General features: G+C 43.1%; 2 protein-coding genes and 2 long non-coding RNA genes across 6 annotated transcripts; 2 read left to right on the top strand and 2 right to left on the bottom strand.

Annotated features, from left to right (window-relative positions):
* The first annotated feature begins 859 nt into the window (after positions 1–859).
* Positions 860–51156, top strand: mxi1 (MAX interactor 1, dimerization protein). 3 transcript variants are annotated; one of them, XM_033033996.1, is made up of 6 exons: positions 860–1132; positions 18473–18560; positions 30251–30280; positions 42565–42679; positions 43609–43780; positions 44763–51156. In XM_033033996.1, the coding sequence occupies exons 1-6, from the start codon at positions 1045–1047 to the stop codon at positions 44921–44923; spliced, it is 654 nt and encodes a 217-aa protein (XP_032889887.1). In that variant the 5' UTR covers positions 860–1044; the 3' UTR covers positions 44924–51156. The 3 variants fall into 3 exon arrangements, with proteins under 3 accessions (XP_032889887.1, XP_032889886.1, XP_032889888.1); XM_033033995.1 differs by having other exon boundaries at positions 867–1132; positions 44760–51156; XM_033033997.1 differs by lacking the exon at positions 860–1132 and adding an exon at positions 17888–18183 and having other exon boundaries at positions 44760–51156.
* A 4148-nt stretch (positions 51157–55304) lies between these two features.
* smndc1 (survival motor neuron domain containing 1) lies at positions 55305–71279 on the bottom strand. The gene is made up of 6 exons (XM_033033994.1): positions 71136–71279; positions 69663–69782; positions 59832–59974; positions 57772–57933; positions 57494–57647; positions 55305–55733 (listed from the first exon to the last, which is right to left on the bottom strand). Exons 2-6 carry the CDS (start codon positions 69780–69782, stop codon positions 55596–55598), a joined length of 717 nt encoding a protein of 238 aa, XP_032889885.1. The 5' UTR covers positions 71136–71279; the 3' UTR covers positions 55305–55595.
* LOC116981183 lies at positions 57861–68885 on the top strand. The gene is made up of 3 exons (XR_004414181.1): positions 57861–57960; positions 60182–60309; positions 68494–68885. It is a non-coding gene; the product is annotated as an uncharacterized LOC116981183 (long non-coding RNA).
* A 39193-nt stretch (positions 71280–110472) lies between the features above and the next one.
* Positions 110473–112580, bottom strand: LOC116981621. Its single transcript, XR_004414259.1, has 3 exons — positions 111977–112580; positions 111291–111292; positions 110473–110838 (listed from the first exon to the last, which is right to left on the bottom strand). It is a non-coding gene; the product is annotated as an uncharacterized LOC116981621 (long non-coding RNA).
* Positions 112581–121896: the final 9316 nt, after the last annotated feature.

Below are 121896 nucleotides of genomic sequence, written 5' to 3'. Positions count from 1 at the left end.
TAGAGTTCGGTGATAGGGCCAGTGTATGCCTGAAACAGGGATTGTTTGGCGTACCCTGCAGAGAGGCAGGCATAGCTAGGACCCATGCGAGTGCCCATAGCTACGCCTTGGATTTGGAGGAAGTGGGAGGAGTCGAAAGAGAAATTGTTGAGGGTAATGGAGGCATTTAGGATCTGAAGTCACAAAGTGGCCAGATTAATCAAGGTAGCAGATTCCTTCTCCTAATGTACTACAATGTACCAAAACAGATATTTACCACAAACCAGTTGTTTTATACTTCCTTTAATTCGGGGGATATTAACTCATTAGTTCATTCAATTCCAACTTGTCGACTAGAAACGGCAAATGTGTATTCCCTCCTCAGATGCTGCTTGACCCGCTGAGTTTCTCAGCATTTTGTGTTTGGCTCCTGTAATTTACACCGGTTTAAAATGGAAATCTGTGGGTTTGCTGGCGATGAAGAAGGGGAAGGAAATGGGGACAGTTATGTGGTATAGTTAGTGAAGAGTTGTAACTCCTACAACATGCCTCAAATGTGTTTACACCGGCAGTGAACAGTTTGCATTAAACTCTAATCATTATTTATATTTTGCTGTCGTGACCTTAAACCGACGGCCTTAAATCCGCTTTAACTCATTGAAATAAAGTGCACTCTAACTTTGGAGGAAACATGTTTTAATAACTACTATTCCGCTTTAATTAAAGATGTTTCCTTTTAAAGATTAAAGCTTCTGCGGGTGAGGTAAAGCTTCAGAGTGAGTTCAGTGTGGGGTTAAACAAGGGCGCTTAAACAGCACGGAGTGGCGCGCCCGGCTCTCGGGAATAAAGCGAAGCGCGCCTGTCAGGTCGGATCCTGAATGCTGAATGCTATTCATTGGCGGCATCAGACGGAGACAGGCTGAAACTCACATGGGAGAGACGATGAGAGGGCGCGGAAGGCCCCGGAAATAATCGGCCTGTCACTTTACCTGCACGGTCAGCGGCAAATCGCCTGTGTCTTAGAACTTGCAACAGAGTCGCGCTTCTTTCTCGCCCGGGGAGTCGATGCATCAGATCGATACTTTTCTGCAGAATGTTCAAGTTATTCTGGAAGCGGCCAGTCATATAGAAAGGACCGAGCAAGCAACGGATAGTAAGTGCGGGGCCAATTCCTGACTGTCTGCAAATGTACATAGAAATAAACAACTTGCATTAGTCACTGTAGATACACAAAGGAAAGCGAAAACCCACTGTTTTGGCTCCGGCTGCAACTGGAAAGTTTCATTACGATTAATGTCAAGGATATTTAACTTTCATCCAATGAACAGGTGCCCCACAAGCCTGTAGATTAAAGGTATCTTAGAGAGTGTTTGGGGAATATTGCATTGAATTGTGTCCGGAATTTATATATATTTTTGATTAGTACGGGTGTCAGAGGTTATGGGGAGACTGATTACTGATTGTGGATGATCAGCCATGATCACAATGAATGGCGGTGCTGCCTCGAAGGGCCAAATGGCCTCCTCCTGCACCTATATTCCATGTTTCTAAGACAGGAGAATGGTGTTAGGAGGGAGAGATAGACCAGCCATGAATTAATAGTGGAATAAACTTGATGGGCCGAATGGCCTAATCATTTGTGATGATTTTTTTAAAAAAAAGAGAGGATTAGAAAGTGCAGTTTTAACTGACGCTGATATGCAGATGCTATTTTACTGACCTATATATAAAATGACATTATTTGAAGATATGTATTTAAAATGTATGTTTATGGGCGTCAGTAAATCAACCGAGGCAGAGAATCAGATGTTATATGCAGTTATCATATTTAAACCTTGCCAAGAGATTATTGGGAATCATCTCTCCCTTATTCTTAAATTGGCCGCGGTGTTTAATTAGTGTAATAATCCTTTTTACAGAAGAAGTTAAAATGGGACTAAATCGGTTTGAATCCAGCAAGTCATCGAACGTCTTTCTTTAATCTCCGGGATGTGCAGAGACGCTGAGATAAATGTTCTTAGCAATTAAACCTTCTGTCCTGTATTACCCCCGGACGATTTCTAGTACAATTAACCAACGTATAAAAAGACACTGTATAAAAAGCAGTTTCGCAAACCGAGGCGCTTAATTACGATTAATGTCAAGGATTACGAGGAATCCTTTGATGCTTGCCTTTTAAGGTTCATTGCGATGAGACGTTTGTAATGACAGGTGCATTTATTTCGATGCACCAAACACGAATACTTAATCGCCACGTGTTTTGAGAAGCACTGGCCAGTGATAGAGAGACAGCCTGCACCAGATACCCACAGCTCTCTGCACATGCATGTCGACAATCACTTTTATCTCCATTCTGCCCAGGAGTTCCCTACTTAAAACAAAGCAAACATTTTTTTACAGGACTCTTTAGTAAAATGTCACAATGACAACAAGCCGAAACAATAATGCGTTGTGCTTTTGGCACCACTTAGAGATGGCACTGGGAGAGACATCTTTGTCCAAAAATGCCTGCTGGTTACCGATGAAGACAAAATTTAATTGAAACGTCTCGGAACAGTTACCGACAGGGAGAGAACCAATGCTTGATTCTCTCACTACAGTAAGTTTCCGATGGAGGAGAATAGCATATTAAAGCGAAGCTTGCCATATGTAGAAGGGGAGAAGAGTTGAACCGTCAGAGTTAAAGATTCAGTATTGGATACAAATATTCAGCTTCACCTTACCAAGGACCCATTATTTTCCATTATCAGTTTTAAAATGACTACCGTGCACGTTCATAAATTCTAGGAGCAGAATAAGGCCAATCAGCCTTTCAAGTCTACTCACCATTCAATCATGGCTGACCTATCTTTGCCCGTCAATCCCATTCTCCTGCCTACTCCCCATAACCCCAGACATCCGTACTAATCAAGAATCTGTCAATCTCTGCCTTAAAAATATCCATTGACTTGGCCGTCTGTGGCAATGAATTCCACATATTCACTATATTCTGATGAAATAATTTCTTCCTCAACTCCTTTCTAATGGTACGTCCTTTTATTCGGAGGCTGTGGGCTCTGATCCTAGACTCCCCCACCTTACACAATGATAAATGATTCAATTATTAGCCAGTTAAGACAATACTTTTATGTAATCAAAAGGATTGCTGTAATCTTAATCTACAAATGTCAATTTTAATAAAATTTGGTATTAATTTTGACAGAATTAAATAAATGAAGCAATATGGCAGCACATTTTTTTCAAAAAATGAATTTGTTGTTGTTTCTATCCCCAACTTTCACCCAGTACCACCTTACTCCACAAACAACAATGTCATGCCACTTCAGAGGGACAGTTAAAGGCCTGGTAATTAGAAATACTAGTTTTGGGCTATTTAGGAGAAAGCAGCTGGCAGGATAGAAGTGGTTTTGTGATGGTTTTTGTTTGCTTTTTAACAACTGGAATGAGAGTTAACCAAACTGAATAAGGGTCGTGATCTGAAACGTCATCTAACCATTTTCTCCAGAGATGCTGCCTGACATGCTGAGTTACTGCAGCACTTTGTGTCTGTCTATCTTTGGTCAAACTCAACACTGGCATGCTCCAAAACAAACTTATGTTGCATGACCCACTGAGCTACTCCAGGACTCAGTGTCTTCTTCTGAACATCTCTTAATTCTCATATTTTATTGATCCAACCTATGGAGAGCCAGTCTTCACTGTAAAAACTAAGCGGTACAACAGGGCAAACAATTTCATTTTAGATCTCTATCAGTCTATTTACCACATTCTCCTGAATCATTGAGCTGTCTAACACTGTGCCCTTAGTACTTCCTGAGGATGTATTTACACCATAAGCTTAGCACTGGTGTGAGCTGGGTTTTTATTTTACAGACATTAGACCTACACTGTTTAAATTTAGAATTAATACTACGACTCGCGATGAAAGCATAATGAAGTTTATCCATAATGTTGGCGAAGCAAAAGTACAATGCACTTTGTGGATTGAATGTTGGAAATCTGAAGTGATGGCAAAACTTGGGGGAAGCACTCAGCAGGTACAGCTGGCTAAACTGCTGCCTCACACATCATGGCCCAGGTTCAATCGAGACCTCTGGTTCTGCCTATGTGGAGTTTGCATGTTCTCCTTGTCACCACATAGTTTCTTCCAGTGCCCAGATTTTCTCCCACATCTCAAAGACATGTAGGTTGGGAGGTTAATTGACCAGTAAATTGCCTGCTGTGTTGAGATGAAGGGGTTGAGGAAGGGGGTTAGTTGATTGGATACATTGAGATTAGTATAATTGGAATCATGACAGATTCATTAGGTAAAAAATCCTGTTTCCGAGCGGTGTGATTCTGTCAGTGCGGTGTGATTCTCTAGTCAGGCAGCAACTGTTATTAATTCTTGAAGACTTTAGATTTCTCAGCTATATACAATACATTTGTTTTTAAAAGCATCTGTGACAGCAATTGATAAATGGGAGTGAAAATCAGCTAAATGCTTTTAAAAATCACCCAAATATTTGATGGGCCAAAAGGATCTAATCTGAACTATATTGGGAAGATCTCATGGTGAGTGGTCCTGGAAACTATGAACTGAGGCTTGCACGCAGGTGTGACTGGCTGTGCTACGGGTGAGGTGGTAAGGGCCTGTCCCACTTGGTCGTCATTTGCGCGCCATTTACGTGACCTCGTCGTCACGTTGAGATGCACGGGAAGCGTGTGGGCTGCGCGGGACGGTCGAATGGAGAAGCACGGAGGAGTATGGAGTTGCGCGCAGTATCGCGCGGCTCTCTAGGATTTTGTAGGGCACAAAATCTTCACGCGCATTCGGCGTGACGTATCGCGTACGCACGCGGGCGTATTGCGATCGCACGCAGGCGTCCTGACCTCGTACATGTAGCGCGTGGTGATGCATGATTACGTCACCGTGCGTAACCATGCGCCATAGCGCGCCGCCCATACGCAGTCGGCCACAATGAGAAAATAATTACGCCGTAAGCATCAATGCTTTCAGAGTAATGCCTTCAGAGTAACACCTTAATAAGTATTTTTGAAACATCCTTAGTTAAGGATGTTTCAAAAGTTAACATCCAGGTAAGGATTGCAGATTTTATATCCTAAAAGAACACTAGTAACCAAATTAGTTTTTTTTTAAATAACTATCAACAATTTTACTAACACTATTTAAAAAAAATATTTGCAAACTAATTCTTAAGCTGGGTTCAAACCCTCAAACTGCTATAATGGAATACAATTTTGTGTTTGTTGGGAGTAATTCAGAAAGCAAACAATAATTTTATCAATGTTTCACTTAACAAATGATGTCAATACGCTGACTAATTCTACTTGCAGAGCAGATAAAATATTTGAAGGCGCATGCTGACGGGTGATGACGCGCGCGACCGTCGCGCGTCAGTCACTACCGTACCGGCCTGTCGCGTAAATGACGGCCAAGTGGGCCAGGCCCTGTATTAACCACTGATTTTGTCTTCTATTTTACTTCTTTGATTCTCTGTCCTCTTCAATTGAGGCTCAAAAGACCTATCAGCTTCTAGCTCCATATAGAAATATTTGTAAATTTGTTTGGGGGCAGCTCAGTAGCGCAGCAGAAGAGTTGCTGCCTTACAGCGCCAGAGACCTGGGTTTGATACTGACTATGGGTGCTGTCTGTACAGAGTTTGCATGTTCTCCCTGTGACCATGTGGGGTTCCTATGGGTGCTCCGGTTTCCTTCCACATTCCAAAGATGTGCAGGTTTGTAGGTTAATTGGCTTCTGTAAATTGTCCCTAGATAGTGGTAGTGTGGTAGTGTAGGGGGTGGTAATGTGGTCGTTGGTGGTCGTTGGTCGGCGCGGACTCAATGGGCCAAAGGGCCTGTTTCCACATTGTATCACTAAAGTAAATGTTCATCTTTGGCCCTATTGCTGGAAAGGCCAGCATTTATTGCTCATTCCTAATTGTCGGTGAAAGGTAGTTGTGAACCACCTTCTTGAATGGCCACAATCCTTCTGCTGAACATCCTCCCACAGTGCTGTTAGCCTGGAAGTTCCAGCATTTAGACCCATTGACCATTTTTAGCCAGAGACCATGATGTCTCACCTCAACCTTGGAAGTTCTTTGGTGATGATAAACTGATTGGGTGGCATTTAGCTGGATTGATTTAACTTGCTTTTCTCACAGCAGTCACTCAATACCTCAACCAAGAGACCATTACTCACTTAATGATGCCGGCAAGCTATTTAACTGGGAAATATACTGCAAACACGACTGTATGTTATGTGGGGATATTCAGAAAGCATCCTCCCATTGACGGCTTACAAATCTTACAGAGGCTGATGCACTTGAGGCCCAAACTAAATTGTAAATTTAATGGCTCTGGAAAATCTCTGGCCTAAACTACTTATCTTATAGAATTTTTCGAGGATGTAACTAGTAGAGTGGATAAGGGAGAACCAGTGGATGTGTTATATCTGGACTTTCAGAAGGCTTTCGACAAGGTCCCACATAAGAGATTAGTATACAAACTTAAAGCACATGGTATTGGGGGTTCAGTATTGATGTGGATAGAGAACTGGCTGGCAGACAGGAAGCAAAGAGTAGGAGTAAACGGGTCCTTTTCAGAATGGCAGGCAGTGACTAGTGGGGTACCTCAAGGCTCAGTGCTGGGACCCCAGCTATTTACAATATATATTAATGATCTGGATGAGGGAATTGAATGCAACATCTCCAAGTTTGCGGATGACACAAAGCTTGGGGGCAGTGTTAGCTGTGAGGAGGATGCTAGGAGGCTGCAAGGTGACTTGGATAGGTTGGGTGAGTGGGCATAGGCATGGCAGATGCAGTATAATGTGGATAAATGTGAGGTTATCCACTTTGGTGGCAAAAACAGGAAAGTAGACTTTTATCTGAATGGTGGCCGATTAGGAAAAGGGGAGATGCAACGAGACCTGGGTGTCATGGTACACCAGTCATTGAAAGTAGGAATGCAGGTGCAGCAGGTAGTGAGGAAAGCAAATGGTATGTTAGCATTCATAGCAAAAGGATTTGAGTATAGGAGCAGGGAGGTTCTACTGCAGTTGTACAGGGTCTTGGTGAGACCACACCTGGAGTATTGCGTACAGTTTTGGTCTCCTAATCTGAGGAAAGACATTCTTGCCATAGAGGGAGTACAGAGAAGGTTCACCAGACTGATTCCTGGGATGTCAGGACTTTCATATGAAGAAAGATTGGATAGACTCGGCTTGTACTTGCTAGAATTTAGAAGATTGAGGGGGGATCTTATAGAAACTTACAAAATTCTTAAGGGGTTGGACAGGCTAGATGCAGGAAGATTATTCCTGATATTGGGAAAGTCCAGAACTAGGGGTCACAGTTTAAGGATAAGAGGGAAGACGTTTAGGACCGAGATGAGGAAATCATTTTTTACACAGAGAGTGGTGAATCTGTGGAATTCTCTGCCACAGAAGGTAGTTGAGGCCAGTTCATTGGCTATATTTAAGAGGGAGTTAGATGTGGCCCTTGTGGCTAAAGGGATCAGGGGGTATGGAGAGAAGGCAGGGATGGTATACTGAGTTGGATGATCAGCCATGATCATATCAAATGGCGGTGCAGGCTCGAAGGGCCGAATGGCCTACTCCTGCACCTATTTTCTATGTTTCTATCCAGAGATGTGAGTTCAAAACCCTCCCAGGGAATTTAAAATGAATTGACTGAATGAATCATAAATAAGAAGCCAGTGTCGTTAATATTGCTGATCGAAACTAGTTAGAGTGACAAAGAAATTAGAGAATTATATTAAAACATAATTCCCATTAAAGGAAGTATGTAAGGATTAGTTAGCAATGTGGCTGATACATAGGATAAGTAAAGCTGTCAACAAATGCCTCTACTGGTTCTACTGGTTCTACGGTCTAATGTTCCATTATTATCATTATCTCGTTCTGCCTAAAATAACTTCATATAGCACGTAAAATGACTCACTGTTATATCAAATCGATACCACGAAAACCTGACAGATTACTTTAAATAGGCTTAATTAAAGGGCAACCTGTTTAAACTGGTTGGGCTCATCTAATAGCAATGATGATAAGAAACACCTTGGCATAATCATACCTCACAAAGTCTTACCTTACAGTAAAAGTCCAATTGGCCATACTCCCTGCACTTTCTCTCTAACACAATCACACATGTTTGGAAGGGAGTGAAGATAGACACACAGTGCTGGAATAACCCAGCAGGACAGGCAACATCTCTGGAGAAAAAGGATAGGTTGGAAGGGAGTGAACTTGAGAGTCCTCAGCATTGATCACCAACTCCATTAAGGTTCATACATATGGCCAAAAACACTTCCTGGTGACCTCCACTCTTGTGGTGACTAGTTCACATTCCCCCATGTTAAATGCTAGATATGAGAGTGGTATTTAAGATGTTTTTGGATAGGCACTTAGATATGCAGGGAAGAGGCCTATGGAATCATGTGCAGACAGAGGAAACCAGTTTGACATCATGTTTGGCACAGATATTGTGGGCTGAAGGGCCTGTTCCTGTGATGTACTATTCTATGTTGCACACCATTTGAAAGAAACACAGTATGTACTCTAATGTGGGGCCGTCCTTTAGGTCAGAGCAACAACATTTGTGGTCTGACTTATGGGCCTCTTTGACCTTGTCCTTACTAATCTACAATATATGTCGTAAATGCATATGTCCATAACAATATAGATTTTATGTTTGCACTGATGATTTATGCTTTCATGTTATATGCTACAGCCACAATAATATGTGAGGCAGAGGTAGAATTGATGGAGCAAGACAATACTGGGAATCATGAAGCACGGCGATACAGCACTCTGATAACAGCCTAGAATAGAAATAGAAAGGTTTACGTGTATTATTGTTGCGTGTACCAAGCTACGTGAGAAGCTTTGTATTGCATGTTATTTAACAGATCAGATAATACTAAACATAGCTATAATCAAGTCAAACTCAAGTACAATGGGTGGAGCATTGGGGAATATACAGAGTGCAGAATATAATTCTCAGTATTGTAGCTCAACAGTTCCATAGACAAGGTTCATGTCTGCAATGGGGTAGAGGTGAATTGGACAGTACCCTACCCAGGGCCGGATTTACGTATAAACTTCACAAGCTTAAGCTTAGGGCCTCGAGATCTAGGGGGGCCTCGAGATCTAGGGGGGCCTCGGCAGGGTCGGATTTACCTACAGGCCTCATAGGTTGAAGCCTAGGGCCTCAAAATCTAGGGGGCCTCCGGCCAAGGTGTTTATTTCCCACAGTAAAAAAAATCGAGAGAAAAAAGAAATTGGAGCGCTATCAGCATTTCCACTTTGACAGAAATTACCCAAAATTTTGGTTCCGGCCGCTGGAAGATTTTGGGGAAAAAATTGCGACCATCCGCGCCTGCGCAGTGGGGGAAGCCGGTGACGCAGTAGCGACGCAAAATCACGCTGTCTCTCCGCGCGTGGGCAGTGGGCCCGGGCGGGTTCAGATCTCCATTTGCACTCCACAAAATCACCTTGATGCCTCGTGTCTACTCCAGGTAAGTAGTTGAATATTGCGTTGCGGGTGCCAGTTTCTCCAGGCCGGGGGGGGGGGGGGGTGGCTGCGGTGTCTGCGGTGCCACCCTTGATAACATGCTGAAAAATATGAATTCTATAGTTTGCGACTTTCATTTTGCATCATATTTTTAATGTGCACACACTAACACAGTCAAACAGTAACAGGCAATCAAATCAATACACAAAACATTTTCTAAAATAAGGTTTTATTTACTGCAAAAACTTACGGTATTTTATTTGCAGTGTTTGCATGCTCCTTTATAACATTTTACATATAACATTTTACAGTACAATTTGATTATTAAAACAAGGACAGCTTCAATTCTTGATTAAAAAAAATGTATACAGCAATGACCCCATTCCAACCACTCATTACTCTTGACTCAACCAAAAATAATTCTGAAATATTGGCCATAAATTTGGAGCAAAAATGCTCCAAAATAATGTTCAGATTGCACCAGAGAGCATTTAAAACCTCAGAGCTTCCAGGGCCCTTGAGCGGGCCCTGGACCTTCGGCCGCGAGGGACTTTCAGCTTCACGCTTGTGATATGCGCTGCATGCACTTATTTCACATAAAATTTTTGCAATCCTGCCATGCCACCCCCCTTTTTGAAAAGCTTTATACGGGCCTGGTGTATAATATTTTTGACACTGTCAAAGGCCTTTCTTATATATGCTGTCACAACGCACTGTAGTCGCTAAACAACACTTCAGTAATTTTCCTTGCCCTCCATTTCAGGATAATAGTGTTTTAAACTGATAACTCGACACTAGCACTGGCAATAAATAAAAAGCGCAGCTTTCCAGCCCTTATCTCATTGACCACGCTCGGCTGCACATCAGTGTCAATCTGGTGGACTCTTCCATCTTCCTCTCGTCGTGGGGGTGGGGGATTGGGAGGGGCCTCACAAGTGGAATAGCCTAGGGCCTCTCTTCATCTAAATCCAGCCCTGATCCTACCTTATGGAAGAACCATTCAGAAGCCTGATAACAGAGGGGAAGAAGCTGTTCCTGAGTCTGGCGATGCGTGCTTTCAAGATTCTGTACCTTTTGCCCAAAGGGAGCAGGGAGAAGAAGGAATGACCAGGATGGGACAAGTCTTTGATTTTGTTGGCTGCTCTTCTAAGACCGTGTGAAGTGTGGATGGCATCAATGGTTGGGAATCTGATCTGTGTGATGGACATTGCTACATTTACAACTCTCTGCAATTTCTTGTGGTCTTGGGCAGAGCTGTTCCCAAACCATATGGAATAGAAAGAACAATCTGCCTCATAACCAATATCAATGGCCCAGTAGCTCTGCCATACCAAACATGAATGTTGATGTACAATTAACTAATGGGCGGAGGTAGTTCCTTGAACATTTCTAATCAAATGATGGTGGATCCCAGCTTGTGAAGTATTTTCAATCTGAATTGTATAATTTGCTTTGACTGTACCCTGAAGTTGTTATTGTCACAGAAGAGAATTTTCAGACGGTTCGTCTTTAGAGCTACAGTGGGCAAACCATCAGCCCTCCGAGACCACGCTGAACAGCGATCAGTCCGTACACTAACACAAGGACAATTTACCATTTTTTTTACCGAAGCCAATTAACCTACAAACCTGTGCGTCTTTTAAGTGTGGGGGTAAACCGGAGCACCCAGAGAAAACCCATGCAGTAAAAGGGAGAATATACAAACTCCGTGCAGACAGCACCTGTACTCAGGATCAAACCCGGGTCTTTGGCGCTGTAAGGCAGCAACTCTACCGCTGCACCACCGTGCCACCCTGTAATCTATTGTATTCACTTCGCATGGTCAAGAAATGGCTGAGTTAGATATTAAAGGGTTCAAGGAATATTGGGTCAGTGCCGGAAAGTAGTGCCAAGGTGGAAAATCAGCCACTATCTATTACACTTCTACATGTGTACAGTAGAGAGCATATTGACTGGTTGCATCATGGCCTGGTTTGGAAACTGGAATGTCCAGGAGCGAAAAAGACTGCTAAAAGTTGAGAAACACTGCCCAGTCCATCACCGGTTCTGACCTCCCCACCATCAAAGGGATTTACTGTAGTCGCTACCTCAAAAAGGAAGTCAGCATCATCAGATACCCACACCATCCTGGCCATACACTCATTTCACTCCTGCCATCGGGAAGAAGGTATAGGAGCCTGAAAACTGTACTGTCCAGGTTCAGGAACAGCTTCTTCCCTACAGCCATCAGGCTATTAAGCACGACAATCTCAAATAAGCTCTGACCTACAATAGAGTGATATTGTTATTTTTGCACTACTATTATTTGTTTTTTGTGTCTACGTATGTGTGCATTTATATATATATATATATATATATATATATATATATATATATATATATATGTAATGTGTATATATATATATATATACACATATATAATGTGTGTGTGTGTATTTGTGAGTATGTGTATATATACGTAATGGACTTTTTTTCTCTTGTTTATTATATTGTTTACAGTGTACTATGCTTACATATTCTGTTGTGCTGCAGCAACAGAATTTCATTGTTCTATCTGGGACATATGACAATAAAACACTTGACACTTGATCTTGTTAGATGCTGTTGTGGGCACAAGAGGCTATATGGCCTGTTACTGCATCTATTTCTGGTGTTCATATTCTCTAGTTCACAATAATATCCTGACTATTCTGTGAAGAACTATGCACCAGAACCAGCCATATTGACCAAAGCAAAGGCCCACATATTAATCTCTACAGCTCAGAGGGTCATGGGAAGTGACTGCTGTAATTATCCCTCCAAGTCACTCCATCTTAAATGGCAGAACCTTCACTTCACTAGTGTTAAAACCTTTAACTCTCAACTCCAGTTCGGTGAGTTCTAAGGTGGTTAATAGAACATAGACCGGTACAGCACAAGAACAGGCCCTTTGGCCCACAATGTCTGTGCCGAACATGCTGCCAAGACCAACTCTTACCTTCCATATCCCTCCCTTCCCTGCATATGCACGTGCCTATCGAAAGTCCCTTAAATGTTACTGTTGTATCCAAATGAGAACTACAGACCTTCCCACAGAAGGAGCAGGAAATGCCTGATGGGGTGGGCGTGGGTAGTTTGTGGGTCTCCTTATGCCACTTAAGGCTTCTGTGTGCTATAATGCCACTTCCATATCTAAATGAGAACTGTATCGATCAGGCAGTGTGCTCACAATGCAGATTCAAGGTTTTCTTCACAAATTATTTAAATGCTCATGGACCGGAGATGCACAGGAGTCGGTGAAGTTGTTCCATTTCTTCAGAGTTCTTGTGCTCATCCTTGATTTTTTTCCCTCTGTTCACAATTGGATGCATCACAGCATGGTTTGGAAACAGCTCCATCCAAGACCGCAAGAAGTTTCAGAGAATTGTGGACACAGCTCAAACCATCACACAAACCAACCTCGACTCCATTTACGCTACCTCAGCAAAGCCACCAACATAATCAAGGACAAGTCGTACCCTGGCCACTCCCTCTTCTCCCCACTCCCATCGGGCAAAAGGTATAAAAGCGTGAAAACGCATACCTCCAGATTCAGGGAGTGAATCTCCCTGAATCTGGAGATTCTCCCCAGCTGTTATCAGGCAACTGAACCATCTTACAAACAACTAGAAAGCCGTCCTGAACTACTATCTATCTCATTGGAGATCCTCAGACTCTTTGATCGGTTTTTACTGGCTTTATCTTGCACTAAACGTTATTCCTGTTACCATGTATCTGTACACTGTGGATAGCTCGATTGCAATCGTGTTACTTCCAGTACATTGTGTCTTTCTTTGGTATAAACAGGTATTCATTATTACCAGCATCATAAACTGGGGATGTTATCTGGGAATCTAGCACATGGACTGCAGTGGTTTAAGCAGACAACTCACCACCACCTTCAAAAGGAAATAGGATGGGTAGTTAAAGTTAGGCTTGCCAGCAATCCCCATAACCTTATGAATGAATTTTTAAATCTGCACCTATAAAAAATGTTAGCAGTAGATACTGTGCCTTTTTTTTTTTAACCCCTCCTCCTGCACAGAAACAGTGAGATCAGTTGTGGTATCCTGACTTGCATCCTGACATGTTATAATTATGTTAAAATGAAACCACGTATTAGGAGGTTTTTATATAACAATACAGGTTTATCCTCATTATTAAACATATACTCCCTCCCAATCAGTGCCCGGACAAGTGAACTACTTTCAAACATCTTGCATTGTTGTTTAAGAACATTTGAAAGGGTGTTCTTTAAATCGGCGTTAAGATTCCAAATCACCCCATAATGTGGCAAACTGCTCGAGTGAAGTCACAAATACGACAATCACTTATGGTGCCTCAGCTCCTGCGCCTAGGCAATTGGCATGTTAGAAATATGCGAAAATAAAGTCCAACATGTCTAGTTTTCTATACATCCTGCATAATTACAACCATCTGCAACGGGATCCCATCACCACCAGACACATCTTCCCCCCCGCATCCCCTTTTGGCTTTCAGAAAGACTTGTTTCCCTCCGTGACACAATGGTACACTCATTGTTCTCCACCTATGACTGCCCTCCTCACAGCAATTTCCCAGCCAACTGCAGGAGGTGCAATATTTAAGTGCTTTACCTCTGCCCTTCCCACCATCCAGTCCTTTCAGGTGAAGCAATGATTCGCTTGTACCTTCCAATTTATTGCACGGCATTTAGTGCTCGTGATTTAGTTTCCACTCTAATGGAAAAACCAAATACAGATTGGATGCTCACTATTCAACTTACAAGGGAAACATTGGCGTACCAGGCATCTGTCACTTTAATTCCTTGTCCTTTTCTCATTCTGACCTCTCGGTCCTTCATCCTTTACATTGTTCCAATATTGCCCCACATAAGCTTGAGGAACAACCCCCATGGGGTACTGTCTGTATGGAGTTTGCACATTCTTCCTACCACTGCAAGGGTTTCCAACATCTCAAAGACATGTGGATGTGATGGTCAAACCGGCCAAACACTGTTGGTGGCATGGTGGTGCAGCGGTAGAGTTTGTACATTCTCCCTGTGACTGCATGGGTTTCCTCCCACATTCCAAAGACAAGCAGGTTTGTAGGTTAATTGGCTAGTATATGGGTGATCATTGGTCAGCGTGGACTTGGTTGGCCGAAGGGCCTGTTTCCACACTGTATCTCTGAACTGAACTAAACTAATAGCCTCTGTAAATTGATCCTAGTGTGTAGAGAGTGGATGTGAAAGTGGGACAACATAGAACTAGTTTGAATGGTCGATGTGGACTTGGTGGGTCAAAGGGCCTGTTTGGATGCTGTTTCTCTGAATAAGTAAATGGAAATAAAAGCAGCTAATCTTCTGACCAGACATGTTACAACCCTTGTGGTTTATACTAGGTTTAAATTTCACAGATAATGCTGCTGCTTTATGTCAACTTGCTTCCGTCTCATTTTTATTTCAGCTGCTAGTTTTTAAAGTAATTGTTAGCTAGACAATTTTGGTCTGCACCCTGTCCTCTGTTCACCCCCCTCCCTTCCCTCTTCAAATAAAAGAGAAACACTTCACTTTTCCTGTTCTTGACGTAAAATGTTGACTCTGAAGCATCTGTTGCTGCTTCTCCTGCTGAGCATTCTCTGATTTCATTTCAGATTTACAGGATCTGTTTTTTCTTTTGCTCCAATGTCCAGATTTCCAGTCTATTTTTAGTACTTTTTGTCCTCCCCCCCGCCCCACCCATTGTACCCTGAATATACTTTGGAGCTACAACAAACTATGATATCTTTATGAATAACAATTGACAATTACATTAATATATAAACAGATATTCATCGTGGTTAAGTATGTACACTACAAATATATCAGAGGGAATTCCAACAAAATTAAGAAACTAAGTATACATTGTATTTAATTAATTTACTTCCTGAATGAGGATATGTAACAAGTTGCCTGAACAAAATGTGTATCCATTTTGATCTAAAGAGGATGCTGCATTTCCTATTTGCAACAACGGTCACAAGAGAAGAGTGGCTTTAAATCGTTTGGGACCTCCCAAAGTTAAGACAGGTGTCATTAAATGCAAATTTTTTTTCCTAATTGCCAGTCATCAAAAAGTTCCATGGGTCTTATATCAAGAATAATCATAACAAAATGACAAAGTTGCAATTTCCTTTATTGGACAGGTTACAAATACTTTTAAATGGAACAAAATGATGCTTTAGAACTGAAAGCGTCACATTTTCTTTCTGCACAGTAAAAGTTTCATTCTGTGTAGGAACTAACTGCTGATGCTAGTTTATACCGAAAATACACACAAAGTGCTGGAATAACACAGCGGGTCAGGCAGCATCTCTGGAGAAAAGTTGGCTAAGCTAATAAAGTACTTGAGTTCTGCATGGCTGCAGAATTTCATTCTGTGTTTCTTTGCACAACCTCACTGTTGATTTTTTGTTTAGTTTTGGTGTAGATTAATAAATATCCATTTGAGGAATTTTTGCTCACAACTAGCCTGTAGACATCAAACACTCTTTCGAAAGTAGACTCAACATTCAAATGTTTCTTAATGTCTCTCGTTTTTTCAAAGCTACACGATATCTGCTCTAAACGGGTTGGCTTGTCTCTTGACTATTGTAAGATTCTAAAAGCCTCAACCAACTAGTGGCTGCAAAGATCTTTCAAGATCACTGTCTGAACTCCTTTGTAGATATCTATCGCATCACTCATACATCACATATTATGCACGCAAACACAATATAGCACAGCAGTGTGATGCTTGGCTCGTTTTTTGTGTTGTTTGATATAGGAATTTTGGCAGACATCCAGGAAATGTCACAAGATCTTTAACAAATACCTATATGGCTAGAAAGATACAAGGAATCGAGTATAATATATTAACTGATATTAGTGCACATATTTTGTAATTGTGGCAACAATGCTCCTACTTGAACATAAAGAAAGAGGCAGAATAGTCCATTCAGCCCCTTGAACCTGATCTATCAAGATCGTGCTGATCTTCCCCCTATATTTTTTTTGCCATATTTCCATATCTTCTAATTCCTTGTGTAGGGAGAAACTGCAGATGCTGGTTTACACCGAAGCTAGACACAAAAAGCTGGAGTGACGCAGTGGGTAAGGCAGCATCTCTGGAGAAAGGGAATAGGTGGCGTTTTGGGTCGAGACCCTTCTTCAGGCTGGGAGTCCTTTCATTCATTTGTTTCTTTGTAACCTTTTCATATATCTCGTTTTCCTCTCCCCTGACTCTCCCCTACTAAAATAAATCTATCACTCAGTTCTGAAAACAATTCATAACTGATCCTTTGCAATGTAGAAATTATTAAAGAATCGTCACGAATTTCCCTCCTGGGATAAATAAAGTTCTATCGTATCGTATGTACCGAGGGAAGCCATTTATAACTTCAATATTAAATGACCTACCCCTTGCTTTCAGAGGATGATCCCTAGTTCGAGAATCCTAAATCAGGGGAATTATCCTCCCTATATAAGATTGCAGTAAGATATTTACTGTTACACTTTACGTAAAAAAATCACCAGTCTGAAGAAGGGTCCCGACCCGAAACGTCGCCTATCCATTTTCTCCAGAGATGTTGCCTGACCCGCTGAGTATCTCCAGCATTTCGTGTTTAACTTTATATAAAATATATAGCTATACTGGGGCATTGTTGTTCTCTGATTTAATTGAGCTAACACTAACTTGAACGTGGCAATAAATGGATTTTGAACTTTCAACTGGATGAAGTGGCACCCATAACTTTCAGAGCCCCCACCATGCAGAAAATAGTGTTGGTGAGAAAGGTCTCAATTCAAACAAGCTTGGTTTTGCAAGAATGAAAATAAACCAACAAATCATTCCCAACGATGTTTGTTTGCGGGTCTTAAAAAAAAGCGAGCCATCCAACTTATTCCAACAACGTTTTCGATAAATAAATAAACGCATTATCTTTAATTTACTACTCACACGAGAGAGGGGGGGAGAGATTACGTTGGCGTGCAAATAATAGGAGCCACGGTGCAAGGGCACTTTTGCAAAGTTGCATTGCTCGCTGGCTGCACGCCCCGTGTGTGCGCGTGCACACCCCCGGGCTGGGAGCCCCGCCCCTTCCCTCCCTCCCTCCCTCCCTCTCTCTCTCTCTCTCTCTGCGGGCAGAGAAGCCCAGAGCACCAACAACCACGGGAATTGTAGTCTTCGCCCGCGTCTGCGGCAGCGGGGAGGGCGAGGATGTAAACTACATTTCCCGGCGTGCTCCGCGGAGGGAGGTGAAGTTGGGGGAGGGATTGAGAGAGGGAGCCCCAGAGCGGCGGTGAACGCAGGCGCAATGGAGCCGCTCAGCCGGAGCCGTCCTCGATATTTCCTGAGGTAAACAAACTTGGACTGACAGAGAGTGAGAGGAGGGAGGAGGGTCGGCTGCTTGCGGACCGCTCGCTTCCCCCCCTCTTTTTTTATTAACAAGAAAAACCTTTCATTTTTTATTCAGATCTTTTTTTTTGTAAAAAATAAATTCCACCCATTTTTATATCAAAAAATTTATTTTTGTACCTTGTAAATACACGACCAAATTTAAAAAATAAACGAAATAATGAACGCAGTGCAATTAATCAACATCCAGAGACTGATAGAAGCGGCCGAGTTTTTAGAGAGAAGAGACCGAGGTAAAGAAAAGGAGAAACGGCGCAGCTTTTCTTGGAATTAAACACATCGGATAAATTATTATTTGGTATTTGTTTAAAGATAATTCAAATCTCCAGGAGTTCCAACTGCCATCAACCGCAGCAGCAGCAGAAGCAGCAACAAACACCCTGACATCAATCGCCCTGCTTCTCGTTATATGTTTAAAAAAAGGGCAAACAATTGGCGATTGTCAGCGATAAATACTTTAATAATGTATAATATATATGTGCGAAGGCGAACGTGAACTTGTTTTTGTTTTCCTCTCCTCAGAAGCAGAGCACGGATATGCATCGTCGTTACCCTGCGATGTGGAGGCGACCAGGAGGAAAATGAAAACCAAAAAGAATTCGAGCAATAGGTAAAAATAAAATAAAACCCGTGTCCTTTTCATTGACTTGCACGTAAACGTGATGCATTTCAGTGCGAGCACATTAAAGTGGGGGCGAATTTTAAACCGGACCGAGCGCTGTTGATGTGTAGTTACTGTACCCGCCATTTTATATATATTTTGTAATTTATTTTTTTTAAACAATACCCAGCTCCGCCAAACCTGCAGCAACTTTTCCAAATAGAAATTCGAGGCTTTTTCTTCAGCCACGATTTTTTTGCTTGTGTTTAGGTGAATAGTGTATAGTGTTGGAGGGAAAAGAAAATGCAAAGCTAATTATATTTTAATGGGGGATAGGGAAAAGGGAGCTTCGAGTGCCATCTGTGATCAGCTGATTGTCAGATTTACAGTTTTTAAAACACACTGATGTGAAATTGAAAGGGGGGGGGGGGGGTGGTACGGAAATATGGATCTTTCTCACGGAGAATGTTCATCTTTGTCATTTTTACACGGACGGTTGGTTCATCAGATTTTCTCCTCCGCCTTCTCTCCGTGAATCTGCATTTCACTGTACAATAAGTTTCAGTTGCAATGAACATCTAAAGTACATTCAATAATTAAAATTTCGAAGTGTCCAGAATTATTTCATTTCTTTTGTTTATTGCACATCACTTTGCACGGAAAAATTATGCAATTCACTACAACTTTGTTTCATTCTGTCGTGGTCTGGATATAAAGTGACTATTCAGATTGCTCACCTATAATAGGTATTTATTTCATTAGCTTTCTATGACAGCTGTTTCTTTTTTTGATGGTGCAATGTAAAATTATGAAGGACAATTTATGACCATTTGCTCATTGTAGTGTGGTATATAAGAGAAAAGTGTTGACTACATATTAGAATTTAAAGATAAAATTGCAACTAAATATAAGCTGTGCTTTTTTTAATTGGTGGTTTTATTTTTCAAATTGCAGTTTAATGCAAACTCGGTACATGTCATGACATGTAAGGCTAAAACTGTTTGTGGTGTCTAAGTCCCTCCTACTTTCAGCATAACAGCATGAGCAGTCCTGATCCACCAAAATTTGCTGAATCGAAAAAAAATGCATAAAGGGTCTCCATAGTCAAGTGGCATTCAGATTAGAATTCGATTTAACTTCCATCCCACCCTTTGATTCTTCTCTCAAGGAAAGTGTTATTTCTTGCAATGGTGGAGCCTAGTTGAGAAAGGTGGTACTCCATACAGATGATAAGGACAGTTTTTCATTTAAAGAAACAGAATAGAAGTCAGAAGTAGGAACTATTTTGTTCCCCTCCCGGATTCTCCATATCTGCTCAGATACACTCAGTACTGAATTTGCACCTGTATGCTTTCATATGTAGTATGCCATGTAGTGCACTTATGCTTAGGATAAATCTCAGGTGATCATTTTTAGGTGCCTGTGTAAAAACGAGCCCATCGGCCCAACTTGTTCCGAAGTTGGGGGAGTCCAGAACCAGGGGTCACAGTTTAAGAATAAGGAGTAGGCCATTTAGGACTGGGATGAGGAACCATTTTTTCACCCAGAGCTGTGAATATGTGGAATTCTCTGCCACAGAAGGCAGTGGAGGCCAATTCACTGGGTGTTTTCAAGAGATAGTTAGATTTAGCTCTTGAGGCTAAAGGAATCAATGGATATGGGGAAAAAGCAGGAAAGGGGGTACTGATTTAAGATGATCAGCCATGATCACATTGATGACTTGAAGGGCCGAATGGCCTACTCCTGCACCTATTTTTTTGTATGTTTTCAATTTTTTTCTATATCTAACGTCTGTGTCGACCAAGATGCCTCATCTAAACTCATCTGTGTTTGGCTTTTCCCTATTAATCTTTCCTATCCATGTGCCTGTCCAAATGTCTTTTAAATGTTGTTTTTGTACTTGTCTCAACTACTAGCTCTGGCAATTTGTTCCAAATACCCTAAACATAAAACTCCAAATGCGGCCTCGCCAACGTATTGCACAACTGTAACATGACGTGTCAACTTCCATATTCAATACCTTGACTGATGAGGGTAAATGGACCAAAAACCTTCTTGACCACCTTATCTACCTGTGACACTACTTTCAGGGAAATATGTACCTAGATTCCTCTGGTCTACAACATTCACCAGGACCCTTTGATTCATTGTGGCAATCCTTTCCTGTTTTAACTTGTCTGCTAACAGCCCTTCCATACCTGTGTCCATCAATCATGTGTAAATTCTTGCCGCAATCCTTCCCCAGACTGCTTTCTCTTAACTATCTCTCCTCCATCAGTCTGAAGATGGATCTCGACACAAAATGTGAAATGTCCCATTCTCTCCACAGATGCTGCCTGGTCCTTCAGCTGGGTTTTTTTTTGTTTGCTCAAGGTTCAAGCATCTGCAGTTTCTTGTGTCTCCATTTAATGTTCTATTATTTGAGGAAGGGATAGGCAACATGTTCTATATTATGTCTTTTTAAGCTATTGTTGTCAAATTCTGCCATCTATTCTAATCCTGGGTCACCAACCTCTGAGCAATGCTTCCGATTCCATCTTAATCCACTCTCTGCTCTAGCACCAATTTCTTTGTCTTTGTTACTCTTGACTGTATTACTTCAATGCACTCTTGATTGCAATTCACCTCAGTAAACATGCTGATTGAAAAATCTGGTTCCTGTTTCTCATCCATGTTCTCACTGATCTGCATTGTGTATTGTAATAGGAAATGCTGGAAGGACTCACCAGGTTAGGCTGAGTGTGTAATAAGTGAAACAGAGTTAACATTTTGGGTTCAAGACCACATTTCAGAACTGGGAAGAAGAGAAAAGTTAATTTCAAACCATAGGAAAGTTAAGGAAAAGATAGATAGGACATCAACACTTTCTCAAGTAACTGCAAGAGATGCAGCAAATGTTCTTTCAACTGTTCCCTTCTCAGGGACCCAAACAATCCTTCTAGTTGAAGCAGTGAATTTACTTGCACTTTTTACAATCTAGTGTATTGCATTCAGTATCCACAATGCGATCTGTATATTGGAGATACCAAATCAGGCGACTGCTTTGCAGAGCACTTGTATTCTGTACTCAGAAGCAACCCTAAGCTTTCTGTTGCCTAAACAGATTTCTCTATCTATATCAGAACGGGCCATGTCATCCATCTGTGATATTGGCTCAGTGTTTTTGCTGAGCAGGTCCTGCAGCCCTGTGTTTTGCCACCCGCACATTTATTATGTTAATGGTCTCATTCTAACTGGCTTAATTTCATAGCTTGTAATGATTAAACCACCATGTTTTCCATCCCCAACTGCCCCATTAACTCTTTTTTTCCAAAGGAATTATTTTACAGTATATCCCAGGACAGCCTTGAGTTTGCCCAATCAGAGATATTCCCTTTGCATCCCACTCCCACTCTCCCTGCAACTTAAAAAAATATTTATTTCCCCTTTTTCTCAGTTCTGATCCTTGACAGCATCAGAGGCTGGGGCAGCATGGTAGCGCTGTGGTAGAGTTGCTGCCTTAGAGACCCATGTTTGATCCTGACTACGGGTGCTGTCTGTACACAGTTTGTACGTTCTCCCCGTGATTGCATGGGTTTTCTCCAGGTGCTCCGGTTTCCTCCCACGCTCCAAAGAAGTAGTTTTGTAGGTTAATTGGCTTCGGTAAAAATTGTAAATTGTCCCAAGTGTGTAGGATAGAACTAGTGTATGGGGTGATCACTGGTCGGCTGGGACTCGGTGGGCCGAAGGGCTTGTTTTCGTGCTGTACCTCTAAACTAAACTAAAGACACGAAACCTTAACTCTATTTTTTCAGATGCTGGTTGACCTGCTTAATGGTTCCAGTATCTTCTATTTTATTTCAGATTTCCTGCATCCAGAGTTTTTTTTAACTTGCATTGTACATTAGTTGCTCTGATGCCTCCCTTACAAAGATTCTCATCATTATAATCACACTTTTCTACAGCCTCACCGCTTTTTATTCTGTAACTTATTTCAACTCATAGCTTCAGAATAAGCCTCCCTTTTATAACTATTTGCTGCTGTAGCTTTGACATCTAGACCGTGCCTTCTAGAATTCTCTTTAAAGATGTTTGCCTGTCCACTTTCTTCTGTTAAGACTGTCCTGAAGCACAGAGTGTAGAGTGTTCACTGAGGGTGATCTCCGTGAACGGGGTGTGGAGCGGAAGATGTGACTGGTGGAGGGATTGCAATGATTCTGGGGAAATGTTGGAGAATTATGTTTTAGATGAAGCGGCTCATGGGGCAAAAGATAACCAGGGGAACCCTCTTCCTGTTCCATCCGTCCAGAAGGGCGAGCAAGAGCAGAATTACAGGATAAAGAGGAGACATGGGTGAAGGCTCCATCCACAAGTGCCAAAGGAAAACCATGTTTCCTGAAGAAAGAGGACATCTCAGATCAAGAAAGGGGAGAGAGGTGTCAGATAGTCCAAATGAATTTGTGGCCAGGGTAAAATTGAATTGTCCTGCCATGGGATCGATGTAGCAGAGAAAGAGTTGGGGCCAGAGTATGTTTGGAACAAAGAGCATTCAACATAGCCAAACAACAACTCTGGTATATTTGGGGCTCTTGCGAGTGTCCATGGCTACACCTTTGATTTCAAGAAAGTAAGACAAATAATAAAAGGGTTATAATAATTTCCGCCAGGAGGAGGACTGAGGGGACCTTGGCCTTAGTGCTAGGAGAAACAGACACCCTGAAGTCTTCCTGATGGAGTGCAGAGGGACTGGGTCCATGGTAAAAATGAGGTGGTGAGGCCAAGGAATTATAAATTGTTAAGGTGGTGGAAAGCTTGTGAAGTATCCCAGATATATGTGGGAAGGAACTGGACAATGAGGGACTAGTCGATTTTGAGGTATGTTGAGATGAATTCAATGGGCCAAGAGCAGGCAGAACCAATGGGCCTACCAGGGCAGTTATTTATGTGACTGCATGACTAGGCTTCTGGTCATCCGTTTTCTTACATATTTTATTTTAATTGTGCCTTAGATGATTTTCTAAGTAGAAGACGATGTGTAAATGCAGAGTGTTTTCTTATTGCTCGTCGTACTGAGATGAGGAGAAAAATCTTCGGAGGGTGGTGAATCTTTGGCAGTGAAGTCTCAGTCATTGGGTTCTTTTGAAACAGCTAGATGGATTTCTGGATATCAAGGGAGTCAGGGGATTTGGAGATAATGCAGGAAAATAACTGAGATAAAGATCTGCCATGATCTTGATGAATGGTGAAGCATGCCTTATGTTGTTAAATGGCATAGATTTACTCAGATTTTTTATGTTCTTATGTTAAATGAAATGCAGTTAATAACCAAAATGCAGTTAAACCAAAAAATAAAAATACGATTCCCAAAATTTTTATATAAATCATTTGTAGAATAGGATTGTAGTAGCTAAACTGGGGTTACCCATCTGGTCAGTTAATGACCTGAATGTTTTGGGGATAGATTTACCAAATTTGAGACCAGCTACCAAAATGCCTATGACTAGTTTGGTAAAGCTGAAGCTTGTGTATGATCTCTCCTTTTGGACTGCTGCTAAATTGTGTGAGGCTTTATTTAGTGGCCTAGCGAAATACTGAAATAAGGTAGCGTTAATTGAAGCCTTGACTAGTGTTTTTGGTTTAAGCAGCCTAACAAGTGGTTAAAGAAACCACGGGTGCTACTGAAAAATTAATGATTTGAAAAGAGCTCCTCCTGGTTCAGCAATAGCCTGCAGTTCTGATGCAAGTCAGTCGCTTCTCCTACATTAACCTGTGGGGCTGCACAAAGTGAGCCAAGTATGGGTTCAAGTTTGAAACTCCTAGTTTGTCTGAATTATAATAATGTTGCTTAATAATGAAGTTAGGTAGCCAACCCTGTACTGAAGTGCTGCTGGACCACACTGCCACGTCATGTTTTATGTTAGATTTAACAAATTTGCAATGTTTTTAAATCTCGGGCTTGTAAAGAATTTCAGTGGACTACCTTAATGGTTGTGCATGTGCACTAGTGTGATTCTGAGTTCACACCAGGACATTTTTATGTTCCCCGTTTACTCTGTGACCGTAGTTGACATAGTATTGAGATGAGAACAGTTGAAATTGGTTCTGCAGGCTAGGCCAAGTAAGATGTCATCCAAGTTACTTGATTCTGAGAGCTAGCCTTAAATTGTGTTACAGTACTTACAAATTGAATGTCAAATTAGCGGGCTGGGCTCTGATAACTCCTGCAAAGAATATTCCCGGCATCCAAATGCAGCTCCAAAGTCCACATTCCCGACGACCTCATACCCAAACTGCAGATAAAGCATAGTTATTGGCTAGGTTCAGACTGCTGCCCTTGAAATTGTCATCACAATGTGATCACAAAGTGAAGTCTAGCATTTAAAGTCATAATATACATGATCTTCACCGCACATCATCTCCAAAATAATCCAGAAAGCAACATCAGCCATCATGAGCTTATTTGACTTCTCAAAAGCCTTTGACTACATCAACCAAGAGGTACTGTAGAACATCCCTACCAAATTTGATTGTTCTCAATATTTGTCCCCATCTTACATTTGCTACATATTGCCTTGTAAGCTCAAATCTTAATCACGACATAACCAATCACAATGCAGACTGGTGGCAAGCAAGATTGTATCTCTGCCCCACACTTTGCTCAGTCATTCTCGCTGTACTGTTGCACCTCGCCTAAAACAAGTTGCCCACTGAAGAGGAGCTAATTTGAAAGACAAATGGAAAGCTTTTCCGTCTATATTATCTCCATTCCAGAAGAAAATGTCACCCTTACCTCAGTCATCAAGTTGCATTAAGTGGACAACATTTGTTCAGCGACTGAGCTCCAAGTGATGCTTGATTTGTTCATTCAAAAGATATTGAGCCTTACACTTAACATCTGCAGGGTAAAGGACCTCTGCTGGTTTGCTCCACTGCATAACTCAGCTTCTCAATAATAAATGTCCATGATGAATATGGAAAAGGGAGAGCATATCCCATATCTTGGAAGCCACCTCCCAATGAAGACAAAAGAATATCCTGAAGGTGTTGCTCAATTTCCGTGTGACAACGCAGTTTTTGGTAAAAAGAACACTTGAAGATCAAGAACTCTAACCCAACATAAAGATCATGGCCCTCCTGGCAGGAATGAGTAATCACTGCCTTTTTGTTTGCTCCAAAGACTTGGACGTCCTACAGAAGACATCTCAAAGAACTATCCACTGGCATAATAAATCATTGAGTCTTAATGCCCCACCCTCCCACACACATCACCATCCCCAGCAACAAGATCCTAATTGTATTCAGTTGGTTATGATGCACTGACCATGTTGTTTGAATGCCTGAAACGGACACCATATGCAACTTCCATTAAGGCAAACGATTACCAGCTGGACAGTGGTAATAGTTCTAACACGTTCTAAAATTCTCCTTGAAAATATGTAATATACCCTTCCAATTTGTGGGAATCCTTGGCCATGACCACTCAAAATGGAGGCTCGAGTTCCTTCAGGAACACAAAGAAACCCAAAGTAAATAGCAGAAAGAGCACATCACTACCAAGCTGTTGACCTTGGGGGGGTCGCCAATGAAAGGATGTAGGAAGGACCTGCAGATGCTGGTTTACACCGAAGATAGACACAAAATGCTGGAATAACTCAGCGGGACAGGCAGTATCTCTGGAAAGAAGGAGTGGGTGACGGGAGAAGTGTCTCGACCCGAAACTTCACCCATTCCTTCACTCCAGAAATGCTGCCTGCCTTGCTAAGTTACTCCAGCATTTTGTGTCTATTTTCTGCCAATGAAAGGGATTATCCCAACATGACTGAAGACGTTTTTTGGTTAGAGAAATTGGCGAGACCAAATGTAGACTCGGTGACCGTTTCGCTGAACACCTATGCTCTGTCAGTCTTGGCCTAATGGATCTCCCGGTTGCCAACCATTTCATCTCCCCTTCCCATTCCCATACTGACCTTTCTGTTCTGGGCCTCCTCTGTTGCCAGAGTGAAGCCACATGCAAATTGGAGGAACAGCAGTTTATATTTCACGGGTAGCTTACAACCCAGCAGTATGAACATTGAATTCTCTCATTTTAAGTAACAATCTTACACTCTTCTCCCCCTCCCCCTCTCCCTCCTTTACCCCTTCCTCCAACTTAGTCCTGGTTCTGGTCTTTTCTTGCTTCCAGCTTTTCACCTTCCCCACCTCCTACTTTCAGTCTGAAGAGGATCCTGACCCAAAACGTCACCCATCTTTTTTTCTCCAGAGATGTTACCTGCCCTGCTGAGTTAAGGGACTGTCCCACTTGGGCGACCTAATTGGCGAGTTTAGAAGAGTTTGAAAAAATGACATGTTGAAGACTTCCTTCTACTATGTAGAAGACCTCCTTCGACTATGTTGAAGACTAGCTTCGACTAGCTACGACAAACTTCGGGAAAATTGGACATCGAATAGTGGAGAGTGAAGACGACCTCCTTCGATCTCATTCGACTATGATGAAGACTATCTACGACTATCTTCGACTACCCTCGATTACCTACGACTAACATGCTGACCTACTACAACTAAACCTACGAGTAAAAAATTATCGATTTTTTTCATGGTGACCTTTTTTTACTTGCGGGCATTTTTTAACATATTGGAAAAAAAACGCCGCGACCTAGCTGAGGCCTCGAGTACGCGGAGACCACTCTCGAGCATGAAGGAGAGTTACAAAGACCTGCGATCTCGTATCGACCATGCTGCGAGTATGAGTCAAGGGCAAACTCGCCAGAACTCGCGGATTAGGTCGCCCAAGTGAGACAGGCCCTTTATTCAGCCAGATCCACAGAGTTACTCAAGCACTTTTTTTGTAAACCAGCATCCATTGTTCCATGAGAATGCATTTTTAATGGTCTGTTTTCGTAAGCTGATTTTCTATTTTTAAAGTTCGTCATGAATTTATCTCCATTAAAGAGAGTTATTATTTAATTGAAAATATTTTCAAATGTATTTGTATACTGTTCAGGGACTGTTGCTGCAGCTTGAGATATTTCTATTCACTCAGCATTTAATAACCATCTTTAATTGCCAAAGTAAAAGTAACAGTAAGCTACCTTCTTGAACCATCCTTTGGTGAAGGTGCTTCGACACCATGGAGTTCAAGGATTTTGACCCAGCAATGATGAAGGAATAGTGAACTGTTAACAAGTTTAGGAGATGCTGTTGAAAAAGCCTTGGTGAATTGGAATGGAACAGTGTTCAATCACAGGTTCTGACCTCAACCAAGAAAGAAAATTATTGAAGAAGAGTTGAACATAACTGAGCCAGGACAGTACCCGAGGATTCAATGGCCACAGTCTCTTCCCCTGGGTAAGGGAGTGTAAAACTGGAGGGAATAGATTTACAGTGACAGTGGATAGATTTAAAAGGGACCCGAGGATCAACTTTCTTACACACAGGATGGGTATTGGGAACAAGCTGTAGAGGTGGGTACAATTACAACGTTTAAAAGATATTTAGACAAGTACATCGATAGTAAAGATCTAGAGGGCAATGGGCCAAAAGCAGGCAAATGGGACTTGCTCAGACAGGCATCTTGGTCAGGTGGACAAGTTGGGCCAAAGGAAATGTTTCCATGTTCTTTGACTATAATCTGCAAGGATGTTCTATTATTAAGGTGATCTTGAGGATCTTCCTTTGTACTAGTTATGACTAGTCGGAGGTTTTCTATTAACTTCAGTTTTACCAGAATTCCTTGAGGTCACGTTCAATCATAAACTGTCTTGACGTTGCGGCTCGTCACACCCATCTGAAATTCATCCTTTCTTTCCATGGGATACAACCTCATGTAATGGAACTTTTTTTTGTTTTAGGAAGCCTTTGTTAATCATGTGAACATGCACATTCATATACAAAATATCCTCTTATTAGCCATTTGCTTTCCAGCCAGAAATTTGTATTTTTCTCCAATGATTTACAGCAGGGGTTTGTCATTGATTTTATTTGGAAATTTTGTGATTTATTAGACCAAGGGGGACCCGTTGGGTCCCGTTCCCTCAACGTGCGGTTGCGGGGGAGGGGGGAGAGCCTGCGGCGTCACAGACACTAACCTCCCCCCACACACATGGGGGGGAGGGGAGGGGGGGGGGGGGAGTGGGTGGAGGGAGAGGGAAAGGGGGGAGGTGGGGGGCAGGGGGAGAGAGAGGAGGGGGGGGAAGGGGGAGAGAGAGTGGGGGAGAAAAAGGAGGGTGGAGATAGGGGGGGAGGGGGGAGAGAGAGTTGTTGGGAGAGGGGGGGAAGGGAGGGCAGAGAGAGGGAGGGGGTGGAGGAGTGGGGAAGGGATAGGGAGGGAGGGTGGGGGGGGAGAGAAGAGGGAGAGAGGTGGGGGAGGGATAGAGAGGAGGGGGGAGAGGGGAGGGAGGGGGAGAGAGAAGATGGGGGAGAGGTAGAGGGTAGGGAGAGGTAGAGGGTGGGGAGAGGTGGCGGGTGGGGAGAGGAGCCGGGCTAGCGAGGGTGCTGCGAAAAGCGGTGAGAGCCCAGGGAGAGAAAGAGAGCTACCTGTAGTACAGGGCCCAACTCTAGTACAAAGCTCTCGGCAGCTCTCAGAAAAGCCGAGGCACGAGCGCAATGCGTGTCGCTCTTTGCGACATCACTCGGGTGCTCCTCAGCATCTCTCGGGTTGGCCGTCAGAGTGCGAGTTATGCGGGGGAGGGGGGGCGGGGCACTAACTCACAGCTCGTGGAAAACAGTGGCCAGCAGGCTACACCTTGAAAAATCTGCACAGCTCGCTGCGAGGAGCAGAGGCATTGTGACGTCATCAGCCCGTTAGCTTCAGCTTCAGTTAGCTTTAGCTTCAGATTGATGAAGAATTTGAAGAAATAACTGAAGAAATAATGAACCAAATTTTCAGATGATGCGATTTTCGACATCATGAGGTCAATCTCTACCGTAATATGTAAAAATGTCACCATTGGCGCGTCGGGTTTCGAGAAGATGTGATTCACAAGGAAGCAAATTTAATAATGATCACAGTTTTATAAGTATATAGATGTATTTATCAAATAACAAATAATGTATTTTGCTTTAGATCCTTGAGTCTTTGGCAATTATATGGTATGAAGCCATGAGGAACTGCAAATATTGGAATCTTGAGCAAAACGCAAAGTGCTGACGAAACTCAGTGGGTCAAGTAGCATCTGTGGAGGGAATGGATAGGTGATGTTTCAAGAGTCTGAAGAAGGGTCCCGACCCAAAATGTTGTCTTTCGATTTCCTCCACGGATGCCGCCTGATCCGTTAAATTACACCAGCTATTTGTGTTTTGCATATGGTATGAAGTTGAGCTCTTAATCAGCAAGCACCAACATTCAATCTTTGGACAGTGCTGAGGATGGTGAACTAATTTAAAGCATTCTAATTGACCTCAGCATCCCTGATTTAAGAATGGTTTAAAAAAATATCAGAATTTCTGCCTCCAACTGCTTTCCAATGTTGGAATATTACAAATAAAAACTATTAAGTGAAGACAGAATCAGGTTCAGCAGTGACACTTCGGATAATTATATAGCCTATTGATATTTAAATGTTTGATATAAGACTAAAATGCATAAACATCACTTTTCCGCAGAGAAGAATATTGGAACAGCAGAAATAAACAGCTTAATTAAGTTCAAATGTGGACAATTTACTGATCCACGAGATGTTTTCAAAAGCTTTCAAAATAACTGCTAAATTTCTGTTTTGCAGATCTACACACAATGAATTAGAAAAGAACCGGTAAGTCACTGACAAATAGGATATCACACAGTTATGTCATTTGGTAATGAGCATGAAAATTTTAAATTTCAATTATAAAACTGAACAAATGATTTGATTCTTAAAATAAAGGAAGTGATTAGCAAATGTTTCATGGAGTAAAACTTTAAGCTTCCCTTACAAACCCCAAACTTGTTTCCAAAATGCAAGTACAGGTGCACAACCTTTTATCCGAAATTCCAAATAACGAAAAGCTCCGAATAGCGGACATTTTTTCGGTCCTTGAAGAAAGGTCCTTGAAGACGTTTACCGAGGGCAGCCCGCAGAGGTGACAGCGGAACCTCCGGTCGGTCCTCGAAGAAAGGGGAACTAAATCCCCATTCATAAAAGAGAAGGTGAGGGTATATTGCGCGGGAGGGTTAATAATTGACAATCTGCTGCTGCCTGCCCGCTGAGTTAAAAAGTTCCCACGGTAGACTCACGATACACAGTGTATCGTGAGTCTTGCGTGGGAACTTTTTAACTCAGCGGGCAGACAGCAGCAGATTGTCGCTCCCTTCAGTTTCACCCCACCTACACCCCTCTGCTTCCTGGCCATGTGTGTGACCCCTTCCCTCCCCTCTCCAGCTCCCCGCCCATTGCACCGGCGCGGGGGCTTTGCACTGTCTTCACGTCGGCGATGCCAGCAGGTCAGTGCCAGTCACCGGAGACGTCAGGACCAACGGGACACCGACCCCCAGGCCCACTGCAAGCACGGAGATTCCAGAGACCCACAACCAGCAGCAGCCCAGCCCCGTTCCAACTCCAGAGGAAAACTGCAAACTGGCCGGAGACGTCAGGACTACCAGAAGCCGCTCCCCGATGGGCCGCTACGGCGACAAGTGGCAGTTCGCCCACAGCCCGAGCTGCGCCCCCTCATCGGGACACCGACCCCCAGGCCCACTGCAAGCACGGAGATCCCAGATCACCAACTCCAGCCCAGCCCCGCTCCAACTCCAGGGGCAGGGGCAGGGGCAGAAGCTGATGGTGTGCAAGGTACGTCTTGTTCTTGGGGTGGCGCAGCTCGGGCTGTGGGCGAACTGCCACTTGTCGCCGTAGCGGCCCATCGGGGAGCGGATTCCTCTGGAGTTGGAGGGGGAGGGGGGTATTGTGCTGTTTGATCGCCCCCTGCTATCCCAGGGACAGGGAGACACAGCGGCTTTTGAGAATGGTGGGCAATCACTTCCAAAGTTCTGCCCACACAGTCAGGACACCTCTCCTACACTCTCATCTTCTTTAGCAGCCTCACATGCGCCATCTTATCAAAGGCCTTCTGAAAGGCCTTTAGGTATACCACATCCACTGATTGATTAGTAGGACTGGATGTTACAACCCCTAAGGTTTTTCACTACAATTGACATTTGGTATTCTTGGGGATGACCACTAGGTGATTTTGCTACCAATCAGACACATCTTCAGTTGTGTACCTCAACATCACTGGGTGTTTCGGGCTTTTATCACAAGACACCCTCAGTCGAGGCAGGCTCACCGCAGGGAGATTAGACCTGGGTGTGTGTCTTATGGTTAGCCTCTAGATGGTCACGTGGCAGCCCAGACAGCATCTTTTCTCTTCAGCCACAGCCAGTGACTGCTCCATTCGGCTTTTTTCCTTCCATCTTCCTCTCTACCGCTGACTGTGGCTGGTTGGGCTCTGGACTCGTGTCCATTGGTGGTACAGTACTTGGTTGAGCTTCGCCTGGGGTGCTGATACCCTGTGGACTGTGGTGGTTAACCTGCCACTGGGCTTCACTCAACTGATTTGGCCTACCTCGTAGAAAGTAATCGTCAATGTGAGGTCCCTCACCAAGCTCTCTCAGGCACTTTTTCCTGCCCTGGTGGATCTTGAGACTCTTCTCTGATGTTATCTTTTCCCAGCCACAGATGCAGCTTCGTAGCTTATGTCCTGCCGGTGCTGCTGCTCTGTCAATTGCTGTGCTAGTTGTAATATTCATAGTCGATTCCTTCTGTAGTAATATAAGGGTGGATCCAAAACGCTGATTAGCGATGGACCCCGCTGGCATGAGGAGCTAGCCCAGGTCTATTCCCTCCAGTCAGCAGTCTCTCCAGGCCGTCACTAGGTCTTTCCCGTCACTCGGTCTTTCCACTAACTCTCCTTTGTCCATCCTGCTATTTACTTCCTCAAAGAATTTAAATAGGTTTGTCAGGCAAATTCTCCCTTTCACTAAACCATGTTGACCTCTGCCTATTGTGCATAGAAACCTCGGCCTTGTGTGCTTCTAAGTACATAGAAACCTTGTATTTTATAATGGACTCTAAAACCTTACCAGCCACTGAATTCAGGCTGTCTTCTGCCTCGCTCCCTGCTTGAACAGCATAATATTTGCAATTTTCCAAACATCTGGAACCACCCCTGACTCTAGTGATTCATGGAAGATCACAATTAATGCCTACATAAAATTTCAGAACCCTGGGGTGCAGTCCATCCAGGTGATTTATCCACCTTCAGACCTTTCAGCCTCCCAAGCCCCTTCTCTTTAGTGATAGTCACTCTTCTAACTTCCACCCCTTGACTCACGTGAATTTCTGGCACGTTGCTGGTGTCTTCCACTGTGAAGACTGATGCAAAAAACTCTGCCATTTCTTTATTCCCCATTATCACTTCTGATGGTTAACCAGGAGCATGCTGACCGGTTGCATCGTGGCTTGGAGAGGAAAAGACTACAAAAAGTAGTAAACACTGCCCAGTCCATCATCGGCTCTGACCTTCCTTCCATCGAGGGGATTTATCGCAGTCGCTGCCTCAAAAAGGCTGGCAGTATCATCAAAGACCCACACCATCCTGGCCACACACTCATCTCCCTGCTACCGTCAGGTAGAAGGTACAGGAGCCTGAAGACTGCAACAACCAGGTTCAGGAATAGTTACTTCCCCACAGCCATCAGGCTATTAAACCTGGCTCGGACAAAACTCTGATTATTAATAACCCATTATCTGTTATTTGCACTTTATCAGTTTATTTATTCATGTGTGTATATATTTATATTATGGTATATGGACACACTTATCTGTTTTGTAGTAAATGCTTACTATGTTCTGTGTGCTGAAGCAAAGCAAGAATTTCATTGTCCTATACAGGGACACATGACAATAAACTCACTTGAACTTGCTTGAACTTCTTCAGCATCATTTCCAGTGGTACAACGTCCACTCGTGCCTCTTTCTTACTCTTTATATAACCAAAGAAACTTTTGTTATCCTTTTTTTATATTATTGGCTAGTTTACTTTCGTATTTCACCTTTTCTTCTCGTATTGCAGTTACCTTCTGTTGTTTTTTAACAGCTTCCCACTAATCTATATACCTTCTCTTTTAGTTTTATGCTGTCTTTGACTTCCCTTGTCAGCCACAATCGACTCATTCCCCCGTTAGAACCTTTCGTCTTCTTTGTAATGAAAAGATCCTTCATCTATCGAATTGGTCTATTGTATGCTTCTTTTGCTGTTCAACATACATTTGATTCTGTATTGTAATTCATTTAGTTAGCCCCTTATTTAGGAATGCCCGTCTTTGCTTTTGGCACAGACTCCTGAGCTCTTCATTCACACTAATAGTAGAGTGAGGGATACAGCGCACAATAAGATTGCAGATTGTGGTGGTGAAGTCAAGGTCAAGTAGGTTTAGCATTTGTGTTGGCTCACTCACTACCTGCTATTGACAGCTTTGTCCTTAAGGACTTGGTTTGCTTGGTGAGTGGTGTGACTACCAAATCATTCTGTGCACTTGCTACTTTCATTGTTTCTTTTAAGTGTTGCTCAACATGGAGAACCACAGATTCATCAGCTAAGGGAGTAGGTGGTAAATGAGAAGCTGTCCATGCCCATTTGACCCAATACTATGAGACCTCATGTGGTCTGCAGTTGATGTAGAGGACACCCAGGCCACACCTCTTGGCTGTGTACCACTGCCCACCACCTCTGCTGCATCCATCCTGCCAGTGGGGCAAAATGTTACCAGGGAATCTAGCAGATTGTAAGATGTGGTTCTGTGTGTACAATTATGCCAAGTGGTTGCTTGACTACTTTGTGAGACAGTACTCCAGTTTAGGCAGCAGATCCCAGATGTTTGTGAGGAGGACTTTGCAAAGCCAGTTAGTCTGGAAGTGACCGTGCCCTGTCTAAATTAGACACATGGATCAATGTTGGGTGGTTTTGTCCACTTTTAGTCTTTTATTGCATCAACAGAGCAATAATGATACAACTAAGTGATTTGCCCATTTCAGAAGGTTTTCAAAAGTAACCATAAATGGTATTTGGAGAACCTAATGGCTAGATCAGGTAAAGATGGTAATCAGGTAACAAATGCCCCCACTAATTATTATGTCTAGCATCCCTTCCCTACCATAAACTGTTAACAAAATTTAATTCCACAGTCCCAGGTATATTATTTGAACTCCCCAGATCTCCGGATTGTTAGGCCAGCCCCCTGTGTAAAAAAAAAATTTGTTCTTTCCCTCCATGTAGTTCACACTGGCTACATTGGGTGTTATCTGCAAAAAACAAACTGCTGGAACATGACTTCCCAAAGACATGATCACCACCACAAAGGAAAAGGACTAAGGCTTGGAAATGTACGTGTGATGATATTGAACCAATATCAATAGTTTTTCATTCTAACAAAAAGCCGGCATGAGGGAACTAATTCCATGGCAGTTCAGTGAAGATAATGAAGCTCTGGCCAGGGAGAGCATTATGAACCTGGTAGAGAGAATCATTGGCGTCAGTAGTTAGAAGGATAGACTAGGAGATTTGGTGGCTGCAAATGGGACTTCAGTATGATGTTTCGCCTCCCTGGTGTTAGGGCTTTTAATCAATAATTAATTAGTTAAGTAAACATGTCAGTTGTTTGTATATAAAAATGTTTTCCAACAAAGACCATTGAAATTATTAATGGACTATTATGATTAATGTGTCATAAAGTGGATATCAAATAAGAATGGTTTGTGTTGATTAGATTTTGGATACCTGAGTTTACGGCCTAAAAATTACTCTCACTATACGTATATAAAATAAAACTTTTGTTTAGTTGAAATTATGCTTAGTTGGAGTGTTGTGACTATTTTATGGCCCTCTTTGGTACCCATTAATTGCAGATATTTCAATCTATTATTTGCCTCTTGATTGCTTTTGGTTTGGGAAACAGAAGTTTGTTTACGTGACTAGATTTTATTGATCCTGTTTATCCTGAAAGAGTGCGTTTTAAATAGCGACAATCAAACTTTTCTACCCAGGTGCTCCAAAGCATGCTGCAACTCAATATTTACATATCACACTCATTTAAATTAGAAACTTCCTTGCATCTTCATGATTTTTCAGTACTTTAACTTCCAAGGGAATTTGTCTTCAGCTAATATTTTGGAGATGGACTACGGAAGTGATATCGAAGGGTCCATTACCAAGAATTTATATCCCCAGAGTTTTCAGGGATCCATGTTCACAGCTATATGTCCCTGAGAATCAATGTCTATGCAGACAACGCTTCATCAAGACATTCATCACTGAGTTCTCCGAGATAACCCACTCGTTCACAAAGAGAACATACAAACTCCAAATGGTCAGCACCCTTAGTCAGAATCGAACCCGGATCTCTGGCACTGAGGCAGCAACTCTACCGCTGCGCCACGATGCCACCCCACTATAAAATTTTATTTAGCCATCAGTGTAAATTAGTGACAAATCCAATCAAAGGGGAATTGTTTGGCATGCACCATTCCTCTGCCATTATCACGTATTTGGAGCTATCTTTCACTAATATATTTACATATCAGTTATTGAACATGAAATTCACCAGAGCTAGAAGTGTGCAGTGAATCTTACCGTCCTACATATATTTGAGGCGTGGACTACCGACAGACACCTCAAAGCATTGGAAGGTACCACCCCAGCAGTCTCCACAAAATCCTCCAAATCTATTGGCAGGATGAACAATCTAACCTCATTGCCCTCTTCCTGACCAATATTTCCAGCAATGAGGCTAATTTCACTCAGCTGGCAACAGTAGGAATACCACATTGTTCACTTGGCCTATGCCAGAGCCATCACTAAGCTTCACCAAAACATTATCTCAAAGACCCAGGAAACAATCAAAGGATGTTCTCAAAGCCTCTTGGGGGAAAAAAATATAACATTCCCACCAAACCCCTAGCCCATGACCATTCAATATGCAGATGGATAGCACTGAGCACCTCAAGTGACTTTAGTGGAGGCATGCTGAAGCCCAGCAAAGAAAGTACAAGGAGTGCACTACCTCATGTGCTATCTACCTGTGCCCTGTTCCACCTATGAGAGAGTCTTTAGATCCCATGTTAGGTTCATCAGCAACCTCAGAACCCACAGAATTGGGGTGGAGCAAGTGGAGCATGAGGGACAATCTACCCTAACCAAAAGCTGCATGATTACATGCTGATCATTGAAAATTTGAAACATTTCTATTTGACTATTTTAAAATCGCCTTGAGGGGTCCACAGCAATAATTTTATTTTTTAGCCCATCTGATATTCTAGATCCTACTAGGTGGGTGATGAGTATCAGAGATGCTTCGAGACCAAGCTAATGGTTAATAGTTCAGAGTTGGAACTCCAAATGCTTCTGGCTCTGATAGAGAACACTACACGTACTTCAGGGATCTGTCAAAATCATTTACTGACCCTTAGCCAATAACTCAAACCTACAGATTAGGTATTAGGCAAGCGTCGGATTAAAATAAATAAACTATTTTTTCATTCAATAGTTATCTTTCTTGGGTCGGGAACATAGTCCAAGGTGTGAAACAAACTTACATTGTTTGAGCATATATAAAAACACTAATGGAAGGTAGACACAAAATGCTGGAGTAACTCAGTGGGACAGGCAGCATCTCTGGAGAGAAGGACTAGGTGACGTTTTGGGTTAAGACCCTTCTTTAGACGGATCAGACTATCGGAAAAGGAATTCCAGGATTTAGACCCACTGGCAATAAAGGACTATCTGATCTTGACTACCAGTACATTAATTTAAATAAAAAAGGGTCATTTTATGATATAATCCTTCCATCTGTAATAAAGCAGATGCCTGTTAGCTTTTGAGTATGCTTGTCGCCACATTATTGTAACACTGCCACATTCAATTATAATGAAGACAATAGTTGTTGGGGGTAGCAAAGATTGTTTGAAAGCCTGGTAGTTGTATGAACTTGCAATAGGATGGATTATAAAATGCAGATTTAGACCAGGAGACATAGTATGAGCATTTTCGAGAGATGAGCTTCATGGGCACATATTGAAAATTGTCTTTGTTTGCTACTCACTTAGCCCCAAGAAGAGATCAATTTTGGAAAGCAAGCAATCATGTTCTCAGTTGTGTAATGTACAAACAACACTCGTAGATTAAGCATGTGCACAGTGGATGACTAAAGGGCCTGTCCCATTTGGGCGTCATTTGCACGTCATTTACGCGACAGGCCGATAGTGACTGACGTGCAACAGTCACGCGACTGTCGCGCGAAAATCGTCTAGCAGTACGTCAGTTGCGCGCCAAGTGCTCTTGAGGGCCCATCTCCTTTTGGGAGCCATTTGCGATGTTATTCGTACTTAGTCCGATTTCCGTGGCAAGGATTTTCCCAGTGAAATTTTTCAAAATTACGCGAGCTTTATACCCGGATGGTCACTGCATAATAAATTAGCATAGGCAATGTTCGTGCGTATCCATGCGTCATCACGCGCTACGCGTACGTCATCAGTACGTCAGCGTGCGCAAAGGATACGTCACGCAGGTGGCGCGCGAGGATTTTGAGCATTACAAAAATCCTGGGGCGCTGCACGTTACCGCGCGTCGCTGCATACGCCACCACGCTTCACGACGTGCCAACCAATTTTTAAGATGTCGCATAAATGACGCCCAAGTGGGACAGGCCCTTAAGTAGACAAGGTACTTGAACAGTTCGATACCTTAAAATGAGTTACTGCATTCAGGGCAACAATTTAGGAGTAAAACATATGTGAGAAATATGTAATGGTATTTGATTTTCAGTGTAATTGTGCAACCATTTTATAATTATTTATCGGAGCTATGATGAGCCACGGAGAAAGGAATAACTAAACAGCTCTCTGGGTGTGTAGTTTTTTTCCGGGATGTGGCTTCTGTGGTAAAAACATAACAATCTACACATCCCATATCACTTCCTTTTTTAAATCTTAAAAGTGGGTACTTTGGTAGGTCAGAACAACAGTTTGAAATACATGCTGTCAATTTCATGCATAATTGGCTGAATGGATTACGCTCCTCTAGAGGCCATAAAAACAGCACATTAGCATTTTGCAATGTTACCTGCCAAGCCAGTGTGATTATATATAATTTATAATCTGGTATTATATTAAAACTAGCATTAAAACTACAATGTTTCAAACTTTTAGTTTACCGATATTTTTATCACCAAAAGTTAGGTTTGGAGCTTTATTATTATATTTTATCTAATTAGTAAATTTCAATTTTAATCAAGCATTCTGAAAAATGGCCTTCAATTTTGTCTTAATACTATCTTTCGCTGGTCTAACTGTAATCCTTTTGTCTATCCTTTTGCTAGTATACCAGACATATAAGGGTTTTCATTATCCATTTCGGTATTCCACACTATTGCTTTGTCCTTTCACTATAACTTTTCTAAATTTCCCTCACCAGAAACCCTGCATTTAGATTTAGGTTTATTACTTTTATGTGTACCTAGGTACAGTGAAAAGTTATCTTTTGCATGCTATGCACTCAAATGATATAAGTACAAGCAAGCCCAGAAGGCTGAAAAATTCCATTGATTTAAATTCCCTTGTTCCCCCAACCCCAATGATATATGGTTGTTTAATAAAATCTGTAGTTCACAGCAGAATTGTACCTCGATGGAATAAAGTATTAGGGTTAACAAGCTAATTCATTCAATTCAAACAGTTACAATTTATTGGCCTTGAATTCTTCAGCTTTCACTTTTTGTTTTTAATTCATGTGATTTTTTTTCAGTTAGTATTGTTTGTCATTAGATCAGGCAGCATCTGTGGAGGGAAGGGACAGATGACATTTTGGGCTTGGTCCGTTCAAACTGCGTGGAGTAGGGAGAAGCAAGCTGGAAAAAAGAGGGCGACTGCACTCACTTCTGCCCCTGACTCTCTTGAGTTTTCTGGCATGTTGCTGGTGTCTTCCACTGTGAAGACTGATGGAAAAAACATTCCGTTTGTCTGCCATTTCTTTGTCAAGGAGCCAGAAGGGCGTCAGATAAGAAAAGATGGTGGGATCTATTGGAGGGTGGAGGGACATACTAGGGAAATATGGGACTTGGTGATGAGAGATGAGTGCATGGAAGAGGGAAAAGAGTAACTGGGGCAGTGGTAGATGGTGGGAGAAGTGACGGGATGGAAAGGGAGGGGGCAGGATCTATTAGTTGAATTTGGAGAATTCAATGTTCATACAGTGCCCTCCATAATGTTTGCGACAAAGACCAAACATTTATTTATTTGCCTCTGTACTCCATAATTTGAGATTTGTAATAAAAACAAATCACATGTGGTTAAAGTGCACATTGTCAGATTTTATTAAAGGGATTTTTATACATTTTGGTTTCACCAGGTAGAAATTACAGCACTGTTTATACATAGTCCCCCCCCATTTCAGGGCACCATAATGCTTGGGATACAGCAATGTCATGTAAATGCTAGTAGTCATGTTTAGTATTTTGTTGCATATCCTTTGCATGCAATGGCTGCTTGAAGTCTGCAGTTCATAGACATCACCAGTGACACATGGCTTCACATGCGTTTGTAATTGCTCAGGTGTGTTCAAATTGGCTCCTTAATGCAGGTATAAGAGAGCTCTCAGCACCTTGTCTTTCTCTAGTTTTTCTATCACCTTTGGAAACGTTTATTGCTGTTTATCAACATGAGGACTAAAGTTGTACCAATGAAAGTCAAAGAAGCCATTATGAGACTAGGAAACAAGAATACAACTGTTAGAGACATCAGCCAAACCTTAGGCTTATCAAAATCAACTGTTTGGAACATCATTAAGAAGAAATAGAGCACTGGTGAGCTTACTAATTGCCAAGGGACTGGCAAGCCAAGGAAGACCTCCACAGCTGATGACAGAAGAATTCTCTCTATTATAAAGAAAACCCCCCAAAAACCTGTCTGATGGATCAGAAACACTCTTCAGGTGCGGATTTGTCAATGACCACTGTCCACAGAAGACTTCATGAACAGAAATACAGAGGCTACACTGCAAGATGCAAACCACTGGTTAACCGCATAAATAGGATGGCAGGATTACAGTTTGCCAAGAAGTACTTAAAAGAGCAACCACAGTTCTGGAAAAAGGTCTTGTGGATAGATGAGATGAAGATTAACATATTAGAGTGATGGAAAGAGCAAAGTATGAAGGAGAGAAGGAACTGCCCAAGATCCAAAGCATACCACCTCATCTGTGAAACACAATGGTGGGGTTGTTATGGCCTGGGCATGTATAGCTGCTGAAGGTACTTGCTCACTTATCTTCATTGTACAACTGCTAATGGTAGCATAATGAATTCTAAAGTGTATAGACACATCCTATCTGTTCAAGTTCAAACAAATGCCTCAAAACTCATTGGCCGGCGGTCCATTCTACTGCAATACAATGATTCCAAACAAAGGTACACAAAATTGCTGGGGAAACTCAGCGGGTGCAGCAGCATCTATGGAGCGAAGGAAATAGGCGACGTTTCGGGCCGAAACCCTCCAAACATACTGCTAAAGCTACAAAGGAGTTTTTCAAAGCTTAAAAAATGGTCAATTCTTGAGCGGCCAAGTCAATCACACAATCTGAACCCAATTGAGCATGGCTTTTATATGCCGAGGATGAAACTAAAGGGAACTAGCACCCAAAACAGGCATTAGCTAAAGATGGCTGCAATACAGGCCTGGCAAAGCATCACCAGCGAAGACACCCAAAATCTGACAATGTGCACTTTAACCACATGTGATTTTTTCTATTACAAATCTCAAATTGTGGAGTACAGAGGCAAATAAATAAATGATGGGTCTTTGTCCCAAAAATTATGGATGGCACTGTACATTCATACAGGCTATCCAAGTGGAAAATAAGGTGCTGCTCTTTGAGTGTGGCATTGGAGGAGGCCAAGGACAAAAAGATTGGTATGGGAAGGGACATTAAAATTATTAGCAACCAAGAGCTCCAGCAGGCCTTGGCAGACAGAGCATATGTCTGCGCCAAAACAGTCGCTTTTATTTGAGGACATTGGAAGACACATTTCAGTGATGTAAATAGCATGTGTGGAAAGAGAAATAGTTAAAAATGTTAACAGAAAACCGTTTGATCTCTGAGTGCTTTTGGCACTTTCTGTTTTTATTTCAGATAGAGGCATCTCGAGATTTTTACTTTTACGTTTGGACTGGTTTGGTAAAGTTTAGCCTGTGGGATTGTTGCACCTCAAAGCAGACCAGATATGAACTCTCTTCGTAAATCTTTGGTGGATAGGATCTTGGCGATGGGGTCTTGTATGCCTTCTCATATGTTCTCTGTGACTTCCTGTGATCTTCTGATGCATATGATCTATATCCATGCCATCCATAAGAGTTGGATGTGGAGAATTTCTCTTGGAGCATCCTTTCGAAGAATGCAGTTTGAATGTTGGTCCTTTAAAAATAACATGTTTTTTAGGTTAGTGAAAATTAATTTGTTGTAAACAAATGTCATTTTTAACTCCACAGAGAAAAGGTTTGAGAGATTAGGTGTTAGACTATTTAGGGATGTTCTACGATACAACACTGCTTCTATTATCAATTAAAATCATTCCAGAAAGTCAGGGGACAAATTTCACACTGACCACTAAGAGTCTAAGAAATAGGCACAATTTTGCTCTACTCCAGGCAATATCGTTTAACTGCAATATTTTATTTCCAAACTTGTGATTAATATTTTTCCTTAGATTTCAAAATCAGCGTATAGTAATTCAGGACCTACAAAATAATGGATGGTATTGTCCAGGCAAATAGTACAGCAACAAAGCCAGAAATAAACATCAACTTATTTTGCTCTGATCTTCATGAGATGGAAATGAACAGAAAAGTTAATACTGTTAGTTTGGCTAGATTGTTAACGACTTAATGCTAATGAGTATTCCATGAATTGTTTAAATTATTGACTGAATGTTCACTTGTTAAAATTATCCTCTAGTTGTTGATTATATATTTATTGACTTACTGTTGGATTGAGCACATTATATTTTTGATTACAGTCGAGCACACCTTCGTCTCTGTTTGGAACAATTGAAGGAACTTATACCACTGGGATCAGAGTGTACCAGGCACACTACTCTTGGTTTACTCAACAAAGCCAAAGCACATATTAAGGTAAAGCAAAATAATACAACTACATGCCTCTTGGTCAGATGTTAAATTATTTATCTCAGGCTCATCAGCAACGTTACAAGAATGGAGCTTGCCCCACCATAAATTGAGATCATAGCTGTTTCAACCTTAGTTTCCATACCATTCTCCCAGTCATCATTTGTACCCTCCCAGATTAAATGTTATGCTTGTATATTCTCTCCTTCTTGATAATATCAGGTCATTTTACCTCTATTTTACCTCAATCTTCTATTTCCAGCTAAGTTTTTCTCCATTCTGATTGCAGCAGCACTAGCACCCAAGCTGCAACAATCTCACCCCTCACCACCACCTGCATAACAACCTGCATTGGTTTTGTTCCTGTTGAGGTGCAACCCATTTGGCTTGCAGAAGTTGCACCTCCCCCAAAATGATCCCCATTGCCCAGTAACTTAAAGCTCTGTCACCTACACCATCTTTCCAGCTACACATCCAACTGCTTCAATCATACTATTTCAATTTTGTCTATCAGACGGCGCTTTTGAGATCCTTTTTGTTTAACCTTGTTGGCTGCCTAAACTCTGCCATTCATCTGCAATCATAATTTTAACTTGAGCCAAAGGTGTTTTAAGATGTAACTATACTAGCTATTTAAATTAACCTGAAATTTATGTCAGCAGACATGACAAATTTGAGGGAAAACATTATTTCCATACCCAATTTCTAACACTTTTGAATGGAGAGCTGTTTGTAAACAGCACTCTCCTAATAATTGTCATGGAATAAATTGTAGTTGATTGTACGAGCTAAATTCACGTACAAATGCTAAGTTTACAACCTGCCTAACGTCTTCTCAGTGAATTTTGCTGGCATTTTGTTTAACTCAGAAAATAATTCCTTTGATTGGCTTGCTCTGTAGATGCTCATTCATTTTTTGTATTACACATTGGCAGAAACTTGAAGAGCTGGATAGGAAGTCACTGTACCAGATTGAGCACCTGGAAAGAGAGCATCGCTTTTTAAAGAGGAGACTGGAACAGCTACAGGGTCTGCCAGAGAATGAACGAATGCGAATGGATAGTGTAGGATCCAATGTCTTCTCTGATCGTTCAGACTCGGAACGAGGTAAAGTTCTATAAACAAATTCTATTGGCCACACCACCTACTATTGATTAGTTATCCAAGTAATATTAGGCAAGGGGTTTATGATTCCTTATGATAAATATTTCAATTAAAATTGATTTTAATTTTACTTTAAAATGTTTTTGGTATGCCATCTAGCAATATCACATGCTGTGTTCTGGTTTATATTTTATGGTTTGCATTATGCTTGAAATGTTAGTTAAAAACTGCTTTTTACATCTTGGTTTCTTACCTGAGAATTTGTCACTGATTGGTGTTCAACCAGCTTAACGTTTCAAGGATTCCGACCCGAAACATCGCCTGATTCTTTTTCTCCAGAAATGCTGCCTGACCCGCTGCGTTACTCCAACATTTTGTGTCTATCTTCGGTTTCAACCAGCATCTACTATTCCTTCCTACACTTAATGCTATAATTGTTGCCCATGTCCGATAGAACTGAATCCTGACAGCCATTCATGTCGGAAAAGAGGGACAAGCACAATGATTCACGATCCTTGTCACCACAAAAGTGGTTAGATTTTTGTGAGCATCTTTATTCATGCTTTCTTTGCCACTGTTTGCAAAGTCCAAGCCACTAACCTTGAGAGGTTTTGTAAGTTTAGCATATCTTTTCGTAACATCACCTGAAATATAAGTATAGGTTTGCTGCTCTCAAGATATTTTTGTCCCTCTAGTTTATTGTAGGAAATGGTTAAATAAGACTTAATGATTAATTTTGTGAAGCTGCTCTTTACTGCTGTTTTTGAACTTTAAAAAAATATTTTGGAATGTTTTATTTAATCAAAATTCTTATCACTAGCAGAGCTATTTAGGTTACTCTGTATGAAAAAGGTTTCAAACAATAAACAAAAAAACTATTAAATTATTTCTTTAGGTAACTTAGATATCAGAACATTCATTATTTTTCTAACTATCACTGTTAACTGACATCTCTAATTGCCTTGTTTTTGTTTATTTCCAGAAGAAATTGAAGTGGATGTTGAGAGCACAGAATTCTCCCATGGAGATGTGGACAATATTAGCACTTCCAGCATCAGCGACCTTGATGATCACAGCAGCCTCCAAAGTGTTGGTAGTGATGAAGGTTACTCAAGCTGCAGTATAAAGCTCTCCTCATCCATTTAGAAGACCCTGAAACTACCTGCAAATAGCCTGAGGGATCACAATTTGACAAGCTACTTCAGCTTTAGACTTTTGTGAGGAAATTAAATAGGTTAAGAACACGTGTTTGTACTGCAATACTCATGCACGAGGCATTCACCTAGTACTGAGATAAATTACATTGTTTTGAAAAAAGAAATAGTGCATAGGATTGTGGGTACAAAGCGATACCACTATTCAGATGGTTTCTTTGTGTATTCGCAGATAACCCATTAGTGTCAATTCAGTTGGAAAATATAAGCCTTTTTTTAAAAAAATGCACTTTTTAAGGTGAAGGGCATCTTGATGTGTAGCCCAGAGTTTCAATGTAATTTGAACAATGTCAGAAAGTTTGTGGCTTTCTACCCTGCACTTGGAGGTCTTCATTTCCTTTATAAAACCCGCAGGGACTTTACCTCTGCGGAAACCTCGCCAATCAGATTGTTGTAAAGTCCACTTATTGTATAAAAAAAAACTACCCTAGATACTGAAGAAATCTTTACAAAATTGGTAATTTATGGCTGATTTTATTTAGTGTGGCAAACAAAAAAACAATGTATCTTGCTCCCTTTGATTCTCCAAGTTTTATGAAGTTAAATCTTAGGGACATTTCTTTTTATTTTTTGTTTGTGCTGATGTTGTGCCTTCTTAAGCGTGCATTGTGTTGTCATGAAGTTACTGTCTATTATCTATTTGTCCCTGCATGTATTCAGAGCAATTTAAAAATAGTTCAATCTTAATCTTGTTTCCTTCACTTCCCTTCAACCTCAGTTCCATATTAGAATGGCCTGATTCCTGTAAAATTAACCTGACCGCAACAGCCCCTTCAGCAATTTTGAAGCCCCATACCAATAAAGTTAATAAATTAGCTTTGCAAGAATAGAAACCTATATGCATTAGTATGTTTTAGCTTTTGGTATATGTGCACACTGCAGTACAGTTAATGGTATTTTTATAGAGAGAAGAGAAAGATTTTATTGTTGCTATGGTCAAATCCAACGTTGGTGTTAACTACAGAAGCATTAGCAGTAGATTCAGGACTATGGCATGCATATATAGAAATGTGTGTTGTAAATCTAAAATTTAAAAACCACTAGGGACGATTAGACAGGGCTTGTCTGTGTTTCAATTTAACTTTTGCCTGCTGCTGAGCTTTATTTTTATTCAGTAATATTTCAACTTTAGTTTTAACAATGATCCATTTCCATTTGAAACATCCTAGCTGTTATATTTTCTACAAGTTTTCATTTGATCTTGAGATGTCCTTCCCCAGAAAGTCCATCACTGCTCTCTTGCCTGCTGGATAAAGTGCATATCAGGAAATTGCAGTTAAATTGCACAATGTTGTAATCATTAAAATTTGACAAAATGTCATAGGAATACACCTGTGATTTGCCAAATATGTGTTGTTGATGAGTGAGGGTTAGAGCTTGAAATATCCATTTCTAAACAGTAAACAGTAAATCAACCAGGAATCCTTCACCTCTCAAAAGTAGAGTTTTGCCTTTCAGTTGATCAAAAAGCATTTCCATATAATCAAACAGCCCTTCAAATTTACACTGCAACTGTGCAGTTTTTCAGGTCAAGAACTAGATTTAGGCCATTGCATTAGGTGCAGCTCAAATAATTGGAAAAAGTAGCTTGAACATTTCTTTTGATACAAGAACTGCAGATACTGTTTTATAAAAAAACACTCGGTGCTGGAGATAACTAAACAGTCAGGCAGCATTTATGGAGTACATGGATGGGGATGAACGGAGATGTTGTTACTCCAGCTTTGTCTTTTATTGAAAGATTGTTTGTCATGAGCTATAAATCGTGATTTCCAAGTTCAAATTCAAATAACAAGCTAATTAGATTTTTCCTGTTTCAGATAAATTTTAGAATCTTAAAAGTAGTACCTTAAGTAATTCTGGTCACAATGATTTGTTTGCATTTTTTTTTAAAGGTTACAGTTTTAATTGGATTTGTAAGAATATTTACAAAAACAAAGGTGAAATGCATCAAATAGTACAAAAGGCATGTATAGATTTTGTGTGCTTTCCATTGCATTCTAAATTAATCAAGAAAAGCCCCGAGAAATTTCACATATCATGAAAATGTAAATTACCTATTTCATACAACTTAAAACATTGAAAACAGGAAGAATATGATTCTGGTGCTATTCAGTGATAACTATTTGGGACACAATAATTGCAACATTTTAAATTGCTACATGGCAATGTATATTTACTATACTTACCAGCCTTGTTTGGTTTAGTTACCAAGCTCATATGGACAATGCACAAATTTGGCAGCTTTGCAATATATTTCAGTCTGTTCACTATTTTTCCTGCTTTACCTCTTTTCTAAGAAGTGAGCAGAACATGAATGTAAAACAAGAGGCAGCTTTACTCCAGGACACTCAGCTACAAAATCCTGTGACTGATTGAATGTGCTGATTGACCAATTCTAGAGAAACACAAAATGTTCTCCAAACGTTTACACCATGAGATATATCCTATAGGTATTGCCTGATTCTGATGACATTTATGACCAAATCCTTTTAAAATTATATGCATCTTTCACTTAACATGGTCATCTTGAGGTAAATTTAGAACTATCATTTTATATTCCAAGTTGTGTGGTAACTTAATCTTATTAGGAGGTAATCTGGCCAGGACTGGCAGATTCACTTTGTATTACTAGAATTCTGGTTTAACAACTTTGAATGTTGAACATTCGGTAATGCTGCAGTAGACCTTTAGCGTTTTGTCAAAAACCACTTCAGTACAGCAAGGTATATTTTAACAATATGTATATATGAGTGTCTCAGTAGATCACTGAACTAGATTGAGTTACTGCACAACACTCAAACAACTGTTGCAATGAAATCATGGTTAACAGGAATTTTATGTAACTATACAGAAGACTGACAGGAATACAGGGCAATATGGGATTCGCTCAAAAATGAACAGAATTGTTCAAAAAGACCAATGTCCATAGTTATAGTCATAAAATCTTAATGAGAGGCACAATAGTACCAAAAAAGCCTTGTTTTTCAACAAGCGTAAAATAAATACTATTTCTGGGCAGTATTTAGTATTAACGCTGTTGCAGTTTGACTATAATGTGTAAAGATGTGTGATGCCTGTCCCCTTCCTTAATGCAGTAATAACCAGAAAAAATATGGCAACATTGATATTTTGTATGTTTTTAACTCCTACAATGGATTGATTGGTTAATTTTTTTTAAACAAGCTGAAAGGAAAATTGCCAATTGATTAATAGTACCGACTGCAGTTCAATATTTGAATTTGATAATACAATCTTCATACTTATCACCAATAATTCTTTAAAATCAATTTTAATTTGGATGGTTAATTTGGAATGACTTTTCCATATCTTAATATGTTACAGGATGATGTATTTTGGATATAAAAATGGTGTTGTAGATTTTGCAACAACCTTGGCCTAATATAGACCCATGCAAGTAATGCATCCAACTAATGACCATTTCAAAATCTAATGACAAATTCAAAATACATAATCCAGTTCAACTCCTAGGAATTAAGTCAGTTCTTGCCAAGTACTAATGCAATTTTGTGCATTTAAGCATTCAATTTGTTATACTCTTGATGCTACAGGTCCGTTGGTTGCTCTGTTAATTAATATTATATTAATGGTGTATTTTCAGGGCAGATACGCATGACCTTCCCATTTCTGTGTCATGTAAAAGTACCAGTGTTGATATTTCTCTCCACCCTTTCAGGACGACACTGCACTGGTAAACGTGTCAAACTATACTTACTGGAGATATCAGTATCCAGTGGCATTCACAGATGACGCTTCAGTGCAATTTCTTTGGCATTTTCTTGCCCCTATTATCCTTTAGAAAATAAATGTTATTTATTTTTGCCGAGAATTATTGAAGCAAAAAGCTTCATGTTTTTGTTAAAAAATCACCCATTTCTTCTTTGATGTTAGAAAGCCCTGCAATGAGAATTTGTCTCAAATTTAACTTAGAATTAAACCAAACTGGAAAAAAAAACCCCATTGAGATCGATACTAGTCTTATTCAGTGTTCAAGGGTCCAAGATTAATTTTAAATGTATCTCTAAACTAAATTAGATACAGAGGCCCTTTCTGGATCCCAAGGAAAGAATACATTCTCCCATCCAGTGGTGTATCATCTGACAATGTTATACAGAGTATCACCAATGCCCAATTACCTGCAATATTAGTTACTTTCACTTCCATCGAGAAATCTAGTTAATTGTAATCATAGGAAGCTGGTAGCACATGATTGCTTGACAATGCCGTCTTTCTAACACGTTACATTTGCAATGTCCAAAGGGTGCAAGTGACAATTATCAATGCAAAATTCAACTACCTTGTTCAATCAATATAAACAATTTTGCATTCTCAATTTCAAGGAAAAACATCAGAAGATATTTAAAAAGACATTGTCAAAATCATTTTAAATTGGTAACCAAAGATACACATACGGATTAAAAACCATGTGAACGATTAAAGTTAAACAATTCTGATCGTCAAATTGATCAGTTTATCATGAATCTAACCTGACCAGTTTAAATGTTGAATTTTCACTTAGCCTGCTTACAGATGAAATTGAAAAGATTTTACCAACCTAGTTTTCATTGGTCATTAGTTATCTGTAAGCACGTACATTAAGTAAAATAGGACATGAGGTATTAAGTGGAAGCTGGGGAGATATAAAACACCCAAGTACAGCAAATTATTTTTTAAATCCACATGGCTTCAAACTCACTGCAGAATTCTGTTAACTGACATTTCAGTCTTTATCTAAAAGGTGACCAGATGAACTGCTGCCTCCTCTGATCAAAATGCACTTACTGTTGTCGTTGTTACTCAAATGAGAAAAACACTTATGCTCTTTAGTTTCCCTCAAAAGATCATTGTCATTGTGACACCATTATTGCACCAGTTTCAACAGTTTAGCTTCAGAAGTGTATAAACTGGTTGAATCAAATAAAGAACAATCTGACAATAATATTTTTATGTAGTCTACTGCTCCAGGTGATATCTTGTGCTTTTCCTGCTCACAAACCACATGAACTTATTACTGTTAGTACAAAAACGGCATTTCATAAATGTCCTTCCACCACATCTTTAGATCAATCACTGTGTAACATGGGAATTTGACTCAATTTTGTTAAACTTTTATAATAATTGTCACACTGCCAAATGGATAGTATCTTGGAACATGCAAGAGATGCAGATCTAACTCGTGCTTTGTGGTTTCCACATCTACAATGCAGGATTTTTCACCTTAAAGCAGTTGTAGCATACATTTTTGCACAAAGATTAATTTCATGATCTTGTATAAATTGTTTTTATTTCAGAAAGATGACAAAGTATTAAAAATATACCTCAGGTCACGAGTCTTCAATCCCACTAAACTACATAAATATGACAATATTAACCTGCCAATTTGCTATTACTTATGAAATACTCTCCCATCAAATTAGGTTAATAAAATACTATGTCCTTTATCTTAACAAGAAAGTGTTAGGAAATACCTGTTTTTGTAGAATACACCCCAAATCAACAGCACCTGCAACACATTCTCTTCTACAGTTAGATTATCAGGATATGGTTTGACTGCTTTGTTTCTCCCTCTTGTTAACAAACGGCCATGGTTGAATAGAAAACGCAGCTATATGTCCTTAAATTAGAAACTAATTCAAGGCCCTCCCAAGTTGGTTGGTGATCAGAGGAAGGGGGTTGCTCAGTTCTAGATCTTAGCATACGTTAGTAGCTATATTCATGGATTGTAACAGGATTTGTTTCAAGTCACTTGAAATGAGCAGTATTTAAAAACTGCAATATTCATTGTGATAGAAACCAAAATGGCACTGTTGTTATAGTGTAGGTGCTATTCATAATCAATGTATATTAGTTAATTATTGATTCATTTATAGCCTAAATTACACACTGCAAAGCGTACAAAACAAGGCTTGTAGCAAATCTCAGATAGAAGGCAGCAGCAAGAAAAAAATGGGATATTGTTTTAAGGCAGGCTGTTTGTTTACAGAGTGAATACACATGTAAAGAGTTCATGCTGGTTGAAACAAATAGCACACTTGTTCCCTAAGCTTACTCCAGTTTTAAAAAATGCTTAATTTTTGTTTGTAGAGAAACCTATTATGTACCTCTTGTATAAAGCATAAAATAAAACTTCATTTTGTGAAATAATGTATCATTAGTTGTGCCAATTAGTTGTCTCAAATATGACTGAGAATATTTTCTGGTATCTCTAAATTTTCCCCAACATGGAGCTAGTCAATTGTTCTTAACAATTTGGTAGGTTAATCGCTCAAGTAAATTCTCTCTGATGTAGGCAAATGGTAAAATCAGGGAGATGCAAGTAGGAAAAATGGAAAGAATAGATAATGGAAAATTAATGAGGGGAAATGGGATTACTCTATTATATGACTGACTTAATGGGTTGCATTGCCTCCCATGTCATAAAACGTGGAGATTTACAAAATGGAGCCATGTTTGGTGGAAACAAAGAGTATGTAAATTTGATTGATGTCTGATACAAACTTCTCTCAGCAACCTGAGAGCTTATAAGACATTGTTCCAGCAGCAACAAATTATCACTTACATGTCCTCTCGGAGTTACGAACACCCAACTTGTGGACACTGATGTACGAATGGGTGGTTGGGAGATCAACAGGTTGAATTTGCTGGTGGCTGCAGCCATCATAATAATAATACACATTTATTGTCATTGTAAATACATACAACAAAATTTCAGGCGCACTGCCCGAGCGAAGCTCCAACGTAACAGATAAATAATACCGACAATGGAAACAACAAAGACGGCAAGAAAGACGTAGTCAAGTGAGAATGTACAAAATTTCACAGTAGAGTGTAGTGGCAATACAAAATATTGGCTATGGGGGCTGTGTGTTCAGTTCAGAGTGGTGATGACCTTGGGATAGAAACTGTTTGTTAATCTTGTGGTGTGTGATTTGATGGACCTGTAATACTTTCCTGAGGGCAGAAGGGCAAACAAGTGATGTGCGGGATGAGATGAGTCCTTTAGTATGCGTGATGCCTTCCGCAGGCAACGCGAGCTATAGATCTCTTCCAGGGCAGGCAGGTGATCTTCTGGGCTGTATTGATGACTCTGCAGAGCCTTCTTGTCAACCGCAGAACTGTTGCCATACCATACCAGGGTGCTATGTGTCAGGACACAATGGAACAACGATAGAATTACACCAGCAGCTGTTGTGGCAAGTTGACTTTCGCGAGTGATCTTAGGAAGTAAAGCAGTTGTTTTGCCTTCTTTACTAGGGTGTTCGTGTTAGTTGACCACCTGAAATCTGCTGAGATGTGGGTGCCCAGGAACCTGAAACTGGAGACTCTGTCCACTCTTTTTCCGTTTATGTGCAGTGGGGGATGGTCACCCTGCTTCTTCCTGAAGTCAATGATGAGCTCTTTTATTTTCTTGGAAAAACTCAGCGGGAGAGGGAGCATTTATGGAGCGAAGGAAATGGGCAAAGTTTCGGGTCGAGACCACTTCTCCAGCATTTTTGTCTACCTTCGATTTTCCAGCATCTGCAGTTCCTTCTCAAAAATCTTTTGTTTTCTTTGTATTAAGTGCTAAGTTGTTCTCTGAGCATCAGCCTATTAACCTCTGTACCTCCCCTCTGTAAGCTGACTCATCGCCCTTAGTGATCACTGTCGTGTCGTCTGCAAATTTTATGATGGTATTTGTGCTGTGGGTCGGTATTCAGTCATATAGAGGGAGTAGAGGAGGGGGCTCAGCACACAGCCTTGTGGACCTCCTGTGCTGAGTGTCAGAGTGGTGGGGTCCCATCCTGACTGACTGCGGTCGGTCCATAATTCATAGGCAGATGTTGTGCTCGAAGACCAGTCTATTGGGGACGATTGTGTTGAATGCAGAGCTGTAATCCACAAATAGCAGTCGTGGATTATGCTCCCCGTTGTTCTAGGTGTAGCGGTACAGTATGGAGGGCAGTGGCAATGGCATCGCCTGTTGATCTGTTTGCTCTACGCATATTTGTGTGGATCCAGGGTTGATGGGAGAGCAGCCTTGATGTGCTTAAGGACCAATCTCTCCAGGCACTTCATAATTATTGGTAGTGCGACCGGCCTGTGGTCGTCGAGGCAGGTTATGACTGTCCGCTTCGGAACTGGCACTATTTCCGATGTTTTTAGGCAAGTGGGGACCATGCATTGTGCCAGGGATTGATTGAAGATTTTTGTCAAACACTAGTTAACTCAACAGCAGTCTCCGAGAACCCGTCCTGGGACTCCGACCGGACGGGCTGCCTTCCGCATGGTAACACTTTCCATCTAATGGGAATGGGGCATTTCTGCAGGCCTTCACTCCCCACCAAGCATGGCACAATCAGAGGCCGGATCAAACTGAGCAGACTCACTCAATAAGTCAGTGAGGCCAAATGGTGACCAATCTTCCTATCATTGCTCACTATGGCATCACAGCCGTTGCTGCAACCCACTCCCATACACTTGTTTTCTAACTTATGAACAGTCCAGGTTTCAAACAATTCTCAGGAAGGATTCCCTATATGGATAATTAAGTAAAATGGCAACTATAAAATGGAACAATTGCAACTGTCTAGATAGCAATTGCCAATTTCAGAATCAAAGAGAAACATTTTGCAAAACAGATGTTTACTTGTACTGAATAAATGTTATAAATTACTTGAATTCTTCCACAAAGTTGCATTACTTGAAAATAGAACCATAATTTACCAAAACAGATCAAAGTCAACAACACCCTGGTTCTGTATTCATGGCAAATAGATAATTTGAAGTGCATTTTTAATCTTTGGCTGTGATAAAGAAACCCCCTACAATCAATGCAATTTTTGAGCAGCAATTACACGCGCCAGCAAAATATAAATTAAAAAGCAGGCACCAGTTTTTGGTGCTCATCAGTCATCAAGAATAAAAGCCGAGACAAAAATATTTTCCTGGGCGTAAAATCAAAACTGAGTGAATTAACATAGTCCTCAGCAGTAATAGGGAGAGGTTAAATGAAATAGATACCGGGGTGGGAGATTGCAACCTTCACGTGGTCCACCCTGTTTCAATGAATGCAATCAACCTGGCGTGCACAAACAGAAGATCAAACAGAACAAGTTGTCTTACAACTTTAGGCTGTGCACGCCATACGCAAGTAGAAGAAATAGATACCATTTATTTCAAGTGGACTAGAATACAAAAACAGGGATGTTATGCTGAGGTTTAATAAGGCATTGGTGAGATTGCATTTGGTGGAGTATTGTGAGCAGTTTTGGGCCACATAACTGAGGATGTGCTGGCATTGGAGAGGGGCCAGAGGAGGTTTACGAGAATAATCGCAGGAATAATTTGATTTAACTTATAAGGAGTGTTTGAAGGGACTGGGCCTGTACTCACTGGAGTTTAGAAGGATGAGGGGATACCTCATTGAAACTTACCTGGCCTGGATAGAGCGGATGTTTCCACTAGTGGGAGAGTATAGGACCAGAGGCCGTAGCCTCAGAATAAAAGGATGCACCTTTAGAAAGGAGATAAGGTATTTCTTTAGCCAGAGGGTAGTGAATCTGTGGAATTCATTGCCACAGAAGTCCAAGTCAATGGATAGGTGGTCATTGACAGATTCTTGATTAGTACAGGTGTCAAGGGTTATGGAGAGAAGGCAGGAAAATAGGGTTGCGAGGGAAAAATATATCAGCCATGATTGAATGGCGGAGTAGGCTTGATGGACCGAAGGGCCTAAATCTGCTCTTATAACTTGTGAATTTATAAACCTAGTATTAGAATCCCACCATCAGTCTTCAAAATGCCAAACCACCTGATTTCTTTCCACTCAAATGATAGAGATTGGTCTTTATGTTTATCAAATGTCAGAAATCTGCAATATTATTATAATTGTTATAATTCTGAAGAAAGACCTCTGCTATCATAGCATCTACAATGAATAGGTAAATAATCTCATCCTTGGTATAATATCAGAGCAGCAGATGCCTGGCTGGATGAAATTAACACCAAGAACACAATTTTCCTGCACGTCTGCAAATTTTACAGAGTTAGTCGGCCGTTCATATACATTATCATTAATGTAGGCAAGCGATAAATTCTGGAGTAGTGAACAGTGAGAATTTTCAGTTAATTTATCATTGGGAGTACAAGGTTTGATTGAACCTTCCTCAATTTGTACCTATAATATGACTTTCATTAAGACGCTGATCAGGTTAAAAGTTGGCATAGAACAAGATAGAACACAGGCCTTCACAATATGATATACTCAACATCTGTTCCCCTCAAATTTTTAATTAGAAAATACAAAAGACAAGTTTTAGATTATTTTTTATTTGTTAAAATCGCCCAATTATACTTACAAAAAAAAGCTGAATTGTAAAAATTACTCTTCCTCAAATAGGAAGATTGAGTTATCAAATCCTCCACCTGCCTCAGTAATAGATGGTAACATACACATTAACTGTCTCATACACTTGGCATCACACAGCTATAACTTGTGCCAATACACCAAATGAAGTCACCAAAAAAAACTATTAAAAGTGCACTAATGTAATACATTGACAAAAAAACAATGTTATCTTGCAAATACTTTACACTGGTGCTAGCTACTGAGGCATAAGATGCCTCACATTATATTTGGACGTGTCTTGATACTGGGTCATTGGTCTGTCTGCTATGCCACACGTGCCAACTCCAACTTTTCCAGTTACGCTTTCCGGTGAAGCAAAAATGCTTTTCTTTACCTTTATAACAATAAAGACTGAATTAATACATGTTGGTTGCAAGTAGTTTTAAAAACATACTGCAATTACAATGGCAATAATTATATTTTCTATCATTTCCATTTTCTTTTTGTCACTGATCTAGTAAAGTGTGATATCAGGCTAAAATAGCACAAATATAAAGACATGTACATCCAGTTATATTCTCGCAGCAAAACGTGAAGAATCTAAACTGAACATTAAATAAGTACTTAACTTAGTTATTTTGGAAGTTTAGTAGAATTGAAGTAGTCAGAGGAACCAAGCCAACCTTGCAATTACTATCAACACACTTACACAAGTCAACAAGGCATTTAGTTTCAAAACAATAACCAAAAAGATGTGCTATAATCCAGTTTCGGTAATGCTATTGAAATGCATCACGACTGAGTAGCAAATTATCCCATCAGAAACCGCTTGAAGAAACCCAGTGCAGAATTTGGCAGAGTTACAACCAAGTAGGCTCACCATTTCATGGTAAAGCATTCAGAGAGCAATAAGAAAACATTTACGCTTGACCTACATTTCAAAGCACAATGTGGAAACTAATACAATAGTTTACAACTGACTCTTAGACACCATTCTTACTGTTAAAAACAGACTATTTGGTAAATTTGGATGCACATTCACTACCAGCACTAAAGGATAGTGCAGAGTGCTGACATAAACTGGAAAATTTATTAATTTTGGCCATCCAAATCCTGATTATAGCCAGAAAAGAAATCAGGAGACAAAAATCAGATGCTAGAATATTGAGCAAAACAACGCGCAGGAGAAACTCAGATCCCCACATTTGTGGTGGGAATGGACAGATGACAAGGTGGAAGCTGGATAAAGTCTGGCAATAGATAGGTGGATACAAGTGAGGGAATTCGATTGACAGGTAGATAGAGCAAGTGACAGCGGTTAGAGGTGAAAAGGAGACAAAGGATGTCCGACGAAGTCAAATATAAAGCGGTAGGGAGAGATATTGGTAGATGGGAAGAAAATGGCTCTTAAAGAAAAGCCATTAAGAAATGGTTTAATGAGCCTCAAATATACAGGAATATTTGAGGCTCATTAAACACACTCCTTCCTTCGATAAAAAAAAAAAAACATAATTTTTTTCTCATATCTAATTTGGCAGCCAAAATAAAATGAAGCTCTAATAATCCACTTTTTTACTGTTGGGAATTCACAATGATCTGGCATCTCTCATGTGGTTCTATTCCATATTAGAATCTGCTAGTCCAGGACACCAAGGATGTCAGATTATCAAAGTGGCAATGCATCGTGAAAGATGGAGACAAGTAAGGAGATTCAAATCTAATGCAAATATTCGTTGGGATGAAATGTGACAGAAGTACAACTTAATTTCATTGCCACATAAATTTTACAGGATTAACACCATCTTTTGTAAATCAAAGGCATAATCAAAGGTCTGAGCCAATCTAAATTTAAGAAACAGATGAGATGCAACAAGTTTAGTGCCGCTAAGCTAATGAAAAGTAATATTTAAAGATACTCCATCTAAATGGTTCCGAAGGAACCTTAAGGTCCTTCACTGATGCTAGAAAGAATACAAGGATGTTATATTATGGATAATATTGCAATTGGGTATAATGGGTATAAGGAAAATAAAATGTCAGTGACCTATTCTCATTAGTATATTTACGGTTTCGGGGGTGGGAGGAAGAGAGAAAAGGAGCAAGATGGGAATGAAAAGTATAAAAAGGGAATGAAGAGAATAATTTTATAAGTACCTGTCCCTTTTTGTTCTTGGAATAAGCTCTGTTGTTAAACTGCTGCCATTTTACTTTTTGTTCCTCTCGCTCCTGTTCGAGTTCCTTCATTCTCTGGGCCTTTTTCAAAGCTTTCTTTTTCTTGTACTCCCTCTGCTGGGCAACCATTTCTTTCCTGCAAACCGTTCAAATCAAAAACCACTGAACAATTGGTATTATATCTCCAGTGCATTTAAAACAAGACTCAAGTTTCAGTTTTCAATCAAAAGTAATGCATTTATCCGCTTGCCAGGACTCACTTTGATTTGGGTTTGTCGCCACCCATGTCCTCACTATCGTTTCCTTCTTCAACAGGTTTCAGGTTGGTCAAGGGAAGCACATCAGCATTTCCGTAATTAGTAAAGGTGATGGCAGCTGTACCATTCTCCTGGTCAATCTCTTCAATTTCCGCTTCATACAATCTGCAAGGAAGTTAGGGCTGTAAGCATGTGAGTAGAGGTTTGATAATCAGGCCCTACAAAGCTTTAATCAATTTCTACATTAACTAATGTTTTTTACTGTTTTACAAATCAAATGCAATTTATTAACAATCAAGAAGTGCATACTTTAAATTTGCTATCTGTAGACATTTCTGAACATTTGAGGCAATTCTGCTAAAAGTAACTAAATCTATTTAGTATGTATTGCTCAAATAATTAAACATCAAATGGCTTTACTAATACAATTATGCTTCTATGAAGCTCATGGGAAAACAGCAGTAATATTACTGTGCATCTTTTGAATATTCATAAATGGTATTAGATAATGTGTAGCAAATGTCTGACAGAACACACTAAAATAACGATATGGATCCTCAACGGTTCATAAATGAAACTTTGAAAAGTTTCTGAAGCGAGTTTGGAATGTTACAGGTGATTATGCTATAACATAGTGGTTGGATTTCTAAGAAATGTGTTGTAGAAAATAGTCAATAAGTGGGGTTTAGGGGCTAGAAAGGTTTGGTCCCCCATTAACAAATTAGTCCACACCCCGACAAGATTTGGAAAAAATAACTTTATGTTTATGTAATAGTAACATCGTTTAATAGACCATTATTGCACCAGTGTCAATAGGAGCAATTGCCGGTCAATTGCAAAGGCTGCCTGTCCTACCTTGACTATCTATGTTCTTAAGAAACAATCATGGCTGTTTACTGCAGGGAGATTACATAATAACCTAGACCAATTTATTTTTGCTAAACAGCTTCCTGCTCGTTAATTTTTAAGCAAACTAAATTCTCTAGTTCCCAATTGAAATCGTGTTATAACCAATTTGGCCCGTGTAATGCCAATTGTGTTCCACAATTGAATATTGTGGAACCAGGCAACTGCTTGGCTAAAGGACTTTGCATTCGCTAAATAAAATAAATTGAATAATTGTTATATCCCATTCATTGTTATATCCCATTGTTTCTGTACTACAACACAGTACATAGTATAGCAGAATAACACGTATAAAGTAATAAAGTAACTTCCTTTTTAAAAGTCATCAAATAACTCTAAGCGCACTAAATCTTCACAAGTTGTAATGACCAAGCAATGACTCCAGATTTTAACTGGTGGTCAGTTTTGCTGTAGGCATCTCTGAGATCTGCCAATCCTGCAATGGCCTTTAAGTCATCAATCCATGCACAGCAATCTGAACAGTCAGCAAACATCAACTGTCACATAATGGAGACACCTGCCAATAATCATCATCAAATACACGGAAATAAAGTGTTATTTATACAAGGCAAAATATTCGAAGGAACACCAACAAAATGTAACCAACTCACAAAAGGAGACATTAGAACAAATCAAAAAGGTTTGATCAGAAATGCCTTAATGGGGAGGGGACAGAGAAATCTCAAGGTATATTGAGGGGATCTGAGCCGATGCAGCTGCAGGACCAAGTGATGCTCTGAGGATGAAATAAGTCACCTTAGGGGGTCAGAGACAGATCCTCACCTTGATATTAAATTGGACACCATGGTTGAATCGGTGTAGTTCAGTTTTATTCTGCTGCCCAGAAATGTCTACAGCAATGACATCTGCCTTCCTGAGATCATTATCTACTTGCAAATACATTTATTGGTTTTAGATTCTCCAAAGCAAACAAAACACCAAAAAAAATCAGTAACGGCACAATGCATAAATAACAGATTGGCCCGATAAGCACATGTGAGAAGCTTGTGGTACAATCAGAATTAGAATAAATCTTAATTGCATTAGTATGCAAAAATATTACCGACCTAAGTGACAAATTCCAGAATAAATCTCAAAGAATCTCTTACCATTTTTTACTGTTCTATTGATGTACTGTTAGAGATTTTTACACTTACTGTCCATCCTCATTCCAAGTGGCCATACATTTGTCACCAGTCTTCCATTTATGACGGGACACAGAATTTGCTGAGCTGTCTGCATTGGTTGTGGCAACAGAAGGCTGATTTGATAGCAAGTCCTTGGTAAGTTCTATAACTTCCTGTAAGACATTCAAGCAAATATAAGACTTAGTACTGCCCTTTGGTAAAGTATAATACATGTTTGGTACAATTTCAACACCAAACTAGTTTAGTCAATGCTTTATTAAAATTAGGAAAGGTAAAGATGTGGTAAAGTTATCGACCGAATGCACTGCCTCCAAATGATTGAAACTCTATGCTACATTCACTCTTCCTTGTTTCCAAAGATTAAAGTCAAGAATCTTGATCTGTACACCAATAACACTGACTCCTGCCTTTATGACTGCTCACTGGAATGGCGGGGCAAAGGAAAGCAACGTTTGAGCACAAAAGTCTGTTTCCAAATCAATACATAGTATGTATTAGCACTGTTTTACTTAGCTCTCAAAATTGCACTCCACTTTCAGCTTCATACTGCTCTGGTTGCAATTTCATCCCCTCTTCCCACTCAACACAATCGAATAGGAACTTGTTACAGCCTGCTCACTGTGCCTCAAATATTAGGATTCATAATTTCTATAATATTCCCCTAGTTCTCATCATTCCTCCTCCCCCCACCCCACCTTCACTGCTACTGAAAACCTTGTTTTCTCCTTTTCCCCCACACTCAGACCTGAAGCATTAATGCTGTTCCATGTGAATGTTTCCAGTATTGTTTTCAATTTCAGATTTTCAGCATAGAAACATAGGTGCAGGAGTAGGCCATTCGGCCCTTCGAGCCTGCACCGCCATTCAATATGATCATGGCTGATCATCCAACTCAGTATCCTGTACCTGCCTTCTCTCCATACCCCCTGATCCCTTTAGCCACAAGGGCCACATCTAACTCCCTCTTAAATATAGCCAATGAACTGGCCTCAACTACCTTCTGTGGCAGAGAATTCCAGAGATTCACCACTCTGGAGTTCTCTGGAGCATGTGCTAGAGTTTTGTCTTTCATTTTCATTGACAATATCTGAACGGGCAGTCCCAATTCACGCGGAAATGTTTTTCAGCTCCCTTAACCTGGATGTAGAATTAGATGTAGCAATGCCGGTTGGGAACCAGCTCTTAAAGCAATGGCCAGTCAAACTCATGTAGTGATCATAAACTGCACATTTCTCATCCTTGAGTAATCACTGCCAATTCTTCAATGTATTGTCTTCTGTAATTTTAACTCAATTATAATCCTCTCTTGGATCAATTTCAAGTGTGCGCACCTCAAACTGCTTCCACTACACTAATGTCCTATCATTACTACTGTCCTCACTGACCTGCTCCTAATCTAGCTATACTTATTGTAATGATGTAATTTGCATAGGTACTAAAGCCCCAAAGGTGGAGATCAACTGACATTGGATGAAAGCCAAATAAAACTCCTGCCTCTAGATTTATAGCAAAACCGACTGATAATATGGTACCACCTTGAACGTTAAAATACAATGTTCCTCAATGTGCCATACCATGTGACATGTCTATTGTCTATTGTTTAACTGCACTCAAGACAGCTGCCATGGTGAAAATTGAGTATTAACAAGATTTCAATCAAAGATGGTATCAATCTGCCTGTTGCTTTGGCTTCTTCAGTGCAAAGGATATTTGACAATTCATTATAGCCTCAAAGCCTCTTTTGGCCAGCCACAATGAATAGCAACATTTCCAGAAGAGGTACACCTAATTTGTACCCAAGAGATAAACCATAAAACTAAAGACTGCTTGGAGAATGGGAAATTTCAAAATAATCTAACAACAATGAGCATGCTCTTAAGATCTTTTATCACATCAACAGCACACAAAAGAGCCAACTCAGATCCGGGCATTAAAATTCTCAACCAATTGTGCACTTGTGTAATAAATTCCTTATGTCATATGCCAGATGAATGGTAGCAGATGGTTATCACCGAACTGGATCAAAATATGTGCCTTGGGTGCCTTTGAAAAAGCCATAAGGTGAATCAAATTTTGAAGTGTGATCAAATGTAGGAGAGGAATGCCAAATGCAGCAGGACAGGCAGTAAAACAGTAAAAGTGTTAAAGCCAACAAATCAAAGGAGAGGCTTGGATTTGATGGTTAAATAATACATCATGGGGTGAGTGGTGTGGATTAGCACCGGGAAGTTCACAAATTGGGAGTAATGATGTCCTAAAGTGTATCCCCATCAAATATGTTAGTTATGCCACTGTCCCACAACGGAAACCTCTTGAGCCCCACCCAAGGTTTCCGTGCGGTTTCAGGAGGTTTTTGTCAGTCTCCCTACCTGCAACCTCCGGGAACCGCACGGAAACCTTGGGTGTGGCACAAAGTCTCCAGAGGTTTCCGTTCAGGTTTCCTAGGTGGGACAAGGGCATTAGAAACCCTCAACCACACCTGTTACAGTTTAGTTCCATCCTTTTGTTGGTGTCAAATATCTGTTGCTCCCTTTAGCATCCATAGTTAAACATCCTATGTGCTACAATGCTGAGAACTGTTATCTGATCTGTTTGGATAGCATGCAAAACAAACCTTTTCACTATACCTATGACACATGACAATAATAAACCCAAACCAAATACCAGTACAAAGGCTTAAATTCAACTGTCATTGGGTCAAGCATACCTAAAGCATTTAGGAGTTTATCGTTTGCTCAATTTCTTTTAATCTCTGCGTCTAAAATTCTCATGACTAAGTAGCATTTTGCATGCATCGTGATCCATTACTACCCATATTTTCTGCCTTTTTTTAATCCACTTGTTTTCAACGATGCTATCAATTGTACGTTGACATGTTTTGTACACATTTGAAAATTAATAGTTTCAAAATTATAATAATGGGATATGGCAGCATCTGAAAGGACCCCGATTTACAAAGATTTTGCATAGAATCGAGAATGACTGGATAAATTGATCGACTTTCTATAGAATACAGGACGTAAAGGGAAAATTTAATTCAGGTGTAACAAATAATGAAAGACTTACAGGAGTGGGCAATTCCTTTTTTTGATTGAGAAATCAATAGTAAGAACAAAGATACAAGTTGAAGGAATGGCAGTAAACCAGGGATTTCCCCACACAAAGGTTGGCATAGTCAGAAAGTGGCCATCACGTTGAAAATATCAAAGGAAAATTTGATATGCTGTAATTTAGAATATCTAACAGCCAGTAGGATCAACCTTTTTCTGGCCAGCATGGATGTGATGAACTTTTGAGTTGAATATAAAATCAAGGACATTCCATTCGAAATGACGAGATAAAAATTGTTTTGGTAGCCTTAAAGATTGATGGTGGATTATACTTGTTAAGACTGTAACAAGGCGCCTGGGTCAACTTTGCATTTTAGAGTGTGTTTTCCATTTAGACCCCGCCCTTTATTCATGGCAATTTCCATAATGTCCCAAGTTAAAGGGAGAAAACATTTTAAAGTGTTATTTAAAGAGGAGGAAATGAATTCACATCTGAAACACAAAGCAAAAAGAAAATCCTGCTCCTCTTCCACAAGCTCCTAGCAGCCAGCCATTTCTGGGTTCAAGCTTACCAGGGAACCAGGTGGTATTGAGCATGAATACTGCTGATATCCAATTGTCAATCTCTTCAGTCCTGTATTCTCATCACTGCCGGAGCCACTTGCTGGCTATACTCATGGATGGTATTAGCTCCCCGGTGAGTTGGAGACCTGGAATAGCAAGTTTCCAAAGCGAAATGGAGGTGGCGTTGTGAAGGAACACAGGACACTTAAAAGAAAATGTCTTTAGGGTGGGAAATTGCATATTTGTCTTTAAAGTCACCTTAAGACCAGAACACTAACAGGACACAGAGCAAAGCTTTACAGTATCCAAGCACAACAAAGGGAAGATTGGAATGGTTCACTGGTTATTTCCCAAGATCCGCTATCATCCATTAAATAGACAAAAAGGTTTGGGATAGACACAAAAAGCTGGAGTAACTCAGCGGGACAGGCAGGATCTCTGGAGAGAAGGAATGGGCGACGTTTCAGGTCGAGAACCTTCTTACACAAAAAGCTAGGGATGTTTTCTACCAGGAGAGAGAGAGCTATTCTAACCATCCACCTCTTCTGGAAGTCAGAGATCAGGGAAAATGGGTCCTTATCCCCAATACTGTATTTTTATCAAAACTTCACGACAATGAACTAATCTTGAAAGCCTTTTTAAATTACTGGATGCGATTCAGTAGTTTTACAAAACTGGGAGACATTTCAAACTCATTTCTATCATCAAGCGATTAGCCCATGGAAACACCTAGAACACAAATCCATTATAACAAAGTGGCAAGTAGACTAAATGTGTAGGAAGGAACTGCAGATGCGGGTTTAAACCAAAGTCAGACACAAACAGCTGGAGTAATTCAGCAGGACAGGCAGCATCTCTGGAGAGAAGGAATGGGTGACATTTCGGGTCCAGACCCTTCTTCAGACTTCCACCGTCACCCATTCCTTCTCTCCAGAGATGCTGCCTGTCCCGATGAGTTACTGCAGCTTTTAGTGCCCATCTTTGGCAAGTAGGCTACACAGACTCTCAGGCCTGCTTTGCCATTCTTTGGCCTCAACTCCACTTTTCTGCCCTCAATGTCCTTAGACGTTAAATCTACTCTGGGTATCTGATTGTCAAAGGGGGCTGCATCATGTATTTTACATTATGGCAGGAAAAAAGAGTATATTAATACGCCAAGAAGTCATGGTTTCTGAGGTTGCACAAAAAGAGCAAAAATACCTGCATACATCAACTAAAAAGAAAAAAAAATCCGGAAACTATCAATGGGTCAGATAGCACTTGTGTAGAGAACAGACAAAGCTAAAGCGTATATCTGCAAAATAAATAAAGCTGTTCTCTCCACAGGTCTTTCTAAAGTTGAACGTTGGTTTAGATACAACCTTGTTTGTTACCACATCACAACCCTTTTTTCCCCCACATCAGATACTCACAATGCATGACAAACTATGTCAATGCCTTTGTTTGTAGCCTCTGATGCTAAGAATTGCACAAATGTAAAGCAATACTTTTGAGTAAAACTGTAACTTCAGCTTCTAGAATTTTTTGAGTGACTTGCCTAAATATGTGGTGTTGGAAATCTGTTCACGAGTAAAGTAGCAAAGAATCTTTACTGACCTCACTAATCAACTTTTGCTGGCTCTTAGTGAAAGCTTTGCTATAAAATATCTGCATTTCCCAGACACTATCACACTGATTTTACATATGACAACTACCTGCTCATACCAGCTACCTCTTGGAGAAAAAATATATAGGGAAAATAATTGTTTTACTCATAACTGATCCTCATAAAGTACAAGTACATTAGGCAACTAATAAGATATATCCAATCACATGCAGATGCAAGTTTACTGTGGTATGCCCAAGAGCTAAACAATTCATTTAGATTTGGAGCAGACAAGAAATTAGGAAAACGCTGCCTTTTTTTGGTGGGAAATAAAATCCCTTCAACTATTTTAACCAATTAATAAATCTATTTAAATCCATGTGCAACTGTTGACAAGGATTAATACTTACTCAGAACAAGAGGAGGAGTCCATTTCCACCTGAAATCAAACATGGCGTGTACCAACTGTGAAAAAAAGATGTAAAATATAGAAGTACTACAGTCTGATTTCCCCTGCACGTGTCATCATGGTAGCTTGGATTGACGGATTGCAAAGGCCTGATCTCGATTATAAATTAGTATCTCTTAACCAAAAAGCAGAGAGGCAAGCAAGGGTGAGGAGTGTGCATGGAAAGGGAGAGGAATTGGTAAATCCTTAAGAAATATTTGATGAAATATTGAGCCAAACAATACGAAGTTTAGAAACTTCTATTTTTATGCAGCGAATGGTTTGACGTATTGACAATCTAATTTAACACTGCCTAGACCTGTATAATATACATCTGCAGCTGATGTGTACTGGGGAGGAAGTTTTATTCCTGCACAGCTTAAAAGATTCTGAATTGTTGGACAATGCAACTGTTAAAGAAATCCCTAGACTACCTTTGTAGACATTCTGCACAATCCAGCCATACAACGAGGCTCATAAGATACAGAGTAATACAGCTTGAATGACTCCTTTTAAGACAAGATATTTTTACATTTCACCAATAGTGTTACTTTCTGGAATATTGTATCCATTTCCTCCAACATAAAAATGAAGTGGTTCCCAACAATTCGCTTCCAGCATCAAATGTAAATTAGTACAGGTGCACAATCTTTTATCCGAAAGCCTTGGGACCAGACATTTTTCGTAATTCGGAATGGAAGATTTTTAGCGTAGATTTTAACGGCTGGCTCAGTGGTAGAGTGCTCGGCTCATATCCGCAAGGTCGCGAGTTTTTGCCTCGATCCCGGAAGTTACTCGATCGCGAGTTTGAGTCTTCAATGTAGATTTTTCTTGCAGAATAGGAGAGAATAGGGAGGGTTAGGCTGGGATCATTCTCTGCGAGATGATCTTAGTGCGGGAGACAAGTGTAGGAGAGGTGTACTGACTGTGTGGGCAGAACTTTGGAAGTGATTGCCCACCATTCTCAAAAGCCGCTGTGTCTCCCTGTCCCTGAGATAGCAGGGGGCAATCAAACAGCACAATACCCCCCTCCCCCTCCAACTCCAGAGGAATCCGCTCCCCGATGGGCCGCTACGGCGACAAGTGGCAGTTCGCCCACAGCCCGAGCTGCGCCACCCCAAGAACAAGATGTACCTTGCACACCATCAGCTTCTGCCCCTACTGCGTGTTCCTCTGGAGTTGGAGCGGGGCTGGGCTGGAGTTGTTGATCTGGGATCTCCGTGCTTGCAGTGGGCCTGGAGGTCGGTGTCCCGATGAGGGGGCGCAGCTCGGGCTGTGGGCGAACTGCCACTTGTCGCCGTAGCGGCCCATCGGGGAGCGGCTTCTGGTGGTCCTGACATCTCCGGCCAGTTTGCAGTTTTCTGCTGGAGTTGGAACGGGGCTGGGCTGCTGCTGGCTGTGGGTCTCTGGGATCTCCGTGCTTGCAGTGGGCCTGGGGGTCGGTGTCCCGTTGGTCCTGACATCTCCGGTGACTGGCACTGACCTGCTGGCATCGCCGACGTGAAGACAGTGCAAAGCCCCCGCGCCGGTGCAATGGGCGGGGAGCTGGAGAGGGGAGGGAAGGGGTCACACACATGGCCGGGAAGCAGAGGGGTGAAACTGAAGGGAGCGACAATCTGCTGCTGCCTGCGCGCCGAGTTAAAAAGTTCCCACGCAAGACTCACGATACACTGTGTATCGTGAGTCTACCGTGGGAACTTTTTAACTCAGCGGGCAGGCAGCAGCAGATTGTCAATTATTCCTCACCTTCTCTTTTATGAATGGGGATTTAGTTCCCCTTTCTTCGAGGACCGACCGGAGGTTCCGCTGTCACCTCTGCGGGCCGCCCTCGGTGAACGTCTTCAAGGACCTTTCTTCAAGGACCGAAAAAGTGTCCTTTTCGCTATTCGGAGCTTTTCGTTATTTGGAATTTCGGATAAAAGGTTGTGCACCTGTGTCAAGTGATTTATGATATAACCATATAACAATTACAGCACGGAAATATGCCATCTGTTTTCCTGTCATTTAATCTCTGTTGTGAATTTTCATATATAAACTACTTCCTGCAATATTGAGCATACTTGTGCAGTAGATACATTATTGGTTTAGTAATCCTGAGACTTGGAATAAATCCAATCCCATCAAGTCTGAGGAAGGGTCTCGACCCAAAACATCACCTATTCCTTTGCTTCATAGATGCTGCCTCACCCGCTTCTCCAGCATTTTTGTCTACCTCTAATCCCATCAAGGCTGTTTGAGAACATTAATTAATGTATTTAAATTAAATTTCAAAATAAACAAAAAAGTGAAGTTGCGAGATTGCTGTTCAAAAAAACTAATTTTCATGAACATCTGTGTATCTGCTACTCTGCCTAGATACAAGTCCAATCTCATAGTAACACAATCGACTTTCAAGCACTCTGAGATGAACTTGATTTCAAACTGTTTAAAAAGAGAACCACCACCACCCTTTCAAACAAAACAAACTACAGCAATATATTGATAAATGTTGTTAAAGTCAAATAATTCAGGTAATAAGTTAAAAAAGAAGAAATATATTAGGTATTTTTAAAGTTATGAAGAAATGGAGTTACCACTGCCAGCAAAATAAAAGGAATTTTAAAAATTGGACAATTTCATCATCCGTCCGGAGCTCCACTTCTTAATAATGTCCAAGAAAGATTTTTCCGCTTGCTAACTTTAACGCAACTGCAATACCATAGTCGAAAAAACTGCAGAAATGAATGAATCTCAGACCACAGTTAAGCTTGATATGATATTGATCCTTACAAAAAAGAGTAGATTTCATGCAAAAAAGCGACCACATCAAAACACAGACTAAATATTTTTCTGGTACCTCAGGTTTCAAACTTTGTCAAATCTGTCAAACTTTAACAGATAATTTCTTCTAAATTGTCTCTGTGTATCTGCACTTTATTATGCTGTAATGTTTCGACTTTACATCAAGCATATTTGCACTAGCGTTGATTATTAGTTAATTGAATTTAAATGTTTATATATCACCTATCTGTATTGTGTTTACAGGCTAGTTAAGCTGCTATAAGCAAGAATTACATTGCCTATTGCTGTGACGTATGATAATTAAACACTTGTCTCTTTTGAAGATCCAATCTAGAATATAGACACAAAAAGCTGGATGAACTCAGCGGGACAGGCAGCATCTCTGGAGAGATGGAATGGGTGACGTTTCAGGTGTACTTCTACACTGAACTACATGTTGAAATGGTGATTTGCATTTATGAACCAACTCCACGCTTACATGTGTTATTCCCCTTATGCTAAAAGTTGACCAACAATCTCTTAAAATGTCAATGAATCTGCCATTCTGATAATCAATTTAACTGCAGTGTCAGTTTCCCAAAACCATCAGTATAATCTGCAGAAAAAACATTAAAAATTGCCTGAAAAACAGATTACCAATAAAAATCTACCTGGCACATGCACGAAGTACACAATAACCGTGTTTACTTTTATAATTTATAACTGGCATAAATAAAACCAAAAATTGTAATCCTTGAACTAATATTTTTAACCCCTCAAAAGAGCTATCACATGTCAAAGAATTTGTGTTTTAAACATTTGTTAAAGTGTACTTTCCTGTTTTGAAGCAGTTCAATTTTCTGCTGAAAGCAATAAATGTGATGACTTTAGTGAAGTGGTCTCATGAATTTTAGTTAATGCTCCAACTATCTCTCAACTATTAACATTTTCTTAATTTCAGGTGGTTACCTGTTCAAAAGCAGTAAAATATTGAACTGACAAAAAAATATTCATATTTTATTCAAATTGAATAGAACAATGATTAAAATCAATGTCAGCAACTGCTACATACTTTGTCTATTATATCCAACACTGGATGACCAAAAACACCCATTATTTGTGACATGAAGGTCCTATAATCAGCATTCTTCCTGAATTGAGTCATCTGATTTATTTTTATCTGTTTGCTCTTGATTTTCAGTGGGACTTTGGAAACAATTTGCTCCTAGTCCCATAAAAACATCCCGGCCCAATAGATAATATACAGCAACTTGTTTTATTAATAGCAATTGTTATGCTTTAGCGATCATATTGGTTTGACCCCTTTACAGTACCTCCTTTAAAGTAAAACATGATCTTTCATGAACTGAGGCAACTAGGGAAATCTTATCTTTGAATTGAAAATATGTATTAAAATTAAATAGAACACCAACCTGCAGATCTTTTTGTAATTTAAGCAAGTCTTCATTGTCTGCATCAGTTGACAAAGCAGCTTCTACTTGTTGAAGTTGAGCCTTGTAACTGGCCAGTTGTTTTGCCAGTTCATCTGACATCTAGAAAACACAAATTAATGAAGGAGAAATATCAACCCATCTAGCCACAAAATTAAGAATTACTCATTCTTGATGCTCAATTTAAGATACCACTTACCATATGGGAAGATTACCATAATCCATAAATAGCAATTATTACAGCAAATACTCCAAATTAGTACACAATAGTAAAATATACAGCGCCAGATACAGCATAAAACAACAAATCAATCCCACCTTAACTGATTATTCTGATCTTTGTGCATGTATACATAAACTTATAAACATGCCAGTGCAAAGAACAAAGGGAATTCAGTGGGCACACAGCATGTGTGGAGAGAATGGGTCATATCACGGATTGGGAATGGACGCTTCAGATTGGCACCCATCTTCAGACTGATGGAGTAGTCTTGAAAGAGTTGGGGGTGGGGCAAAACCTGGCAAGTGAGATGTGCTAGGGTACACAAAATTGCTGGGGAAACTCAGCGGGCGCAGCAGCATCTATGGAGCGAAGGAAATAGGCGACGTTTCGGGCCGAAACCCTTCTTCAGAGATGTGCTTATGTGTGTGTGTGTGTGTGTGTGTGTGTGTGTGTGTGTGTGACACACACACACCTCACTTGCCAGGTTTTGTCCCACCCCCAACTCTTTCAAGACTATATATATATACACACACACACACACACACCTGGGACACATGACAATAAACTCTCTTGACTTGACTCTTAAAAAAGTTCCTTGTGTCAACACTCAGTGCATCTTTATGATTAAGTGATGCATGTTTTCTTCGGAGGTTGGTGGGGACGATCTGAGCCTTCACATGCAACTTAAGCGTCCGGATCCCTCCCTTTGCCCGTCTCGTTTATTCCCCCGCCACACATTCACTGGACCCTGGTTTAGTTTAGAGATACAGCGCAGAAACAGGCCATCAAGTCCGCGCCGACCAGCGATCCGCACACATGAACACAACCCTGCACAAACTAAGGGCAATTGTTTTACATTTTAGACCAAGCCAATTAACCTACAAACCTGTACGGCTTTGGAGTGTGGGAGGAGACCGAAGATCTCGGAGAAAACCCACATGGAGACCGCACAAACTCCGCACAGCACCCATGATCGGGATTGAACCCGGTGTCTCTGGCGCTGAAAGGCAGCAACTCTCCCGCTGCGCCATCGTGCCGCCGATCCGCCGGGTCTGTCGCTGTCTCTCCCGCAAGAGGCAGTGGCCGGGTCCGGGTCCAGGCCCGAGGCCCGAGGCCCAGTTGGCGGGCGGGCGGGCTCCGACGCCTGGGCCTCGCTGCGCCACCACGCCGCCCGGCCGAATATCCCACCCATCACGCCGACCGCCACCCGCCGGGCTAAAGCGTCTACTCACTTTTCCAGGGCGGGCCGTTCACACCCGCAGTCCGGTGTGGTGAGGGGCAATGGCCGGCTGCTCCGCTCCGTCTCCCCGCTTCCCCGTCGCTGCCGCCCGGCCAAGTCCCGGCCCACAACCCCCGGCGCGACGTCAATGACGCCAATGTCCTCCCGACGCGGTGACGTCAATAACGTTTCACACACACACACCCCGCCCAACGCGGTGACGTCAAACAGCCGTTCACTCGAGCAGACGTCATACAGGCGTTCACTCGCGGTAACGCCCCGCCCCCCGACCAGACCTGTCAATCATCTAGAGATAGACAAAATGCTAGAGTAACTCAAAATTGCTGGGGAAACTCAGCGGGTGCAGCAGCATCTATGGAGCGAAGGAAATAGGCGACGTTTCGGGCCGAAACCCTTCTTCAGACTCCAAAAGGGAACTGCAGATGCTGGAATATAAAGTCTGAAGAAGGGTTTCGGCCCGAAACGTCGCCTATTTCCTTCGCTCCATAGATGCTGCTGCACCCGCTGAGTTTCCCCAGCAATTTTGTGTACCTTCGATATTCCAGCATCTGCAGTTCCCTTTTGAACACTAGAGTAACTCAGCGGGACAGGCAGCATCTCTGGAGAGAAGGAATGGGTGACGTTTCAGGTCGAGACCCTTCAGACTGAGAGTCGGAGGAGAGGGAAACTGGACGTATGGAAGAAGGGTACAAAATGCATGTAAGGTGTGTAGAGGACAGATCAAAGCAGACTGTGTCCAAGGAAATGTAGAATGATAGTGAATTAAGGGACTGAAGTTTAGGGGTAACATGAGGGGGAACTTCTTTACTCAGAGAGTGGTAGCTGTGTGGAATGAGCTTCCAGTGAAGGTGGTGGAGGCAGGTTCGTTTTTATCATTTAAAAATAAATTGGATAGTTATATGGATGGGAAAGGAATGGAGGGTTATGGTCTGAGCGCAGGTATATGGGACTAGGGGAAATTATGTGTTCGGCACAGACTAGAAGGGTCGAGATGGCCTGTTTCCGTGCTGTAATTGTTATATGTTATATGGTTATAGTGTAGCAGTGCCTGCTAGCGCACGCAGATATCGAACCCGGCGTTCGGAAGCCGCGGTCACGTGAATCGGGAGGGGCTGTTGTTTTCGCGCGGTTTTTCCTTTGCGCGAGTTAGTTCAGCGCTGACCACCGATGTGGGCAGACGTGTCTGATGAACCTGTGTACTGCAACTTGAGCTTTCAAATAAACTTTTGTTGAAAACTCCAGTAGTCGTTTCTCAAACCGCTAAATTGGTGACCCCGACCTGTCTAGCCATCGTTAGACAAGAAGAATTATGCAGGAAGAGAGTGTTCCTGCAGAATCGGCCAGCACGAGGCAGGGCGCACCGGCCTTCAAACTGCCAGCCTTTTGGCCTGATCAACCTCAGGTGTGGTTTGCCCATGTGGAGGCACAATTTCATTTACATCGCATCGACCACGACGACACTATGTATTTTCATGTGGTAGGAGCATTACCACAGGACCGTGCCTCGAGGCTGTTGCCCTTTATCAGAGACCCTCCATCCAGCGGCAAGTACGAAGGGTTGAAAGCCCTGTTATTTCATGCCTACGGCCTTTCCCGTAAAGTTCGGTGGGCGGCGCGACTTTCGTCAGCAGCGGCCTCTGCAGTCCGTCTGCGTTTTTATTATTTTATGTCTATGTTTTTATGTAGTTTTTGTTATTTTTTGTTGGGGTATGTGTGTGGGGGGGTGGGGTGGTGTGGGGGGGAGGGGGTAACTTTTAAATCTCTCCCTGCACGGGAGACCCGACCTTTTCTTTGTCGGGTCTCCGTTGTCGTTGGGGCTGCAACGAGGAGCGGCCTCCAACAGGAAGACCGGGGGCTCTGGTGCCAACTACTCACCTCACCGTCGCGGAGCTGGCCGAGTCCAGAGCGGGTGGAGCTGTGGTGGACGCTGCTGCGGCCCGACCTCCGGAGATTCGGTGGCTGCAACTGCGGGTCTGGCGGACGGCGGCACCGGGAGCCCGCGGGTCCCTGGAGGGAGACCGCTTTTCGGGGCTTCCGCAACGGCGACTTCTCCCGCCCGAGTTGCGGGGTTGAAGAGCTCCTGGAGCGGGGCCTTACAGCACCGCCCCGCGCGGCTTGGAATGGCCGCGGGACTGCGAGCGCACGCCGGGGGCTCTAACATCTAGAACCCGGTGTGCGACCTTGCATCACCCGGCGTGGCTTTAATGGCTTTAAACAAGATTTTTTGGCCTTCCATCACAGCAATGTGATGGATGTTTATGTAAATTATGTTGTGTCTTGGGTCTATTTGTTTGTAATGTATGGCTGCAGAAACGACATTTCGTTTTGGACCTCAAGGGGTCCAAATGACAATAAAATTGAATTGTATTGTATTGTAGAGACAGGTCGGCAAGACTGCTACATATGACTGCATCGGCGACCGAAGGCCATCGACGATCATGGCAAAGATGTTGGCCCTGATGGACGGGCACGGCCCCTGCTTGCTTTTCGAACAGGCGTTCTTAGAGCAGATGCCGACGAAGTGCAGCTGATGTTAGCGTGAGCCGATTTCAGCGACCCGCAGCGGCTCGCGGAAAGAGCTGACGAGCTGTGGGCGCTCAGACGGCGGGACGTACACGCCGTCGCCCATCCCCTGGTCACACTACGGGTGCAACCGAACCGACATCGGGAAGGAGAAGAGACCCAGCCTAGCACCGAAGACTAGTCTGTCGGGGTGGTGTTGTTGGGGGATGGCGCATTTTCCATGGGGCCCGCTCCGGGCCCTGTCCCAAAAGACTTGCGGGGACGGTATGCGGGCCCCGAGCTTTCACCAGTACCATGAAGTAGACGCCTACTGGTGGATGCGTAGAGGTACTGCCGTCTGGGTTTTTGAGTGGTTTGCTCATTCCAGGTCCTGCCCTCATGAGGCCAAAATGCCTTGGATTCTTTGTCCAGATTTTAGGCCTGATTTGGTAATTCTTTGCCAAATAACAAGATCTGTGGTTCTGAGGTCGGCGTTCTACACATTCCTGCAAATTTTTGAAGTTGAGGGCAGGTTTTATGACCTCCTTCCGGAGGTTGCAAATCACATACTGTGTTGCACAGTAGAGCCAGGGTGTTTTGGCATGTCAACCCTGTCCATGGAATGAGCATGTGAAGTGATAGCCGAGGTCAGGGGTATCTACATTTTTTGCAATTTAAAGTTTTTTGGGTTTAAATACCCTGCTCTATGTATCCCCTGTAATGGCAGGCACATTGAGCAAATGCAATTTTGGGGGAGGCGCGAATATGTCCAACGCCTCAATGACTACCTGTCTTGGAGAGGTTTGAAGGACAGGTAGTAAGCTGGCCGCCAGTTTAGGCTGTAACGGCCGTTCCGCTCGCGGTGTTGCCACGTAGCGGATCACCACATCCAGCAGCTCTTCCTGGTCCTGTACCTCAAGCATACTCCCGTTCAGCCAGTGACCCCTCTTCTTGACCAGCCCAGCCCTGGTCGCCAACGCTCCCCTCTGTTGAGGGAGATGTGATGGCCAGTGCTGTTAGTGCACTGGAGCTGGAGTGTTTGTGCTCCCTTGGCGAGCTTGCCCCAGCTCCCGGAGCAAGTCTCGCTGGAACTTTTGCTCCATGAGCCTTTCCATAAGGCTTGAAACGGTCACCTTTAGCCGCTCTCGGGCGGGTGTCTACCGTGCCGGGCTCTGCTGAGTGAACCGGCCAGTCTGACTTCCGTGTGCCTTTCATCTAGCCCGCTGCAGTTGGTCGCCAATGTTCCCTTGAGCTGTGCTAGCGGCGCTGGGCTTGGCTCGGAATGCGGTCGGTGACTGTGGACCGCAGCGTTGTGCGGTCCAGGTGCCGCCGGTCGCCCCCCACTGCTGGAACCCTCCTGGTCCATAGCAGCCTGATGGGGAACGACCTTCCTTGGTGTTTTCCCTGTTCTATTCCTATTTAAAATAAAGCAGAACAGGGTTTCGAAAACACCATGTCCTCAGAGTAAGATTTGCTTACCTGAAGGTCCGTTTTCAAATTGTTGCGGGAGAGCTCGTACTCCCGTCCGTCGCTGTGCACTGCGTGAGACGCTATGTCACGCATGCGTGCTGGACGAGGTCTTCACGTAGTCACTCACGTGACTCCGAAGTAAAATCAGAAGATTTAGAGTAATTGTGGATAGAATTGAGAAATTGTAAGGGTAAAAAGACCCTAATGGAAGTTATCTACAGGCCCTCAAACAGTAGCCTGGATATAGGGTGCAATTTGTATCAGGACTTAAATTAGGAAAGAAACAAAGGTAATACTACGGTGGATCTGGGAGATTTCAACATGTAGTAGACTGGGAAAATCAGGTTGGTACAGGTTCACCCACTTACAAGCTGTCGGGACAGAAGAGGTGTTTACACTGGGCGGCGGACTGGCTTGTGATGTGAATAGGGCTGTTGAGCCAAAACCAAAAAGGCCTAAGGCAGGCAACGCCATTGTAGTGGGAGACTCCATTGTGAGAGGTACGGACAGGGGTTTCTGCGGCAACAGACGGGATGCGAGGATGGTGTGCTGCCTTCCTGGCGCCAGGATCCAGGATGTCACGGACAGAGTGCAGAAAATCCTCAAGGGCGAAGGTGAACATCCGGAAGTGGTAGTGCATGTCGGCATAAACGATGTCGGAAAGAAGGGGATGAATATTCTGCAGCGTGACTTTAGAGAGCTCGGAAAAATGCTGAAAAGCAGGACCTCCAGGGTTGTTATCTCCGGTTTGCTTCCAGTTCCTCGTGCTGGCGAGAGCAGGAACAGGGAGATACGGGACCTGAACGTGTGGCTGAGGGACTGGTGCACGGGGCAGGGATTTAGATTCTTAGATCACTGGGATCTGTTTTGGGGTAAGGGGGAACTGTACAAAAGGGACGGATTGCATCTTAACAGGTGTGGGACCAGCATTCTGGCAGGCAGGTTTGCCACTGCTACACGGGTGGTTTTAAACTGAATAAGGGGGGTGGGGTGTCGAATGGGATAGTGGAGGATGGAGTTAAAGGGAAAGGGTTTTTGAAATGTGTGAGCGTAGAGACAGAGGGGTGTAAAATGAGGGTAGAAGCAATAGGTAGCAAGGTGAAAAGTAAAAGTGGCAGGCATACAAAACCAGGGCAAAAATCAAAAAGGGCCACTTTTCAACATAATTGTATCAGGGGTAAGAGTGTTGTAAAAACAAGCCTGAAGGCTTTGTGTCTCAATGCAAGGAGCATTCGTAATAAGGTGGATGAGTTGAATGTGCAGATAGCTATTAATGACTATGATATAGTTGGGATCACGGAGACATGGCTCCAGGGTGACCAAGGCTGGAAGCTGAACATCCAGGGATATTCAATATTCAGGAGGGATAGACAGAAAGGAAAAGGAGGTGGGGTAGCATTGCTGATTAGAGAGGAGATTAACGCAATGGAAAGGAAGGACATTAGTTTGGAGGATGCGGAATCGGTATGGGTAGAGCTGCGAAACACTAAGGGGCAGAAAACGCTGGTGGGTGTTGTGTACAGGCCACCTAACAGTAGTAGTGAAGTTGGAGATGGTATCAAACAGGAAATTAGAAATGCCTGCGACAAAGGCAAAACAGTTATAATGGGTGACTTCAATCTACATATAGATTGGGTGAATCAAATTGGCAGGGGTGCTGAGGAAGAGGATTTCTTGGAATGTATGCGGGATAGTTATCTAAATCAACATGTAGAGGAACCAACGAGAGAGCAGGCTATTTAGACTGGGTATTGAGTAATGAGGAAGGGTTAGTTAGCAGTCTTGTTGTACGTGCCCCCTTGGGCAAGAGTGACCATAATATGGTTGAGTTCTTCATTAGGATGGAGTGACATTGTTAATTCAGAAACAATGGTTCTGAACTTAAAGAAAGGTAACTTTGAGGGTATGAGACGTCAATTGGCCAAGATTGACTGGCAATTAATTCTAAAAGGGTTGACGGTGGATATGCAATGGAAGACATTTAAAGACTGCATGGATGAACTACAAAAATTGTTCATCCCAGTTTGGCAAAAGAATAAATCAGGGAAGGTAGTGCATCCGTGGATAACAAGGGAAATCAGGGATAGTATCAAAGCGAAGGATGATGCGTACAAATTAGCCAGAAAAAGCAGCATACCGGAGGACTGGGAGAAATTCAGAGACCAGCAGAGGAGGACAAAGGGCTTAATTAGGAAAGGAAAAATAGATTATGAAAGAAAACTGGCAGGGAACATAAAAACTGACTGCAAAAGTTTTTATAGATATGGGTCAAAGGAGTTGGAGGAATTGAGTGAAATCCAGGTTAGCCGGGAAGTGGTGTTGGGTAAATTGAATGGATTAAAGGCCGATAAATCCCCAGGGCCAGATAGGCTGCATCCCAGAGTACTTAAGGAAGTAGCTCCAGAAATAGTGGATGCATTAGTAATAATCTTTCAAAACTCTTTAGATTCTGGAGTAGTTCCTGAGGATTGGCGGGTAGCAAACGTAACCCCACTTTTTAAGAAGGGAGGGAGAGAGAAAACGGGGAATTACAGACCAGTTAGTCTAACATCGGTAGTGGGGAAACTGCTAGAGTCAGTTATTAAAGATGGGATAGCAGCACATTTGGAAAGTGGTGAAATCATTGGACAAAGTCAGCATGGATTTACAAAAGGTAAATCATGTCTGACGAATCTTATAGAATTTTTCGAGGATGTAACTAGTAGCGTGGATAGGGGAGAACCAGTGGATGTGGTGTATCTGGACTTCCAGAAGGCTTTCGACAAGGTCCCACATAAGAGATTAGTATACAAACTTAAAGCACATGGCATTGGGGGTTCAGTATTGATGTGGATAGAGAACTGGCTGGCAAACAGGAAGCAAAGAGTAGGAGTAAACGGGTCCTTTTCACAATGGCAGGCAGTGACTAGTGGGGTACCGCAAGGCTCAGTGCTGGGACCCCAGCTATTTACAATATATATTAATGATCTGGATGAGGGAATTGAAGGCAATATCTCCAAGTTTGCGGATGACACCAAGCTGGGGGGCAGTGTTAGCTGTGAGGAGGATGCTAGGAGACTGCAAGGTGACTTGGATAGGCTGGGTGAGTGGGCAAATGTTTGGCAGATGCAGTATAATGTGGATAAATGTGAGGTTATCCATTTTGGTGGCAAAAACAGGAAAGCAGACTATTATCTAAATGGTGGCCGACTAGGAAAAGGGGAGATGCAGCGAGACCTGGGTGTCATGGTACACCAGTCATTGAAAGTATGCATGCAGGTGCAGCAGGCAGTGAAGAAAGCGAATGGTATGTTAGCTTTCATAGCAAAAGGATTTGAGTATAGGAGCAGGGAGGTTCTACTGCAGTTGTACAGGGTCTTGGTGAGACCACACCTGGAGTATTGCGTACAGTTTTGTCTCCAAATCTGAGGAAGGACATTATTGCCATAGAGGGAGTGCAGAGAAGGTTCACCAGACTGATTCCTGGGATGTCAGGACTGTCTTATGAACAAAGACTGGATAGACTTGGTTTATACTCTCTAGAATTTAGGAGATTGAGAGGGGATCTTATAGAAACTTATAAAATTCTTAAGGGGTTGGACAGGCTAGATGCAGGAAGATTGCTCCCGATGTTGGGGAAGTCCAGGACAAGGGGTCACAGCTTAAGGATAAGGGGGAAATCCTTTAAAACCGAGATGAGAAGAACTTTTTTCACACAGAGAGTGGTGAATCTCTGGAACTCTCTGCCACAGAGGGTAGTCGAGGCCAGTTCATTGGCTATATTTAAGAGGGAGTTAGATGTGGCCCTTGTGGCTAAGGGGATCAGAGGGTATGGAGAGAGGCAGGTACGGGATACTGAGTTGGATGATCAGGCATGATCATATTGAATGGCGGTGCAGGCTCGAAGGGCCGAATGGCCTACTCCTGCACCTAATTTCAATGTTTCTATGACCCCAAGAAAGGGAGTTTGTAGAGTGCCTCCAAGATGGATTCTTAGAGCAGCTTGTACTGGAGCCTATCAGGGAGAAGGCTATTCTGGATTTAGTGTCATGTAATGAACCAGATTTGAAAAGGGAACTCAAGGTAAAGGAACCATTAGGTGGTAGTGACCATAATATGATGTTTTAATCTGCAGTTTGAGAGGGAGAAGGTAAAATCGGAAGTGTGAGTATTCCAGTTGAACAAAGGGGACCATGGAGGCATGAGGGAGGAGCTGGCCAAAGTTGACTGCGGGGATGACAATGGAACAGCAAATGCAGATATTTCTGGGAATAATCCAGAAGATGCAGGATCATTTAATTCCAAAGAGGAAGAAAGATTCTAAGGCGAGTAAGAGGCGACCGTGGCTGACAAGGGAAGTCAAGGATAGTATAAAAATAAAAGAGAAGATGTATAACAGCAAAGATGAGTGGGAAGCCAGAGGATTGGGAAACTTTTAAAGAGCAACAGAAGATAACTAAAAAGGCAATATAGAGAGAAAAGATGAAGTATGAAGGTAAGCTAGCAAGAATATAAAGGAAGATAGTAAAAGTTTCTTTAGGTATTTGAAAAGGAAAAAAATAGTTAAGACAAATGTGGGTCCCTTGAAGACAATACCAGGTGAATTTATTATGGGGAACAAGGAAATGGCAGACGAGTTGAACAGGTACTTTGGTTCTGTCTTCACTAAGGAAGACCCAAACAATCTCCCTGATGTACTAGGGGACAGAGGACCTAGGGTGACGGAGGAACTGAAAGAGATTCACATTAGTCAGGAAATGGTGTTGAGTAGACTGATGGGACTCAAGGCTGATAAATCCCCAGGGCCTGATGGTCTGCATCCCAGGGTACTCAAGGAGGTGGCGCTAGAAATCGTGGACGCATTGGTGATCATTTTCCAATGTTCTATAGATTCTGGATCAGTTCCTGTGGATTGGAGGGTGGCTAATGTTATCCCACTTTTTAAGAAAGAAGGGAGAGAGAAAGCAGGGAAATATAGACCAGTTAGCCTAACATCAGTGATGGGGAAGATGCTGGAGTCGATTATTAAAGATGTAATAGCGGCTCATTTGGATAGCAGTAATAGGATCGGTCCAAGTCAGCATGGATTTACAAAGAGGAAATCATGCTTGACAAATATTCTGAAATTTTTTGAGGATGTAACAAGTAAAATGAACAAGGGAGAGCCAGTGGATGTAGTGTACCTGGACTTTCAGAAAGCATTTGATAAGGTCCCCCACAGGAGATTAGTGGGCACAATTAGAGCACATGGTATTGGGGGTAGGGTACTGACTGATAAAAAACTGGTTGGCGGACAGGAAACAAAGAGTAGGGATTAACTGGTCCTTTTCAGAATGGCAGGCAGTGACTAGTGGGGGTGCCGCAAGGCTCGGTGCTGGGACTACAGCTATTTACAATATACATTAATGATTTAGATGAAGGAATTAAAAGCAACATTAGCAAATTTGCAGATGACACAAAGCTGGGTGGCAGTGTGAACTGTGAAGAGGATGCTATGAGGATGCAGGGTGACTTGGACAGGTTGGGTGAATGGGCAGATGCATGGCAGATGCAGTATAATGTGGATAAATGTGAGGTTAGTGGCAAGAACAGGAAGGCAGATTATTATCTGAATGGTGTCAGGTTAGAAAAAAGGGAAGTACAACGAGACCTGGATGTTCTTGTACATCAGTCACTGAAAGTAAGCATGCAAGGCCACCAAATTCAAGTGCAGTTTCATACCACTTCTGGCAAGGTGCAAGGCCATCAAATTCGAGTGCAGTTTCGTACCACTTCAAGCAGGGTGCAAGGCCAATGAATTCAAGTGCAGTTTCATACCACTTCAAGCAGGGTGCAAGGCCACCAAATTCAAGTGCTGTTTCATACCATTTCAAGCAGGGTTTAAGGCCACCAAATTCACATGCAGTTTCATACCATTTCATGCAAGGTGCAAGGCCACCAAATTGAAATGCAGTTTCATACCATTTCATGCAGGGTGCAAGGCCACCACATTCAAATGCAGTTTCATACCATTTCAAACGGGGTGAAACCACCATAAAACCACCACAAAATACCACATAAACACCACACTCACAGTTCAGTAGCCATTCAGTGTGTTCGGTTGATTCACTGCTCAGACAGAGTCGAAACCTCTCCCTCCCCCATCTTTCAGAGACTGAGCCACACCCACACTTATTGATTTTATAATCCCTCCCACCAGAAGGGGCGTGGCTTTCATGGCGTGATTGACAGGAGAGAGGTTCTCAACATTTTTTAAACACGAATAACACTTTTATTTTTCATTGATGGGAAGAAACCTCTGCACCTGATGAGCGGAGGGGTTCTGAGTAAGATGGCCAAAAATCACAGCCTTAAGTGGCAGTGTTTTATCTAAAATCAATATACAGTGCAAGCAGGAAGTTGTCAAGTTTAGACTTTTAATCTTTTGCCATTTCAAAGCAACCACCACCACCAACCATTTGCTGTGCTTTATTTCAAAGCAACCACCACCACCAACCATTTGCTGTGCTTTATTTCAAAGCAACCACCACCACCAACCAATTGCTGTGCTTTATTTCAAAGCAACCACCACCAGCAACCATTTGCTGTGCTTTATTTCAAAGCACCCACCACCACCAACCATTTGCTGTGCTTTATTTCAAAGCAACCACCACCAGCAACCATCTGCTGTGCTTTATTTCAAACCAACCATTTGCTGTGCTTTATTTCAAATTAACCACCACCAACCATTTGCTGTGCTTTATTTCAAACCAACCACCACCATCCATTTGCTGTGCTTTATTTCAAACCAACCACATTTTCATTTTCAAACCACATTAAGGGCACTCAAGGTCAGTAAAACCACACTCACAGTTTAGTAGACATGTGTTCAGTGTTATTCACAGCTCAGACTGAGAGACGTGACCCTCTCGCTTCCCCCATCTAGCAGAGACTGACTGAGGCACTCAACACTTCCGGGTTTTATAGTCCCTGCAGAAGGGGCGTGGCCTTCAGGAGAGCGAATCTCAACATTTTTTAAACACTAATAACTCTTTTATTTTTAATCGATGGGAAAAATCCTCTTGTCCTGTGCAGCGGAGGGGGACTCTGAGTTAGATGGCTAAAAATCACAGCCGTAAGTGGCAGCGTTTTTTTCTAAAATCAATATACAGAACAACAGGAAGTGGTCAAGATCAGACTTTTAGTAATACAGATATATAATACTTTTTTTGTTTATATACACGCGCTCACACACACATTTCTGGTCATTTCTGCTCCTGAAATTGTAAATATTATTTAAGTGCTACAGACCTAGTAGGAGCCATTTACTCCATTAAGTAACATTGCAACCATTACTACCACTGAAATCTTCATATCATGTCTTCTCCTTAACGACTGCCATAAGTCTCCAAAACCACCCTGGAGTGTTCTCAACCAATGCCAGTCCTGTACTAGAAATGTGATTCTAAGATATTGAATATTGAATTTAGCCTCTCAATTGCACCTGTACATTCAAGAGAGTTGGTACTTCAGTTTAGAGATACAGTGCGGAAACAGGCCCTCTGGCTACCAAGTCAACACCGACTAGTGATCCCCGCTCATTAACACAATCTACACACACTAGGGACAATTACACTTATTTCAAGCCAATTTCCCGACATACCTGTACGTCTTTGGAGTGTAGGAGGAAACCGCTGATCTTGGAGAAAACCCACACAGGTCACAGATAGAACGTACAAACTCCGTACAGTCAGCATCTGTTGTCAGGATTGAACCCGGGTCTCCAGTGCTGCAAGCGCTGTAAGGCAGCAACTCTACCGCTGCGCCACAGTGACCGCCCAGGTTGTAAGAAAAATATTTGCATTTAACATAGCAATTCCTCAAAGAAAAGTAATAATTTTAAGAGTTACAAACAAAATAACTACCAAAGATCTGTCACAGAGACAAATTTCCATGACTAAATGTGGCTGTGGTATTCTTTAATGGTGCAGTAGTCTTGGAAAAAGGTCATTCAGTTTAGAATAAAATGGTGTAATTTCCATGATCCACCAGCGAGATTATTGCCCCTACTTATCTCTGTTCCTTTCCCACATCCTTGCTTCTATGTAAAGAGGATTTTGATTGCAGAATACTGTTTGTTGATGTTCACAAAGGCAAATTACTGTGGTTTCTACATTTTCACTTCCTCTGTGGTAACCAACATGAAATGTTTGAAGAACAATGACTCAAGCTAAAATGATCTGTGACAGAATAATTGTAGCCTTTTTCCTTGTTTCCCAATATGACGCCTTTTATGTCCAGTATGTTGACACATGCAGGCATATTTCCATTGAATGAGAGCAGACTGACAAGAGACAACCTTTAATATGGTTATCTTTAGACTTTCGACTTTAGAGAGACAGCATGGAAACAGGCCCTTCAGCCCACCGAGTGCACACTGACAAACGATCACCCCGTACACTAGCATTTCCCACACACTAGGAATAATTTACAATTTACGGAAGCCAATTAACCTGCAAACCAGTACATCTTTGGAGTGTGGGAATAAACCGGAGCACCCAGAGAAAAAACATATGGTCACAGGAAGAACGTGAAAACTCTGTATGAATAGCACACAGAGTCACAAGGCATACTCAAGGAGTGTTCTCACTCCAGTCACTGCCTTTTCTCCCCTCCCCCATCAGACAAGAGGAACAGAAGTTTGAAAAAACGCATACCTCCAGATGAAGGGACAATTTCTTCCCAGCTGTTATCAGGCAACTGAACCATCCTATCACCAACTATGGAGCAGTCCTGACTTCCCATCTATCTCATTGAAGACTTTCTAACTATCTTTATTTGGACTTTAATGGGCTTTATCTTGCACTAAACGTCATACCCTTTATCCTCTATCTGTAGACGGCTTGATTGTAATTCACATATAGTCTTTCCGTTGACTGGAGAGCACGCAGCGAAAAAGCTTTTCACTGTACCTTGGTACACCTGAAAACTAAACTAAACTAAACTAAAAGGAGGCAGAGTGTGATGGTGAAGCATTGTTCCTCACATTTTAAGCCTGTGACCAGGGATATCCTGCAGGGATTGATACTGACACCTTTACTATTTATATTATGCATTAACAATTTTGATGTGAATGTAAGAGATATGGATAGTAAATGTTGGATTGATGTATTTTGAAATGAGGCTCGGACATACAAAATGTGTGATAAGATCCTGAGGATTACTAAGGATCAGAGGGTCCTTGATGTACTAGTCCAAAGATCCCTGAAGGTGATAGTACAGGCAGATAAGGTGATTAAGAAAGCCTAGAGGATAGTTAATTTCATAGGCCATAAAAAATAAGAGCAGGACATTTCTGGTACAATTCATTAAAACATTGGATTGGCCACAGCTGGAAAATGGTGTGCACTCTTGGTTGCCATACTATAGGTACTATATCAACATTTGGCATGGTACCATCACAACATTTAAAAGACCTTTGGACAGGTACATGGATAGGAAAGGTTTAGAGGGAACCACAAGCCTCTCCTGTCAAACTATGATCCAACTGTGAACACACAGATGGACTCAGGAAGAACAACATGTCCGTGCTTCAAGATATAACCGCAATGGCCGTTTCAATAAGAGAGCACCTCACCATTGCCTCTTGAACTTGATGTTGTCAGTCTCCTGTCAACAACATTCTGTGGGTTATCATTGATTAGAAACTGGAGCAAACGTGTTAATAATGTGGCTACAAGAACGAGTTAGCTGTTGTGGCAAGTGTCTCACTTAATGACTTCCCAAGATTTTTCAAGGCACGTCTGAGGAATTTGATGGAATAATTTTCTCTGTGATTTAATGAATACACATTCATACAGGAATACTCTCCAGTAAACAGCGGCCTACTTGATTTGCATCTCAATCACTGCTACGGTTGCTAAATATCACGTTTTAGCCGGGACATCCCATATATTGGGCTAAATTAGTTTGTCCCATACGGGACCGCCCTTGTCCCATACGGGACCGCCCTTGTCCCGTATTTGACTGCTACTACTCGGGTCGAGGGGACTGTCGGGTCGGAGCGCCGAGTTCGGCCCCGCCTCACCCGTCCCAACGTAGTGCAGCAGCAGGCCCTCGCCCATGGCCCCATCGGTCGGCAGCCCGGCCAGCTGTCCGACCTTCACTTACTGCCGAGACCACCACTCCATCTCATGGCCGATCATCGGTTCATGAGTTGGATGGGGTGCCGGACTTTGCCCTGGCACCCGGGCCAAAATTCCTCAGCTGGCCTGCTGGCTGGGCATTGTGTGCAGTCCAGCACTCGGGCCAACTCATCATTCACCCAGCCACGGCTGAGTCAGTCAATGAATTGCCGTTGGGGATTTGTCCTTTATTTTGACCTTTTATCCCTTATTTGGGAGTGAGAAAGTTGACAACCCTAATCACTGCAGTACTGCTAGTTTTGTTTGTACCAGAGATAAGGTTTACTGCAGACACAAGGAACAACAGATGTTGGTTTACAAAAATAAATAAAGTGCTGGAGTAACTCAGCCTCTCTAGATAATGGGCATAAGTGACAGTTCGGATCGGGACCCTTTTTCTTGTTGATTGCAGTAGTGGGGGGAAAGCGGGAAGTGCTTGAGATGGCTGATTAAGGAGGTGCTGTTGAGTTGGAAGAGAGGTGGGGGTGAGACAAGGCCTGGTAAGTGATAGGTGGATACATGTGAGGTTTCTTTTTTAATTGGCTGATGATTGGACAAAGGTCAGAGATCAAAAGACAAAAGATGAGATAAGGATAGAGCCGTGTGAAATGTGAAGCCAGAGGAAGGAATATGGGTGGACAGGAATGGGAAAAGGAGGAATGGATGAGCATCCAGGGTGGAGGCAAAGGGAAGAGAGATGGAAAATAGTTGGGCAGGGGATAAATTGGGAAGGTTGATTGTAGGTTGTTTACATAAAAATCAATGTTCATACATTGATGAAGTGCAGTTGCTTTAGTTTCCGTGTGGCCTCATTAGAGGAGGCCCAGGACAGAAAGATCAGTATGGGAATGGGGAAGGGGGTTAAAATGGTTATTTGTGTATTAACCAGCATTAGCAGTTCTTTGTGTCTTCTACTTATACAATGAAACTCTATTACTCGGTAATCCCTTACCTGGTTATAGCGGACAAGCTGCAATAATGGACACCATTTCCCCCACCTCCCCCCCCCCGTGGTCTGATAAAGCAAGGGTTTACCGTGTTCATACATGACAATCATTGCACTTTTGTGCTTATTTATGGTTATGCTTATGTATAATGTGATTTTACTGAATCTAGGTACGTGACAATTGAGTATCATTGAACTATTGAACCATGCGAGGATAAGATTGAAAGGTTTTCAGATATTAGGATATTTGGATCAGGAGACAAAGAGGATTTGAAGCATTATCGTTTTGACTGGCTGTGTAGGCTTGTGGGGCCACAAGATCTATTTCTTTTGTTCTTGTACATAAAATGTATTTATCCAGATTACAAAATAATCTGTTAACAGTCTAACAAAGGCGCTCAGCGGAGCTGCACTTCCTTAGAGCACCAGAAGGGGGAGATATAATTCACTAAATAACCTCAGAAAGAAAATGTTTAAGAAGGAGCTGCAGATGCTGGAAAATCGAAGGTAGACAAAAATGCTGGAGAAACTCAGCGAGTGAGGCAGCATCTATGGAGCGAAGGAAATAGGCAACATTTCGGGTCGAGGTCTGAAGAAGGGTCTCGACCCGAAACGTCGCCTATTTCCTTTGCTCCATAGATGCTGCCTCAACCGCTGAGTTTCTCCAGCATTTTTGTCTACCTCATAAAGAAAATGGCTTGCCGCTGTGTGAACATTCAAGTGGTTAAGTCGTGCTTGTTATCATATGTACAAAGAAGGTGAGGTACAGGTACAATGTCATCACAGACTGGTATGTTGACTCTGCCTAGTCTCTGTGATTTACTGTGCCATTTGAGTTAAGAACATAATTGACATGTTAGGCCATTGGACCTTTGACATTGACCTAACAGTTTGCACTATTGGCATATTGACCTAACATATTTTGCACTATTGGCATATCCCTTAACTTGCTGATTAATTTCTGTCTTGAATTTGCTTAACAATTATGGACTTTTAGGGTCATGTTGTCCATAAAAAACATAATAAAGCCTTTGAAATGTTTCCTCACCATCCTCAGCCCTTATATTGAGTTTGTAACCCGTTGCTGTCAATTTCAGAGCAATGGGCAATTTCCTCCCAATATTTGCCTGGTCAAATGCATTGAGTATGTCATGTTCCCAATGTCAGAGTGGATTTTTCAGAACCCTAAGGAATAAAGTTCTATTTCTTTTTTCAAGGCAATCTCATTCGTAGCAACCATTCAAGCAAACCTTTGTCACAACCTCTCCAGATCAAGCACACCTTTTCCGCAGAAATAAAAAACTGCAGATGCTGGTTTATACCAAAGATAGACACAAAGTGCTGAAGTAACTCAGCGGGTCAGGCAGCGTCTCTGGCGAAATTGAATGGGTGATGTTTATCAATCGGGTTGGGACCCTTCTTTTTCAGTCTGAAGAAGGGACCCAACTCAAAACGTCCCAACCAGAAATCCATCCAGACATGCTGCCCAATCCGCTGAGTTACTCCAGCACTTTGTGTCCATCATGCACATTTTTCCTCTGCTGGGTGGATCAACATGGGTGGAAATCTCAACTCAATCACAGGCTAAATGTGCAACATCGTAGTCTTTGCACATTCTGCTCCCCTTCTGAAATTCAGTTTCATTAACTTCAACCCCCTCTTTACTTCTAGCCCTGTTGCCAGGCTCCTCATTATCTAATGACTTATTATCTCAATAAAGCCATGTATAGTCTTGTCAAACAAGGGTATTGGTGTTCATAAATTCACACTGAGCTGGCAATTTTCTAGGCTTTAATGGGTGGTTTATTCCTTCCCCTATAATGATGGATTTGATGGTTTCCCAACTACTGCTATAGGATTAACTCAGAAAGACATGCCATTTAAAGGCATGCAGTAAAATCAAAGAGGGAAAGGCTTACAAATCTTGTCACACCAGGCACTCCAGCACAATGACCCTCAAAATCTAATGATCTTACAACCGTGGGTAAATTAGCATTTCAAAGATGTTATCCTTTTTCATACTTTCAGTGTGCATTATTATTCATTATTCAGTGTAGCTCAGCAGTTAGAACTTTGGTGACGGATGTTTATTCTGGTTGTTGTCTGTGTGGAGTTTGCACATTCACCCTGTGACCGCATGCTTTTCTCCCTGGTGCTGTCGGTTCCTCCCACGTCCCAAAGACACACTGGTCAGTGGGTTAATTGGGGTGGATGGAGTTGCTCTGAGGGATTGTATAGATTCAATGATTTGAACGGTCTATGGTAAAGGAAGAGGAGAAAAGATGCACCGTGCCTTACACATACTTGTCCCTCAGTTCAAAACGCTGCTTTTCTTACTGTCCTATCAAAAGCATAAAGCTGTTCTCACTACAGGACTGTAAACAGCTGTCTAGATGCTACATTTGGGACTCGGGATTACATTTTTTTCTGATTCAGAGGCATATGTGTTCCCACTGAGCAAGATTTATCCCAGTCTTGTTCGAGATAGCAATCCCATTATACTGCTATGTCCACCGTCATTAAGCAGTTTCCCAGCAAATTAATCTCTTGGGTTCTGCTACAGGCAATAACGGAGAAAATTCCTTTGAGCAGAAAAGAATGACGTGTTTTGTTTCGCTTGTTTTCATTGAATACTGGGCAGGGTGATAGAACGTAGCAGGTTGCGTGAAGAAACCTCCATTCCGCTGCATTCGAGTAGCTGTGACAACCGTCTGTAAGGGTGTGGAGAATCAAGCCCAGAGGGTAAAGTCATCAGTGGAAAATGTAAACCCTGCAACACATTCCATCAGTAGCCTGTGTTGAATCTTGCCTGCACAAGCCAGCTTTGCCATTTTCGCCTTGCCTGGACCACGCGGCACAGCAACTGTGGGGGAAAGTCTTCAAGAGGAAAAAAAAGATGTGGTTTCCCAGTGTCCATGCTGGTCCTCTGTACCACTGGGTGGTGGTACAGGTACAGAGGAGTCCATAGTGAGGGACTGGCCAAGCATAAATCACAACCAGGGTCACAACAAACTGCCCTGATAAACCGTGGAAACAAGCCCTTCAGCCCATCAAGTCCATGGCGGCCATCGATTTCCTCTACATCAGTTCCATGTTATCCCACTTTCGTATCCTACACACGTCCTCACGGGAGCGTCACAGCCCCTCACGAAAGCACTGTTCCAGCCCCGAGCCGGGCCGTCCTCACGGGAGCGAGCCCAGTGCGAGTCCTGGCGGGCTCTGCCTCCTGAGCCTCGAGGTCGCCAGCTCCGCCATTAGGCCTCAGCGCAGACGGAGGCAGAGAAGGGGAATACGACAAAAAAGTCGCATTCCCCCGCAGGGAGAGACAGCAAGCCCCGTTTCAACCCCCCCCCCCCTCCCAAAACACAAACTAAAAACCAAAACTAGACTAACCAAAACGAAAATAAATAACACAAAAAACACAAAACAAACAGGACTGCCGGAGAGCCGCTGCAGCCAGAGCCGCGCCGCTACTAGGATATCGCCTCAACGCAGAGGGAGAAGAGGAGGGAAGAGACTGCAGACCTAAGACTTTTGCCTCCATCACAGTGAGGAGATGCTGGGTGGACTCACTGTGGTGGATGTTAATATGTTTTTATTGTTGTTTTTTATTGTATTGTATGTATGACTGCTTCAATTTCGTTCAGACTTCGGTCTGAATGACAATAAAGGCTATCTAATCTAATCTAATCTAATCTATGCACAATTTACAGGTCAATTAACATACAAACCTGCACATCTTTGGGATCTTGGCGGAAACCGGAGCACCCAGAGAAAATCCACGCGGTCACAGAGAGAACGTACAAACTCCGCACAGACAGGACCCATTGTCAGAATCAAACTGATGAGAATCAATGATCAGAATCATTGTCAAATTAAGCATGCAGGTACAGCAGGCAGTGAAGAAAGCGAATGGCATGTTGGCCTTCATAACGAGAGGAGTCGGGTATAGGAGCAAAGAGGTCCTTCTGCAGTTGTATAGGGCCCTAGTGAGACCACACCTGGAGTATTGTGTGCAGTTTTGGTCCCCTAATTTGAGGAAGGATATTCTTGCTATTGAGGGAGTGCAGCGTAGGTTCACAAAGTTAATTCCCGGGATGGTGGGACTGTCATATGCTGAGAGAATGGAGCGGCTGGGCTTGGAATTTAGAAGGATGAGAGGGTATCATATTGAAATATATAAGACTATTAAGGGTTTGGACACACTAGAGGCAGGAAACATGTTCCCGATGTTTGGGGAGACCTGAACCAGGGGCCCCAATTTAAGAATAAGGAGTAAGGCATTTAGAATGGAGATGAGGACAAACTTTTTCATATGGAGCGTTGTGAGTCTGTGGAATTCTCTGCCTCAGAGGGCTGAGGAGGCCGGTTCTCTGGATACTTTCAAGAGAGAGCTTGATAGGGCTCTTAAAGATAGCGGAGTCAGGGGATATGGGGAGAAGGCAGGAACGGGGTACTGATTGAGGTTGATCAGCCATGATCACATTGAATGGCGGTACTGGTTCGAAAGGCTGAATGACCTACTCCTGCACCTATTGTCTATTGTCTAATCCCGGGTTCCTGATGCTGTGAGGCAGAAGCTCTACTGTTGCGCCACTGTGCTGCCTCACTGGGTTCTTTAGCTTTCTAAAGCTCTTCCAGTTCTTTAAAATCAGGTTATTGGCAGATGGTGGACCTGGTTATTTTATCTGATAGACTCAATGTCATCTGACATTCCCTCCAGAGATGCTGTCTGAACTATTGAGTTCCTCCAGCACTCATCTTCAGTTGCATTGATAAGCCTGCACTTGTTACTACTTTTAAAGAAGATTTTTTTTTAAGCAAATTTGAAGAAAAAATCAAAAATGCTGCTTGATGATAATGATTCACACATAATGAACAAAGGATTTCAGGCAATAGCTGGGCACCAAAAAATCAATTTATAAAAGATCTGAATGATAATTGTGACCAAAGAAGCTGAAATTCTGGCCTTGTGCATCGTAAGTTTTAGAGACAAAGTTAGCTCAGAATGTTCGGTGAAATAATTCTTACTGAAGAATGTTGAAGGTTATGGAATTAAAAACAGGAAATACTGGAAATACTCAGTTGGGCAAACAACTTCCAAGGAGAGAGAGAGAAAAAGACAGAGTTTAATGTGGTGCAAATCGTGAGGGATTATTTTTTTGAATGCAAGCAAACTGTCCCATAGTATGAAGAAGGGTCCTGACCGGAAAAGTCGCCTATGTTCTCCTGAGATGCTGCCTGGCCAGCTGAATTACTCCAGCATTCTGTGTCTTCTTTTGGATAGCAGCATCTGTAGGTCCATGTTTCTACCTGTCCAATTGAACATGTCCCTTTAAGGTCAACATAAAAGTGGGCTAGGTTCAGATTAAATGAATGTGGGAAGACCTTTCTTAAAAAAATTATAAACCTCTATTTCAGTGAAGTGATAGAAAAGTCTGCTCATTTGTTGGTTACAAATATGGCACCAAATCGACATTGACATTGCTAATATCACATCATCAGAAATCTGTAAGATTTTTTTTTAAGGTCACTGTGCCTCTTATTGCAACCATTTATAATAATAATAGTTTCTATTTTTGGAAATGTATAGGTCTTTGGTTGGGCCACATTTGGAGTAATACATGCAGTTCTAGTTGCCCCATTATAGGAAGGATGTGCAAGCCTTGGAGAGGGTGCAGAACAGGTTTATCAGAATGCTGCCCAACTTAGATGGCATTGGCTACAAGGAGAGGGTGGACAAACAGGTACACACCTGCACTTCGTAAACTGAAACAGACTGGTCGCCAACTCGAACGACTTATAAAGAAATCATCTCTCACAGTCCACCTTGAAGCTTACAAACTCCACCTCACTGACTACAAAGATGCCCTCATTGCTGCAAAATCTGCCTACCTCTCCTCCATATTCACCGATCCCTGCCTAAACCACAGAACCCTCTTCTCCACAGTGGGCAACCTCCTCAAGCCTCGAGCCAACACTCTCCCTACCTCTACTCCGGATCTCTGCAACTCATTCCTCCACTTTTTCGCTGATAAAATCAGCACCATCTATCAATCTTTATCCCCTGTACCCGACTCCCCAGCATCTACTCCACCACCTACCAAGGCCCCTCCTTTCAACATCTCCACTGACCTCCTTACCCCTCCTCCACACTGCTTCCTCTCCCAGTTTGACCTGGTCACCCCTATTGAAATCTCCAAACTCATCAGCTCTTCCAAACCCACTACCTGCTCCCTCGACCCTCTCCCCACTCCCCTGTTGAAGTCCTGCCTCCCCGTTCTCTGCCCCTACCTCACTAATCTCTTCAACTCCTCATTGTCCCAAGGAATTGTCCCCTCCGCTTTCAAAACTGCTGCCGTTACACCAATCTTAAAGAAACCTGGTCTTGATCCCTCCTCTCTCATTAACTACCGCCCAATCTCAAACCTCCCCTTTCTTTCAAAAACCCTGGAGCGTATCGTTGCGTCGCAACTTCATTCCCACCGCCTTGCGTATAACCTACTTGAACCCCTCCAATCTGGCTTTCGCCCCCTCCATAGCACAGAAACTGCTCTCCTCAAAGTCCTCAACGACCTCCTCACCTCTGCTGACACTGGTTCCCTCAACATCCTCATCCTCCTCGACCTGAGCGCAGCCTTCGATACAGTGAACCATAACATCCTGCTCACCAGACTCAAAGACCTCGGCATTGAAGGCTCTGCACTCAGCTGGCTCCGTTCCTACCTTTCCAACAGGTCCCACTTCATCTCTCTCCACAACCACACCTCTGCTACAGCCGCAGTCACTCAAGGCGTTCCCCAAGGTTCCGTATTCGGCCCCCTCCTCTTCATCATCTACATCCTCCCCCTTGGTCAGATACTCCGCCACTTCAACCTGGACTTCCACTGTTACGCTGATGACACCCAGATTTACCTTGCACCAAATCCCCCCGCAACCCCCCCCTCTCCCATATCAACTCCTGTTTGTCAGCTATAAAAACCTGGATGCAACATAATTTCCTCAAACTCAACTGCGATAAGACAGAATTCCTCCTCATAGGCTCCAAAGCCACACTCAGCAAAATCAATAACCCCACTCTCACCATCGACGGCACCACTGTCTCCCCATCTCCCCAGGCCCGCAACCTTGGCGTGATCTTTGATTCCACCCTCTCCCTTGAGCCTCACATCCGCCATGTTATTAAAACCTCCTTCTTTCATCTCCGCAACATCGCCAAACTCAGACCCTCTCTCACACCGCCTGCTGCTGAAAGACTCATCCATGCCTTCATCTCCTCCCGACTGGACTATTGCAACTCACTTCTCCTTGGCATCAGCTCCACCTACATCAACCGACTCCAACTGGTCCAGAACGCAGCCGCCCGACTCATCACCCACACCAAATCCTGGCATCACATCACTCCAGTCCTCAAAACACTTCACTGGCTTCCCATCTCCCACCGGATCACCTACAAAATCCTGGTCCTCACCTACAAAGCCCTCCACCATCTGGCCCCCCCCATATCTCACTGACCTCCTCTCCCCCTACGAACCCTCACGGTCCCTCAGATCCACATCAGCCGGTCTCCTCTCCATCCACAAGTCCAACCTCCGCAGTTTTGGGGACAGAGCCTTCTCCAGGGCTGCTCCCAGGCTCTGGAACTCCCTCCCCCAACTGATCCGCAATTCCGTGTCCCTCACCATCTTCCAGTCCCGTCTCAAGACCCATCTCTTCACCTCTGCCTATCCTTAGCCCCACGTCCCCGTCCCTTTTCATCTGTGCATTAATTGCCTCATACTGTGTTTTGTATTGAATTCTGTCTTTACTTTGTGTACTAGTCATGTCTACTATTTATTTCATTCCCCTTACATGTTTTTCCTCTACATGCTCAATTTTTGTAAGGTGTCCTTGAGACTCTTGAAAGGCGCCCATAAATAAAATTTATTATTATTATTATTAAACCTAGATTGTTTTCTCTAGAACACAGCAGATTGAAGGGAGACTTGATAACTGTGTATGAAATTATGAGAGGCATAGATAGGGTAGACAATCAAAGCCTTTTTCCAAGGTCTCTCATCGACCTCTGATGTTCTTGTACCTACTATCACCTAGTCCAGGTATTATTCTGGTAAACCTCGTCTGCACCATGTTCATACTGGGGCATCGACTGTTATTGAAGGCAATCATGGCAAACTATTTCCATTCCCTTCAAATGTGGAAATAGCCAACTCGATTCATCCCATGCCCAAAGGCACTCTGCTGTGCTGCGCCTGGGATGTTTTGCAATGTAAATGGCACAGTAATTGCAAATGAAGAAGAGTCCCAACCCCAAAACGTCATCCATCCATGTCCTCCAGAAATCCACCTATTACTTGCTGGGCTTGTCCCGCCCCCAACCCGTTTCCAGTTTTCTCTCCACCACTACAAACAGTCTGAAGAAGGGTCCCAACCCAAAACATTGCCCGATCCATGTCCTCCACAGATGCTGCCTGACCCGCTGAGTTACTCCAGCACTTACTGTTTTGTGCAAGATTCCAGCATCTGCAGTTCCTTGTACCTCTAATTGCAATTTGTATTGCAATTAGAGATTCAATTAAACTTGTATTCACTGGAGTTTAGAAGGATGAGGGGGGGGGGTCTAACAGAAACATATAAAATTATAAAAGGACTGGACAAGCTAGATGCAGGAAAAATGTTCCCAATGTTGGACGAGTCCAGAACCAGGGGCCACACTTAGAATAAAGTGAAGTCATTTAAGACTGAGGTGAGAAAAAACTTTTTTACCCAGAGAGTTGCGAATTTATGGAATTCCCTGCCACAGAGGGCAGTGGAAGCCAAGTCACTAGATGGATTTAAGAGAGAGTTAGATAGAGCTCTAGGCTAGTGGAGTCAAGGGATATGGGGAGAAGGCAGGCACGGGTTATTGATAGGGGACGATCAGCCAATGAATGGCGGTGCTGGCTCTAAGGGCCGAAGGGCCTCCTCCTGCACCTATTTTCTATGTTTCTATAAATGTTTAGTCCACAATGAATGTCTGTTTGGGGAACAAAAAATAACTTTTATTTATGTAATACCTTTTGAATCTCTCAGAAGGTCCAAAAGTAGGTCACAATGATTAATCTTAAGATGAAGCCACTGTTTATAACGTGATTTCTGCACATACAAAAATCCCACAAAAAGCAAAGATCGATGAATCAATTTCTTATGGGTTTAGAGAATATTGAGCAGGACATCAGGGGAATTCTCTGCAGTGCATTTGAATAAGAGAACAATGTATTTTACTCCCACCTGACCATGTCATTAGTCATTAATTTATTGTCACATGTACCATGGTACAGTGAAATGCTTTTGTTGCGTGCTGACCAATCAGTGGAAAGATAATACATGATTACAATTGAGCCATCCACAGTGTACAGATAGATACATGATAAAGGGAATATAGTGAATAACATTTGGTATAAGATAAAGCCAGTAATGTCTGATCAGAGATAGTCCGAGGGTCTCCAATGAGGTAGATAGCAGCTCAGGACCACTCTCTAGTTGTTGGCAGGATGGTTCAGTTGCCTGGTAACAGCTTGGAAGATCTGGAGTTGTGCGTTTTCACATATCTATACCTTTTGTCTGATGGGAGAGGGGAGACGAAGGAGTGGGCAGGGTGCGACTCATCCTTGATAATGCTGCTGGCTTTGCCGTGATCTGGCAATATGGTTTCCTAGTTCCATCTGAAAGACGGCAGGTTTCTCACTGAAGCTCTCTGTGCGACATGACACCGCAGCCGCAGCTTAGTACAGGTTACATTCCCGAGGGCTGCTAGTCCCAGTAGAACCGCAGGAGACATTACCGTCAGGGGAGCAAGGTGGCGCTTTGCAGCCATGGGATTGGGGGAGAGTGCTGGACATATAGAGTTTGTTGCAATCTTAACGTCACATTACGAAACTTATTCTACAAAACGATGAGCTTTGAATCTATGTGGAGCTGACTTTGGGAAAAATAAACACAAGCATAAACAATATATTTGTGCACATTTTCATTTGAAGCTGAGTTGTAGGAGAATCAGCAAATGCTATTTTGGGAAACCTGGAATTGATGTAAGTGTAAGGTAATAAAGGGGCCATAGTGTGGAAACAGGCCCTTTGGCCCAACTTGCCCACACCGGCCAACATGTCCCATATACACTAGTCCCACCTGCCTGCATTTGATCCATATCCCTCCAAACCTATCCTATCCAGGTACCCGTCTAACTGCTTCTTAAACGTAAGGATATTCCCAGCCTCAACTACCTCCTCTGGAAGATTGTTCCATACACCCACCACCTTTTGTGTGAAAAAGTTACCCCTCAGATTCCTATTAAATCTTTTCTTCACCTTCACCTTATATCCTCTGGTCCACGTTCACCTACTCTGAGCAAGAGACTCTGTGCATCTACTCGATCTATTCCTCTCCTGATTTTATTCACCATGGAACCACTGAACCCTGTGTACTGCTGACACATATATTGGAATTTTGCTTCCCCTTCCCCTACGCCCCTCACCCTCCAACTCCCTGCTAGTCCTTCTTCTTTTGACTCATCCAGTTAACAAGCGCCAGGGAACCCCAGCCCAGTTGTGATCACCAGCCCTCCCCCACCTGTTATCCTCAGTGAAAGAAACCAATTAAAGTATCTTGAGTTGATCCTAACCTCTAATTCCATCTGGGACCCAGTAGAGAAGGAATCTTTAGGGAATATGACTCATCTAATCAACATTAACCCAAGTCAATAAATGTAAAATGTCTTTGCAGCTGAAGCCTAAAAGCAATTTTCAAGCTTGAAAGAGCATGCATGACCTAATTTAAAATAAAAGTGGGATTCAATGCTGTCTGATTGCATTACAAGGCACTGCAATAGAAAGGAATATGATTTCAGTATGAAATGGACAATTTTCTAACAGGATAGGTATTATTTCTGCCCACTTCAAGAGCTAAGCATCGGTTCATTACTGAGTCATTGAGTCATACCGCATGGAAATAAGCCCTTCGGCAGAACTCGCACTGTTGCCCCATCGAAGCTAGTGCTATTTGCAGCGTGCAATGCTTTGGCAGATAGTTACGTCTTGGGTCACAGGTTTAGGAGCAGAGGAAGAATAGAAGACCATTCGGTCCTTCAAGCTTGTTTGACCATTCAGTTATATCATGGCTGATCTATCTTCCAACTCCAGTTCATAAGTAAATAAATCTATTGCATCCCAATTTAGCAATCTTATCAACCAACAACAATGAAGCCTGTGGAACAAAAGGGTCAGAAGCAGTGTGGTTGAGATGTTGGTTTAGGACCAGAAATCAGAGAATCATATTAAACAATCGATCTTCTGACAACATGGAAATATACAGTATTGTTCCCAGGGGTTAGTGCTGGGACCATAGCTTGATGACTTTTAAATGGGTAGGCAGATCTTCCACATTTACAGATCACACAAAGCTTGGACTATAGCAAATAAAGAGAATTGTCATTATTGCACTCATCTTGCACTAAATGTTACACCCTTTATCCTGTATCTGTACACTGTGGAAGGCTTGACTGTAATCATGTATAGTCTTTTCGCTGACTGGTTAGCACACCGCAAAACGTTTTTCACTGTACCACTGTAAACTTAAGTCAACTAAAACTAATCTATAGACTAAATGGAGTTCTTTCAACTTGATTTCTCAATATACTGGCCCATAAAGCTTTAAGCCCAGCAGAACAGGTTGAGGAAGTGTTTAGTAAAGGATTAGGAATCTTGTTGTTCAAAAATAGCGGCGCAAGATACAACAACAATAAGATTATGTTGAACTCTCTTACTACTTTAAGTAGGTACAGAAGATGGGTTTGAGTGTTAATCAACTTTGTAGCTCTGCTTGATGTTGTGACCAAGATCTGTGAGATTTTGCAGCAACAATTCTAAGTGGACGTAATGGATGGGTGTGGTAACAATTTAAGGCCAGGTTCTTCCCTCTGAACATTTATGGCCAGGTTCTTCCCCCTGAAGAAGGGTCCCAACACGTCCCGTCCTTAGCATTTAAAAAAATGGGGTGGCACAGCAGTAAAGTTGCTGCCTTACGGAGCCAGAGACCTGATCCTGACTATGGGTGCTCTCTGTATGGAGTTTTAACGTTCTCCCCGTGACCTGCGTGGGTGTTCTCTGGAAACTCCGGTTTTCACGCACACTCCAAAGACATACAGGTTTGTAGACTAATTGGCGTGGTGTAATTGCAAATTGTCCCCAGAGTGTGTAGGATGTTGTTAGTGTGTGGGGATCACCGGTTGGTAGGTGCTCAGTGGGATGAAGGGCCTGTCTCTGTTCTGCATCTCTGAACTAAACCCGAAACGTCGTCTGTCTATTTCCCTCCACAGATGCCACCTCACCCTTTTAGTTCCTCCAGCATTTTTCTTTTTTTTTTTTTACTAAAGATTCCAGCATCTGCAACCTCTTGTGTCTAGATTTAAAGATCTTCTTTATTGCGGCAAAAAGTCTCATTTTACCTCCAGGAGTGATATGAAATCAATGTTGACACCTGCCACACAAGGTTGGGGCAGAAGGCCTAGGATTCCAAAACGGAAAATTTCAAAGAGCGCTTTGGAGGAGCAAAGGAAGGTGGGGAGATTGGGGGGGTTCAATGGGCAAATCCCAGACCTCCAGGATGAGAAGACGTCCACTAGTAATGTAGTCATTAAATGTGGGGATGATTAAAAGACCAGAAAGGAGAACCAAAATACATTTTGGAGAGAGACACAAAAAGCTGGAGTAACTCAGCGGGTCAGGCAGAATCTCTGGAGACAAGGAATAGGTGACATTTCAGGTCAGGACCCTTATTCAGACTGATGGTCAGGGGAGATTTTGGAGAGATTAGGTTTGAAATTACAGAGACAAGAAGGAGTGAGCAAAGGAGGGAACTGACAACAAGTTTAAGAATGTAAAATTAATATGTTGCTTAATGGGCCAGAATGGGCAGTCTTTGTGTGAATGGGACCAAGTCAACTTTCGACTCCGATTACTAAGATCTTTCACTCACATTAAGATTTTGCAGTAATAACTTATAGTTAATGGGTCCTACATTCCAAGTGGAGTTCACCAACAGTTCTTCCCTTCACTACTGCAAGGACTCTATGTTTTCTATGTTTTCTATGACTCTACAGGGCTACAACAGTGAGACCATATGATGTTAGTGATTCGATGGGCTGAATGGCCTAATTCTGCTCCTATGTCTTCTGATGTTAAGAAATGAAATTACTAATGGCACAATAGCACAAACAATTAATATTTAATTGCTATTTTAAGTTTAATAAAAATGTTAACGCTAAATATCAGTGGGAATTCATTTACCTTGAGAATGTCATAAAATAAGCAGTGACACTATAGCAATCTTTTTCAACACTGTATGTTATTTTATTTTCCCTTGAAGTCAATCAATTTGGTGTTGGCTGATTTACACTGCCATCCAAGGTGATTTTCATACTTCCATTTCACCTTACAAAAGAATGGGATACCAGGAACATTAATTTTACTTTCATAAGGACAATTGTTTCCCAAAAGAAAACCGAATGATAACAAAGAGAGGGTGAGGGTTGGGGAGGGAAGAAAGGGTGTGGGTGGGATGGGGGTGGGGGTGAAGGAACCAATCTCCAACAAGAGGGCATGGTATGAATTCTGAATTGCCATGAACAATTACCTGGGTGGGTAATGATTTTGGCAAATTCCTAACGGGTACTTGGGAGGTTACAAGTTGCTGTGGGCAATAGTTGTGTTCTCTAGCTGCCAGGCATTCTGAGGATTTGGTACCCTGGTTAAACGTTGCCTATCCATTTCCAGTCGGAAGATGGGTACCGCCCCGAAACGTCACCTTTTTGCTATAACAGTGACGCAGCGGTAGATTTGCTGCCATACAGCAGCAGAGGCCCATGTTCGATCCTGAATACGGGTGCTGTCTGTACGGTATGTGTACGTTCTCCCTCTGACTGCGTGGGTTTTATCTCGGTGCTCCGGTTTCATCACATACACCAAAGAATTACAGGTTTATTGGTTAATTGGCCTTTTGTAAACTGTCCCTAGTGTGTATGAGAGAACTTAAAAGACATTTGGACAGGTACATGGACAGGATAGTTTTAGAGGTATATGGGCCAAATGCAGGCAGATGCCCAAGGCAGACTAATGTTGGTCATCGTGGGCAAATTGAGCCGAAGGGCAGGTTTCAATGCTGCCTGACTATGACTTTATGACTATAACTAGAGTCGGGGTGATCGTTGGTCAACGCTGATTCGGTGGGCCGAAAAGCCTGTTTCCTACTGCATCTCCAAGCTAAACTAAAACTCAAATTAGCAGTAGAGAAAATGTTGAATGTGTAGCTGTAGATTGTTGTAGCCACTGCATTTGCTTGGGAAGGTTAACCCGAGGGCACTTCGTGCACCTGCAAATGCTTTTGCATGAGTGTCCAATGTGTTGGTCTCCTGGAGATGCTTCCTTTTTCCTCATTGCTCCCTTCCTGGATAAGCATGCTTCCCAGATTCCCCTCCTCTTCCTGTCTCCAGGGTTAGGCATCTTTGTTGAACAAAGATATGGAGCATGTTGAACAAAACAATGGTCCCAGAGGGGTTATTAGTATTTGGCCCACTGCTTTAAGCTGCCTTTGTTTCATTTAGTACTGATCAATCATCAATGGTCAATGGATCTTTCCTGTCACACGTACATACATACATACATACGTAGAGTGAAATTATTTTTTAGCATGCAGTTCAGGAAAGTATTGCCATACCTAAGCACAATCTCCGTGCACAGAAAATGTCGAATGAAACAGCATGCTAGAGTCGGCAGGTTTTGGCTCCATTTCTAAAGTCCATTCCCGTGCGCATGCTCGGTCCCCTGGGCGAACCCCAGACTGTTGCAGGGCCTCCAACCATTGCCTTCACTCAAATCGTCCTGTGAACTGTAGTCCCTCTCCTCGCTCAGGCACCTTCAGCCTTTGTGCCCCGGGCCCCTCCCACAGCCGAACCTGAGGGCACGGAAGGTAAAACACCAGTTCACTCTCCTACCACGGCAACAGAATGGAACTCTCTAAATGTGGGTTCATGTTCCATCTGTTCTATAGATTAATTACCCAGCAACTTTTATACGGCACAGAAACAGGCCCTTTGCTCCAACTTGCCCAGGCCGACCAATATGCTGAATCTATGCTAGATCCACCTGCCTGAGTTTGGCCCAAATCCCTCTAAACCTTTCCTAATTATATACTTGTCCAAATGTCTTTTAAATTTTGTTTTTGTACCTGCTGCAACTGCCTCCTCTGGCAGCTCGTTCCATATACCCACCACCCTCTGTGGAAAAAAATCCATTCAGATAGATTCCTCTTAAATCTTTCCCCTATTGATGTAGCAATGTGAAGTCAAATGCCACCACCATGGTAAATTTGAAAATTTAAATTCAAGTAATTAATTAAAGTAAGTATCTGTGTAGACTTTGTAATTGCTCCCTGTGTCCAAGGACTCTGGTTTCCTTCCACATCCCAAATACAAGCGGGTTGACAGGTTAAGTAGCAACTGTAGAATGCCCTTGTGTGTAAGTAAGTGGTAGAATGTGGGACACAAAATGCTGGTGTAACTCAGCGGGACAGGCAGCATCTCTGGAGAGAAGGAATGGATGATGTTTCGGGTGGGATTTGTGTATATAGGTACATAATATCAGGACTCAATGTCCTGAAGATCCTGTTTCCATGTGATACCAAATCTGGAGTATGGTGTACAATTTTGGTCGCCCAATTATAGGAAGGATGTCAACAAAATAGAGAGAGTACAGAGGAGATTAACTAGAATGTTGCCTGGGTTTCAACAACTAAGTTACAGAGAAAGGTTGAATAAGTTAGGTCTTTATTCTCTGGAGCGCAGAAGGTTAAGGGGGGACTTGATAGAGGTCTTTAAAATGATGAGAGGGATAGACAGAGTTGATGTGGACAAGCTTTTCCCTTTGAGAATAGTGAAGATTCAAACAAGAGGACATGACTTCAGAATTAAGGGACAGAAGTTTAGGGGTAACATGAGGGGGAACTTCTTTACTCAGAGAGTGGTGGCGGTGTGGAATGAGCTTTCAGTGGAAGTGGTGGAGGCAGGTTCGTTGGTATCATTTAAAAATAAATTGGATAGGCATATGGACGAGAAGGGAATGGAGGGTTATGGTATGAGTGCAGGCAGGTGGGACTAAGGGAAAATAATTGGTCGGCACGGACTTGTAGGGCCGAGATGGCCTGTTTCCGTGCTGTAATTGTTATATGGTTATATGGTTAAAGCTAATCTAAAAACAGTAAACAAGAAAATACTTGGTAATTGACATGAAAATCCTGCTTCACGTGGAATGCAGAAAATAAATCTGCTACCTTCATCTATTTGGACTCTGACTCCAATCTGTGGAAGTAGAATTTCTGGAAAGAGTGCAGAGAAGATTGCAAGGATGTTGCTAGGACTTGAGGTGCTGAACAACAGAGAGAGCAAGGAGCAATGGCCAGTCGGAGGGTGAACCAGCGTAATGCCTCCAGCGCCTTTAAGATCGGCTGCAGGAGGCGCCCCGAGACACAAAGATGGCGGGATGAGAGAGGGAGATTGGTTCACGGGCCGACGGAGGGAGGCCCTACAGGAATCTGGGGTTTACCGGGATTTGGAACTGCTCCTGTAGACCGAGCAAAGGTTCAAAGGTTATTTATTGGTCACATACACCTAGGTGTAGTGAAATGCTTCTTGCCAATGCAGCACATAAAGAAAGAATACAGACATAACATTAATAAGAGATTTAAACATAAAGAACATCCCCCCACAATGGCTCCCACCATGAGGGAAGGCACAAAGTCCAGTCCCCAACCCCAGTTCACCCATAGTCGAGCCAATTGAGGCCTCCACAGTTGCCTCTACGGAGGCCCGATGTCCCTGGCCGTTCTCGCCGGGTGATGGTGCTCCGGCGTCGGGAGAATCCTCACAGCGGCTTGGGACACCTGGAACGGCCGCTTCCGTACTGGAGGTCGTGGCTTCCAAAGCCAACAAGGCCGCGCCGATTGGAGCTCCACTACTGGCGATCTCGTCGCGAGATCCCAGGCTCCCGGTGTACAGTTCGGCGCCGCCGCCCGCAGCTGGCCGCTCCTCAGACCCGCAGCTCCGAAGCCGTGGTTCTGGGCGGTCCCCGACAGGAAACGCCGCTCCAGGCCCGCTGGTAGGCCGCGAGGACGGGTCGAAACTGCAGCCCGGAGAAAAGCTGCCTCTCCGACCAGGTAGGGACCCTGAAAGGTAGTTTCCCCCTTCCCCCCCCCCCCCCCACCCCCCACATAAAAAAGTCTAGAACTCCAGAAACAAAAACACTTTAACTAACTAAAAATTTAAAAAAAAGATGAAAAGACGGACAGCTGCTGGCTGGGCAGCCGCACACAGGTCAGCGCCCCCTAGCATGCGGGCCAACCGGAATTTGGGCTGTGGAAATGCCGCTAAAACATGGCGGAGCCTACATGAGTAAAGATGCAAAAACTATTTCATTGTGCAGTTGCACATGTGACAAATAAAGCACCAGGGAATCTAATACTTTCCTTTCGCACTCAGACTGTAGTAGGTGGCCATTATGAGGGAGAGTTGAAAGGTCTACCCTTGGAGTTAAAAGAGTCATGAAGATTACAAAATGTCAGCCTGAGGTGTGGGTTAAGGAGGGTCGTAAATGATGGCAAGGTCTTGGAGAGAGTGAAGGGGAAGTGTGAGGGTAACAGCTTTGTTCTAACTTATACTTGACTCAAAGTATTGTGAAATGCCCAGGAACGGATGCTGGACACATCATACACAAGTAATTCAACATTTGATAGCATTTGGTTTCTCAGCCAACACCAGCAGAAGAGTGGAGCAGTATGTTTGTTCCGTGTAGAAAGGAACTGCGGATGTGTACCAAAGATAGACACAAAGTGCTGCAGTAACTCCGTGGGTCAGGCAGCATCTCTTGGGGGAAATGATGGGAAGAAGAAGTCTGAAGAAGGGTCCCAACCCGAAATGTCACCCATCCTTTCTCTCCAGAGATGCTGCCTGACCCATTGAGTTAGTCCAGCACTTCAGTATGTTTATTGCACTGCTTTTCCCACCAGGTCTTCCTTGTTCCTTAGCTCAATGAGTGTTAAAGGGAAGTATGGGATTCAATGCTACTTGGTTGCAGCTTTTGCAGCAATCACCTCAGCCACAGTGTGACTCACATGGGCAATGAGATACAACTAATTCTATTCCGAGAAACCTCTGTGATACTGTTCACCCCCTCCCTCCCCCCACTGACCCCCACTTCATGATGACTATTACAGCAGTAAATGTTTGATTACACTCAATTCCATCTCCAGGATTTCTTTTTGTTGATGCTTGTATCTTTAATGAGTGGGAGAGTGGCTGGTTTGCAGGATTGATGATTCACAAAGCTCTCATCCCAGCATATCTCCTGTGAGCAATACTTGAACTGGAATCCTTTGTTGTTGCCGTCCGTGGGTGGAGTTTTTCCAGAAAGTAAAATGCTACCTTGTAATGGTTTATTGAATACAGTTTCCAATGTCAGTTGCAAGAGAATTTGATCTATATAGAAATATTGCAAAAAAGAATGAAAGAAGTGCCCTTTGCCAAAATATCCTACATTTTAACCCTAGGTAGACAAAAATGCTGGGGAAACTAAGACTACATTTTAACCCTTGTATTTCCAGTTAATTTAGTTTAGTTTAGAGATACAGTGTGGAAACAGGCCCTTCCGGGTCCGCGCCGACCAGCGATCCCCGCATATTAACACTATCCTACACACACTAGGGGCATTTTTTACATTAATACCAAGCCAATTTACTTACATACCTGTACGTCTTTGGAGTGTGGGGGGAAACCGAAGATCTCGGAGAAAACTCATGCGGTCACGGGGCGAGCGTACAAACTCCGTTAAGACAGCACCTGTAGTCAGGATCGAACCCGGGTCCCCTGCGCTGCAAGCGCTATAAGGCAGCAACTCTACCGCTGCGCCACCGTATTTAGTAGTGAAGATAGACACAAAATGATGATGATACTCTATTGTCACTTGTATCTAGCCAGTGAAATTCTTTGTTTTTACATACAAAAGTACACAAAAAAGTTATCACAAAGCACTGACAAGTTACAGGGGTTACAGAGAGAAGGCAGGAGAATGGGATTGTGAGGGAAAGATAGCTCAGCCGTGATTGAATGATGGAGTAGACTAGATGGGCCGAATGGCCTAATTCTGCTCCGATTACTTATGAACTTAGGAAAAGCGAAGGGTGGAGATAATAACCAAGGATGGAGGTGATAAGACACCAAAGAATGGTGGCATTTGATAAGAGAGGAAGGTGAGGAGTTAAATGTAGAACAAAAAGGTGGGATGGTGGAGGAGCAGTTGGGAACGGGAGGGGGAGGAACTAATTGACCCATCGAGGGTATTGGTAGGGGATGAGCAGAAGATGAGCAGGTGGAGGAAGAGGGTGACAGGGGAAGGAGGGGTGAGAGGAGTGTAAGGAAAATCATTTTAAGTTTATTGGGAATTCAAGTTTGGGTGGCACCAGGGCCGGCCTTAAGCCGATTGGACCGATTGCTCCCAATTGGGCCCCGCGAGTAAGGGGGCCCCGCGCCAGAGTAATCTACTCTTGGCTCAGGTAAATCTACCCCGGGTGGAGGGGGGAGAGAGGGGTGGAGAGCGAGTAGAGGGGGAAGAAAGGGGTAGACGGGGAGGGGGGTATGAGGGGGAATGGAGAAGGGGGAGAGGGGGAGGTGGGTCATTCGCTCATGGTCCCGGCTCCACCCCTCACTCTCCCCGGGGAGACACGGTGAACTACACAGGAAGGGCCGGGCCAGGCCGGGGTTTGGAGCAATGTTTACAAACCTCGGCCACAGCTCATACCCGTCCACCTGGACCCCGGCATCCGCTCCCGCCGCCGGCCCTCTCTCTCCCTTCTCTCCTTCCCTTCCCTCCCTTCCTCCCTTCTCTCCTTCCCTCACACACACATACATCACACACACACACACACACACACACACACACACACACACACACACACACACACACACACACACAGTAGAAGGCCAAAAATTGATGCCTGGACTGGTTTTTAACCAATGGTTATTGGTTTTCCAGGATCTATTTAATTAAATGACTTTTGTTTTCATTTCACAGTCACTAAAACAAGTGGTCTTGTAACTATGTACTTTTCACATGTGATCTACACATTTTGTTCGCTACTTGTAGGCTTACATGTATGCAGTTTTATATTAAAGTGTAGCTTAGATCTGTTTGGTCCATTAACTCGCAAGCACTTTTTAAGCGCACATTTTGATTACTTTATATTCTACCATAGAGATATAAAGTCTATAATAGACTTTAATTATATTTCTATGATTCTACAGACCTTGGCTGGGAACCTGGGGCTCACCAAAATTGTTCCCAATTGGGCCCCGCACCTCCTAAGGCCGGCCCTGGGTGGCACGGTGATAGAATTGCTGGCTTACAGTGCCAGAGACCCAGGTTCGATCTTGAGTATGGATCCTGTATGGAGTTACAATACAATACAATACAATTTATTTGTTGTCATTTGAACCCAGAGTTTGTACATTCTCCCTGTGACCCGGTGGATTTTTCTCAGGTGCTCCGGTTTCCTCCCGCACTCCAAAGACGTGCAGCTTTGTAGTTTAATTGGCTTCCCTAAAATTGTAGGTTGTCCCTAGTGCATTAGGATAGTGTTAGTTTACAGGGTGATCGCTGGTTGGCAAGGACTCGGTGGGTCAACAGGGCCTGTTTCCGTTCTGTATCTCTAAAGTCTAAAGTCTAAAATAAAGAAGCATGATCGTTCTGTTAATGCCAATTATTCCATCCCCCATTCTGCCCTTTCTGAAATAGTCTAAGGTTTATACAGCACCATGACAACAGAACCATATGTGTCAGTGGTAGTCAGTATGCAGATGGATCTACGTTTATTTATCTTGTTGATTGTTTTTAAGTTCTAATTCCAAGGAGTTCCGTTTTCAATGGCCATGAATATAAGATAAAAACCAATAAATCATATAAAGGATTCCAGAGAAAAATCTTTCTCCAGACATGCGATATAGAGAGGATCTTGCAGCCACAAGGGATAGTTGAGGAACCCTCAATGTGGAAACAAGAAACGGCAGGTGCTGGTTTACAAAAAAAGACATCAAGTGCTAGAGTAACTTAGTGGGTCAGACAGCATGTCTGAAGAGGGGTCCTGACCCAAAATGTCACCCATCCTTTTTCTCCAGAGATGTTGCTTGACCCGCTGAGTTGCTCCAGCACGTTGCATCTAATTTTGGCATATAATTTTGGCATGCTGTTGCTTTCTGCACATCCCTGGAGAACATGAATATGCGATGTTTCCGGTCGGGACCCTTCTTCAGACTGATTGTGGTGGTGGGGGTGATGGGGGAGGGGAGCTAGGGAGAAAGCTGTAAAAGAAGAGGGACAGGACAAAGCATGGCGAGTCATAGGTAGATACAGGTGTGAGGGGCTTATGATAGGCAGATGGGTGGACAAAGGCCAGAAATGAAAAGCCAAGAGGTTCGGGATAAGGAGAGAAGAAACCCAAATTATGAAATCAGAGGATGGAAAATAGATGAATGAGAGGGTGGTGGAGAGAAATGGGTGTGTATCCAGGTGGGGCACAAGAAAGGGGTGTGGAGGGAAGAAGAAGGGGGGGGGGTGTTGCATTCAAACCCTAAAATTGGAGAGTACATATGTATCTCTCAACACACGAGGGAACGTTTTCAATTTATTTTTACATGTCAAATGAACCTGCGTCTTTGGAGTGTGGAAGGGAACCCGAGCACCCGGGGAAAACCCATGTGGTCACTGGGAAGACATACAAACTCTGTAAAGTCAGGATCGATTCTGGGTCTCTTGCGCTATAAGGCAGCAACTCCATCGCCATGCACCACCATGCCACCCATATGACCAAAACAATTAATTTCTGTGTTAGAAATTCAATGTTATTTATAAACTCTTAAGGGTTTCATTGTGCTGGGTTTTGACATAATCAGAACCATGTAATCCATTGCTTGCCTGTCTTTGTGTTCATGCCATGACTTGGCAACCTGGACAGGTCCTTTTGTTGTGGTTCAATATTCTTAAACAGACAAAAACGCAAATAAAATCAGTAATCAAGCAGTACAATCTTTATTTTGCTGGTGTGTGTGGTAAAACTCTTTACAGTATACAGATTACAGACTATACAGAGTTCTCATCCCCACACAAAGGAACAATGATCTCAGTACATGTACATATACTCAAATAATCAACGATTCAGCAATATCTTATCTACAGAGCATTGTACAGCCTCTTGCTTCTTAAGATTGACAGATCCTTAAGATTGACAGTTTCTTAAGATTGACAGGTTCTTCTGACAGAGGAAGGGTTAGCCATATATGGTTATATGAGAAGGCTATATTTCTGCAGAACAAGCATTTTGGTTTGTTCTACTTATGATGCACATTATAATCTTATAGAGCAAGGGTTAGTGCCAAGAGTCTGAATGTCTCTAAATGTTTATATTATAGAGGAGACATTCATGAAGCTGTGCTTGTTATCTCGCTAATGTTATTGGAACGGGAACATCAACAGTTTGCTGGCCTTGTTAATGTACTGAAAGCAAAGGTTAGTGCTTTTTTGCTAGCTTTGCAATTTAATAGGAGAAGTTGACAGGCTTGTCTTAGTTTCGGCTGAATCCAATTTGTAAAGTAAAATCTTTTTTAACTTCCACATTCCTTCCTCTTTATCAGATTATGATAACATTCACAATCCCCGGTAGGTAGATAATGGTCGCAAGCAATTACCAATACAATTTTAGAGCTATGATTAATAAAACGATAGAGCCATAGTGTAATATAGTATTCCAAAGCCCATCAAGCCAACTGAATAATAATAATAATAATAATACATTTTATTTAATGGGCGCCTTTCAGACATCTCAAGGACACCTTACATAGTAATCGGAATAACATATAATCGGAATATAACAAGTAATAAAGACATCACAGAGACACAAATTAAAAACAGAATTCAATCCAAAAACAGAAAATCAAAAACACAGTGTGAAGAGAGAGCAGCGGCAGCCAAAGCGCGCCAGCGTCCACTCTCTCTTCACGGCAGCCAACTTGGACACAGACCTACAGGACTACAATTAGACAAAAAAATCATCCCCCCACAGTGGATAGCACTGTGGGGGAAGGCACAATGTCCAGTCCCCACCCCATGTTCACCCCAAAGTCAGGCCTATTGAGGCCACCGCAATTGCCTCTACGGAGGCCCGATGTCCCTGGCCGTTCTCACCGGGTGGTCTTGCCCCGGCGTCGGGAGAGTCCTTTCGGCGGCTGGGCCACCTGGAACGGCCGCTTCCTGGTTGGAGCCCGCTGCTGCCGAAGCCGACAAGGCCGCGCCGGTTTGGAGCTCCCAGGCTCCCAATGAAAAAGTCGGCGCCGCCTCTCCGCACTGCCGCCTCTCCGCACGCCGCCTCTCCGCTCCGCAGCCCGGAGATGTTGCTCTCGGCGGTCCAGCTCGCCAGAACTCCAGTGCGGCGACCCAGGCAAGGCATCGCCCGCTCCACTCCGCTCCGCTCCAGCGCTCCAACACTGTGCCGCCGCCGAGGCCGAGGTCGAGGTGCTGGACGGTCCCCGCCAGGAAACGGCGCTCCAAGCCCGCTGGTAGGCCACGAGGACGGGTCGACGAAAAGCCCGGAGAAAAGGCTGCCACACCGACCAGGTAGGGACCGAAAAATATAGTTACACCTACCCCCCACATTAAAAAGACCATATCCCCTACAAACAAAAAAACAGGACTCACTAAAAACGATTAAAAAAAACGAATTTAAAACAGACGGCTGCTGGCTAGCAGCCGTTCACCAAGATGGCTCCTCCCCACGAATGGCCAGCATCTCCCATTTTACTTCATTGCACCCATGCATGTCACTGTCAACCTTATGGATTTTCTCAATTTCTTGGAAATGTGGGTAGCAAGGTCATTATATTAGAGGATTCATCAGGGATCTAGGCACAACACTTCTTATTATAATACAGGTTCCTCTTTGTAGATCTTTGTAGATATTTATGATCAATACTTATTTCATAGTAAGAACGTTTTTTAATATACAATAGTTGTAAAACAGTTAACACGATTACATACAAAGATTCACAAAAAAGCTGGAGGAACTCAGCGGGTGCAGCAGCATCTATGGAGCGAAGGGAATAGGCAACGTTTTGGGCCGAAATCCTTCTTCAGACTGGAGACTCTTCTTCAAAGAAGCTTGTTTACCTTACAGCAGCTAGTTCACTGCTTAACATTCTATAATTGTAGTCCTTCACCATTACAACGCGTAAGCAGGCTGGCATGTTATTCCACCACTGCTGGCAAAGCCACGGAACAATAGGCTATCGGTCTTTATGCAGGGATATGGGGAAACGGGCTGAACATAGGTCAATTACTGTAAAGGTGTCAGCTTCTGTCGTTATTGATGACAGAATAATATGTCATTACGTTCTCCCACTTTCGGGGTCTATTACACAGACTTTGCATTTTCACTAATAGTGAATAGACTATAGCTATCCCTTCTTCAGCCTCTGGGGCCAGTCAATATTGTTTTAATTCATGGCAAAGCAGCTCCCCTGTCCATCGCAGGGGACAGAATCCTGACCGACATACATTACAAACCCACTGACTCACATGGCTATCTGGACTACACGTCTTCCCACCCTGCCCCCTGTAAAGACTCCATCCCCTACTCCCAATTCCTCCGCCTACACCGCATCTGTTCCCAGGATGAGACATTCCATACCAGGGCATCGGAAATGTCCTCGTTCTTCAGGGAACGGGGATTCCCCTCCGCCACCATAGATGAGGCTCACACCAGGGTCTCATCCATACCCCATAACACTGCTCTCTCTCCCCATCCCCGCACTCGCAACAAGGGCAGAGTCCCTCTGGTCCTCACCTTTCACCCCACCAGCCGGCAAATACAACACATAATCCTCCGCCATTTCCGCCACCTCCAGCGTGACCCCACCACTCGCCACATCTTCCCATCTCCCCCCATGTCTGCCTTCCGCAAAGACCGCTCCCTCCGCAACTCCCTCATCAATTCTTCCCTTCCCTCCCGCACCACCCCCTCCCCGGGCACTTTCCGTTGCAACCGCAAGAAATGCAACACCTGTCCCTTCACCTCCCCCCTCCCCATTCAAGGACCCAAGCTGTCGTTCCAGGTGCGACAAAGGTTCACCTGTATCTCCTCCAACCTCAACTACTGCATCCGCTGCTCTAGATGTCAGCTGATTTAGATCGGTGAGACCAAGCGTAGGTTGGGCGATCGTTTCGCCGAACACCTCCGCTCAGTCCGCAATAACCTACCTGAACTCCCGGTGGCTCAGCACTTCAACTCCCCCTCCCATTCCCAATCCGACCTCTCTGTCCTGGGTCTCCTCCATTGCCAGAGTGAGCAACAGCGGAAATTGGAGGAACAGCACCTCATATTCCGTCTGGGGACCTTGCGTCCGTATGGCATTAACATTGAATTCTCCCAATTTTGCTAGCCCTTGCTGTCTCCTCCCCTTCCTTAACCCTCTAGCTGTCTCCTCCCACCCTCCCATCCGCCCGCCCTCGGGCTCCTCCTCCTCCTCCCCTTTTCCTTCTTTCTCCCACCCCCCATCAGTCTGAAGAAGGGTTTCGGCCCGAAACATCGCCTATTTCCTTCGCTCCATAGATGCTGCTGCACCCGCTGAGTTTCCCCAGCAATTTTGTGTACCCCCTTTTTTATAGTCAGTTTATGTTCAGGGGCTGAATACACTCATCCCGCATGATTCTTATGCTTTGCCCATAGTTCGTAGGGTACTTGGACCAGAGCCATAGTAGGCAGCTGTTGCTTTTCATAGTGTCCCATTCCTTTCTGACCCATGTGATCATTCCTTCTGTGGCATTGGCAACTTAAAACATGAATTGTCTGTTTGTCCTTCAGCCATTTATCATTTTTCTTACTTCTTTCGCTGTTGCTGGAGGTCGAGTAGTTATGATTAAGTGTGACTCAGAGGTGTCTCTCATTTCAAATCGATCCCTTTGGTTTTATTCCTAATCCCGGGACCCCAAAGAACAAATAAGGGGTCACTGTTAATTGTTCAAGTTTATTCAACCAGGGGGAGACTCGTTCCATGTATCCGGGATTAGGGAGGCATTTATATCATTCAGTGCAGTGCGTTCGCTTATGTTCATGGCTGGTTTTAACAAGATACTGTAAATACTGGCCTTTTTTATTTGTGTGTATGGCTTCCTTTTACCTCCAGTCCTGCAGGAGGACATCCAAGTTCATACTTCCTTTTTCCAGTTTCCAATTATTTCGCAATAAGTTAGGTGTATAGCATTTCAAGCAGAGTGCAGGCCACCAAATTCAATTTCATAGCATCAGGGTCGGCCTTAGGAGGTGCGGGGCCCAATTGGGATTTTTTTCCCGTATAAATATATAAATAAATAATTATGATTGAGTCACGTGTCGTGAGTAACATGACAATTCGGGGGAGAGTTCCTTTCACAGCTGGTGGGGAGTCTAGCCAGGGGTAAAGTTGCGAGGAGGGAAGGAGCGATAAGAAGGAGGGGGTCGGGTTCATGCCAGTAACACTCACTCACCGCTGCCGCGGCGATCCGGGCGCCACCGCATTGTGGCCGGGGAGAGAAGCAGCTCGCATGGCTACGAGTGGCCTCCATCACCGGATAGCGGAACCGACTGCCATCTCAACGCCTTCTTCCGGCCCGCTCACCTCTGGCAGTGCTCTCCGTCTGAACAGTGAGGGGACCAGCTCAAGAGCAAAGATCATAGAGCGGAGTGGGTCAGCGAGTGATGGATAACATCACAGCTTACTCCTGTGTCAGCGCGAACAAGGGATCAATTGAGGTTACGCGCAGCGACTCTGGAGAGAAGACCCTTCTTTAGACTGAACTGAACTCTCGTCGGTGAGAGTATTTGTGATTGTCTGAAAAAGGGTCTGGACCAGAACCGCATCCCTCTCCCCAGAGCCCCTGCCTGTCCCGCTGAGCCACCACAGACAGGGAGTTGAAGGTAGACACAGGGGGATCCACCTTCAACTTCAGAGCCAAACAAAAAACACAGAGTGCTGGAGGAACTCAGCGGGCAAGGCAGCACCCCCGGAGGGAACATATCACTTATCAGGAGCCACCATGGGCCAGGACTCTTCCCCCCCCCAACAGAAAGGAACCGCAGATGCAGCCATCACCGCAAAACGTCTAAGAATTAACTGTAGATTCTGGAAAATCGAAGGTAGACAAAAATGCTGGAGAAACTCAGCGGGAGCGGGTGTGAGGCAGCATCTATGGAGCGAAGGAAATAGCCAACGTTTCGGGCCAGGTCTAAAGAAGGGTTTCGACCCGAAACTTTGCATATTTCCTTCGCTCCATAGAGGGGAGGGGGGGGGGGGGGGGGTTGCTGGGAGTCAGATAAACTGCGCAATGACGGGGGGGGGTCCCAGTGTGAGAGTGAGTCACCACCTACGTACAGCGTTCCCAAATCCCTCTTCTCCACCAAGCAAGGCACACTCCTCTCTCCACCCTTCCTTCCCTCATCCTCCCCCCCTCTCTAAAGAAGGAGGCAAGGGGAGGGGGAGGGAGGTAGTGAGAGGTAGGGAGAGGGAGATCTAAAGGGTAACTGGTTTTGGTCTCCAATCACCTCACAAAGGGCAGCCAACAGTGGTGGTGAGGCAGAAGGGAGAACTCTCTCTTTCTCTCCCGCCCCCTTCTCTGCACCCCCTCTCTCTCCAACTCCCTCCTTCCTCTCTCTCTCTCTCTCTTCTCTCCAATATCCCCTCTCTCTCCCCCCTCTCTCTCTCTCCCCCCTTCCTCTCTCTTCTCTCTCAAATTCTCTCTCTCTCCCTCTTCCTCTCCCTCTCCCCCCACTCCTCTCCCCCCAGCCACGTTTATATCGACAGTTCACTCCACGAGTGTGTGTGTGAGAGCCGAGCAGTGTTTCTCATTCTGACTCTGCTCCGTGAGCTGCTCGTATTGACAGTAATCGTGTCCAACTCTTAACTGGAAACGAGTGGTTTGCAAACTGAAAATCCCCCCTCTGTCTCTCCACGCCCCCCTCCCACACACACAGACAGAGAAACACACGCAGACACACACGCAGAAAGAGAGAGACACACACACACAGCCACAGAGACACAGAAGCACAGACACACACAGCCACAGAGATACACACACACAGAAACACAGAGACATACACAGACACAGAGTCACACACATACACAGACAGACACCAATGTTAACACAGACTCAAACCTCCAACCAGGTCTGCTGTTGTACGGCACCGAACGAGTTAACGCAACCCCCCCCCCCCCCCCCCCACTCACACACGGCCTGCCTGCCCACTCCCGGCGTTTAGCGTTGAATACTCACGGCTGAGTTCGCTGCGGTGCTGGGGCTTGCTGCCCTGTAGACGACCACCCCCCCCCCCCCGGGTCTGCTCCGGCAGCAGCGAGTGACACAATATAACGCATTTACTGAGGAATGCATTGTTTAACTACTTGCTAACTACTGCCTGTTTACAAGTGTTACAGCAGCAGTTAACACATCGTTTGTTATCCATGTTCATTTTGTAAAAAAATCCGTATGGCGAATGGTTTTTTAAAAATCTTTATTTAACATAGCAAATTTGTATTTCCATATGAAATACGGAAAATTAACGCGGGGCCCCCATTGGGCGCGGGGCCCAATTTGGAAAAATCGGTCCAATCGGCCTAGGGCCGGCCCTGCATAGCATTTTAAGCAGAGTGCAGGACACCAAATTTTATTTCATAGCTTTTCAAGCAGAATGCAGGCCACCAAATTCAATGTCATAGCTTTTCTAGCAGAGTGCATGTCACCAAATTCAATTTCATAGCATTTCGAGCAGTGCAAGCCACCAAATTGAATTTCATAGCATTTCAAGCAGAGTGCAGGCCACCAAATTCAATTTCATAGCATTTCGAGCAGAGTGCAGGCCACCAAATTCAATTTAATACCATTTCAAGCAGAGTGCAGGCCACCAAATTTAATTTCATAGCATTTCAAGCAGAGTGCAGCCCACCAAATTGCCAAGCAACTTATTGCATTGTCATTAAGGGCTAACAAATCATTTATTGCAAGTACATTGCAGACTGCTAGTTCTCTTGATTCACAGTTTAGAATCACAGTTGTGGACTCTCCCTCGCGATCTTCCAGAGTGACTGACTCGCGTCCAGGCATCCGGGGCTTTATAGTCCTGTCCCCCCCGGAAGGGCCGTTAGTTTCATCGTGGTGATTGACAGGCGAGAGGACCAATCAGCTGATCTCAATATTTTTCATCGATCGAAAAATTCCTCGGGGCTGCTTCAGCGGAGGAAGACTGTGAATAAGATGGCCAAAAATCATAGCGATATATGGTAGCGTTGTTTTCTAAAATCAATATACAGCGCAGACAGAAAGTGGTCAAGATGAGACTTTTGGTTACATAGATATTATCAGGCAAAGGCACTATGTCTTGTGTTGTTGTGTTGCTAACCTTGACGAAGCTAGCTTTGGAGAATTATAAAAAAGAAGCCATATACTTCTTATATATAATTTAAGAAAAACAATAAGATAGTAGACAAGATTCATATATATATATAGGCTGTATCAGAGGAAAATGTTATTTGTAAGCCAGCTATTTACATAACCTTGAGTTTATACCACTGGAGGATTTCATTTCCTCACTTGATTACAAAATGTATTTAAACACCGCTGGAAAGTTGCTTTGCTAGCCAAGGTCAGTGCTCCACTAAGTTTACTGAATAAGACATTTAAACAAATCATTCACCGATAATGTTCATACTTGTTCATAAATACATCACATACTGTGGAACAGTTTCAACCCAAAACACATTCTGGACTCTCTCTCTCTCTCTCTTAGACACAGGTCATTTCATTAAAAGCTTCAAAGTGTATGCTACTTTCCACATTCGCTTCCCTCCTTATCAATACAAATTTAATATGAAAGTTGCAGGAAGGCATAATTATGTAATAAAATTTCTCAGCTCCTCCTGCATCCCCCTTTATTATCCCTGGTAAAATAAATTTCAATTGTCGCAAATGCATTTGTCTTGATTTACATTTTACACAGAAACCAAATTGAAGCACATTGTTGCTGTTTCTTTACAATTCTCAACAAACCTCACAACATAATTAATTAACTTTACATTCCCTTGTTCGAAAGAGCCATTATGTCTACTAGAATCTTTGGTTCTGTAGGGACCAATGTGCAGAATTCGTAATCTGCTGTGTAGTCAATAATGTCAGTTGGAGACATCGTTGTGGCCACGTAGTTGGACTGGGATCGTTAAGAGCCTCTCCCACTTTTCCGTCATTTGCGCGCCATTTACGCGACCTGGTAGCGTGTGGGTAGCGCGGGACGGGCGCATGGAGTGGCGTGGAGGAGTGTGGAGTTACGCACGGTATCGCGCAGTGCACCAGGATTTCATTCTGTACGAAATCTTCGTGCGCCGCCAGCCTGTCGCGTAAATGACGGCCAAGTGGGACACCCTGGCGCGGCGCAACGTCTCACCTCCAACAGCAGCAGAAGCAGGCAAGCGATCGCCGAGCTCGGCCTGAGGGCTCATGGCCGTCGCGGATCCGGATCCGCCCCCACTCCTACTCCCAGAGCGGGGCCAAGACGATTGGAGATAGACACAAAATGCAGGAGTAACTCAGCGGGACAGGCAGCATCTCTGGAGAGAAGCAATGGGTGATGTTTCGGGTCGAGACCCTTCTTCAGACTGAAGAAGAGTCTCGACCCGAAACATTATCCATTCCTTCTCTCCAAAGATGCTTCCGGTCCCGCTGAGTTACTCCTGCATTTTGTGGCTATCTTCAAATGACGGCACGCGCTCCAGAGGGCTGTGCGGACACATGATGACACGCACGACCGTCGTGCAGCTGTCGCGCATCAGTCAATACCGGCCTGTCGCGTAAATGACGGCCAAGTGGGACAGGCCCTTTAAGGCATGCAGTAGCTGGTGCAGTAGCAAGCACTATTTTTAAGTTGCGAAAGTCTTCCTCTGGTTGGAGTGAGAGAGTTAGAGAGAGAGTTGCTGTTGTGCCCTGGTGGAGACACCAATATATTCATTGCTGGTAGAAATTAACCAAGTGCAGAAACGGGATTGGTCCGATTACTCACAGAGTTTTCCCTCTCTCTCCACCAAGGAGTTGCTCACTGTTTTTCAAACAGGCCACCTCCAGTTTAAATTCCATTTGGAATATTTTGGAGGACCAAGAAACCAAGAACGAGTCTTTTGTTTCAAGTTTGTTTTAAACTTCCGACTGTTGGCTACAAAATGTTACAGTTCTTGGGGCAAAAGTGAGCAGCCTCGATTCTTGCGGGATAGTTAAGGTACAGTGCCTCGAAAGCCACCAGCTCGACATCCTGCCTTATCTTTTCAATCTTCTTATTTATCTGTTTCACTTTCCTGGTGCTCTGTGTTGTTTAACTCTCTCTCACTGCTCCTCCTCTTCTGCCTTTAGCCCTCTCCCTCTTCTTCCTCATCTTCCTTATCAGTTCTTCCTTCTTCTAGGGGTGATCTTCCCTGCAGGCGTACTGGAACCCCTTCCTTTTCACGGGATCTGAGTGTCGTAGGTGACTGGTGGCCAGGGCATGGGGGAGGTAGTCTACACTATTTCCAATTGTTTCTCTCCCCGAATTTGTTCCTTATCCCCCCCTCTCTCTGTAAACAAAGTCGCTATGTCAGACAAGGGGTTCCCGGGGATATTTTGCTTAGGTTTCCATTTTTACCTACCAATTGTTTAATATTATGTTGGCCAACCATATTCACTATTTTTTTTATTCATATGTAATCTTTACATTTTCCCTGGATCCAAATAACACATATGCTGTACCAAAGCTCCCATGTACCGAAACTCCCACATGTACCGAAGCTCCCATATTACTCTTATCCCGAGCCTATCCCATTACAGGCCCAATATAGGCTTAATACTACAGACAGCCTACTTAGTATGACTCAACAATTCCAAAAATTGTCTTACCTTGTGTTGTCTGTTTTGAAAAATCTTGGCAGGGAACCAGATCACTTCGGACGAAGGACAACAGTGTACCCGTGTACTCTTAGGAGTTCAGACTCAAGGGGTCTGATCGTGCACTTTCTTCCACCCTTTGAGACCCCGGCCAAACTGTAGCCTCTAACACAGCCTTCAGCGACTGTTCGCACCTGCTCGACTACGCCAATCTTGTGGTTCAATGTTCTTAAACAGACAAAAACGCAAATAAAATCAGTAATCAAGCAGTACAATCTTTATTTTGCCAAGCGGGTGTGGTAAAACTCTTTACACTATGCAGATTACAGACTATACAGAGTTCTCATCCCCACACAAAGGGACAATGATCTCAGTACATGTACATATACTCCAATAATCAACAATTCAGCAATACCTTATCTACAGAGCATAGTACAGCCTCTTGCTTCTTAAGATTGACAGATCCTTAAGATTGACAGCTTCTTAAGATTGACAGGTTCTTCTGACAGAGGAAGGGTTAGCCATATATGGTTATATGAGAAGCCTATATTTCTGCAGAACAAGCATTTTGGTTTTTTCTACTTATGATGCACATTATAATCTTATAGAGCAAGGGTTAGTGCTAAGAGTCTGAATGTCTCTAAATGTTTATATTATAGAGGAGACATTCATGAAGCTGTGCTTGTTATCTCGCTTATGTTATTGGAAAGGGAACATCAACATTTTGCTGGCCTTGTTAATGTACTGAAAGCAAAGGTTATTGCTTTTTTGCTAGCTTTGCAATTTAATAGGAGAAGGTGACAGGCTTGTCTTAGTTTCAGCTGAATCCATTTTGTAAAGTAAAATATTTTTTAACTTACACACTTTGTCTCATGGAGTTCATGCATACTAAGCTTCATTCTAGCATTATAGGGGTGGCACAGTAATGCAGTGGTGGAGCTGCTGCCTTACTGCACCAGAGGCCAGGGTTCGATCCTGACAACAGTGCCGTCAGTACGGAGTTTACACGTTCTCCCTGTGACCGCGTGGGTTTTCCCGGATGCTCCTGTTTCCTCCTACACTCCATGGTGGGAGGATGGGAGGATGTGGATAAATGTGAGGTTATCCACTTTGGTAGCAAAAACAGGAAGGCAGGTTATTATCGAAATGGTGTCAAGTTGAAGGGGAAGCACAACAGGATCTGGGGGTCCTTGTTCATCAGTCAATGAAAGTAAGCATGCAGGCAGTGAAGAAAGCGAATGATATGTTGGCCTTCATAACAAGAGGAGTTGAGTATAGGAGCAAAGAGGTCCTTCTGCAGTTGTATAGGGCCCTAGTGAGACCACACCTGGAATATTGTGTGCAGTTTTGGTCCCCTAATTTGAGCATGGACATTCTTGCTATTGAGGGAGTGCAGCGTAAGTTTACAAGGTTAATTCCCGGGATGGCGGGACTGTCCTATGCTGGGAGAATGGAGCGGCTGGGCTTGTATATTCTGGAATTTAGAAGGATGAGAGGGCATCTTATTGAAACGTTTAAGATTATTAAGGGTTTGAACACACTAGAGGCAGGAAACACGTTCCCGATGTTGGGGGAGCCCAGAACCAGGGCCTCCAATTTAAGAATAAGGGGAGCCGTTGGTGTGAGGAGGAGTTGCCTGGAGCTGTGAGTATAAAACAGCGCGGGGCTTGCTTCTACAGAGGCCCGGGGAGCCGTTGGTGCGAGGAGGAGTTGCCTGGAGCTGTGAGTATAAAAACAGCGCGGGGCTTGCTTCTACAGAGGCCCGGGGAGCCGTTGGTGCGAGGTGGAGTTACCTGGAGCTGTGAGTATAAAAACAGGGCGGGGCTTGCTTCTACAGAGGCCCGGGGAGCCGTTGGTGCGAGGAGGAGTTACCTGGAGCTGTGAGTATAAATACAGCGCGGGGCTTGCTTCTACAGAGGCCCAGAGAGCCGTTGGTGCGAGGAGGAGTTACCTGGAGCTGTGAGTATAATCAAATCTGCAATGTTCCATCTCATTTCCAGAGAAGGATTCTGGTGGAAGCCTCTGATTGGTGGAAGAGGACCAGAGGAAGCAGCTGATTGGCTTGTATCCCGGGTGAGGCTTTATTGTATTCGAATAAGGGGGAGAATGAGGGCCAGGGCAGTTTACTGTTCTGGATGTCAGATGTGGGAGGTCATGGAGTCTGAGTGCTCTCCAGACGTCCACATCTGCGCCAGGTGCGTCGAGATGGGGCTCCTAAGGGACCGTGTTAGGAATCTGGAGCAGCAACTCAATGACCTCTGTCTGCTCAGGGATAGCGAGGAGGTCATAGAAAGGAGTTACAGGGAGGTGGTCACTCCAAGACCACGGGAGACAGAAAACTGGGTCACATTTAGGAAGGGCAATGGGCAGAGGCAGGGACTGGTGAGTACCCCGGTGCCTGTACACCTTGAAAATAAGTACTCATGTTTGAGTAAGGGTGGGGGAGACAGCCTAACTGGGGGCAGGGACAGCGGCCGGGCCTATGGCACAAAGACCGGTCCTGTTGCTCAGAAGGGTAAGGAAAAGAAGAGGAGGGCAATTGTAATAGGGGACTCTATAGTCAGGGGGTCGGATAGGCGATTCTGTGGACGTAGACAGGAGACCCGGATGGTAGTTTGCCTCCCTGGTGCCAGGGTCAGGGATGTGTCTGAACGTGTCCAAGAAATCCTGAAATGGGAGGGAGAGGAGCCTGAGGTTGTGGTACATATAGGTACCAACGACATAGGTAAAAAAAGAGAAGAGGTCCTGAAAGAAGAATTTAGGGAGTTAGGTAGAGAGTTAAGGAGAAGGACTGCAAAGGTAACAATCTCAGGATTACTGCCTGTGCCACGCGACAGTGAGAGTAGGAATGGAGCGAGGTGGAGAATAAATGCGTGGATGAGGGACTGGCGCAGTGGGTATGGATTCAAGTTTCTGGATCATTGGGACCTCTTTTGGGGAAGGTGCGACCTGTACAGAAAGGATGGGTTGCACTTGAACTCGAGGGGGACCAATATCCTGGCGGGGAGATTTGCAAAGGCTACTGGGGAGACTTTAAACTAGTATGGTTGGGGGGAGGGACTCGAATTGGGAAAGCTAGCAGTCAGTGTGTAAGGCAGGAGGCAGAGAATGGTAGCACTCTGACCCAAAATGTAGGGGAGAGAGAAGAAAAAGACAATAAACAGAGAATAAGAGATGGTGGGTTTCTTAAATGTGTATATTTTAATGCTAGGAGCATTGTAAGAAAGGTGGATGAACTTAGAGCCTGGATTGACACCTGGAAGTATGATGTTTTGGCGATCAGTGAAACATGGTTGCAGGAGGGCTGTGATTGGAAACTAAATATTCCAGGATTTCGTTGCTTCAGGTGTGATAGAATTGGAGGGGCAAGAGGTGGAGGTGTTGCATTGCTTATCAGGGAAGATATTACAGCAGTGCTTTGGCAGGATAGATTAGAGGGCTCGTCTAGGGAGGCTATTTGGGTGGAACTGAGAAATGGGAAAGGGGTAGCAACACTTATAGGGGTGTATTATAGACCGCCAAATGGGGAGCGAGAATTGGAAGAGCAAATATGTAAGGAGATTGCAGATATTAGTAGTAAGCACAAGGTAGTGATTGTGGGAGATTTCAATTTTCCACACATAGACTGGGAAACACATTCTG

This window comes from Amblyraja radiata, chromosome 15, assembly GCF_010909765.2.
Source record: "Amblyraja radiata isolate CabotCenter1 chromosome 15, sAmbRad1.1.pri, whole genome shotgun sequence".
Taxonomy (NCBI): Eukaryota; Metazoa; Chordata; class Chondrichthyes; order Rajiformes; family Rajidae; genus Amblyraja; species Amblyraja radiata.
The sequence above is the reverse complement of the archived record's forward strand: the minus strand, read 5'-3'. Positions and strand labels throughout refer to the sequence as shown.

Bases quoted from the DNA above. Each gene is read 5' to 3' on its own strand.
- mxi1 (XM_033033995.1), top strand. From the start codon at position 1,045: ATGCATCAGATCGATACTTTTCTGCAGAATGTTCAAGTTATTCTGGAA. The intron at 1,133-18,472 runs GTAAGTGCGGGG...TCCTCTCCTCAG, and splicing joins GACCGAGCAAGCAACGGATA to AAGCAGAGCACGGATATGCA. The intron at 42,680-43,608 runs GTAAAGCAAAAT...ACACATTGGCAG, and splicing joins AAGCCAAAGCACATATTAAG to AAACTTGAAGAGCTGGATAG.
- smndc1 (XM_033033994.1), bottom strand. From the start codon at position 69,782: ATGTCAGATGAACTGGCAAAACAACTGGCCAGTTACAAGGCTCAACTT. The intron at 57,934-59,831 runs GTAAGTGTAAAA...ACTTCCTTGCAG, and splicing joins ACTTGGAATGAGGATGGACA to ATTGTATGAAGCGGAAATTG. The intron at 57,648-57,771 runs GTGAGTCCTGGC...AACGGTTTGCAG, and splicing joins GGCGACAAACCCAAATCAAA to GAAAGAAATGGTTGCCCAGC.